Source organism: Chiloscyllium punctatum, chromosome 24 (assembly GCF_047496795.1).
Source record: "Chiloscyllium punctatum isolate Juve2018m chromosome 24, sChiPun1.3, whole genome shotgun sequence".
In the NCBI taxonomy this organism is placed as follows: Eukaryota; Metazoa; Chordata; class Chondrichthyes; order Orectolobiformes; family Hemiscylliidae; genus Chiloscyllium; species Chiloscyllium punctatum.
Window position 1 is genome coordinate 12,944,663 of NC_092762.1, and position 144,179 is coordinate 13,088,841.

Below are 144,179 nucleotides of genomic sequence, written 5' to 3' on the forward strand. Positions count from 1 at the left end.
AGTGAGAGAGTGGGCGAGAGAGTGAGAGAGTGGGCGAGAGAAAGAGTGGGAGAGAGAATGTGGGCGAGAGAGTGTGGGCGAGAAAGAGTGTGGGCAAGACAGAGAGTGGGTGAGAGTGAGATGGGCGAGAGTGAGTGAGTGGGCGTGACAGAGAGTGGGCGAGAGAGAGAGAGGTAGAGATTGAGAGAGAAGGCGAGAGAGAGAGTGGGCGAGAGTGAGAGAGTGGGTGAGAGAGAGAGTGGGCGAGAGAGAGTGTTGGTGAGAGAGAGTGGGTGAGAGAGAGTGTGGGCGAGAGAGAGTGTTGGTGAGAGAGAGTGGGTGAGAGAGAGTGGGCGAGAGTGAGAGAGTGGGCAAGAGAGAGAGTGGGCGAGAGAGAGTGTTGGTGAGAGAGAGTGGGTGAGAGAGACAGTGGGCGAGGGAGAGAAAGCGGGCGAGAGAGAGAGTGGGCAAGAGAGAGAGTGGGTGAGAGAGAGAGTGTGTGAGAGAGTGAGCGAGCGAGAGAGAGAGTGGGTGAGAGAGAGAGTGAGCGAGAGAGAGAAAGCGGGCGAGACAGAGAGTGGGCAAGAGAGAGTGAGTGAGCGAGAGAGTGGGCGAGAGAAAGAGTGGGCGAGAGAGATAGTGGGCGGGAGAGATAGTGGGCAAGAGAGAGAGTGGGCGAGAGAGAGAGTGGGTGAGAGAGAGAGAGTGGGCGTGAGAGAGAGTGGGTGAGAGAGAGAGTGGTCGAGAGAGAGAGTGGGTTAGAGAGAGAGTGAGCGAGAGAAAGAGTGGGCGAGAGAAAGAGTGGGCGAGAGAGATAGTGGGTGGGAGAGAAAGTGGGCAAGAGAGAGAGTGGGCGAGAGAGAGTGGACGAGAGAGAGAGAGTAGGAGAGAGTCAGAGAGTGGGCGAGTGAGAGTGTGGGCGAGAGTGAGACTGGGCGAAAGAGAGAGAGAGTGGCCACGACAGAGAGTGGGTGAGCGAAAGAGTGAGAGAGAGAGAGAGAGTGAGAGAGTGGGTGAAAGATAGTGTGGCCGAGAGAGAGAGAGTGGGCAAGAGGGAGTGGGTGAGAGAGAGTATGGGCGAGAGAGAGAAAGAGTGGGTGAGAGAGATTGGGCGAGAGAGAGTGTGCGCGAAATAGAGTGTGGGAGAGACAGAGAGTGGGTCAGAGTGAGACTGGGCCAAACAGAGAGTGGGTGAGAGAGAGTGTGCGAGAGTGTGACTGGGCGAGAGTGAGAGAGTGGGTGAGAGAGAGAGTGGGAGAGAGTGAGAGTGTGGGCGAGAGAGAGAGAATGGGCGAGTGAGAGTGTGGGTGAGAGAGTGTGGACGAGAGAGAGTGGGTGAGAGTGTGACTGGGCGAGAGTGAGAGTGTGGGCGAGAGAGAGAGTGGGCGAGAGAGAGAGTGGGAGAGAGTGAGAGAGTGGGCGAGAGAGAGAGTGGGTGAGAGAGAGAGTGGGTGAGAGAGTGTGGACGAGAGAGAGTGGGTGAGAGTGAGACTGGGCGAGAATGAGAGAGTGGGCAAGAGAGAGAGTGGGAGAGAGTTATAGAGTGGGCGAGAGAGAGAGAGAGTGGGCGAGAGAGAGAATGGGTGAGAGTGAAACTGGGCCAAAGAAAGAGTGGGTTAGAGAGAGTGGGCGAGAGTGTGAGTGGGCGCGAGAGATTGGACGAGAGAGAGAATGGGCGAGAGAGAGTGTGGGCGAGATTGAGACTGTGCAGAAGATAAAGAGTGGGCGAGAGAGAGAGTGGGCGAGAGAGAGAGTGAGTGGGCGAGAGAGAGTAGGAGAGAGTAAGAGAGTGAGCGAGAGAGTGTGTCGGTGAGAGAGAGTGTTGGCCAGAGAGAGAGTGGGCGAGAGTGAGAGAGTGGGTGAGAGAGAGAGAGAGAGAGAGAGAGAGAGCAGGCGAGAGAGAGAGTGGGCGAGAGAGAGTGTGGGCGAAATAGAGTGTGGGTGAGGCAGAGAGTGAATCAGAGTGAAACTGGGCCAAAGAGAGAGTGGGTGAGAGAGAGTGTGCGAGAGTGTGACTGGGCGAGAGTGAGAGAGTGGTTGAGAGAGAGAGTGGGAGAGAGTGAGAGTGTGGGCGAGAGAGAGAGAATGGGCGAGTGAGAGTGTGGGTGAGAGAGTGTGGACGAGAGAGAGTGGGTGAGAGTGTGACTGGGCGAGAGTGAGAGTGTGGGCGAGAGAGAGAGTGGGCGAGAGAGAGAGTGGGAGAGAGTGAGAGAGTGGGCGAGAGAGAGAGTGGGTGAGAGAGAGTATGGGTGAGAGAGTGTGGACGAGAGAGAGTGGGTGAGAGTGAGACTGGGCGAGAATGAGAGAGTGGGCAAGAGAGAGAGTGAGTGGGCGAGAGAGAGTGTGTGGACGAGCGAGAGAGTGGGTGAGAGAGAGAGAGAGTGGGCGAGAGAGAGAATGGGTGAGAGTGAAACTGGGCCAAAGAAAGAGTGGGTTAAAGAGAGTGGGCGAGAGTGTGAGTGGGCGCAAGAGATTGGACGAGAGAGAGAATGGGCGAGAGAGAGTGTGGGCGAGATTGAGACTGTGCAGAAGATAAAGAGTGGGCGAGAGAGAGAGTGGGCGAGAGAGAGAGTGAGTGGGCGAGAGAGAGTGTGTGGACGAGAGAGAGAGTGGGTGAGAGAGAGAGTGAGTGGGCGAGAGAGAGAGAGGGTGTGAGTGAGTGAGAGAGTTGGCGAGAGAGAGAGTGGGCGAGAGTGAGAGAGTGGATGAGAGAGAGAGTGGGCGAGAGTGAGAGAGTGGGCGAGAGAGAGTGTGGGAGAGAGTGAGAGTGGGCGAGAGTGAGAGAGTGGGCGAGAGAAAGAGTGGGAGAGAGTGAGAGAGTGGGCGAGAGAGAGAGAGGGTGTGAGTGAGTGAGAGAGTGGGCGAGAGAGAGAGTGGGCGAGAGTGAGAGAGTGGGTGAGAGAGAGAGTGGGCGAGAGTGAGAGAGTGGGCGAGAGAGAGAGTGGGCGAGAGAGAGAGTGGGCGAGAGTGAGAGAGTGGGAGAGAGTGACAGTGGGCGAGAGTGAGAGAGTAGTCGAGAGAGAGAGTGGGCGAGAGTGAGAGAGTGGGTGAGAGAGAGAGTGGGAGAGAGTGAGAGAGGGAGAGAGTGAGAGAGTGGGCGAGAGGGAGAGTGGGCGAGAGTGAGAGTGTGGGTGAGAGAGAGAGTGGGAGAGAGCGAGAGAGTGGGCGAGAGAGAGAGAGGGTGTGAGAGAGTGAGAGAGTGGGCGAGAGAGAGAGAGTAGGAGAGAGAGAGAGAGTGGGCGAGAGTGAGTGAGTGGTTGAGAGAGAGAGTGGGCGAGAGTGAGAGAGTGGGCGAGAGAGAGAGTGGGCGAGAGTGAGAGAGTGGGCGAGTGAGAGAATGGGTGTGAGAGAGAGTGTGCGTGAGAGAGTGTGGGCGAGAGAGAGAGTGTGGACAGGAGAAAGTGGGTGAGAGAGAGAGTGGGTGAGAGTGAGAGAGTGGGCGAGAGAGAGAGTGGGCGAAGAGAGACTAGGAGAGAGTAAGAGAGTGTGCGAGAGAGAGTGTGGGTGAGAGAGAGTGTTGGCCAGAGAGAGAGTGGGCGAGAGTGAGAGAGTGTGTGAGAGAGAGAGAGAGCAGGCGAGAGAGAGAGTGGGCGAGAGAGAGTGTGCGCGAAATAGAGTGTGGGTGAGACAGAGAGTGGGTCAGAGTGAGACTGGGCCAAACAGAGAGTGGGTGAGAGAGAGTGTGCGAGAGTGTGACTGGGCGAGAGTGAGAGAGTGGGTGAGAGAGAGAGTGGGAGAGAGTGAGAGTGTGGGCGAGAGAGAGAGAATGGGCGAGTGAGAGTGTGGGTGAGAGAGTGTGGACGAGAGAGAGTGGGTGAGAGTGTGACTGGGCGAGATTGAGAGTGTGGGCGAGAGAGAGTGGGCGAGAGAGAGAGTGGGAGAGAGTGAGAGAGTGGGCGAGAGCGAGAGTGGGTGAGAGGGAGTGTGGGTGAGAGAGAGTGGGCGAGAGTGAGAGAGTGGGCGAGAGTGTGAGTGGGCGAGAGAGAGTGGGTGAGAGTGAGAGAGTGGGCGAGAGAGAGAGTGGGCGAGAGAGAGTAGGAGAGAGTAAGAGAGTGAGCGAGAGAGAGTGTCGGTGAGAGAGAGTGTTGGCCAGAGAGAGAGTGGGCGAGATTGAGAGAGTGGGTGAGAGAGAGAGAGAGAGAGAGAGAGCAGGCGAGAGAGAGAGTGGGCGAGAGAGAGTGTGGGCGAAATAGAGTGTGGGTGAGTCAGAGAGTGGGTCAGAGTGAGACTGGGCCAAAGAGAGAGTGGGTGAGAGAGAGTGTGCGAGAGTGTGACTGGGCGAGAGTGAGAGAGTGGTTGAGAGAGAGAGTGGGAGAGAGTGAGAGTGTGGGCGAGAGAGAGAGAATGGGCGAGTGAGAGTGTGGGTGAGAGAGTGTGGACGAGAGAGAGTGGGTGAGAGTGTGACTGGGCGAGAGTGAGAGTGTGGGCGAGAGAGAGAGTGGGCGAGAGAGAGAGTGGGAGAGAGTGAGAGAGTGGGCGAGAGAGAGTGGGTGAGAGAGAGTATGGGTGAGAGAGTGTGGACGAGAGAGAGTGGGTGAGAGTGAGACTGGGCGAGAATGAGAGAGTGGGCAAGAGAGAGAGTGGGAGAGAGTTATAGAGTGGGCGAGAGAGAGAGAGAGTGGGCGAGAGAGAGAATGGGTGAGAGTGAAACTGGGCCAAAGAAAGAGTGGGTTAGAGAGAGTGGGCGAGAGTGTGAGTGGGCGCGAGAGATTGGACGAGAGAGAGAATGGGCGAGAGAGAGTGTGGGCGAGATTGAGACTGTGCAGAAGATAAAGAGTGGGCGAGAGTGAGAGTGGGTGAGAGAGAGAGTGAGTGGGTGAGAGAGAGTGTGTGGACGAGAGAGAGAGTGGGTGAGAGAGAGAGTGAGTGGGCGAGAGAGAGTGTGGGTGAGAGTGAGGGAGGGTAGACAGACATAGTCGGTTAGAGAGAGAGAGTGGGCAAGAGAGAGTGTGGGCGAGACATAGAGTGGGTGAGATGGGACAGAGTGAGAGTGAGAGAGTGGGCGAGAGAGAGAGTGGGAGAGAGTAAGAGAGTGGGCGAGAGAGAGAGTGGGCGAGAGAGTGTGGGCTAGAGAGAGTGTGGGCGAGATAGAGTGTGGCCGAGACAGAGAGTGTGTGAGAGTGAGACTGGACCAAAGAGAGAGTGGGTGAGATAGAGTGGGCGAGAGTGTGACTGGGCGAGAGTGAGAGAGTTGGCGAGAGAGAGAGTGGGAGAGAGTGAGAGAGTGGGCAAGAGAGAGAGTGGGAATGAGTGAGAGAGTGGGCGAGAGAGAGACAGTGGGAGAGAGTGAGAGAGTGGGCGAGAGAGTGAGAGAGTGGGCGAGAGAAAGAGTGGGAGAGAGAATGTGGGCGAGAGAGTGTGGGCGAGAAAGAGTGTGGGCAAGACAGAGAGTGGGTGAGAGTGAGATGGGCGAGAGTGAGTGAGTGGGCGTGACAGAGAGTGGGCGAGAGAGAGAGAGGTAGAGATTGAGAGAGAAGGCGAGAGAGAGAGTGGGCGAGAGTGAGAGAGTGGGTGAGAGAGAGAGTGGGCGAGAGAGAGTGTTGGTGAGAGAGAGTGGGTGAGAGAGAGTGTGGGCGAGAGAGAGTGTTGGTGAGAGAGAGTGGGTGAGAGAGAGTGGGCGAGAGTGAGAGAGCGGGCAAGAGAGAGAGTGGGCGAGAGAGAGTGTTGGTGAGAGAGAGTGGGTGAGAGAGACAGTGGGCGAGGGAGAGAAAGCGGGCGAGAGAGAGAGTGGGCAAGAGAGAGAGTGGGTGAGAGAGAGAGTGTGTGAGAGAGTGAGCGAGCGAGAGAGAGAGTGGGTGAGAGAGAGAGTGAGCGAGAGAGAGAAAGCGGGCGAGACAGAGAGTGGGCAAGAGAGAGTGAGTGAGCGAGAGAGTGGGCGAGAGAAAGAGTGGGCGAGAGAGATAGTGGGCGGGAGAGATAGTGGGCAAGAGAGAGAGTGGGCGAGAGAGAGAGTGGGTGAGAGAGAGAGAGTGGGCGTGAGAGAGAGTGGGTGAGAGAGAGAGTGGTCGAGAGAGAGAGTGGGTTAGAGAGAGAGTGAGCGAGAGAAAGAGTGGGCGAGAGAAAGAGTGGGCGAGAGAGATAGTGGGTGGGAGAGAAAGTGGGCAAGAGAGAGAGTGGGCGAGAGAGAGTGGACGAGAGAGAGAGAGTAGGAGAGAGTCAGAGAGTGGGCGAGTGAGAGTGTGGGCGAGAGTGAGACTGGGCGAAAGAGAGAGAGAGTGGCCACGACAGAGAGTGGGTGAGCGAAAGAGTGAGAGAGAGAGAGAGAGTGAGAGAGTGGGTGAAAGATAGTGTGGCCGAGAGAGAGAGAGTGGGCAAGAGGGAGTGGGTGAGAGAGAGTATGGGCGAGAGAGAGAAAGAGTGGGTGAGAGAGATTGGGCGAGAGAGAGAGTGGGCAAGAGACAGAGAGAGTGGGCGTGTGAGATTCGGCGAGAGAGAGAGTGGGCGAGAGAGAGAGAGAATGGGCAAGAGAGAGTGGGCGAGAGAGCGTTGGCGAGAGAGAGTGGGCGACAGTGAGAGAGTGAGTGAGAGAGATAGTGGGCGAGGGAGAGTAGACGGGAGAGAGATTGGGCACGAGAGAGAGTGGGTGAGAGAGAGAGAGAGAGAGTGGGCGAGAGAGAGAGAGGGTGTGAGTGAGTGAGAGAGTGGGCGAGAGAGAGAGTGGGCGAGAGTGAGAGAGTGGGTGAGAGAGAGAGTGGGCGAGAGTGAGAGAGTGGGCGAGAGAGAGAGTGGGCGAGAGAGAGAGTGGGCGAGAGTGAGAGAGTGGGAGAGAGTGACAGTGGGCGAGAGTGAGAGAGTGGTCGAGAGAGAGAGTGGGCGAGAGTGAGAGAGTGGGTGAGAGAGAGAGTGGGAGAGAGTGAGAGAGGGAGAGAGTGAGAGAGTGGGCGAGAGGGAGAGTGGGCGAGAGTGAGAGTGTGGGTGAGAGAGAGAGTGGGAGAGAGCGAGAGAGTGGGCGAGAGAGAGAGAGGGTGTGAGAGAGTGAGAGAGTGGGCGAGAGAGAGAGAGTAGGAGAGAGAGAGAGAGTGGGCGAGAGTGAGTGAGTGGTTGAGAGAGAGAGTGGGCGAGAGTGAGAGAGTGGGCGAGAGAGAGAGTGGGCGAGAGTGAGAGAGTGGGCGAGTGAGAGAATGGGTGTGAGAGAGAGTGTGCGTGAGAGAGTGTGGGCGAGAGAGAGAGTGTGGACAGGAGAAAGTGGGTGAGAGAGAGAGTGGGTGAGAGTGAGAGAGTGGGCGAGAGAGAGAGTGGGCGAAGAGAGACTAGGAGAGAGTAAGAGAGTGTGCGAGAGAGAGTGTGGGTGAGAGAGAGTGTTGGCCAGAGAGAGAGTGGGCGAGAGTGAGAGAGTGTGTGAGAGAGAGAGAGAGCAGGCGAGAGAGAGAGTGGGCGAGAGAGAGTGTGCGCGAAATAGAGTGTGGGTGAGACAGAGAGTGGGTCAGAGTGAGACTGGGCCAAACAGAGAGTGGGTGAGAGAGAGTGTGCGAGAGTGTGACTGGGCGAGAGTGAGAGAGTGGGTGAGAGAGAGAGTGGGAGAGAGTGAGAGTGTGGGCGAGAGAGAGAGAATGGGCGAGTGAGAGTGTGGGTGAGAGAGTGTGGACGAGAGAGAGTGGGTGAGAGTGTGACTGGGCGAGATTGAGAGTGTGGGCGAGAGAGAGTGGGCGAGAGAGAGAGTGGGAGAGAGTGAGAGAGTGGGCGAGAGCGAGAGTGGGTGAGAGAGAGTGTGGGTGAGAGAGAGTGGGCGAGAGTGAGAGAGTGGGCGAGAGTGTGAGTGGGCGAGAGAGAGTGGGTGAGAGTGAGAGAGTGGGCGAGAGAGAGAGTGGGCGAGAGAGAGTAGGAGAGAGTAAGAGAGTGAGCGAGAGAGAGTGTCGGTGAGAGAGAGTGTTGGCCAGAGAGAGAGTGGGCGAGATTGAGAGAGTGGGTGAGAGAGAGAGAGAGAGAGAGAGAGCAGGCGAGAGAGAGAGTGGGCGAGAGAGAGTGTGGGCGAAATAGAGTGTGGGTGAGTCAGAGAGTGGGTCAGAGTGAGACTGGGCCAAAGAGAGAGTGGGTGAGAGAGAGTGTGCGAGAGTGTGACTGGGCGAGAGTGAGAGAGTGGTTGAGAGAGAGAGTGGGAGAGAGTGAGAGTGTGGGCGAGAGAGAGAGAATGGGCGAGTGAGAGTGTGGGTGAGAGAGTGTGGACGAGAGAGAGTGGGTGAGAGTGTGACTGGGCGAGAGTGAGAGTGTGGGCGAGAGAGAGAGTGGGCGAGAGAGAGAGTGGGAGAGAGTGAGAGAGTGGGCGAGAGAGAGTGGGTGAGAGAGAGTATGGGTGAGAGAGTGTGGACGAGAGAGAGTGGGTGAGAGTGAGACTGGGCGAGAATGAGAGAGTGGGCAAGAGAGAGAGTGGGAGAGAGTTATAGAGTGGGCGAGAGAGAGAGAGAGTGGGCGAGAGAGAGAATGGGTGAGAGTGAAACTGGGCCAAAGAAAGAGTGGGTTAGAGAGAGTGGGCGAGAGTGTGAGTGGGCGCGAGAGATTGGACGAGAGAGAGAATGGGCGAGAGAGAGTGTGGGCGAGATTGAGACTGTGCAGAAGATAAAGAGTGGGCGAGAGTGAGAGTGGGTGAGAGAGAGAGTGAGTGGGTGAGAGAGAGTGTGTGGACGAGAGAGAGAGTGGGTGAGAGAGAGAGTGAGTGGGCGAGAGAGAGTGTGGGTGAGAGTGAGGGAGGGTAGACAGACATAGTCGGTTAGAGAGAGAGAGTGGGCAAGAGAGAGTGTGGGCGAGACATAGAGTGGGTGAGATGGGACAGAGTGAGAGTGAGAGAGTGGGCGAGAGAGAGAGTGGGAGAGAGTAAGAGAGTGGGCGAGAGAGAGAGTGGGCGAGAGAGTGTGGGCTAGAGAGAGTGTGGGCGAGATAGAGTGTGGCCGAGACAGAGAGTGTGTGAGAGTGAGACTGGACCAAAGAGAGAGTGGGTGAGATAGAGTGGGCGAGAGTGTGACTGGGCGAGAGTGAGAGAGTTGGCGAGAGAGAGAGTGGGAGAGAGTGAGAGAGTGGGCAAGAGAGAGAGTGGGAATGAGTGAGAGAGTGGGCGAGAGAGAGACAGTGGGAGAGAGTGAGAGAGTGGGCGAGAGAGTGAGAGAGTGGGCGAGAGAAAGAGTGGGAGAGAGAATGTGGGCGAGAGAGTGTGGGCGAGAAAGAGTGTGGGCAAGACAGAGAGTGGGTGAGAGTGAGATGGGCGAGAGTGAGTGAGTGGGCGTGACAGAGAGTGGGCGAGAGAGAGAGAGGTAGAGATTGAGAGAGAAGGCGAGAGAGAGAGTGGGCGAGAGTGAGAGAGTGGGTGAGAGAGAGAGTGGGCGAGAGAGAGTGTTGGTGAGAGAGAGTGGGTGAGAGAGAGTGTGGGCGAGAGAGAGTGTTGGTGAGAGAGAGTGGGTGAGAGAGAGTGGGCGAGAGTGAGAGAGTGGGCAAGAGAGAGAGTGGGCGAGAGAGAGTGTTGGTGAGAGAGAGTGGGTGAGAGAGAGTGTGGGCGATAGAGAAAGAGTAGGCGAGAAAAAGAGTGTGTGAGAGAGTGAAGACGAGAGAAAGAGTGGGCGATAGAGAAAGAGAAGGCGAGAGAGAGAGTGGGCGACAGAGAGAGAGTGAGCGAGAGAAAGAGTGGGAGTGAGAGAATGGGGGTGAGACAGAGTGGGCAAGAGAGAGTGTGGGCGAGAGTGAGAGAGAGGGCAGAGGGAGAGTGGGCGAGAGAGAGACTGGGCGAGAGAGAGGGGGCAGAGGGAGATATTGGGCGAGAGTGAGAGAGTGGGCAAGAGGCAGAAGGTGAGAGAGAGTGTGGACGAGAGAGAGACCGGGCGAAAGAGAGATTGTGTGAGAGAGAGAGTGGGCGAGAGAGAGAATGAGTGGGCGAGAGAGAGAGAGTGGGCGAGAGAGAATGGGCAAGAGAGAGAGTGGGGGAGAGAGCGTTGGCGAGAGAGAGTGGGCGAGAGTGAGAGAGTGGGAGAGAGAGTGGTCATGAGAGAGTGTTGGAGAGACAGAGAGTGGGTGAGAGAGACAGTGGGCGAGGGAGAGAAAGCGGGCGAGAGAGAGAGTGGGCGAGATAGAGTGTGGCCGAGACAGAGAGTGTGTTAGAGTGAGACTGGACCAAAGAGAGAGTGGGTGAGATAGAGTGGGCGAGAGTGTGACTGGGCGAGAGTGAGAGAGTTGGCGAGAGAGAGAGTGGGAGAGAGTGAGAGAGTGGGCAAGAGAGAGAGTGAGAATGAGTGAGAGAGTGGGCGAGAGAGAGACAGTGGGAGAGAGTGAGTGAGTGGGCGAGAGAGTGAGAGAGTGGGCGAGAGAGAGAGTGGGAGAGAGAATGTGGGCGAGAGAGTGTGGGCGAGAGAGAGTGTGGGCAAGACAGAGAGTGGGTGAGAGTGAGATGGGCGAGAGTGAGTGAGTGGGCGTGACAGAGAGTGGGCGAGAGAGAGAGAGGTAGAGATTGAGAGAGAAGGCGAGAGAGAGAGTGGGCGAGAGTGAGAGAGTGGGCAAGAGAGAGAGTGGGCGAGAGAGAGTGTTGGTGAGAGAGAGTGGGTGAGAGAGAGTGTGGGCGATAGAGAAAGAGTAGGCGAGAAAAAGAGTGTGTGAGAGAGTGAAGACGAGAGAAAGAGTGGGCGATAGAGAAAGAGAAGGCGAGAGAGAGAGTGGGCGACAGAGAGAGAGTGAGCGAGAGAAAGAGTGGGAGTGAGAGAATGGGGGTGAGACAGAGTGGGCAAGAGAGAGTGTGGGCGAGAGTGAGAGAGAGGGCAGAGTGAGAGTGGGCGAGAGAGAGACTGGGCGAGAGAGAGGGGGCAGAGGGAGATATTGGGCGAGAGTGAGAGAGTGGGCAAGAGGCAGAAGGTGAGAGAGAGTGTGGACGAGAGAGAGACCGGGCGAAAGAGAGATTGTGTGAGAGAGAGAGTGGGCGAGAGAGAGAATGAGTGGGCGAGAGAGAGAGAGTGGGCGAGAGAGAGAATGGGCAAGAGAGAGAGTGGGCGAGAGAGCGTTGGCGAGAGAGAGTGGGCGAGAGTGAGAGAGTGGGAGAGAGAGTGGTCATGAGAGAGTGTTGGAGAGACAGAGAGTGGGTGAGAGAGACAGTGGGCGAGGGAGAGAAAGCGGGCGAGAGAGAGAGTGGGCAAGAGAGAGAGTGGGTGAGAGAGAGAGTGTGTGAGAGAGTGAGCGAGCGAGAGAGAGAGTGGGTGAGAGAGAGAGTGAGCGAGAGAGAGAAAGCGGGCGAGACAGAGAGTGGGCAAGAGAGAGTGAGTGAGCGAGAGAGTGGGCGAGAGAAAGAGTGGGCGAGAGAGATAGTGGGCGGGAGAGATAGTGGGCAAGAGAGAGAGTGGGCGAGAGAGAGAGTGGGTGAGAGAGAGAGAGTGGGCGTGAGAGAGAGTGGGTGAGAGAGAGAGTGGTCGAGAGAGAGAGTGGGTTAGAGAGAGAGTGAGCGAGAGAAAGAGTGGGCGAGAGAAAGAGTGGGCGAGAGAGATAGTGGGTGGGAGAGAAAGTGGGCAAGAGAGAGAGTGGGTGAGAGAGAGTGGACGAGAGAGAGAGAGTAGGAGAGAGTCAGAGAGTGGGCGAGTGAGAGTGTGGGCGAGAGTGAGACTGGGCGAAAGAGAGAGAGAGTGGCCAAGACAGAGAGTGGGTGAGCGAAAGAGTGAGAGAGAGAGAGAGAGTGAGAGAGTGGGTGAAAGATAGTGTGGCCGAGAGAGAGAGAGTGGGCAAGAGGGAGTGGGTGAGAGAGAGTATGGGCGAGAGAGAGAAAGAGTGGGTGAGAGAGATTGGGCGAGAGAGAGAGTGGGCAAGAGACAGAGAGAGTGGGCGTGTGAGATTCGGCGAGAGAGAGAGTGGGCGAGAGAGAGAGAGAATGGGCAAGAGAGAGTGGGCGAGAGAGCGTTGGCGAGAGAGAGTGGGCGACAGTGAGAGAGTGAGTGAGAGAGATAGTGGGCGAGGGAGAGTAGACGGGAGAGAGATTGGGCACGAGAGAGAGTGGGTGAGAGAGAGAGAGAGAGAGTGGGCGAGAGAGTGAGTGGTCGAGAGTGAGTGGGCGAGAGAGAGAATGGGCAAGAGAGAGAGTGGGCGAGAGAGAGCGTTGGCGAGAGAGAGTGGGCGAGAGTGAGAGAGTGGGTGAGAGAGATAGTGGGCGAGGGAGAGTAGACGGGAGAGAGATTGGGCAAGAGAGAGAGTGGGTGAGAGAGAGAGTGGGTGAGAGAGAGAGAGCGAGCGAGCGAGAGAGTGTAGGAGAGAGAGAGTGGGTGAGAGAGAGAGAGAGTGGGTGAGAGGGAGAGAGTGGGCGAGAGAGAGAGTGGGTGAGAGTGAAACTGGGCCAAAGAAAGAGTGTGTGAGAGAGAGTGGGCGAGAGTGTGAGTGGGCGAGAGAGAATGGACGAGAGAGAGAATGGGCCAGAGAGAGTGTGCGTGAAAGTGAGACTGGGCGAGAGAGAGAGTGGGCGAGCGAAAGAGTGGGAGAGAGAGAGTGAGAGAGTGAGAGAGTAGGTGTGAGAGAGTGTGGGCGAGAGAGAGAGAGTGGGAAAGAGGGAGTGGGTGAGAACGAGTGTGGGTGAGAGAGAGTAGGCGGGAGAGAGAGTGGGCAAGAGAGAGAGTGGGCAAAAGAGAGAGTGGGTGAGAGAGTGTGTGAAAGAGTGTGACCGTGCGAGGGAGAGTAGACGGGAGAGAGATTGGGCAAGAGAGAGAGTGGGTGAGAGAGAGAGAGAGAGTGGGCGAGAGAGAGTGGGCGAGAGAGAGAGAATGGCCGAGAGAGAGAGTGGGTGAGAGAGAGTGGGCGGGAGAGAGAGAATGGCCGAGAGAGAGTGTGGGCGAGAGAGAGAGTGTGGGCGAGAGTGAGAGATTGGGCGGGAGAGAGAGTGGGTGAGCGTAAAACTGGGCCAAAGAAAGAGTGAGTGAGAGAGAGTGGGCTAGAGTGAGACTGGGCGAGAGTGAGTGAGTGGGCGAGACAGAGAGTGGGCGAGACAGAGAGTGGGCGAGACAGAGATGGAAGAGAATGAGAGAGTGGGCGAGAGAGAGAGTGGTAGAGAATGAGAGAGTGGGCATGGGAGAGAGTGGGCGAGAGAGAGAGTAGAAGAGAGTAAGAGAGTGGGCGAGAGAGAGTGTGGGTGAGAGAGAGTATTGGCCAGAGAGAGAGTGGGCGAGAGTGAGAGAGTGGGCGAGAGAGAGAGTGGGTGAGAGAGAGTATTGGCCAGACTGTAGGGAGGCTGTGGAGAAGGTAGCACTGACAGGGACTACTTACAGACACAGAGATGGGCTCAAGTGCGTATACTTTAATGCAAGGAGTATCAGAAATAAGGTGGGTGAACTTAAGGCATGGATCGGTACCTGGGACTACGATGTTGAAGCCATCACGGAAACATGGATAGATGAGGGACAGGAATGGCTGTTGGAGGTTCCTGGGTACAGATGTTTCAGTAAGATTAGGGAGGGTGGTAAAAAAGGAGGGGGGGTGGCATTGCTAATTAGAAATGGTATAACGGCTGCAGAAAGGAAGTTTGAGGGGGATCTGCCTCTGGAGGTAGTATGGGCTGAAGTCAGAAATAGGAAAGGTGCAGTCACCTTGTTGGGTGTTTATTATAGGCCCCCCAATAGCAGCAGAGATGTGGAGAAACAGATTGGGAAACAGATTTTGGAAAGGTGCAGAAGCCACAGGGTCGTAGTCATGGGCGACTTCAACTTCCCAAATATTGATTGGAAGCTCTTTAGATCAAGTAGATTGGATGGGGCGGTGTTTGTGCAGTGTGTCCAGGAAGCTTTTCTAACGCAGTATGTAGATTGTCCAACCAGAGGGGAGGCCATATTGGATTTGGTACTCGGTAACGAACCGGGACAAGTGGTGGGCTTGTTAGTGGGTGAACATTTTGGTGATGGCGACCACAATTCTGTGACTTTCACCTTGGTTATGGAGAGAGATAGGTGCGCACAACAAGGAAGTTTCTACAATTGGGGGAAGGGAAATTACGATGCTGTAAGACAGGATTTGAGGAGCATACGTTGGGAGCATAGGCTGTCAGGGAAGGATGTGGTGGAAATGTGGGACTTTTTCAAGGAGCAGATACGACGTGTCCTTGATATGTATGTACCGATCAGGCAGGAAAGAAATGGTCGTGTGAGGGAGCCTTGGTTGACGAGGGAGGTTGAATGTCTAGTAAAGAGGAAGAAGGAGGCTTACATAAGGTTGAGGAAACAAGGTTCAGACAGAGCAGTGGAGGGATACAGGATAGCCAGAAGGGACCTGAAGAAAGGGATTAGGAGAGCTAAGAGAGGGCATGAAAAATCCCTGGCGGATAGGATCAAGGATAACCCCAAGGCATTCTATGCGTATGTGAGAAACCTGAGAATGACGAGAACGAGGGTAGGTCCGATCAAGGACAGTGGTGGGAGACTGTGTATTGAGTCGGAAGAGATAGGAGAGGTCTTGAACAAGTACTTCTCTTCAGTATTTACGAACGAGAGGGACTGTATTATTGAAGAGGAGAGTGTGAAACGGACTGATAAGCTAGAAGAGATATCTGTTAGGAAGGAAGATGTGTTGGACATTTTGAACAACTTGAGGATAGACAAGTCCCCCGGGCCTGACGGGATATATCCTAGGATTATGTGGGAAGCAAGAGAGGAAATTGCAGTACCGTTGGCAATGATCTTCTCGTCTTCACTGGCAACGGGGGTGGTACCAGGGGACTGGAGAGTAGCGAATGTTGTGCACCTGTTCAAAAAAGGGAATATGGATAACCCCGGGAATTACAGGCCAGTTAGTCTTACTTCTGTGGTAGGCAAAGTAATGGAAAGGGTACTGAGGGATAGGATTTACGAGTATCTGGAACGGCACTGCTTGATTAGGGACAGCCAGCACGGATTTGTGAAGGGTAGGTCTTGCCTTACAAGTCTTATTGAATTCTTCGAGGAGGTGACCAAGCATGTGGATGAGGGTAGATCAGTGGATGTAGTGTACATGGATTTTAGTAAGGCATTTGATAAGGTTCCCCATGGTAGGCTTATGCGGAAAGTCAGGAGGCATGGGATAGAGGGAAATTTGGCCAATTGGATAGAAAACTGGCTAACCGGTCGAAGTCAGAGAGTGGTAGTAGATGGTAATTATTCAGCATGGAGTCCAGTTACAAGTGGAGTTCCGCAGGGATCAGTTCTGGGTCCTCTGCTGTTTGTAATTTTTATTAATGACTTAGATGAGGGAGTCGAAGGGTGGGTCACTAAATTTGCAGATGATACAAAGATAGGTGGAGTTGTGGACAGTGAGGATGGCTGTTGTCGGCTGCAGAGGGACTTAGATATGATGCAGAGCTGGGCTGAGGAGTGGCAGATGGAGTTCAACCCTGCCAAGTGTGAAGTTGTCCATTTTGGAAGAACAAATAAGAATGCGGAATACAGGGTTAATGGTAGGGTTCTTGGTCAGGTGGAGGAACAGAGGGATCTTGGGGTCTATGTACATAGATCTTTGAAGGTTGCCACTCAGGTGGATAGAGTTTGTAAGAAGGCCTATGGAGTATTATCGTTCATTAGCAGAGGGATTGAATTCAAGAGTCGTGAGGTGATGTTGCAGCTGTACAGGACTTTGGTTAGGCCACATTTGGAGTACTGTGTGCAGTTCTGGTCGCCTCACTTTAGGAAAGATGTGGAAGCTTTGGAGAGGGTGCAGAGAAGATTTACCAGGATGTTGCCTGGAATGGAGAGTAGGTCGTACGAGGATAGGTTGAGAGTTCTCGGCCTTTTCTCGTTGGAACGGCGAAGGATGAGGGGTGACTTGATAGAGGTTTATAAGATGATCAGAGGAATAGATAGAGTAGACAGTCAGAAACTTTTTCCCCGGGTACAACAGAGTGTTACAAGGGGACATAAATTTAAGGTGAAGGGTGGAAGGTATAGGGGAGATGTCAGGGGTGGGTTCTTCACCCAGAGAGTGGTGGGGGCATGGAATGCGCTGCCCGTGGGAGTGGTAGAGTCAGATTCATTGGCGACCTTTAAGCGGCATTTGGATAGGTACATGGATGGGTGCTTAATCTAGGATAGAAGTTCGGCACAACATCGTGGGCCGAAGGGCCTGTTCTGTGCTGTATTGTTCTATGTTCTATGTTCTATGTTCTATGAAAGAGTGGGCGAGAGTGAGAGAGTGGGCGAGAGACAGAGAGCGGGCGAGAGAGAGAGTGGGCGAGATAGAGTGTGGGCGAGACACAGTGTGGGTGAGAGTGAGACTGGACCAAAGAGAGAGTGTGTGAGAGAGAGTGGGCGAGAGTGTGACTGGGAGAGAGTGAGAGAGTGGGCGAGAGAGAGTGGACGAGAGAGAATGGGCGAGAGAGTGTGTGGTCGAAGTGAGACTGGGCGAAAGAGAGAGAGTGGGCGAGAGAGAGAGTGGGCGAGAGAGAGTGGGTGAGAGAGGGAGTGGGCGAGAGAGGGAGTGGGCGAGAGAGAGAGTGGGCGAGAGAGAGAGAGTGGGGAAGAGAGAGTGGGCGAGAGAGAGTGGGCGAGAGAGAGAGTGGGCGAGAGAGAGTGGGCGAGAGAGAGAGTGGGCAAGAGAGAGTGGACGAGAGAGAGAGAGTGGGTAAGAGAGAGTGGGCGAGAGACAGAGATTGGCGAGAGAGAGTGGGTGAGAGCGGGAGTGGGCGAGAGAGAGAGTGGGCGAGAGGGAGAGAGCGGTCGAGTGAGAGTGGGTGAGAGAGAGTGGGCGAGAGAGAGAAAGCGGGTGAGAGAGAGAGTGGGCGAGAGAGAGAGTGGGCGAGAGTGAGAGTGGGCGAGAGAGCGTGTGTAAGAGAGAGAGAGTGGGCAAGAGAGAGAGAGTGGGCGAGAGAGAGTGTGCGAGAGAGAGTGGGCGAGAGAGAGTGGGCGAGAGAGAGAGAGTGGGGAAGAGAGAGTGGGCGAGAGAGAGTGGGCGAAAGAGAGAGTGGGCAAGAGAGAGTGGGCGATAGAGAGAGAGTGGGTAAGAGAGAGTGGGCGAGAGAGAGTGGGCGAGAGAGAGAGTGGGCAAGAGAGAGTGGGCGAGAGAGAGAGAGTGGGTAAGAGAGAGTGGGCGAGAGACAGAGATTGGCGAGAGAGAGTGGGTGAGAGCGGGAGTGGGCGAGAGAGAGAGTGGGCGAGAGGGAGTGGGTGAGAGAGGGAGTGGGCGAGAGAGAGAGTGGGCGAGAGGGAGAGAGCGGTCGAGTGAAAGTGGGTGAGAGAGAGTGGGCGAGAGAGAGAAAGCGGGTGAGAGAGAGAGTGGGCGAGAGAGAGAGTGGGCGAGAGTGAGAGTGGGCGAGAGAGCGTGTGTAAGAGAGAGAGAGTGGGCAAGAGGGAGAGAGCGGGCGAGAGTGAGTGGGTGAGAGAGAGAGTGGGCAAGAGAGAGTGGGCGAGAGAGAGAGAGTGGGCAAGAGGGAGTGGGCGAGAGAGAGAGATTGGAGAGAGAGAGTGGGTGAGAGAGGGAGTGGGCGAGAGAGAGAGTGGGCGAGAGGGAGTGGGTGAGAGAGGGAGTGGGCGAGAGAGAGAGTGGACATGAGAGAGTGGGCGAGAGAGAGTGGGTGAGAGAGAGTGAGCGAGAGAGCGTGGGCGAGCGAGAGAGTGGGCAAGAGAGAGTGGGCGAGAGAGAGAGATTGGCGAGAGAGAGTGGGTGAGAGAGGGAGTGGGCGAGAGAGAGTGGGTGTGAGAGATTGGGCATGAGAGAGTGGGCGAGAGAGAGAGTGGGCGAGAGAGAGAGAGTGGGCGAGAGAGAGAGTGGGCAAGAGAGGGAGTGGGCGAAAGAGAGAGAGCGGGCAAGAGAGGGAATGGGTGAGAGAGAGAGTGGGTGAGAGAGCGAGTGGGCGAGAGAGAGAGAGTGGGTGAGAGAGAGAGTGGGTTAGACAGAGAGCGGGCGACAGAGGGAATGGGTGAGCGAGAGAGTGGGCGAGAGAGAGAGTGGGTGAGAGAGAGAGTGAGCGAGAGAGAGAAAGCGGGCGAGACAGAGAGTGGGCAAGAGAGAGAGTGGGTGAGAGGGAGAGTGGGTGAGAGAGAGATTGGGCGAGAGCGGGAGTGGGCGAGAGAGAGAGAGGAGGCGAGAGAGGGAATGGGTGAGAGAGAGAGTGGGTGAGAGAGATAGTGGGCGAGAGAGAGAGTGGGCGAGAGAGAGAGTGGGCGAGAGAGAGAGTTGCTGGGAGAGAGTGGGTGAGAGAGAGAGTGGGTTAGAGAGAGAGCGGGCGAGAGAGGGAATGGGTGAGAGAGAGAGTGGGTGAGAGAGAGAGTGGGCGAGAGAGAGTGGGTTAGAGAGAGAGTGAGCGAGAGAGAGAAAGCGGGTGAGAGAGAGTGGGTAAGAGAGATAGTGGGCGAGGGAGAGAGAGTGGGCGAGGGAGAGTGCGTGAGAGAGAGAGTGTGGGCGAGAGAGAGAGAGAGTGAGCGAGAGAGAGATATTGGGCGAGAGAGAGTGGGCGAGAGAGAGAGTGGGCAAGGGAGAGTGGGCGGGAGAGAGAGTGGGCAAGAGAGAAAGTGGGTGAGAGAGAGAGTGGGCGAGAGAGAGAGAGAGTGGGCGAGAGGGAGAGTGGGTGAGAGAGTGTGTGAGAGAGAGAGTGAGCGAGAGAGAGAGAGTGGGTGTGAGAGAGTGTGGTTGTGAGAGAGTGGGCAAGAGAGAGTGGGCGAGAGAGAGAGTCGGCGAGAGAGAGAGAGCAGGCGAGAGAGAGAGTGGGCGAGAGAGATAATGGGCAAGGGAGATTGGGCGGGAGAGAGAGTGGGCAAGATAGAAAGTGGGTGAGAGAGAGAGTGGGCGAGAGAGCGAGTGGGCGAGAGAGAGAGTGGGTGTGAGAGAGTGGGTGAGAGAGAGAGAGTGTGCGAGAGAGAGAAGGCGAGAGAGAGTGGGCGAGAGAGAGTGGGCGAGAGAGAGTGTGGGCAAGAGAGAGAGGTGAGAGAGCGCGAGAGGGGTGAGAGAGAGAGGGGAGAGAGACATGGGTGTGCGAGGGGTCAGAGAGAAAGGGTGAGATAGTGAGGGTGTGAGAGGGAAGGGGTGTGAGAGAGAGACAGGGCGTGAGAGAGAGGGAGTGAGAGTGAGAGGGTGTGAGAGTGAGAGGGTGTGAGAGTGAGAGGGACTGAGAAAGAGGGAGTGAGAGTGAGCGTGAGAGGGGTGAGAGAGGGAGAGGGTGTGAGAGAGAGAGGGAACGAGAGAGAGAGGGTGGGTGAGAGAGAGAGTGGTTGAGAGAGAGTGGGTGAGAGAGAGAGTGAGAGGGTGGGCAGAAGTAGAAAGTGGGCGCGAAAGAGAGTGGGCGAGATGGAGTGGGAGAGTGTAGGGAGCGAGGGAGAGAGAACGTGTGAGAGAGGGAGTGGGTGACAGAGAGAGTGGGCGAGAGAGAGTGGGTTAGAGAGAGAGTGAGCGAGAGAGAGAAAGCGGGTGAGAGAGAGTGGGCAAGAGAGATAGTGGGCGAGGGAGAGAGAGTGGGCGAGGGAGAGTGCGTGAGAGAGAGAGTGGGCGAGAGAGAGAGAGAGAGCGAGAGAGAGATATTGGGCGAGAGAGAGTGGGCGAGAGAGAGAGTGGGCAAGGGAGAGTGGGCGGGAGAGAGAGTGGGCAAGAGAGAAAGTGGGTGAGAGAGAGAGTGGGCGAGAGAGAGAGAGAGTGGGCGAGAGGGAGAGTGGGTGAGAGAGAGTGTGTGAGAGAGAGATTGAGCGAGAGAGAGTGGGTGTGAGAGAGTGTGGTTGTGAGAGAGTGGGCAAGAGAGAGTGGGCGAGAGAGAGAGTCGGCGAGAGAGAGAGAGCAGGCGAGAGAGAGAGTGGGCGAGAGAGATAATGGGCAAGGGAGATTGGGCGGGAGAGAGAGTGGGCAAGATAGAAAGTGGGTGAGAGAGAGAGTGGGCGAGAGAGCGAGTGGGCGAGAGAGAGAGTGGGTGTGGGAGAGTGGGTGAGAGAGAGAGAGTGTGCGAGAGAGAGAAGGCGAGAGAGAGTGGGCGAGAGAGAGTGTGGGCAAGAGAGAGAGGTGAGAGAGCGCGAGAGGGGTGAGAGAGAGGGGGGAGAGAGACATGGGTGTGCGAGGGGTCAGAGAGAAAGGGTGAGATAGTGAGGGTGTGAGAGGGAAGGGGTGTGAGGGAGAGACAGGGCGTGAGAGAGAGGGAGTGAGAGTGAGAGGGTGTGAGAGTGAGAGGGTGTGAGAGTGAGAGGGACTGAGAAAGAGGGAGTGAGAGTGAGCGTGAGAGGGGTGAGAGAGGGAGAGGGTGTGAGAGAGAGAGGGAACGAGAGAGAGAGGGTGGGTGAGAGAGAGAGTAGTTGAGAGAGATTGGGTGAGAGAGAGAGTGAGAGGGTGGGCAGAAGTAGATAATGGGCGCGACAGAGAGTGGGCGAGATGGAGTGGGAGAGTGTAGGGGGCGAGAGGGAATGGGTGAGAGACAGAGTGGGTGAGAGAGAGAGTGGGCGAGAGAGAGTGGGTTAGAGAGAGAGTGAGCGAGAGAGAGAAAGCGGGTGAGAGAGAGTGGGCAAGAGAGATAGTGGGCGAGGGAGAGAGAGTGGGCGAGAGAGAGAGAGTGAGCGAGAGAGAGATATTGGGCGAGAGAGAGTGGGCGAGAGAGAGTGGGCAAGGGAGAGTGGGCGGGAGAGAGAGTGGGCAAGAGAGAAAGTGGGTGAGAGAGAGAGTGGGCGAGAGAGAGAGAGAGTGGGCGAGAGGGAGAGTGGGTGAGAGAGAGAGTGTGTGAGAGAGAGAGTGAGCGAGAGAGAGAGAGTGGGTGTGAGAGAGTGTGGTTGTGAGAGAGTGGGCAAGAGAGAGTGGGCGAGAGAGAGAGTCGGCGAGAGAGAGAGAGCAGGCGAGAGAGAGAGTGGGCGAGAGAGATAATGGGCAAGGGATGAGGGTGAGAGAGTGCGCGAGGGGTGAGAGAGAGAATGTTGAGAGCGAGAAGGTGTGAGGAAGAGAAGGGGGTGAGAGAGAGGGGCTGAGAGAGAGGGGATGAGAGAGAGAGTGTGTGAGAGAGAGAGTGAGCGAGAGAGAGAGAGTGGGTGTGAGAGAGTGTGGTTGTGAGAGAGTGGGCAAGAGAGAGTGGGCGAGAGAGAGAGTCGGCGAGAGAGAGAGAGCAGGCGAGAGAGAGAGTGGGCGAGAGAGATAATGGGCAAGGGATGAGGGTGAGAGAGTGCGCGAGGGGTGAGAGAGAGAATGTTGAGAGCGAGAAGGTGTGAGGAAGAGAAGGGGGTGAGAGAGAGGGGCTGAGAGAGAGGGGATGAGAGAGAGAGGGGGTGAGAGAGAGAGGGGTGAGGGAGTGTCATGAGAGAGGGGTAGAGAGAGAGGGAGAGAGAGAGAGAGGGGTGTAAGGAAGAGGGGTGAGAGAGAGGGGCGTGTGAGAGAGACAGGGGTGAGACAGAGAAGGCTGAGAGAGAGGGGGGTGAGAGAGAAGGAGTGAAAGAGAGGGGGTGAGAGAGGGAGAGAGAGGGCTGAGAGAGCGAGAGGCTGAGAGAGAGAGAGGGTGAGATATAGAGTGTGGGTGAGATAGAGTGGTGAGAGAGATAGAGAGCGGTGTAAGAGAGAGGGGTGTAAGGGAGAGGGGTGAGAGTGTGGGATGAGAGAGAGGGGAAGGGAGAGAGAGGGAGAAAGAAGGAGAGAGAGTAATCTAAGAGAGAGAGGGGTGAGAGTATGAGAGGGCTGAGAGAGGGATGACAGAGAGGGAGGAGTGTAAGAGAGAGGGGGTAAAAGAGGGATGAGAGAGAGCGGAGTGAGAGAGATAAGTGAGAGAGAGAGAGGCGTGAGAGAGAGAGACGGGGTGAGACAGAGGGCTCGAGAGAGAGGCAGTGTGTTAGAGAGGGCAGTGAAAGAGAGAGGGTGAGAGAGAGAGGAGTGAGAGAGAGAGAGGTGTGAGAGAGGGAGAGGTGTGAGAGAGAGAGAAGGGTGAGAGCGAGAGAGAGAATGTGTGTGTGTGAGAGAGAGAGGTGAGAGAGAGGGTTGAGAGGGAGATAGGGGTGAGAGAGAGGGGCGTGTGTGTGTGAGAGAGAGCGAAAGGCTGAGAGAGAGAGACGGTGAGAGAGAGGGGTGAGACTGTGAGAGGGTGAGAGAGAGAGAGAGAGAGAAGGAGTGAGAGACAGAGAGGGAGCGAGAGAGAGAGTCGGGTGAGGGAGAGAGAGGGCTGAGAGAGGGGTGGACAAGAGAGAGAGAGGGGTGAGAGAGAGCGGGTGTGTGAGAGAGAGAGAGGATGTGAGAGAGGGGAGTGAGAGCGCGGAGGTGAGACAGACATGGGGTGAGAGAGGGTGAGAGAGGGGTGAGAGAGAGAGGGATGAGAGAGAGGGGGCATGTGTGATAGACCGTGTTGAGAGTGAGGCGGTGAGAGAGAGAGAGAGGGAGAGAGAGGGACGGGGTGAGAGAGTCAGGGGGTGAGAGATGGGGGAGAGATAGAGGGGGAGAGAGAAAGGTGGCGAGAGAGACAGGGGGCGAGATTGAGGGAGTGTGTGAGAGACGGGGTGAAAGAAAGAGAGGGTGAGAGAGAGGGGTGAGAGAGAGGGGTCAGCGAGAGCATGGAGTGAGAGAGAAAGGGGCGAGAGAGAGAGGGGTGAGAGAAAAGGGCGAGAGAGAGAGGGGTCGAGAGTGAGGGAGTATGTGAGAGAGGGGCGTGAAAGAGAGGTGAGAGAGAGGTGTGAGAGAGAGATGGGTGTGAGAGAGAGGGGAGAGAGAGAGTGAGAGAGAGGGTTTTGAAAGAGAGGTGAGGGAGAGGGGGCGTGAGATAGAGTGGGGATGAAAGAGGGGTGAGAGAGATAGAGAGGGGTGAGAGAGAGGGATGCGGGTGGGAGAGAGAGGGGTTGACAGAGAGAAAGGGTGGGAGAGAGACGAGGTGAGACAGACAGGTGGTGTGAGTGGGGCGTGAGTGAGAGGGTGAGTGAGAGTGGTGAGACAGAGAGAGGGGTGAGAGAGAGAGGGGATGAATGAGAGAGGGTGTTGAGAGAGAGGCGGCGAGGGAGACAGGGGACGAGACTGAGGGAGTGTGTGAGAGACGAGTTGAAAGACAGAGAGAGGTGAGTGAGAGCATGGGGTGCGAGAGAGAGGGGTGAGAGAGAGAGTGGTGAGATAGAGAGGGGTGAGAGAGGGGGGTGAGAGAGAGAGGGGTGTGAGTCGGTGAGGGTTGAGAGAGAGGTTTGAGAGAGAGAGTGAGAGAAAGATGTTTTGAGAAAGGGGTGAGAGAGAGGGGTTTGAGAGAGAGTGGAGGATGAGAAATGGGTGAGACAGATTGAGAGAGGTTTAAGAGATAGGGGAGAGAGAGTGGGACGAGAGAGCAGGGGAAAGAGAGAGGGGAAGAGAGACTGAGTGGTGTAAGAGAGAGGGGTGAGAGTATGAGAGGGCTGAGAGAGGGGTGAGAGAGAGGGAGGAGTGTAAGAGAGAGAGGGGCAAGAGAGGGATGTGAGAGAAAGGGTGGGAGAGAGAGGAGGTGCGACAGACAGGTGGTGTGAGTGGAGGGTGAGAGAGAGTGTGAGAGAGGGGGGTGAGACAGAGAGAGGAGTGAGAGAGAGAGGGATGAGCGAGAGAGGGTGTTGAGAGAGAGGTGGCGAGTTAGACAGGGGGTGAGATTGAGGGAGTGTGTGAGAGATGGGTGAAAGAAAGAGAGGGTGAGGGAGAGGGGTGAGAGAGAGGGGTGAGAGAGAAGGATGAGAGAGAGGAGTCAGAGAGAGAAGGGTGAGAGCGAGAGAGAGAGAGGGTGAGAGAGAGGGGTAAGAGAGGGTTGAGAGAGAGAGGGGTGAGTGAGAGAGGGTGTTGAGAGAGAGGCGGCGAGAGAGATGGGGGCGAGATTGAGGGCGTGTGTGAGAGATGGGTGAAAGACAGGGAGGGTAAGGGAGAGCGGTGAATTTTAGGGGTGAGCGAGTGCATGGGTTGAGAGAGAGAGAGGGGTGAGAGAGGAGGCGAGAGAGAGGAGTCAAAGATAGAAGGGTGAGAGCGAGGGAGAGAAATGGTGGGAGAGAGAGGAGGTGAGACAGACAGGTGGTGTGAGTGGGGGGTGAGTGAGAGTGTGAGAGAGGGGGGTGAGACAGAGAGAGGGGTGAGAGAGAGAGGGGATGAGCGAGAGCGGGTGTTGAGAGAGAAGTGGTGAGAGAAAGGGGGTGAGATTGAGGGAGTGTGTGAGAGATGGGTGAAAGAAAGAGAGGGTGGAGGTAGAGGGGTGAGAGAGAGGGGTGAGAGAGAAGGATGAGAGAGAGGGGCGTGAGTGAGAGAGAGAGGGGTGAGAGAGAGAGGGTGAGAGAGATAAGGGGATGAGAGAGAGATGGGGGTGTGAGCGGTTGAGAGAGAGCGGGTGAGAGTGTGAGATAGAGTGTGGGTGAGAGAATGGGTGAGAGAGACCGTGGGTAAGCGTGGGAGAGAGGGTGAGGTGGTGAGAGAGTGAGGTTGAGAGAAAAAGAGAGGGTTTGAGAGATAGAGGGGTGAGAGATAGTGGGGTTTGAGAGAGAGTGAAAGAGAGGGATGAGTGAGATAGTGAGTTGAGATAGAGAGAACGGGTGAGAGAGAGAGGTGTGAGGGAGAGAGGGGGTGAGAGAGAGAGAATGTGTATGCGAGATGGTGTTGAGAGAGAGGGGGTGAGAGAGCGAGACGAGGTGAGACAGGGGGTGAGAGAAAGGGGGTGAGAGAGAGAGGAGGTGAGACAGACTGGAGGTAAGAGAGAGGGGGTGAGAGAGGGGGTGAGAGAGAGGGCGAGAGAGGCGGGGAGAGAGAGGGGTGTGAGAGAGAGGGGAGATGACTGAGAGACGGTGTTGAGAGAGGGACGGTGAGAGAGAGGTGGAGAGAGTAATGGGGTGAGAGAGTGACGGGGGTGAGAAACAGGGAGAGATGGGGGGGAGAGAGGGGGGAGAGAGAGCGGTGTAAGGGAGAGAGGGGTGAGAATAGGAGAGGGCTGAGAGAGGGGTGAGAGAGAGAGGGAGGAGTGTAAGAGACAGAGGGGGTAAGAGAGGGATGAGAGAGAGGGGTACAGAGCAGAGAGAGGTGAGAGAGAGAGGGCTGAGAGAGAGGGGGAGAGAGAGAGAGACGGGGTGCGAGAGAGAGGGCGAGAGAGAGGCAGTGTGTGAGCGAGGGCGGTGAAAGAGAGAGAGGGGCTGAGAGACAAGGGAGAGATAGAGGGGGTAGAGAGAGGGGGGAGACAGAGAGAGGGAGAGAAAGAGAGGGTCGAGAGAGAGGGGCGAGAGTGTGAGGGGGACAGAGAGAGGTGGTGCGAGAAACAGGGGGCGAGAGGGAGGGAGTGTGTGAGAGACGGGGAGAAAGAGAGAGGGTGAGGGAGAGCGGTGAGTGCGAGGGGAGAGCGAGAGCATGGGATGAGAGAGGGGTGAGAGAGATGGAGTGTGTGAGAGAGGGGAGTGAAAGAGAGAGAGGGTGAGTGAGAGAGGGTGAGAGAGAGAGGGATGAGATAGAGAGGGGTGAGAGAGTGAGGGGGCTGAGAAAGAGAAGGGTGGGAGAGAGAGAGAGGGATGAGAGAGCAAGGGGGTGAGAGAGAGGGAGTGTGTGAGAGGTGGGTTGAAAGGGAGAGAGGGTGAGAGAGATGGATGAGGGAGAGAAGGGTGAGAGCGAGAGAGAGAGTGGATGAGAGAGAGAGAGAGGGATGTGAGAGGGAGTGTGTGAGAGGGGCTGAGAGAGTGAGGGGGTGAGAGAGTGAGGGGGTGAGAGAGAGAGGGGGATGAGAGACAGAGAGGGGGAGAGAGAGAGGGGTGAGAAAGAGAGGGGTGAAAGAGAGAGAGGGGTGAGAGAGAGCGGGGGTGAGAGAGAGACGGTAAGAGGGAGAGATTGATGGATGAGAGAGAGGGTTGAGAGAGAGAGAGGGGTGAGTGAGATAGTGAAGTGAGATAGAGCGAATGGGTGAGAGAGAGAGGGGTGAGTGAGAGAGGGTATTGCGAGAGAGGCAGTGAGAGAGAAGGGTATGGGAGAGAGGAGGTGAGATGAGAGAGACGGGGTGAGAGAGAGGGGATGAGATATAGAGAGGGGTGAGATAGAGAGGGGTGAGAGAGTGAGGGGGGTGAGGGAGAGAAGGGTGAGAGCGAGAAAGAGAGAGGGTGAGAGAGAGAGAGGGATGAGAGAGAGGGTGTGAGAGAGGGGTGAGAGTGAGGGGGTGAGAGGGGGGTGAGAGAGAGCAGTGAGAGAGAGAGAGGGATGAGAGACTGAGAGGGAGTGAGAGAGAGAGAGTCAGGTGAGGTAGAGAGAGGGGAGAGAGAGGTGTGAGAAAGAGAGGGGTGAAAGGGAGTGAGGGGTGAGAGAGAGAGACAGGGTGAAAGAGAGAGAGGGTGAGAGGGAGAGATAGAGGGATGAGAGAGAGGGTTGAGAGAGAGAGAGGGGGTGAGTGAGATAGTGAAGTGAGATAGAGAGAACGGGTGAGAGGGAGAGGTGTGAGAGAGAGGAGGTGAGTGAGAGAGGGTGTTGCGAGAGAGGCAGTGAGATAGAAAGGTGTATGAAAGAGAGAGGAGGTGAGACAGACAGGGGGTGAGAGAGGGGACGAGAGAGAGGGTGAGAGAGAGTGGTGAGACAGAGAGAGGGGTGAGAGAGAGGGGGATGAGTGAGAGAGGGTGTTCAGATCGAGGCGGTGAGAGCGAGAGATTGGGAGAGACAGTGACGGGGTGAGATAGTGAGGGGGTGTGAGATAGAGGGGCTGAGAGACAGGGAGAGAGATAGAGAGAGAGAGAGAGGAGGGAGAGAGTGAGGGGGAGAGAGAAAGGCGCGAGAGAGGGGGGCGAGAGAGAGAGAGAGACGGCGAGAGAGACGGAGGTGAGAGAGAGGGACTGTGTGAGAGACGGGGTGAAAGAGAGAGAGGGTGAGGGAGGGGGTGAGAGAGGGGGTGAGCGAGAGGATGGGGTGAGAGAGACGGAGAGGGTGAGAGACAGGGGTGAGAGAGAGGGGGGAGAGAGAGGGGGTGAGAGATGGGTGAGCGAGAGAGAGACGGCAATAGAGACAGGGGGCGAGAGAGAGGGAGTGTGTGAGAGACGGGGGAAAGACAGAGAGGGTGAGGGAGAGGGGTGAGAGAGAAGGGAGAGCGAGACGATAGGGTGAGAGAGTGGGGGTGAGAGAGAGAGAGTGGTGAGCGAGAGGATAGGGTGAGAGAGTGGGGGTGAGAGAGAGAGAGTGGTGAGGGAGAGAGGGGAGAGAGAGTGACGTGGTGAGAGAGTCAGGGGGTGAGAGACAAGGGGAGAGATAGAGGGGGAGAGAGGGGGGAGAGAGATGGGAGAGAGAGAGGGTGGAGAGTGTGAGGGGGAGAGAGAGAGAGGCGAGAGAGAGAGGAGGCGAGAGAGAAAGGGGCGACAGAGACGGGGCGAGAGAGAGGGAGTGTGTGAGAGACGGGGTGAAAGAAATAGAGGGTGAGAGAGGGAGGGGTGAGCGAGAGCATGGGGTGAGAGAGAGGGGTCAGAGAGAGAGGGGTGAGAGAGATGGGGCGAGAGAGAGAGAGGAGTGAGATAGAGCGGGGGCGAGAGTGAGAGAGTATGAGAGGGGGTGTTAAAAGAGAGAGGGTGAGAGAGAGGGGTGAGAGAAAGAGAGAGGGGGGTTAGAGCGAGAGGGTGATGAGAGAGAGGAGGCGAGAGAGACGGAGTGTGTGAGGGGGTGAAAGAGAGAGAGTTTGAGAGGGAGAGGGGTGAGAGAGAGGGGTGAGAGAGAGGGGTGAAAGAGAGGGGTGTGAGAGAGAGAGAGGTTGAGAGGGAGAGGGGTGAGAGAAAGGGGCGAGAGAGAGGGCGGTGAGCGAGAGAGAGAGGGGTGAGAGCGAGAGAGAGAGGCGGTGAGAGAGAGAGGGGGAGAGAGAGTGACGGGGTGAGTGAGGGGGTTAGAGAGAGAGGGTTTGAGAAAATGGGCAGAGATAGAGGGGGAGAGAGAGGGGGGAGAGAGAGGGGGGTTGAGTGAGAGAGTGTGTTGAGAGAGAGGCAGTGAGAGAGAGAGGGGGTGAGAGAGAGGAGGTGATCGACAGACAGGAGTTGAGAGAGAGGGAATGAGAGAGAGAGGGGTTGGGTTAGAGAGGAGGTGAGGCAGACACGGGGTGAGAGAGAGGGGGTGAGAGAGAGGGTGAGAGAGAGTGGTGAGAGAGGGAGAGGTAAGAGAGAGAGGTAAGAGAGAGGGGAGAGAGAGGGCTGAGAGAGAGAGATGGGTGAGAAGAGGGGTAAGAGAGAGAGATGTAAGAGAGAGGGGTGAAAGCGAGAGAGAGAGAGAGGGTGAGAGAGAGAGGTAAGAGAGAGGGGTGAGAGAGGGCTGAGAGAGAGAGATGGGTGAGAAGAGGGGTAAGAGAGAGAGATGTAAGAGAGAGGGGTGAAAGCGAGAGAGAGAGAGAGGGTGAGAGAGAGGGGTGAGAGGGAGATGGGTGAGAGAGAAGGGGCATGAGAGAGAGAGAGAGAGAGGGGTGAGAGAGAGAGAGAGGGCTGAGAGAGAGTGGGTGAGAGAGAGGGGTGAGAGAGAGAGGGGTGAGAGAGAGGGGCGTGAGAGAGAGAGAAGGGTGAGGGAGAGAGGGCTGAGAGAGAGTGGGTGAGAGAGAGTGGTGAGAGAGAGGGGTGAGAGGGAGAGTGTGGGTGAGAGAGAGAGTGGGTGAGAGAGAGAGTGAGAGAGAGATTGTGAGCGAGAGAGAACGTGAGTGAGAGAGAGTGGGCAAGAGACGGAGGGAGTGAGGAAGGGAGGGAGTGAGAGAGAGAGCGGTGTGTCAGGGAGAGGTTCTGAGAGTTGGGTGAGATAAAGGGGGTGAGATAGAGGCGGGAAAGAGAGGGGGAAGAGAGAGGGGAGAGAGAGGGGGTTGAGAGGGGTGAGAGAGAGCGGAAGAGAGAGAGAGTGGATGGGATGGGGAGAGGCACGAGAGAAGGGGAGAGAGAGGGGTGAGAGAGAGGGATGAGAGAGTGGGGTGTAAGATCGGTGAGAGAGAGGGGAGTGAGAGGGGGAGAGACAAGAGGGAGAGAGGAGTGTGAGAGAAATGGGGTGAGATTGGTGGAGAGAGAGGGGAGAGAGAGGGGGAGAGAAAGGGAGAGAGAGAGCGGGAGGGGGGGGAGACAGAAGGGGACAGCGGGGGTCAGAGAGAGGGGGAGAGAGGGAGGGGTGAGGGAGGGGGAGAGATGGGGCGAGAGAGAGTGGGGAGACGGGGGGAGAGAGAGGTGGAGAGAAAGGGGAAGGGAGGGGTGAGAGTGAGGAATGATAGAGGGGTGAGAGAGGGGGGAGAGGGGGAGGAGGGGGTGAGAGAAGGGGAGAGAGGGGGGAGAGAGAGGGGGTTGAGAGGGATGAAAGAGCGGGAGACATATGGGGAAGGGGATGGGGAGAGAGGGGGGAGAGAAGGGGTAGAGAGAGGAGTAGAGGGAGAGGGTGGCAGAGAGAGGGGTGAGAGAGAGGGGTGAGAGAGCGGTGAGAGAGTGGTGAGACAGGGGGGAGAAACGGGAGGAGAGAGGAATGTGAGAGAAGGGTGAATGAGAGGGGGATGGGAGAGATGGTGTGAGAGAAATGGGGTGAGATGGGTGGAGAGAGAGGGGAGAGAGGGGGGAGAGAGAGGGTAAAGAGAGGAGGGAGAGAGGGGAGAGATGGGGTAGAGAGAGGAGGAGAAAGAGGGAGAAAGAGAGCGGGAGAGAGGGGGAGACAAAGGAGGGAGAGCAGGGGGCTTAGATAGAGGGGAGAGACGGGAGGAGAGAGGGTGTGAGAGAAGGGTGAGAGAGAGTGGGAAGGGAGAGAGAGTGTGAGAGAAATGGTGTGAGATGGGTGGAGAGAGGGGAAAGAGAGGAGGAAGAGAGGGCAGTGGTTGGGGAGAGAGAGGAAGAGAGAGGGAGAGAGAGGGGGAGATGGGAGAGCGAGGGGCAGAGACAGTGGGGAGAGAGAGGGTGGAGAGAGGGGGAGAGAGAGGGGGAGAGAGGGGTAAGAGAGAGGAATGAGAGAGGGGTGAGAGAGAGGGGAGAAGGGGAGGGAGGTGGGCGAGAGAGATGGGGAGAGTGGGGTGAGAGAGTGGTGTGAGAGAGAGAGGGGTGAGACAGAGGGGTGAGACAGAGGGGAGGGGATGAGTGGCGGGTGAGAGAGAGGGGTGAGAGAGAGGGAGGGGAGAGAGGGTGAGGGAGGGGAGAGAGGGGGAGAAGTGTGAGGGGGAGAGAGGGGGAGAAAGGGGGGAGTGAGAGAGGTGGAGTGAGAGAGGGGGAAGAGAGCACAAGGGGGCAGAGAGAGGGGGAAGAGAGAGAGAGAGAGAGAGGCCAGGAGGGAGAGAGGGTGAGAGAGAGATGGGTTGAGAGTGAGAGGAAGTGTGAACGAGGGGTGAAAGAGAGGGGTGAGAGAAACGGGTGAGAGAGAAGGGTGAGAGAAAGGGGTGAGAGAGAAGGGTGAGAGAGGGGGGAGAGAGAGAGGGGAGAGAGGGGGGAGGGGGAGAGGGGGAGGGGGAGAGTGGTGGGGGAAGATTGGTGGGCGAGAGAGAGGGGGGTGAGAGAGAGGGGGAGAGTAGGGGGTGAGAGAGGTAGAGTGAGAGAGGAGTAGAGAGCACAAGAGGGACAGAGAGAAAGGGGAAGAGAGAGAGAGAGAGGTGGGGGGAGAGAGGTTGAGAGAGATGGGTTGATAGTGAGAGGGGATGTGAGCAAGAGAAGTTGAGAGTGTGAGGGGGTGGGAGAGAAGGGTGAGAGAGTTGGGTAGAGAGAGGGTCGAGCAAGAGAGTGGGGCGAGAGAGGGGGCGAGTGAGTGAGAGAGAGAGAGAGACGGGGCAAGAGAGAGAGCGGTGCAACTGAGCGGGATGGAGGGGATGGAAATGAGAGAGAGAGTCTGAGAGAGTGAAAGAGCGCACGAGAAGGGAACGAGAGAGAGATAGAGAAAGATAGATAGAGAGGGGACAGAGCGTGATAGGGAGAGATAGAGGGCAAGCCAAAGACAGAAGGATGAGGGAGAGAGGGACGCAAGGGAGAGAGAGAGAGACGGGTTTGGGTGAAGAGTGAGTGAGGGGGAGGGAGAGAGAAGAGAGAGTGAGAAAGAGAGAATACGAGTGAGGGGGTGAGAGCAAGGGAGAGAGAGAGCGAGAGAGAGAGAGAGAGAGAGATGTTTCAGGGAGGACCAGTACAGAAGAGGTGAAAGCAGTTCCCTCACCAGATGATGTGAATGAAGCCTAGAATGTAGCTGTTCCTTACCCATAGCTGTGTCTATGTCCTGTCTTCCAGGTCTAAATACACAAGGTCACGAACCCCTCCCTGTGCTGTTTACTGTGAGTGATCTTACCGGCTGCAGGATTTACTGAAGGCTGCAGATCTCCCTCTTCATCTCTCTCTGGCTGACCAAGCATCTTTGATGTGGTTATGGACGAGACAAGAGTTAGGAATTCGGCTGAGACAGGAACATCCTGATGACGGACAGGAGACAGAGAAACAGACAGAATGGGAAATTAGACTGATGCAGTCAGGGTTACACATGGAGAATGACCCTGAGTCCCACAGAGATCTGGAAAATCCCAGGCTCCATCCCTGGCCTGTGCTGCTGCGTCTCTCTGGAAAGGGGAATTCTGTTGGCTCAGGATCTGGAGTAGCTGCAAGTGTGAGAGACACTGACAGAGGCAGCAATTAGACCCACACAGTGAGGGATACCACATGGAGAGAGACTGAGTGATATCACCAGAGTGCAGGAAGGTATCAGGATCACACAATGGTCATGATGAAAGGGTTGGGATTCATGGTGCACGGGGATCAGTACTCAGTGACGGGTGAGCTACGAGTGGGACAGGTGATGGCCTCGTGCTATTCTCACCCGACTGTTCATCCAGATGTTAATGCCAGTGTCCAGTATAACCCATCTAACTGCTTAATATCCTTTTAGGAAGGAAATCTATTATAGACAGCGGGTCTGGCCTACACATGATCCAGACCCAGAGCGATAGGGTTGACTCTAAACTGCCCTCTGTAATGATCCAGCAAGGCACTCAGCTCAAGGGCAGCTCGGGGTGGGCATGCGATGCTGGCCAGCCAGAGACAGCAATATCCCATGAGTGAATTAAACACAACACTGCTGGGAGCAATGGCCTGGTCAACCATGTCGGTAAGCTTATGGACAGGACTTTAAACTGACAGATAGGATGCAGGGCCAGGGTTCAGGTGAAAGGAGCTTTTCAAATCCAAAGAGAAATTGCAATGTAGCTGAAGACAAGCAGAAAGGAACAGAAAGAGACAGAGTTTAACTGAAACTGCACATCAGTGAATTAGACTGTGACAAGAAATTGTGGAAAGAGTCAATCGTAATGTTCTTTTTTGGACTGGATAAAGGCTCTGCAATAAGGTGGATGGACTGTGGCACAGAGATAAATGAGATTTAGTGGTGACACGGTGAACAAAAGGTGGAACATGAATATTCTATTGTCCATCTCCTTGAGGGATGTCAGGGAGTGCAGGATGGGTAACCCTGACAGTAATGGGGAACAAAGGCATTACAGAGAAAGCATTTGGCCTCAGACGATGAAGCTGAATCAGTGTGAATGCAGATTCTGGGTAACACGTGTCAAAAACACAAGCAAGAGAACAGTTTAGAGGCTGCCTAACAGCATTTCATTGCTCAGCCCTGTTACACATTCCAATGTATTCCTGTGTAATACAAAGGCACTGTGATAATTCTGGGAGACTTCAGTCTTTGTATAATCTTGGACAGTCACATCGGCAAAAGTGATGGTCTCCGAACTCCTCTTCAAATGTTTGTGTCAGTGTTTCTTTGAATAACACATTGTGGAAACAGCCAGGGAGGTGACTATCTCAGATCGACCGTTGGGTGATGACGCTGTGGGAAGGAGTAATGTCACACTGAGATATCCTCTGGGAAATTGCAGTGTAGTGGAATTCAGCGAGATGATGGATTTTTAAAGTGACTATAAAGCACACCCTACAATCACAACCAAAGCCATTGACATGTGTTTGAGGGGAGAACTGACCAAGGTAAACAGGGAAAACAGTGAAGTGTATGGCTGGAAATGGACAGTACAAAACATTTACAGTCATAGAGATGGACAGCACAGAAACAGGGCCTTCGGTCCAACTCATCCACACCACCCACATATCCTAACATAATCTCATCACATTTGCCAGCACTTGGCTCAAATCCCTTTCAACCCTTCCTGTTCGTATACCTATCTAGATGCCTTTTAAATGCAGTAATTGTACCAGTCTCCACCACTTCATCTGGCAGGTCATTCCACACCCGCAACACCATCCACATCAAAACGTTGTCCCTTAGGTTCCTTTTATATCTTTCCCCTCTCATCCTGAACCTAGGCCCTCCAGTTCTGGACTACCCCACCCTAGGGAAAAGACCGTGTCTGTCAAACCTACCCATGCCTCTCATGGCTTTATAAACCTCCATATGGGTTACCCCTCAGCCTCAGACATTCCAGAGAAAACAGGCCCAGCCCATTTAACCTCTCCCTTTAGCTCAAATCCTCCAATCCTGTCAGCGTCTTTGCAAATCTTTTCTGAACCATTTCAATTTACACATCATTCCGATAGGGAGGAGACAAGAATTGCGCGCAATAAGCCAAAACTGGCTTATCCAATGTCCTGTACAGCAATAACATGACCTCCAAACTCCTCTACTCAATGCACTGATCAGTAAACACAAGCATACCAAACACCTTCTTCACTATCCTATCGACCCACAATTCTCCTTTCAAGGAACAATGAACCTGCACTCCAAGGTCTCTTTGTTCAGAAACACTCCCTGGGACATTAACATTAAGTGTATCGGTCCTGCGAAGAGTTGCGTTTCCAAAATGTAGCACCTCCCATTTATCTAAATGAAGCTCCATCTCCCACTCCTCAGCCCATTGGCCCATCAGTTCACCATCCCGTTGTAATGTGATGTAACATTCTTCACTGTCCACTACACCTCCAATTTTGGTGTCATCTGCAAACTTACTCACTATACCTGCTATGTTCACATTCAAATCATTTATATAATTAATGGAAAGTAGTGGACACAGCACCGATCCTTGTGGCACTCCACTGGTCACAGGTCTCCAGTCTGAAAAAACAACCCTCCACAACCACCCTCTGTCTTCTACATTCGTGCCAGTTCTGTCTCCAAATGGCTGGTTTTCCCTGTATTCCATGAGATCTATCCTTGCTCTCCAATCTCCCATGTGGAAACATTTCGAATACCTTACTGAAGTCCAGATCACTCACATCCACCGCGCCGCCCTTATCAATCCTTTTGTTACTTCTTCAAAAAACTCAATATCTTGAGCCATGATTTCCCACGTACAAAGCAATGCTGACTATCCCCAATTAGACATTGCCTTTCTAAACACATGTAATTCCTCTCCCTCAAGTATCCGTCTTTCAACGTGCGCACGACTGACGTCAGGTGAACCAGTCTGAAGTTCCCTGACTTTTCCATAACAGCCTTCCTAAACAGTGATACCATGTTTGCCAACCTCCAGTCTTCTGGCACCTCACCTGTGAATATCGATGATACAAATATCTCAGTAAGAGGCCCAGCAAACACTTCTCTAGCTTCCCACAGAGATCGAGAGTATACCTGATAAGGTCCTGGGGATTTATCCACCTTTAACCATTTCAAGACATCTAACACCTCCTCCTCTGTAATGTGGACGTTTTGCAAGATGACATCAACTATTTTCCAATGCTATTTCCCAAACCATCATTCTATTCTATATCTTCCTGGTCCTTCTCTACAGGAAATACTTGTTCAGTTTCTCCCCCATCTCCTGCAGCTCCACGTGCAGGCAGTATTGATGTTTGGGGGCCTTATACTCTCCCCAGTGACCCTTTTGTCCTTTATGGATTTATAAAAACATTTGCCAAACAGTCTCAAGTCCCCTTTTTGCCCTCCTGATTTCCCTCTATCACTACAAAACACTGCACTTGCCCCTCCCTGACTGATCCCTACCCAACACTTCATTCACCCTCTCTCTGACTGTTTCCTACCCAACACTGCACTCATCCCCTCCCCGACTGATCCCTACCCAACACTGTAATCTCTCCCTCCCTGACTGATCACTACCCAACACTGTAACCACCCCCTTCCTGACTGATCCCTATCCAACACTGCAATCTCCCCCTCCCTGACTGATCCCTACCCGACACTGCAATCTCCCCCTCGCTGACTGATCCCTACCCAACACTGCAATCTCCCCCTCCCTGACTGATCCCTACTCAACACTGCACTCACTCCCTCCCTGACTGATCCCTACCCAAAACTGTAATCTCCCCCAACCTGACTAATCCCTACACAACACTGCACTCACCTCCTCCCTGTCTCATCTCTTTCCAACACTGTATTGCTCCCCCTCCCTGACTGATCCCCACCCAACAAAGCAATCTCCCCCTCCCTGACCCATCTCTACCAGATTAGGTCAGTGAGATGGAAGTATTAACATTTAATCCTGCCCATTGTGTATTTGACTGTGACCACATTGAGAGAACACGATGTGCTGTCAATCTCCAGAGTGTTCGATGGGGCACTTCGAGGTAGCTTTCCTCCAGATCTAAGTCCATTCTCAAACTAATCTGGGATATTTACATGAGAACCGTTTCAGTGATGATTCACTTTGAATCCTTTCTGTGCCTTACTGTAGTTAGCTGGGAACACTGATAACCTCGGCAGTACTGTTCCTGGGAATTTTGATCAGAGCCAGATTAAATGGAGATTTCTGGGTCCCATTCCTTCACATGGAAGAGATAAAGTCTCAAAAGTGCACATTGCGATGCTGATGGTGTTATCCAGTTACTTCTAAAAACAAGGTCAACAACCCAACCAGAATGTTCGGAGTGAGGTGACAGTGGGGGAGCACTTTGGAACCAGTGACGATAGTTCTATTAATATTGTAATCATTGTGGAGTGAGACAGAATGTTCCACAGGTGCTAGTTCTACATTGGGAAAAGCACATTCTGACGGAGTTAGCCAGCAGCTTGCAGGGGTTGGTTTGAGAAGTTTGTTTGCAGGCAAAGTAACCTCTGGCAAGTGGAAACTCTTTCAATGTGGGACAGCTACAGTTCAAGATCTGTACGTTCCTGTGAGTGTGAAGAGCAAGGTTGGCAGGAATAAGGAACCCTGGATGACGTGATACTTTGAGGCTTTAACCAGAAAAATATGCAGGCATGGCTCAGGTACAGGCAGCTGGGGTCAAGGGAATCCCTGGGGATACATAGGGGATACAAGAGTTTACTGAAGAAGGGAATCAGGAGGGCAGATGACCTTGGCTGAGAAGATTTGGGTGAATCCAAAGAGATTCGTGAAGTATGTTAAAGGAAAGAGAATAACTAGAGAGAGAATAGAACTGTTCATGGCCATGTTTGTGCAGTATCGCAGGAGTTACCTCTCCTCTGTGTTGACCGTGGAGAAGGACATGAAGGCTTGGGAACTTGGGGAAGTTAGTGATCATCTCTTGGGGACAGTCCATATGACAGGAGAGGAAGTGTTGACGCATTAGAATTGATGAGGGTGGGCAAATCTCCTGGACCTGACCAAAGAATCCAACAACTCTGCAAGAAATTGTGAGTCCCAGGCTGATTCTTTTGCATCAGCGTTACCCAGGGGTGAGGTCCCGGAAGATTGGAGGGCAGCAAATGTGGTGCCCTTATTCGAGAAGGGCTGCAAATAAAAACCTGGGAACTACAGATCAGTAAACTGAACATGTGTGGTCAGTAAGTTACTTGAGAAGATTCAGAGAGATTAGATATACATGCATTTGGAAATACAGCATTTGATTAGGAGTAGTTAGCATACCCTTTTGTGTGGGAGACCATGCCTCACAAATTTGTTAGCGTTCTTTGATGAAGTGATCAGGAAGGTTGACGAGGGCAGGCCAGTACATGTAGACTCTATAGATTTCAATTATGCCTTTGATAAGGTTCCACATGGTACCTTGCTCTGGACGATTAGATCACATGGAATCCAGGGGGCGTTGGCAAACTGGGTACACAATTGGCTTGATGGTAGGAAGGAGAGGGTAACAGTCAGACTGAAGGCCTGTATCTAGTGATTTGCCTCATCGGTCATCAAATCATAGAATCCCTCCTCTGTGGAAACAGGCTCTTCGGCCCAACAAGTCCACTGGTCCTCTGAAGATTATTCCACCCAAACCCATTCCAGTTCCCTATTACTCTACATTTACCCCTGACTAATGCAACTTACTTATGCATCCATAAACAGTATAGTCAATTGAGCATGGCCAATTGACCTTAACTGCTCATCTTTGGGTTGTGGGAGGAAACCCGAGCACCCAGAGGAAACCCACGCAGACATGAGGAGAACATACAAACTCAGTTGGTGCGGCATATTTGCTCAGTGGTTGGCACTGCTGCCTCACTGTTCGGCATGCCGGTGTGGTTTGTTGGGCCAAATAGCCTGTTTCCATACTGTAGGAAGTCTAATCCTAAAAGGATTTAACCCAAACAGACCATCCCGTGAGGTTGGAATTGAACCCAGATCCACGGTGTTGTGGGGCAGCAGTGCTAACCATTGCGCCACTGAACAGGTCAGTGGTGGGCCAACTACATTTTGTTATCGATATCAATGATTTGGATGAGGATGCTTAAGGCATGTTTAGAAAATTTTCAGATTGCACTAAAATAAGTGAGGGAGGTTCTCAGAAATTGCAACAGGGTCTTGATCAGCTGGGGAATTGGGCTGAGAAATGGCAAATTGAGTTTAATATAGACAAGGGCGAGATCTAACATTTTGGCAAGTCAAATCAAGACAGGGGTTTCATGGTGAATGGTAGGGCCTGAAGGAGTCTCGTGGCACAGAGGGACCTTGGATTCCAGGAGCACGGCTCTCTGAACTCAGGGAGACAGGGCAGTGAAGAAGGCTTTTGGCACACTGGGCCCTTCATCAGTCAGGGCATGGAATATCGAAGTTGGGAAGTTCTGTTGCATTTGTACAGGATTCAGTTTTGGCCACCTTGCCATCGCAAGCATTTTATTAAATTGGAAAGAGTGCAGAAGAAATTTACAAGGATGTTTCGAGTATTCAACTAGACAGTTATAGAGAGAGGTTGGACAAGGTAAGACATTTTCTTTAGTGTGTAGGAGACTGAGGGGTGTCCTTATAGAGGTGTATAACATCATAGGAGGCATGGACAGGGTGAATGTGCTCAGGCTTTATTCAAGGCTTGGGACATCGAGGACGAAAGGGCATCGGTTTAAAGTGAAAGGGGAAAGATTAAAAGGGAACCTTAGGGACAACCCATTTCTCCAGAGGTGATATATATATATATATATGGAATGAACTACCAGTGGAAGTAGTCAAGGAGGATACATTTAATAACATTTAAAAGGCACTTGGACAAATACATGGAGAGGAACATATTGGAAGGTTATGGGCCAAGTGCAGGGAAACGGGGTTAGTGTGGATATACCAGTTTGAGCCAAAAAGCCTGCCTCCATGCTTAGAACGCTATGACTCCATGAACATACCCAGGTGTCCCATAATACAGAAGCAGCCAAAGCAATATGAACATGAGCCATCTCTTGGGATGGGGAGGCAGCCTCAGGTTACATTAACAAACTGGATGGACAGTGTATGAGCTCCAAGCAGCTGCATGGGTCCTGTACACATGCAACATGGAACAACACACATCAGGCCCGAGTAGGAGGTTCCAGGAGCAAATACAATCCCTAGGAAACCAGGGCTCTTCCCAGAATAGGATAATGTGTGCCTTTGGGGTTCTACCTCCCCAGGGAGATAATGACAGGCCCCACAATGATGCAACCACACCCGCTCACAGATGGGGACTCCCACTGCCTTTCTTACGGGTAACTGCACCTTTTGCCACGAGCCCTGACCCACAGATGGACCCAGATTCCATGAATTATGTGGTTACCCAGTGTAATGCAGCTGATGGTCTCACTCCGTACACAACAGCCATTCCAGGCACCCAGCTCGTGGGCAGCACCAAAAAGATCCCGTCTCTGACCCAGATACATGTTTGGATGAGATTGACCGAAAGTCTGTCATACACAGAGTGAACGCTGAGGAGCAAACCAAATGAATCGCCATGTGCCTTAGTCCAGCAGGCCATTCAGCCCTCCCTGAGGTCCAACAGCTAGGGAGGGGCATCCATGATGAAATGAAGGCAGCGATCCTCAATGCTCGAGGGCAGGATAAGGCAGACCCTGCAGAGGCGCTGCATAAATGCAGAACAACAACCAGGGGAATGACCCTCCCCTCCCCCTGTTGCTTCATCTGGAAACTCTGGGTCCAATTTGTCTGGAATTTTGGGGCTATGTCCTGCATCTCTCTTAGCGATGAGAATACAGGCCCGACCCTTTGTCTCCCATGTCTCAGAAAGAAGGAGGGCCACCTGGGATTCGAACCCTCAGATGTCCCCTGTAATGAGGATTGGGCCCTCTACTAATTAATCGCTGAATAGGAAGTAGACTTTAGGGATTTCCCCGTTGTGGTACAGAGGCTCGGGGATCACAGGTGATTGGTGCTGTTTCCTCAAGAATGGGTGTATGGTTGTGAGCTATTGAGCACCAGCCCAGACAAGGGGTCAGAGTTCAAACAGTGATATCGCAGGAAACCAACCAGGGAGAATTCCTCAGGAACAAAATTAAAAACAGACTGAGACCAGGAGTGAAGGCTCCTCTCCCAGCTTGTCCCACACACACCAGGTTCTCGCAATGGACTAGTCACTAAACCCAATACCTTGTTCACTAACATTTATCACAAATTGATGCCAATCATAATGAATACATCAGGGATACAGTAACCAGAGTAATGTCCTTCCCCATTAAAATGATTATGTTCCCACCTGCTCAACAGGATAAGGGGGTGAAGGACAGGGAAATATGAGGGAAAGCCCACAACAGCAATTCGCAGATGAAACAAAAGGGAACTCCTCAATGATTTAGCCACAGTACACAATCCACTCCCAGGGCAGGAGTGTTTCTGGTCAGTATGCTGACTTGGCTAATTAAGGGAATAAACTCAGGATCCTGACCCAACAACTCTTTAATGAGCCTGAGAAATACTGAATACAGAAAACCCAGAGGAGACTATGGGACAACTGGTGGAGAATCAGGCTAACCATCACTTAGTGACCAAACTGGAGTGTCACGCCAACACGATTAACCAGATCATCCACGGCCCAATCAGAGATGACGGTGAGCAGTAAAACCACACCCTGTGCAGTAACGGGATGGTGGAACAGATGAGGGAGGAGCTCAGGCAGGCCAGCCATGGGAAAGTCCCATCCCAGTTTAGTGGCAAACAACGTAAATATTTGTTCCAGGAGAACACCCACACAAACATCTCTCACTGTGAGTGACAGCAGCTCACCAAGGGCTGGGTTAATGACAGCTGTAAGAACACTCTCATTGGGACACTCGTTTTGGTATGAGGTGTGGGATATCGGTAAAGTAGTGTTATTTCTGCAATTATAATGACTGATGCAAGGTAAATGCACTCACACAAGTGTATAATTGTTTCAACGAAGAGCTGAGGAAAAAGAATAAAATCTATGTGGAGGAAATATATAATTGTTTTTGTATTAGCTAAAATGTGCATACAAGAATGAAATGTGCCTGATAACAATGGTAGACAAATAAATATGGTACTGTGAGTATGTAGGTTAAGCCAGATATGCTTGTAGAGGCAGTAATTATAATCATCTGTTTCCCACTTTTGCAAAAACACAAAAGCCAGCCCCAATTAAAAGGTCATAAGGATCAATATGGTTGGGCAAAGGGAGGAAATGTCACAGCTGGGGGAAGTAGATAATAGTGAAGGAGGATATACCTAACAATGGACCACAGCAGGATGTGGTTAAATGGCCCAGTAAAACTTGTACATTGTAATGTACAAGGCTGGATTAGGCAAGAGATAAACAATAGTAATGGGCACCAGGTTTGGAGTAGTGAATCCTATATAAGGTATGTACTTGCTAGCCTCTACATGCCCTATTCCGCGCGCCATGCTTGCAAGCGTCTAATAAACATACTGATTGCTTAAGATCTTGTCTTGGGCTGAAATTATTGAAGTGAGTGATCTTTGTTTCTCACACCATGTGACAAAGTTAGGATGAAGTCCAATTTATGGGAGTTGCACAAAAATGGTATTTGTTTGGATTACCATGAATCCATCCCACATAATCTGAAGATAGACAAAACAGGGACCACCCCTAAGTAAAAGTGAAGGAACAGGCCATACTATCACATGCCCATAGCCTGTCATCCATGAATTTGGCTCCTCTCCCATCAAGCTGTGGCCCTAACTGCACTCACCATGATATATCTTGGGGTATTGGTGGTTATGATTGCAGGTTGCAACAGAATGGGCACCATCATTATGCATAAGGGCTGGACACACTCACAGGGGCTATAAGGCTGATAGAATTCTCAGGGAATTCTACTCAGGAGGGAATTCCAGGATTTTGAGCCATCAGGTCTCATTCCCTTGTATTTATTCTGATCACTGTCTATGCATCACAATTCTGTACATAATGGCGTTCGCTCAGACAGCTGGCTACTCTGACAACAAGCACACCCAGCGTTTAAAAGCTGGTTTGCAATTCATTGTATAAGCTTCTTTCCATCTAAATGCATGAGTTGGGGGAAATGTCACAACCTCCTGGCTAAAACACAGATAGACAGCCAAGGTATATTGGCCAAGTAAATCCCCCAAATTACAAATTCCGTACTCCAAGCACAGTGCAAACACAGCGGCCAAGTAGTAATGTCATCAGCATATAGTAAAAGGCAACAGTTCTCCAGGACAGACATATCCCTAACAACGTGTCCACCAAACAAAGGAGGGCCCACACAGGAAGGCAATGGGTCCTGCTACAAAAAGAAACTAACAGTAACAAACCATCAAATGGTTGGAAATATTTCAAACTATTAGCCGATTCTCCTAATTGGCCAGAACTACAGAAAGTTCCGGAAAACCATCCAGAAACGAACACAAACAGGGTTCACCTGAAGACTGATGTCATGAATCTTCTGGAGGCCATCTGAGGAGACCAGCATTGCAAGAGACAGACAGACAGACAGACAGACACAGAGAGAAAGAAGCTTCACAGACCAAAAGGCAGAACCAGAAAGGGAGAGATAGAAAGACAGTTTGAAGCAAACCCAAGAAACATGGGAGAGAGGGAGTGTGCAAAACCATTGAGAGAGAGAGAGAGAGAGATAGAGCTGGAAACAACTGGAATAATGTGTGTCACCCCTTCAGTCTGTCCATGCTTTACCTCCTGTTTGTCTCAGTCTGACGTTCCTTCTCCCTTTCTCTGTCCTTCTCTCTCAGCCTGTCTCTCTCTCTCTCTCTCACTCACTGCCTTTTTCTCACTCTCCCTTTCCCTGTCTCTCTCTCTGCCCATCTTACTCTCATCTCCGTCCCCACTCTCTCGATCTCTCTCTCTCTTTTTCTTAGCCTCCCATTCTCTATCTTCCCTATTTCAGAACTGAAACTGCTCACCCAATTTTGAACGCCCTGAAAAATATTTTGCCCCCCATTTTCACTCTCCTCCCAAATTGATCCCCTTCCCCAAATATCTTTCCTCCCAACTAATTGCCTCACCAAATGTGCCCCACTCAAATATTTCGCTGCCCCCAACATTGCTGTGAGCTCCACTCCCTGGGGCAGAGGGAAATGCATGGAAAAGTGTCGAGCTGGAAAAGCCCAGCAGGTCAGGCCTGAACCATCGATTGCCCTTCCTGACCTTCTGTGCCTCCCCATCTCCAGACTTTGTAACTCTGACTCTCCAGCAACAGCAGTCCTCACTTTCTCACACTGGTAAAAGAGTCAGTGTTGACTGACTGGCCTGTGACTGTTTTAATGCACAGAATGATCCCAGTCCCAGAATTGCAGAAGATTTGCATCACAGATGGAATCCCTTCTGCCCATTATGCCCCCTCCCCTATTAAATGATCCTGGACTTGTTCAGGATCCTCTGGATTGGTCCCTGAATGGCCTCATTGACTATGCTTCATGTGGAGACCTTTTCTCTGCCCTGTCTCAAATTTTGCATCACATGCTATTCTTCCCTCCATCTCTCTCTGACAACAGATCCCCCCCTTTCTCCACCGACCCCAAAACCCCAAAAAACACTCCCCCTGTCTCTGGCTGTCCCAATCCCTCCTTGTCCCCACTATCCCCCTTCCCATGCAGACTCACAGCCCCTGGGCTGGAGGATATAGTGCAGAGACTAACTCACCTTTTAACTGACTGCTGTAATGCACAGCAAGATCCCACTCTAAAACCATCGCCAATTACACACACTGTCCTTCTCCCTCCATATACGTCCTTCTCTCTCTCTCCCCCCCACCCTCTCTCTCACACTGTCCGTCTCTCACTCTCTCTGTCTCCCTGACTCTCACTGCCCATCTCTCTCTCCACACTTTCTCCATCTCCACTCTCTCCATGTCTCTCTCTCTTTTTGTCACTCTCCCTTTCTCTTTTTCTCTATTTCAGACTCACTCAGAAACATACTCCATGTACCTTCCACTCACCCCCTCCCAACAGTTGGGGTAAATCCTGGGAGAGACCAGGCACTGAGGCAAACTCTTCGCAATGCCCCTTCCCCAGTCACTGGGACAGAGCAGATTGGTCCAGGGAGAAACAGTGAGAGAAACTATAGGAGAGAAAGAGAGATGGACAGACACTGAGAGGGAGGGAGAGAACAAGAGAAAGACAGGCAGGCAGAGAGAGGGTGAGAAAGTGAGAATAACTGAGAGAGAGAGCAGGAGAGAGACAGACAGAGAGAGAGAGTGAAACTCCAGGAAGAGAAATACAATGTCAGACTGATACAACATAAAAATTGGGGAGAAAGACAGTAAGAGAAGGTCAGACAGACAGCAAGACAAAAATCCCAGGGAGAGATATTGGACAGAGAGTGGAGTTGCAACAGCAGAGAGATAGATCTGAGAGAGTTGGATGATGGTGGAAGGGGGGAGGTGGGGGTGGAGTTGCTCTGATGCAGCGAGAATGATGTACAGGCAAGAATAGCAAGATCCCACAGAACTGAGAGATGGATGCAGAGAGAAATGAGCAAGGTGTTGATTTTGTGAAAGATTGAATGATTGAGCATTCCTGAAAAAAACCTGATGAGATGACAAAGAGGGAAAGGGAATCTACCGGGAAATGTAAACAGGGCAGAGATGTGAAGGATGTTGAGAGATAGGGATTGAAGGAAAGACGTGGGAGAGAGAACTGGGAACACAGAAATAGACAGGAGAGCTGCAGTGAGAGAGGGAAGCAGTGAAATCTGTGGGATCAGACCCCTCTCTAGCATTTTGCTCCTTTGTCTCTCCCCAGTGCAGAGCTCGCCCCTTGTGGCAAAATTCCCACAGAGAGCCTGAATCCCACAATTCTTGTCTGTGTGTGTGCGTGTGTGTGTGTGTGTTCGCTCTCTCTCATTCCACCTACTGTCTGATGATTCCTCATGGCAGAATAATTTGATTCTCTGTCTTTGTATTGTCCTAGTTTCAGCTCCCAAATCAAATGTTGAATCATCCACGATCCTATTGAATAACAGAGGGGCTGAATGGTCTCCTCTTGTTCCTATTTCGGATGGACTTATGTGCTTAACACTACCTCCCAGCTCTTGGCCCCCTCACTGGAGGTTATGACTCCACAAGGCCCTGATCTGGAGAGTGCTGCACTCTTCCGTGAGTCTCGGAGGGAACCAGCCTGATTTGGATTGGAGTTGCAGCCTCTCAGTGAGAAGTGAAATCTCCTCGAGATTCCCCTCAGTCTCTCACTGTAAGGTGGAGCAGACCAGTCACGGGGAAGCAAACAGCAGGCCAGATCTGCCATGTCCTCCAGCTCCATTTCAGAAGGCCACATGGGAGGGGCTTGATTCGGTCATCAGCTTCCCGTGCTCTCCCTTCTGGGTTAGGGTGGGGGCCGAATGGCCTTGCTCCTGGCTCCTATTGAGGTGCAGGCTGGCTATGATTTGGTTATACACGGCATGCCCCTGGAGTGAGGTTGGTTAGCTCAGCTGGCTGGTCATTTAGCTTACCACACGAGCTAAAGTTACTCTGAAGGACTCTCGTTCCCAACCTCTCCCCTCAGCTGGGCCATGGTGACCCTCTGATTAAATCCCCACCAGACACCACTCTGTAATGAGGAGCTGTCCCATGCTCTGGTAAGACTATGGTGACATTACATTGGTTTGTACCTGGAGCACTGTGTGCAGGACTAGTCACTGCATTGCCAGAGGGATGTTAGTGTGTGGGGAAGGTTTACTGGATGAATCCCCACTGGAATGAACAGCACTTTCCCCCAGTTAAGCCACCCTGACAGATTTTGTGTCATTGGATACACAAGGACCAATTTACCTGAAACAGCAGCTGGATTTTATATTCATGGGCACCTGATAAGATTGGCTAGTTGACACACACACACACACACACACACACACACACACACACACACACACACACACACACACACACACACACACACACACACACACACTCACACACACACACACAAACACACACTCTCACTCCCTCAAACACACACATTCCTCCCATACACACGCACACAAACACACACTCAGACAGACACATACACAAACACATAATCCCTCTCTCACACACTCAGACAGACACTCGCTCTCTGTCTGTCTCTCTCTCTCACACACACACAGAGAGATACACACTCACACAACCACGATTACTGTACAAACGTGGAGGAAGGTTTGATGGAGAGATTACTTCTCGTAGGACTGAACCCTGATCTCACATGATGACTGCTCTAGGGAGACAGACAGCAACTGCAAATGACTTGTTGGATCTTCCTGTGCACTGCATCTTGCATCGACAGCGTTGTTCTGTTTGGGTGCCTGCTTTTCTGAAGCGTCTCCAAGCACCAAGTGACCATACATTGACAACAGTTTTTCTCCAATCCATGTTTAAGACACATGGCGATGTTATTTTTCACTGATTGTTTAAAAAGATCTGAATCTTCTAAAATGGACGTGGCCTCCATCCCAAACCATTTCCACAAGCCACGCTGACCATCCCTAATCAATTCTTCCTTTTCTAAATGCATGTAAATTGTCTCTCAGAATGCCCTCCAACAGCTTACCAACCACTGACCTCAGGCTAACAGCTCCATAGTTCAATGGCTGTTCCTTGCAGCCTGACTTCAATAATGTAGCATTACATCATGAACCACTCTCCAGTCTTCAGGCACCTCACCCGTTTTCACTGATCGGTCCATCTGACAAGGCCATCGCCATCCTTCTGTAATCTAAGACTATCATCCTCAGTATTTATCACCCAACCAATCTTCATATCATTCATGAACCCAATGATTAACCATCCACCATTCAAATCTAAATTTTTTCCATCAACGACATAAGCAAGACCCCAACAGTGAGACATGAACAGACAGATATTTCTAAGTGGGCCATCACTGTCTGCTTCCTGCCACTCAGCATTCTGTGCCAGATTCCTTGGATCTTGAATTTTTATGTTCACTATCAGTTTCCAATATGGATCCTGATAAAAGCCTCACTGACCTCCAAGCAGGCGACAGGAAAGTATTGCCCTTGTTTACACACCTGGTCACCTCCTTAAAAAGTGCAATCCCATTGGTCAGACCTGACCCCTCCTTAACACAACCATTCTGACTGGTACTTCCTCCATCACCTCATTCGGTAAACTGAGATACATTTCCACCGTCTTTGGAGATTTATTGGGTTTTAAGAAGGCCAGACCACTCAGAACCATCTCTCTCGCTATACATGCTCATTCATTTAATTATATCACAGAGCATCTCCACGATTTCATACCAACCCTGTCCCAATGAGCACTGACAAAATGCATCCATTCATTGTCACCTCTGGGTCCATGCACAAATTCTCACTGTGTTTCTCTCATTATCAATTCACCCGTAATGTCACTGTAAGGTACATTCAGAGTTTTATTTCCTCTCTTAGCACTCCTCTCTCCCAGGCAATTAGCCTGCGATACGATTTGGAGGAGTGTGGGATGTCATTCTGGATGTGGATTAGCATTGGGAAGCTCAGAAATAAGGAACACACGATTGTGCTGAGTGTGGGGCAGTGGGATTCATTTGGGATGAGCACACGGAAGCTGAGGAATAAACCTCAGCCCTGCAGCATGAAAATATCCCTTTGAGCTGGCAGGTCAGTCACAGGAAACAAAAACTCCAACACTGGTAAAAGCTGGTGGAACCTCTTCAGGTTCAATATCCAATTAAAGATGGTCTGTTTGAACACAGTCTCTGGAATCTGGACGTGGGAATCATTGCTGAGCAGGCTATGTAGGAAGCAGAGGCAGAAATATACTGAACAATTTCAGATATTCCTCTTGAACCCCAAGACATGGGAGCAGAAACTAGGCCATTCAGACCATCTGATAGTATGGCACTCACTCAGTACTGACTCTCTTACAATGCAGGTATCCCCCAGACTGACGCTTTGACAGTGCAGCACTCCCTCAGTCCTGAACCTCTGACAGCACAGCACTCCCTCAGTAATGACCCTCTGACAGTGCAGCGCTCCCTCAGTACTAACCCCCTGACAGTGCAGCACTCCCTCTGTAGTGACCCTCCGACAGTGCTGCGCTCCCTCAGTAATGACCCTCTGACACTGCAGCATTTCCACAGTACTGACCCTCCGACAGTGCGGTACATCTGCAGTGCTGACTCTCTGACACTCCGGCCCTCCCTCAGAACTGACCTTCTGAAGTGCAATACTCACTCTGTACTGACCCCTCTGACAGTGCGACACTCCCTCAGTACTGACCCTCTGACAGTGCAGCACTCCCTCAAGTACTGACTCTCTGACGGTGCAGCACTCCCTCAATACTGACTCTCTGACAGTACAGCACTCCCTCAGTACTGACCCTCTGACAGTCCAGCACTCCCTCAGTACTGACCCTCCGACAGTCCAGCACTCCCTCAATACTGACCCTCTGACGGTGCAGCACTCCCTCCATGCTGACAATGTGGCAGTGCAGCACTCACTTGATCCTGCGCCCCTGATAGTGCAGCGATCTCTCTGTACTGACACTCCAACAGTGCATCACTCCCTCAGCATTGATCCTTTCACACTGCAGCATTCCCTCAGCAGTGAGCCGCTAATGCCACAGCATTCCCTCAATACTGACCCTCTGACTCTGCAGCACTCTCTTTGTATTAACATTTCTACAGTGCAGAATTCCCTCAGTACTGACCCTCTGACAGTGCAGTGCTCCCTAAGTACAGACCCTCTGACAATGCAGCTCTCCCACCGTAAAGACCCTCTGACAGTGCAGCACTCTCTCCGTACAGACCCTCTGACAGTGCAGCACTCCCTCAGTACTGACCCTCTGACAGTGCAGCACTCCCTTGGTATTGGCCCTCTGACAGTGCGACTCTCCCACAGTACTGTTCCTATGACACTGCAGCACTCCCTCTGTACTGACCCTCTGACAGTGCAGCACTCCCTCAGTACTGACCCTCTGACAGTGCAGCACTCCCTTGGTATTGGCCCTCTGACAGTGCGACTCTCTCTCAGTACTGTTCCTATGACACTGCAGCACTCCCTCTGTACTGACCCTCTGACAGTGAGGCATTGCACGTATACTGACCCTCCCACAGTGTGGCGCACCTTCATACTGACTTTAAGACAGGCGCATCCTCTGATCATTCAGTACTCCCTCAGAACTGACCCTCTGGCACTGCAGCAGCCCCTTGCCCCCTGACGGTGCTGCAATCCCTCAGTACTGACCCTCTGACAGTGCGGCACTCCATCCGTACTGACCCTCTGACAGTGCAGCTCTCCCTCAGCACTGCTCCTTTGACACTGCAGCACTCCCTCTGTACTGACCCTCTGACAGTGCAACACTCCCTTGGTATTGGCCCTCTGACAGTGCGACTCTCTCTCAGTACTGTTCCTATGACACTGCAGCACTCCCTCTGTACTGACCCTCTGACAGTGAGGCATTGCACGTATACTGACCCTCCCACAGTGTGGCGCACCTTCATACTGACTTTAAGACAGGCGCATCCTCTGATCATTCAGTACTCCCTCAGAACTGACCCTCTGGCACTGCAGCAGCCCCTTGCCCCCTGACGGTGCTGCAATCCCTCAGTACTGACCCTCTGACAGTGCGGCACTCCATCCGTACTGACCCTCTGACAGTGCAGCTCTCCCTCAGCACTGCTCCTTTGACACTGCAGCACACCCTCAGAAATGACATTCTGACACAATAGCATTCCCTCAGCACTGACATTTCTACAGTGTGGCATTCCCTTGGTACTGACCCTCCGATAACACGGCATTCCCTCAGTACTGACCCTCGAAAGAGCAGAACTCCCTCAGTACTGACCCTCTGACAGTGCAACACTCCCTCAGAACTGACCCTCTGAAACAACACTCCCTCAGAACTGACACACTGACTGTGCAGCACTCCCTCAGTACTGACCCATTGACAGTGCAACACTCCCTCAGTCCTGACCCTCTGGAACAACACTCCCTCAGTACTGACCCTTTGGCAGTGTAGCACTCCCTCAGGACTGACCCTCTGAAACAACACTCCCTCAGAACTGACACACTGACCGTGTAGCGCTCCCTCAGTAATGACCCTTTGAGTGTGCATCACTATCTCAGTACTGACCCTCTGGCAATGAAGCAATCATTCAGTACTGACTGTCCGACACATAGTGTGGTGCTCCCTCAGTACTGACCTCCTCACTGCGCGGTGATCCCTCAGTACTAATCCCCTCAGAGTGCGGTGCTCCCTCAGTTCTAACCCTTTCACAGTGCAGCGCTCCCTCAGTAGTAACCCTCTCACAGTGCGGCACTCTGACAGCATGGCTATCCATTAGTACTGACCGTCAGAGAGTGCGCACTTCATCATTCCTGACCCTCTCACTGCACAGCAATACCTCTATCCTGACCCTCTGACAATGCTGCACTCCCCCCACACTGATCCTCTGATAGTGATGCACTCCCTTAGTACTGACTCTCTGACAGTGTGAATGTGGCCCTATACTGACCCTCCGACAGTGTGGCCCAAACTCAGGAGAAAACCTCTGACAGTACAGCACTCCCTCAGTACTGACCCATTGACAATGTAGTACTCCCTCAGTACTGACCCATTGACAGTGTAGCACTCCCTCAGCACTGACCCATTGACAATGTAGTACTCCCTCAGTACTGACCCATTGACAGTGTAGCACTCCCTCAGCACTGACCCATTGACAGTGTAGCACTCCCTCAGTACTGACCCATTGACAATGTAGCACTCCCTCAGCACTGACCCATTGACAATGTAGTACTCCCTCAGTACTGACCCATTGACAGTGTAGCACTCCCTCAGTACTAACCCACTGGCTCGGTCCTACACCTCTGACCGTCCACCAGTGCCTCAGTACTGACCATCTGACAGTGTAGCACTCTCTCTGGACTGACCCTCTGACAGTGTGGCACTCCCTCAGTACTGACCCTCTGTCATTTTCAAACAACCCTTTGATTCTTCATTATGCTGATTTAAACAGAGGTAAAGAAACACTCTTAGTGACCATCCACCGTGACCCTGTAATAAAACTTATTTTCATATTTGGCTTGCATGTAATTCCCACAGCCTCAAATAGTTGCCTGGAACGTGTGGGTTGGGTGTACTCTCCTGCTGCAGTCTTTGGGTATCCTACAGTGATGTTAGGGAGGGAGCTCCAGGAGTTTGACCTGAACCATGTAAACAGCTCTCTTACTGGAGTGCCCTTTTAAAGTTGGGAAGTTAATATAGACCAGGAGGACCCGAGAGCTGCTGTCTTGTCAGAGAGAGAGGCCTGGTGGGTCACACACCTCAGGTGAGGGGAGATGTTGAGAAGCTGGGGGCTTCATGGTCATTTCAGTCTTGACAGAGATTCAGCCAACAATGTTGGCATCACGAACCTGTTAGCTGTGTTAACTGACCCCCCTTTGTAGCAGAGGAATTCAATCCCTTTAATAGAGCAAGCTGGAGAAATCAACACTAAAATCAACTTGTACGGATGCGCTGGAGACCTGAAACATCAATACAGAGATTTCTGAAGAATCTAAGCATATCCAGCAGCACCTCTGAAGGGAGAGGGAGAAAGAGACAGAGAGAGAGTTCACCTTTCAATCCAGTGATTTCTGTGGGAAAGTTCTTTCAGAACAGACCGTTTTGAGGAAGGGTCACTTTAAATGCGAATTGTTCCTCTGTCTCTTCACCGTTGCTTCCTGCTGAATTGTGCTGAATTTCCTCACCATCTGTTGACTTGAGAACTTGACCTGATCCAAGCGTCACTGAGTAATTCAGTCTGTGTTCAATGCCCTGAGGCTGCTACTGTTGAAAGTTGACAAACAGGGTTAAGGCTGTGTAAGGTATTGTATTAGTTGGGCGGGCTACAGGGGAGAACAGATACAGAACACAGGCACACTGAAATGTTAGGTCTGAGCTGTTCCTTCTGAACTAACATCACAAAGTCACATTGATCAGGATCTTTGTTAAGTGCCTTTGTCAAGTGACCCTTCCTCAAAACGGTCTGTTCTGAAGGAACTTTCCCGCAGAAATAACAGGATTGAAAGGAGAACTCTCTGTCTCTTTCTCCCTCTCCCTTCAGAGGTGCTGCTGGATATGCTTAGTTTCTTCAGAAATCTCTGTATTGATGTTTCAGGCCTCTAGCGCGTCCGTACAGATTGATTTTAGTGTTGAATTCTCAAGATTGCTCTATTGAAGGGATTGAATCCCTCTGCTACAAAGGGGGGTCAGTTACCTCAGCTAACAGGTTCGTGATGCCAACATTGTTGGCTCAATCTCTATCATGTCTGAAATGACCATGAAGCCCCCAGCTTCTCAACCTCGCCCCTCACCTGAGGTGTGTGACCCACCAGTCCTCTCTCTCTGACAAGACAGCAGCTCTCGGGTCCTCCTGGTCTAAAATAACTTCCCAACTTAAATAAGGGCACTCCAGTAAGAGAGCTGTTTACATGGTTCAGGTCAAACTCCTGGAGCTCCCTCCCTAACATCACTGTGGGACACCCAAGGACTGCAGCAGGAGAGTACACCCCACCCCCACCTTCCAGGCAACTATGAGAGGGTGTGGTAATCACATACAAGCCACATTTGAAAATAAGTTTTATTACAGGGTCACACTGGATGGTCACTAACACTGTTTCTTTACCTCTGTTCAAATCAGCGTAATGAAGAAGCAAAGGGTGGGTTGAAAATGACAATGATGGCCTTTCATAGGTTGGTGTTTATTAGAGTTTGTATCGACAGGATGAATGTTTGAGCACTTATTCAAGGGCATGCAGGTTGCTGCCAGAGGAAGTGATGGGTTCTGGTACAATTGCGACATTTAAAAGGCATCAGGATGAGTATGTGAATAGGAAGGGTTGAGAGGGATATCAGCCAAGTGCTACTAGCAAATGGAACGAAAGAAGATGAGAATGTCTGGTTGGTATGGATGGGTTGGACAGGAGGGTCTGTTTCCAAGCTGTGCACCTCTGTGACTCTGTGCCTCTGAATAGTCTATTGCAGAGAGTTTCAGACAGGCCTTGGTTCGTGTGTCTCTCTCATGCTTCCTCAGAATCGGCAAACCCTATGTCTCCATATTTCCCAAGAAATAAAGAGGGTCAGCACTGAGGGAGTGCTGCACTGTCAGTGGGTCAGCACTGAGGGAGTGCTGCACTGTCCGAGGGTCACTACTGAGGGAGCGCTACACTGTCAGAGGGTCATTACTGAGGGAGTGCTGCACTGTCAGAGGGTCATTACTGAGGGAGCGCTGCACTGTCAGAGGGTCAGTACTGAGGGAGCACTGCACTGTCAGAGGGTCAGGACTGAGGGAGTGCTGCACTGTCAGAGGATCAGTACTGAGGGAGCGCTGCACTGTCAGAGGGTCATTACTGAGGGAGTGCTGCACTCTCAGAGGGTCAGTACTGAGGGAGTGCTGCACTGTCAGAGGGTCAGTACAGAGGGAGTGCTGCACTGTCAGAGTGTCAGTACTGAGGGAGTGCTGCACTGTCAGAGGGGTCAGTACTGAGGGAGTGGCACACTGTCAGAGGGTAAGTACTGAGGGAGTGCTGCACAGTCAGAGGGTCAGTACTGAGGGAGTGCTGCACTGTCAGAAGGGTCAGTATTGAGGGTGTGCCACACTGTCAGAGGGGCATTACTGAGGGAGTGCTGCGCAGTCAGAGGGTCAGTACTGAGGGAGTGCCACACTGTCAGAGGGTTCAGGACTGAGGGTGTGCTGCACGTTCAGAGGGTCAGTCCTGAGGTAGTGCCACACTGTCAGAGGATCTGTACTGAGCGAGTAACACAGTGCCAGAGGGTCAAGGCTTAGGGAGCTCTACACTGCCAACGGATCTATGCTGAGACAGTGCTGCACTGTCAGACAGTCAGTACAGAGGGAGTGCTGCACTGTCAGAGGTTCAGTACTGAGGGAGTGCCTCACTGTCAGAGGGTCAGTACAGAGAGAGTGCTGCACTGTCAGCGGTTCAGTACTGAGGGAGTGTCACACTGTCAGGGGGTCAACACTGAGGGAATGCCACACTGTGGGATGTTCAGTGCTGAGTGTGTGCTGCACTGCCAGAGGGTCAGTACTGAGGGAGTGCCTCACTGTCAGAGGGTCAGCACTGAGGGAGTGTCACACTGGCAGTGGGTCAGTGCTGAGGGAGTGGTACACTGCCAAAGGGTCAGTACAGAGGGAGTACTGCACTGTCAGTGGTTCATAATGAGGGATTGCTGCAATGTCCCCCATCATCCCCACTCTCTCCCCCATCCTCTGCTCTCTCTCCCCTCTTGTCCCTTCTCTCTCTCCCCCCAATTGTCCCCTCTCTCTCTCCATCTTTACCCCTTTGCACCCATCGTCCCCTCTGTCTCCCCCATCGCCCCCGCTCTCTCTCCCCATCTCATCCCGTCTCCCTCCCGCCATCGACCCCTTTCTCTCCCTCTCTCTCACCCCCGTCGTCGCCTCTCTCTCCTCTCTCTCCCTCTTTCTCTCCCCTCTCTCTCCCCCAACTGCCCCTCTCTCTCCCTACCCTCTCAAACTCTCGTTCGTCCCCTATCTCTCCGTCCCCTCTCTCTCCCCATCGCCCCTCTCTTTCCCTCTCTCTCCCCCAATCGTCCCCTCTCTCTCCCCTCTCTCTCCCCCTGTTAACCCACTCTCTCCCCCCTCGTTCACTCTCTCTCACCTTCTAGTCCGCGCTCTCCCCTGTCTCGTCCCTTCTCTCTCCCACATCATCCTCACACTCTCCTCCCATCATCCCCTCACTCTCCCTCTCTCTACCCTCTCTCTCCCCATCGTCCCCTCTCTCTCCCCCCATCGTCCCCTCTCCCTCCCCTCTCTCTCCCCCATTTGACACCTATCTCTGTCCCCATCGTTTCCTTTCTCTCTCGCCCATTGTCCCCTCTCTCTCTCCCCACTCTTTACCCCTGTCGTCCCCCCTCTCTCCCACCATCGTCCCCTCTCTCTCCCTCTCTCCCCCTCTCTCCCCCTCTTGTACTCTCTGCTCTCCCCCATCGTCCCCTCACTCTCCCTCTCTCTACCCTCTCTCTCCCCATCGTCCCCTCTCTCTCCCCCATCGTCGCCTCCCTCTCCCGCTCTCGTCTCCTCTCTCTCCCCATCGTCCCCCTCTCTACCCCCATCGTTCCCTCTCTCTCACTCTCTCTCCCCCTCTCGTCCCCTCTCTATCCCCACGTCGTCCCCTCCCTCTCTCTCCCTCTCATCCCCTCTTTCTCCCCCATCGTCTCCTCACTCTGCTTCTCTCTACCCTCTCTCTCCCCATCGTCCCCTCTCTCGCCCCCCATCGTCCCCTCTCTCTCCCACTCGTCCCCTCTCTCCCCCCATCGTCCACTCTCTCTCACTCTCTCTCCCCTCTCTCTCCCCTCTCGTCCCCGCTCTATCCCCACGTCGTCCCCTCTCTCTCTCCCTCTCATCCCCTCTTTCTCCCCCATCGTCCGCTCTCTCCCTCTCTCATCCCCTCTCTCTCCCCCATCGTCCCCCCTCTCTCCTCTCTCTCTCTCTCACCCTGTCGTCCCCTCTCTCCCCCCATCGTGCCCTCTCACTCCCACCATCGTCCCCTCTCTCTCCCTCTCTCTCCCCCCTCCCCTCTCTATCCCCCTCTCATCCCCCTCTATCCGCCCCATCATTCCCTCTGTCTCCCCTTTCTCCACCCCTCTCTCTCCCCACGCTAGTCCCCTCTCCCTCCCTCTCTCTCCCCCTTCCCCATCATCCCTTCTCTGTCACCCCATCATCCCCTCTCTCCCCTCTCTGTCCCCCTCTCATCACATCTCTCTCCCACCTCGTCCCCTCTCTCTCCCCTCTCTCTCCCCTCTCTCTCCCTCTCTCTACCCCCATCGTCTCCACTCTCTACCCCATCGTCCCCTCTTTCTTCCTTTCTCGTCCCTTCTCTCTCAACCCGTCCCCTCACCCTCACCCTCTCTCTCTGTACTCGCTCCCTCCCCACTCTCTCCTTCTCTCGTCCCCTCACTCTCCCCCTCTCGTTCCCTCGCTCTCCCCTCTCATCACCTCTCTCCCCTCTCTCTTCCCCTCTCCCTGTCTCGTCCCCTCTCTCTCCCCTTCTGATCACATCTCATTCCCCTCTCTCGTCCCCTCTCTCCCCCTCTCATTCCCCTCTCTCTCCCCTCTCTCATCCACTCTCCCTCCCCCTCTCTCTCTCTCCCTCTCTCTCCCCATCACCCCCATCGTCCCCACTCTCTCCCCCTCTCGTCCTCCATCTCTCCCCATCCTCCCCTCTCTCTCACTCTCTCTCCCCTCTCTCTCCCCTCCCTCTCTCCGCCTCTCGCCCCCTCTCTCTTCCCCATCGTCCCCACTCTCTCCCCCTCTCGTCCCTTCTCTCTCACCACCGTGCCCCCCTCTCCTCCTTATCCCCCTCTCTCCCTCTCTCCTTCCCACTCTCTCATTCCCCTCTCTCTCCCTCTCTCGCCCCCTCTCTACCTCTCTCGTCCCCTCTCTCTCCACCCTCGTCCCCTCTCTCTCCCCCTCTTATCCAACCTCTCTTACCCTCTCTCTCCCCTCTCTACCCCTCTCACTCCCCCTCTCTCCCATCGTCCCCTGTCTTTCCTTCTCTCGTCCCCTTTCTCTCTCCCTCTCGTCCCCTTGCTCCTCCCCATCACCTCTCCTCCCCCATCGAACCCCCTCTCTCCCCGCTCGTCCCCTTACTCCTTTCTTCTCGCCACCTCTCTCTCCCCTCTCTCTCCCCTCTCTCGCCCACTCCCTCTCCCCCTCTTTCTCCCTCCCTCGTCCCCTCTCTCTCGACCCCTATCTCTCCCCGTCTCATCTCTCCCACTCTTGTCACCTCTCTCTCCCCTCTCTCGCCCCTCTCTTGTCCCTTCTCTCTCCCTGTCTCCCCCTCTGCAACCATCGTCCCCTCTCTTTCCCCCATCATCCCCTGTCGTCCCCTCTGTTTCCCCCCATCGTCCCCTCTGTTTCCCCCCCCGTCGTCCCCCCTCTCTCCCCTCTCTCTTCTCTCTCTCTCTCCCTCCATCGACCTCTCTCTCTCCCTCTCTCCCCTCTCTCGCCCCCTCTCGACTCCTCCCTCTCCCTCTCTCGTTCACTCTCTCTCCCCCATCGTCCCCTCTCTCTCTCCCTCCCCTCTCAATCCCTCGTTCGTCCCCTCTGTCCCCGTTCCCTCTCTCTCCCACATCGACCCTCTCTGTCCCTCTGTCTCCCTCTGTCTCCCCCCATCGTGCCCTCTCTCCCCCTTTCTCGTCCCCTCTCTCTCCCACCATTGTCCCCATTTTCTCTCCACATCCTCCCCTCTCTCTCCCCCACTCGCCCCTCTCTCTCCTCCCATCGTCCTCTCTCTCCCCATCATCCTCTCTCTCTCCCTTTCTCTCACCTCTATCTCCCATCTCTCTCTCCACATCGTCCACTCTCTCTCCTTCTCTCTCTCCCCTCTGTCTCCCCTCTCTCTCTCTCGATCGACCCCCCTCTCTCCCTCTCTCTACCGCCCATCGCCCCCTCTCTATCCCCCATCGTCGCCTCTCTCCCCTCCTCTCTTCCCCTCGCTTCCCCCTCTCATCACTTCTCTACCCCTCTCTTCCCCCTCTCTCGTCCCCTCTCTCTTCCCCTCATGTCACCTCGTTCTCCCCTCTCTCGTCCCCTCTCTCCCCCTCTCATCCCCTCTCTCTCCCTCTCTTCTCCCTTCTCTCTCCCTCCCCTTTCTCTCCCTCTCTCGACTCTCTCTCTCCACCCTCGTCCTCTCTCTCTCTCCCCCTCTTGTCCCACCTCTCTTACCTTCTCTCTCTCACCCCCGTCCCCCCTCTCCCCTCTCATCCCCTCTCTCTCCCCTCTCTAGTCCCCTCTCTCTTCCCCCATCATCCCCTCTCTCTCCCCTTCTCCTCCCCGCTCTCTCCCCCTCTCGTCCCCTCTCTCTTCCCCCTCGCTCCCTTCTCTCTCCCTCTCTCAATCCTCTCCCTCCACCCTCGTCCTCTCTCTCTCCCCCTCTTGTCCCACTTCTGTTACCTTCTCCCTCCCCCCTCTCTCCGCCTCTCACTCCTCCTCTCTCCCCCATCGTCCCCTCTCTCTCCTTCTCTCGTCCCCTACCTTCCCCCTCTCTTCTCTTCGCTCCCCCCTCTCCTCACCTCTCTCCCCCTCCCTCTTCCCCTCTCTCTCGTCCACTCTCTCTCCCCCTCACGTCACCTCTCTCTCCCCTCTCTCGTCCCCTCTCTCCTCCTCTCATCCAATCTCTCTCCCCTCTCTCGTCCCCTCTGCCTCCCACTCTCTCCCCGTCACCCCCACCGTCCCCACTCTCTCAACCTCTCGTCCCCTCTCTCCCCCATCATCCCCTCTCTCTCTCCCCCATCCTCCCATCTATCTCTCTCTCTCGACCCCTCTATCTCCCCCTCTCGTCTCCTCTCTCTACCCCTATCGACCCTTCTCTCACCCCCGTCCCCCCTCTCCCCTCTCATCCCTTCTCTCTCCCTCTCTCCTTCCCTCTCTTTCCCTCCCCTCTCTTTCCCTCTCTCGTCCCCTCTCTCTCCCCCTCTCGTCCCTTCTCTCTCACCACCGTGCCCCCCTCTCCTCCTTATCCCCCTCTCTCCCTCTCTCCTTCCCACTCTCTCATTCCCGTCTCTCTCCCTCTCTCGCCCCCTCTCTACCTCCCTCGTCCCCTCTCTCTCCACCCTCGTCCCCTCTTGTCCAACCTCTCTTATCCTCTCTCTCCCCTTTCTACCCCTCTCACTCCCCCTCTCTCCCATCGTCCCCTGTCTTTCCTTCTTCGTCCCCTTTCTCTCTCCCTCTCGTCCCCTTGCACCTCCCTCATCACCTCTCCTCCCCCACCGTCCCCCCTCTCTCCCCGCTCGTCCCCTTACTCCTTTCTTCTCGCCACCTCTCTCTCCCCTCTCTCGCCCCCCCCTCTTTCTCCCTCCCTCGTCCCCTCTCTCTCGACCCCTATCTCTCCCCGTCTCATCTCTCCCACTCTTGTCACCTCTCTCTCCCCTCTCTCGCCCCTCTCTTGTCCCTTCTCTCTCCCTGTCTCCCCCTCTGCACCCATCGTCCCCTCTCTTTCCCCCATCATCCCCTCTCGTCCCCTCTGTTTCCCCCCATCGTCCCCTCTGTTTCCCCCCGTCGTCCCCCTCTCTCCCCTCTCTCTCCCCTCTCTCTCTTCTCTCTCTCTCTCCCTCCATCGACCTCTCTCTCTCCCTCTCTCCCCTCTCTCGCCCCCTCTCGACCCCTCCCTCTCCCTCTCTCGTCCACTGTCTCTCCCCCATCGTCCCCTCACTCTCTCCCTCCCCCTCAATCCCTCGTTCGTCCCCTCTGTCCCCCTTCCCTCTCTCTCCCACATCGACCCTCTCTGTCCCTCTGTCTCCCCCTGTCTCCCCCCATCGTGCCCTCTCTCCCCCTTTCTCGTCCCCTCTCTCTCCCACCATTGTCCCCATTTTCTCTCCACATCCTCCCCTCTCTCTCCCCCACTCTCCCCTCTCTCTCCTCCCATCGTCCTCTCTCTCCCCATCATCCTCTCTCTCTCCCTTTCTCTCACCTCTATCTCCCATCTCTCTCTCCACATCGTCCACTCTCTCTCCTTCTCTCTCTCCCCTCTGTCTCCCCTCTCTCTCTCTCGATCGACTCCCCTCTCTCCCTCTCTCTAGCGCCCATCATCCCCTCTCTCTCCCCCCTCTCTCCCCTCGCTCTCCCCCATCGTCCCCTCTCTATCCCCCATTGTCTCCTCTCTCTACACTCTACATCCCCTCTTTCTCCCCACATCGTCCCCTCTCTCTCCCTCTCTCTCCCCTCTATCTCCCCCCATCGTCCCCTCTCTTTCCATCTCTCGTCCCCTCTCTCTCCCCCATTGTCCCCCCTCTCCCTCTCTCTCCCCTCTCTATCCCTCTCTCGTCCCCTCCCTCTCTCTCTTTTGTCCCCTCTCTCTCCCCCCATCATCCCCCCTCCCTCTCTCCCCTCTCTCCCTCTCTTGTCCCCTCTCTCTCACCCCATCGTCCGCTCTCTCTCAGCCTCCCGTCCCCTCTCTCCACTTCTCTTGTACCTTCTCTCTCCCCCATCTTGCCCTCTCTCTCCCCCATTGTCCCCTCTCTCTATCTGTCTCCCCGCGTCGTCCCCTCTCTCACGCCTCTCTCTACGCTCTCTCTCCCTCTCCCTCGTCCCCCCCCTCTCCCCATCTCTCGTACCCTCTCTCTTCCCATAGTGCCCTCTCTTTCCCCCAGTCGTCCCCCCCTCTCCCTCTCTCTCCCCTCACTCTCCACACTCTCTCCCCTCTCTCTCTCCCCACATCGCCCCCTCTCTACCCCTCTCTCCCCTCTCTCTCCCTCATTAGTCCCCGTCTCGTCCCCTCTCATCACCTCTCTCTCTCCCCTTGTCCCTTCTCTTTCACCCCGTCCCCTCTCACTCCCCTCGCTCTCTCTCTCCTCCCCTCTAGCTTCCTCCCCTCTCTCTCCTTCTCTCGTCCCCTCTCTTTCCCCCTCTCGTCCGCTAGCTCCCTCTCTCATTACCTGCTCCCGCCTCTCTTCCCCCCCCTCTCTCGTCCCCTCTCTCCCCCTCTCATCCCCTCGCTCTCCCCCCTCTCTCGTTCCCGCTCTCTCCCTCTCTCTCCCCATCGTGGATGCGCTGGTGATTATTTTCCAGAGTTCAATAGAATCGGGGTTGGTTCCTGAGGATTGGAGGGCGGCTAATGTTGTGCCACTTTTTAAGAAGGGTGGGCGGGAGAAAGCAGGAAATTATAGACCAGTTAGTCTGACCTCAGTGGTGGGAAAGATGCTGGAGTCTATTATAAAGGAAGAAATTACGGCACATCTGGATAATAGTAACAGGATAGGACAGAGTCAGCATGGATTTATGAAGGGGAAATCATGCTTGACTAATCTTCTTGAATTTTTTGAGGATGTAACGAGGGAAGATGGACGAGGGAGATCCAGTGGATGTACTGTACCTGGACTTTCAGAAAGCTTTTGATAAAGTCCCACACAAGAGGTTAGTGAGTAAAATTAGGGCGTACGGGATTGGGGGCAAAGTACTAGATTGAATAGAGAATTGGTTGGCTAATAGGAAACAAAGGGTAGTGATTAACGGCTCCATTTCGAAATGGCAGGCAGTGACCAGTGGGGTACCACAGGGATCCGTGCTGGGACCGCAGCTTTTTACAATATATGTAAATGATATAGAAGATGGTATCAGCAATAACATTAGCAAATTTGCTGATGACACAAAGCTAGGTGGTAGGGTGAAATGTGATGAGGATGTTAGGAGATTACAGGGTGACCTGGACAAGTTAGGTGAGTGGGCAGATGCATGGCAGATGCAGTTTAATGTGGATAAATGTCTGGTTATCCACTTTGGTGGCAAGAACAGGAAGGCAGATTACTACCTCAATGGTATCAAATTAGGTAAAGGGGCTGTTCAGAGAGATCTGGGTGTTCTTGTCCACCAGTCAATGAAGGCAAGCATGCAGGTACAGCAGGTCGTGAAGAAGGCTAATAGCATGCTGGCCTTCATAACAAGAGCGATTGAGTATAGAAGCAAAGAGGTGCTTCTGCAGCTGTACAGGGCCCTGGTGAGACCACACCTGGAGTACTGTGTACAGTTCTGGTCTCCAAATTTGAGGAAAGACATTCTGGCTATTGAGGGAGTGCAGCGTAGATTCACGAGGTCAATTCCTGGAATGGCAGGATTGCCTTACACGGAAAGACTGAAGCGACTGGGCTTGTATACCCTTGAGTTTAGAAGACTGAGAGGGGATCTGATTGAAACGTATAGGCTTATGAAAGGACTGGACACTCTGGCAGGAGGGAACATATTTCCGTTGATGGGGGAGTGCCGAACCAGAGGACACAACTTAAAAATACGGGGTAGACCATTTAGGACAGAGATGAGGAGAAACTACTTCACCCAGAGAGTGGTGGCTGTGTGGAATGCTCTGCCCCAGAGGGCAGTGGAGGCCCAGTCTCTGGATTCTTTTAAGAAATAATTGGATAGAGCTCTTAAAGATAGTGGAGTCAAGGGGTATGGAGATAAGGCTGGAACAGGATACTGATTAGGAATGATCAGCCATGATCATATTGAATGGCGGTGCAGGCTCGAAGGGCAGAATGGCCTACTCCTGCATCTATTGTCTATTGTCTATTGTCTATTGTCTATCACCCCATTATCCCCGCGCTCTCCCCCTCTCGTCCCCTCTCTCTCTCCCGTCCTCCCCTCTCTCTCCCACTCTCATCCCCTCTGTCTCCCTCTCTTCTCCCTTCTCTCTCCCTCCCCTTTCTCTCCCTCTCTCGACTCTCTCTCTCCACCCTCGTCCTCTCTCTCTCTCCCCCTCTTGTCCCACCTCTCTTACCTTCTCTCTCCCCCCTCTCCCCCTCTCTCACTCCCCCACACTCTCCCTATCGTCGCCTCTCTCCCCTCCTCTCTTCCCCTCGCTTCCCCCTCTCATCACTTCTCTACCCCTCTCTTCCCCCTCTCTCGTCCCCTCTCTCTTCCCCTCATGTCACCTCTTTCTCCCCTCTCGCGTCCCCTCTCTCCCCCTCTCATCCCCTCTCTCTCCCTCTCTTCTCCCTTCTCTCTCCCTCCCCTTTCTCTCCCTCTCTCGACTCTCTCTCCACCCTCGTCCTCTCTCTCTCTCCCCCTCTTGTCCCACCTCTCTTACCTTCTCTCTCACCCCGTCCCCCCCTCCCCTCTCATCCCCTCTCTCTCCCCTCTCTAGTCCCCTCTCTCTTCCCCCATCATCCCCTCTCTCTCCCCTTCTCCTCCCCGCTCTCTCCCCCTCTCGTCCCCTCTCTCTTCCCCCTCGCTCCCTTCTCTCTCCCTCTCTCAATCCTCTCCCTCCACCCTCGTCCTCTCTCTCTCTCCCCCTCTTGTCCCACTTCTGTTACCTTCTCCCTCCCCCCTCTCTCCGCCTGTCACTCCTCCTCTCTCCCCCCATCGTCCCCTCTCTCTCCTTCTCTCGTCCCCTACCTTCCCCCTCTCTTCTCTTCGCTCCCCCCTCTCCTCACCTCTCTCCCCCTCCCTCTTCCCCTCTCTCTCGTCCACTCTCTCTCCCCCTCACGTCACCTCTCTCTCCCCTCTCTCGTCCCCTCTCTCCTCCTCTCATCCAATCTCTCTCCCCTCTCGCGTCCCCTCTCCCTCCCCTTCTCTCTCTCCCTCTCTCATCCCCTCTGTCTCCCAATCTCTCCCCGTCACCCCCACCATCCCCACTCTCTCAACCTCTCGTCCCCTCTCTCTCCCCCATCATCCCCTCTCTCTCCCCCATCGTCCCATCTCTCACTCTCTCTCGACCCCTCTATCTCCCCCTCTCATGTCCTCTCTCTACCCCTATCGACCCTTCTCTCTCACCCCCGTTCCCCCTCCCCTCTCAACCCCTCTCTCTCCCTCTCTCCTTCCCTCTCTTTCCCTCCCCTCTCTTTCCCTCTCTCGTCCCTTCTCTCTCCACCCTCGTCCTCTCTCTCTCCCCCTCTTGTCCCACCTCTCTTGCCCACTCTCTCGCCCCTTTCTCCCCTCTCACTGCCCCCCTCTCCCCCGTTGTCCCCTGTCTCTCCCCCTCCAGTCCCTTCACTGCCCCCTCTCATCACCTCTCTCCCCTCTCTCTTTCCTCTCTCCTCCCCTCTCTCCCTCTCTCTCCCCCCTATGTTTCTCTCGTCCCCTCTCTCTCCCCCTTCTCCCTCTCTTCTCCCCTCTCTCTAACCCCATCATCCCCGCTCTGCCCCCTCTCTCCCCCCTCTCCTCTCTCTCTACCCCCATGGTCCACTCTCTCTCCCTCTCTCATCACCTCTCTCCCCTCTGATGCCCTCTCTCTCCCCCCATTGCCCCTCTCTCTTCCCCATCGTCCGGTCTATCACCCCCATTCCCACCTCCCCTCTTTCCCACCCTCTCTCCCTTCCCCCTCTCTGCCTCTCTCGTCCCATCTCTCTCCCGACTCGTCCTCTCTCTCTCCCCCTCTTGTACGACCTTTCTTACCCTCTCCCACCCCCTCTCTCCCCTCACTCCCCCATCCTCCCCTCTGTCTCACCTCTCTCGTCCCCTCTCTCTCCCCATCTCATCCCCTCTCTCTCCCCTCTCTGTCCCCTCTCTCTCCACTCTCTCGTTCCCGTTCTTTCCCCTTCTCTCTCCCTCTCTCGTCCCCCCTCTCTTCCCCACTCTCTTCCGCTACCTCCTCCCTCTCGTCCACACACTTTCCCTCTCTCTCCCCCCTCATCCCCACCTCCCCCCTCTTGTCCCCTCTCTCTCCCCTCTCGTCGCCTCTCTCTCCCCCGTCACCTCTCTCTCCCCTCTCTTGTCCCCTCTCTCCCCCCCCCCATGGTCTGCTCTCTCTCTCCCTCTGACCCCATCGTCTCCTCTCTCTCCCCCTCTCGTCCCCTCACTACCCCCTCTCATCACCTCTCCCCTCTCTCCCTCTCTCTCCCCTCCCTCTCACCTCTCTCGTCCCCTTTCTCTCTCCCTCTCACCCTCTCTCGTCCCCCTCTCTCCCCATCAACCCCTCTCTGCCCCCTCTCTCCCCCCTCTCTCCCCTCTCTCTACCCCCAATGTCCACTCTCTCTCCTTCTCTCATCACCTCTCTCCCCCTATCATCCCCTCTCTCCCCCATCGTCCCTTCTCTATCATCCCCGTCCCCCCTCTCTCTCCTCGTCCCTCTCTCCCTTTCTCCTCCCCTCTCTCTCCCTCCCCTCTCTATCCCTCTCTCGTCCCCTCTCTCTCCACACTTGTCTTCTCTCTCCCCCTCTTGTCCCACCTCTCTTACCCTCTCTCTCCCTCCCCTCTCTATCCCTCTCTCGTCCCCACTCTCTCCACACTTGTCTTCTCTCTCCCCCTCTTGTCCCACCTCTCTTACCCTCTCTCTCCCCCTCTCTCCCCCTCTCACCCCCTCTCCCCTATCGTCCCCTCTCTCCTCTTGTCCCCTCTCTTCCCCTTGCGCCCCCTCTCATAATCTCTCTCCCCCTCTCTCGCCCCTCTCTCTCCCACTCTCGTTCTCTCTCTCCCTCTCTCATCCCCTCTCTCCCCCTCTCGTCCCCTCATTCCACCCCTCTCGTAACCTCTCTCTCCCCTCTCTCTCTCTCCTCTCTCGTCACCCCTCTCTCCCCATCTCATCCCCCTCTAGCCCCTCTCTCATCCCCAATCTTCCCCCCTCTCTCTCCCTCTCTCATCCCCTCTCTCACCCCCCATCGTCCCCTCTCTCACCCCATCGACCCTCTCTTTTCTTCTCTCGCCCCCTCTCTCACCCCCATCATCCCCTCTCTTCCCCATCATCCTCTCTCTCCCTCTCTCGTCCCCCCTCTCTCTCCCATCAACCCCTCTCTCTCTCCCATCGTCTCTTCTCTCTCCCTCTCTCTCCACTCTCTCTCCCCCATCGTTCCCTCTCTTTCCCCCATCGTGTCTATCTCTCCCCCATCTTCCCCTCCCTCCCCCATCGTCCCATCTCTCTCCCCCTCTCATTACCTCTCTCTGACACACTCTCTGTCTGTCTGTCTCTCTGTCTCTCTCTCTCTCAGCTTCTACTCCCTCTCTTGCCTCCTCTGTCTCTCTCGTGCCCCTCTCTTTCATCCCTCTGTCTCTCGTTCGCCTCCCCTCTCTTTTGCTGTCCCTCTCTCTCTCCCACTCTCTCTCTCTATCCCTCTCTCTGTCCCCCTCCCACTCTCACATCCTCTCTCTCTTACACTTCCTATCTCTCTCTCTCACTCTTCCTCTCTCTCTCTCTTGCGCTCTCACCCTCTCTCACGCTCTCTCTCCCTCTCTCTTGCTCCCCTCTCTCGCTTATCTCACTCTCTCTCTCGCTCGCTCACTCGTGCTCTGTCTATCTCTCTCTCTCTCTTCCTCTCTCTCCGTCCTCCCTCCCTCCCTCCCTCTCTCACCCCTTCTGTCACATTCTTACTCTATCTCTCTCTATGTCTGTCTGTCTGTTGCTCTCTGTCTCTCTCTCTCTCCCTATCTCACTCAGTCCTCCCTCCCTCACCTCCTCTCTCTCGCACCCCTCTCTCTCATCCCTCTGTCTCGAGCTTGCCCCCATCGCTCGCTCTGCCCTCCTCTCTCTTGCTCTCCCCATCTCTGTATCTCGCTCTCCCTCTCTCACATGCTCATGCTCTCTCTCTGTATCCCTTTCATTTCCCCCCTCGCACTCTCTCCCCTCTCTCTCCCTTCTCTCTTCACCTCGTTCTCTCCCCGTCGCTCTCTCTCTCTCTGTCGCCCCTCTCTCGCCCCTCTCTTGCTCTCTTTCGCTCACTCTCTCCCTGTCTCCCTGTCTCCCTCCCTCCCTCTCTCCTCTATCTTGCTCTCTCACTCTCTCTTGTATCTGCCCCCTCTTTCCTTCTCTCTTGCACCTTTCTCCCTCCCTCTTGTTCTCTCTCGTTCTCTTTCGTTCTCTTTCTCTCTCGTTCTCTCTCTCTCGTTCTCTCTCTCGTTCTCCCTTTCTCACTCTGTCCCTCTTTATCACTCTGTCTATCACCCCCCTCTCTCTCTCGCCCCCCCCTCCCTCTCTCGCACCTCTCTTTCTTTGGCCCCTCTGTCTGTCTCTCTCTCGCCACTGTCTTCCCCATTCACTCTTGCCTCATCACTCTCGCACCCATTCTTCCTCTCTCACCCCTCTTTCTCTGTCTCTGTCTGTCTCTCCCTCTCTCTCTGTCTCTTATGGCCTTCCCTCTGTCTCTCGTCTCCTCTCTCTCTCTCTATCATCTCTCTACCTCTCACTTGCCCCATATCTCCATCTCGCTCTCCCCTATCTCTCGCTCCCTCTCCCTCTCTCGCGGCCTCTCTCTCTCACTCGCCCCCCCTCTCTTTCTCTGTAGCCCTCTCTCTCTATCCCGCTCCCTTCTATCTCTATATCAATCCTCTCTCTCTCGACCATCTCTCTGCCTCTCCCTCTGGCACTCTCTCGTATCTGCCCCCTCTCTCCCTCCATCTTGACCTCTCTCTCTCGGCCCCTCTTTCTCTCGCTGTCTCTCTCGTGCACACTCTCTCCCTCTTGCTCACCTCCTTTCTTCATCTCTCTGCGACTCTTTCTCTCGTTATGGCTTCTCTCTCTGTCATCCTCTCCCTGTCGCCATCTCTCACTCCCCTCTATCACTCTTGCCCTCTCTCTCTCTCGACACATCTCTCCCTCCTTTGCCCACTCATCCCATCTCACTCTTGCTTTCGCACCCTCTCTTCCTCTCTCAACCCCGTCGCCCTCTCTCATCTCTCTCTCTCTTTCTCGCTCTCCCTCTCTCTCTGTCTCTCTCGACCCTCCCTCCCACTCCCGCCTCCTCTCTCTCTCTCTCTACCCCACACTCTCTCTGTCTCTCTCCATCTCTCTCTTTCACACCCCCCCTCTCATCTCTGTCACTCGCTAGTCGCCTCTCTCTCACTATCCCCCCGTCTCTCTCACAAACTCTCTCCCTTATTCCCGCTCTCTCATCCCCTTTCTCTCACTCTCGCAACCTCTTCTCCTCTGTCACCCCTCTCCCTGTCGCTGTCTCTCGCCCATCTCTCTCTCTCACATCTTTCTTTTGCTCACTCTCTCCCTCTCTCACCCATTTTCTCCCTCCCTCCCTCTCGCTCTGTCTCGTCCTCTCTTGCCCCCTCACACTCGCTCTCACCCTCTCTCGCTCCTGCCCCCCTCTCCCTCGACCACCCCCCCCACACTCCTCTCTCTCTCGCCCTCGCTCTCTCTCTCTCCCGCCCTCGCGCTCTCTCTCGTCCCGTCTCCCTCTCTCCCTTTCTCTCTTGCCCCGTCCCTCACCCCTCTCTCTCACTCCCTTTCTCTCTTGCCCCCTCCCTCACCCCTCTCTCTCTCTCCCTTTCTCTCTTGCCCCCTCCCTCACCCCTCTCTCTCTCTCCCTTTCTCTCTTGCCCCCTCCCTCACCCCTCTCTCAGTCTCACCCTTTCTCTCGCCCACTCTCTCTCCCAACCCTCACTCTCATTATCTCCTCCCGTGTGTCTCTCTTTCTTTTCCTCACCCTATCTCTCTCTTGCCCCTCTCTGTCCCTGCCCCTCATTCTCTCTCCACCTTCTCTCACTCTCGACCCCGCTTCCTCGGTGACTCTCTCTCTCTCCACCTCCTTCCGTTTCTCTTCGGCTGAATCTCTCTCCCTCCCTCCCTGTCTATCTGCCACACACTGTCTCCCTGGGCCTTCCCTTCCCCTCTGACACAGAGACTGGGGTATTGGTGGTGAGGCTGCGTGTGCGATGGTGGGGATGGGATATGGGAGAAGGGGGGGAAATGTGGTAGACTTGGAATTGTAGAAGGCAGACAGAGGCGGGAAGAGAGAGAAAGAGTGAGGGGGAGGAGGAGAGGGAAGAATGGAGGCAGGTGGAGAAACCAGTTTTGGGGGTGTTGTGAGAGAGGGGGATGAGGGAGAATGAAGAGGAGAGGTGGTGGAAGAGAGAGAGGGAGAGAATTGAGGAGGAAGAGTGGGGAGAGGAAATGGGGAGGCCAGGTTGGACTGGGGGGGGACAGAGGGAGTTAAACCCAGCTCCTGAGCGCAGGGCGCGGTGTCCTCCCCTTCCCTGAGGACCAGGACTGGGGCTGAGTCTGTCTCTCTCCAGCTCAGCTTCTCCAACACAAAGACACACAACAACATCGGTCACTCTGCTGCTCGGCACGCTTTAATCAACATTTTTATTGGTTACAAATGGAAGTGATCGATAGAGTCAGTGGGATGGTGCCTTTTCTCACTGGCCCCTGAGTTGTGAGATACATTGAAATGTTTCCCTGTAACCCCCCTGTGGGATAAGGATGGACAAACTAGCGCTACCTTCAGTCTGTTACCAGAGCGACAGGCTGCTCCATCACTGAAACACTGAACTGAAATGAGAAAATCCCGGATGGATTGATTAATGAGGGAATTTGATGGATGGATGGATTTGGGTGAAGGGATATTTCAGCACATTCTTCAGCTGCTGCCTGAACTTAGTCTGGGTCACGGCATAAATCGCGGTGTTTGTGCAGCAACTGAGGAGCTGCAGCATGAAGCCCAATTCCTGCACAAAGTCATCGAGATACACAGACCGGTACCCAATAAACAACATCCGGTACCATATAGAATACAGCATGAACGTTGACCATAACAGGATGAAATTGGCCGAGATCACAAACAGTAAAATGATGGATTTTTTTCGGTTTCTCATTTCTGTGTCAGACTGAGCGTCCCCATTGGTGTGAGTGCGGAGTCTCCTGCGGGCTCTGCTGGTCACTAAAATGTGTCTGACGGTGAGAACATTGAGCAGCAGAATCAGGAGAAATGGGACACACGGGGTTAGAATGTGGTGGAGGAACTCGATTGTGACCCAGACACTGGAGATTAGAACAGCGTCTGTTACCTCACAAAACCAGGGGCCGTTCACCAGCCAATACCGAGCCGTGAGAATAAAATACCAGGAAATGTTCTTTAAACAGCTCAGCACAGTCACTGCTCCCAGAACCACAGCCGCCGTTTTCTCACTGCAATATTCACTTTTCAACTTCTGGCAACAAATGGCCACAAACCGATCAAAGGTGAAAGTGACGGTGAACCACACAGAGCAGTCAGTGGCTGCATAAAGCAGGACGGCGTGGATATTACACACGGGGACGGAGTCCCTCAGGAAATAAAACTGTTCCTGATAAACAATGGGAATGTGTCTCAGGATCAGGTCGAGGATAATGACCAGGAGATCCGCCGCTGCCATGGCCCCCAGGTAACGTCGGACACATGGAGACAATCCACAATCTTTATAAAGCAGGACGTAGATGGTCACTACGTTAACTGTGAGGAAGGAAAACAAACCCATTATCCATCAGCCTGGAGTGAACGGGACCCGTTTGATAGGGGACCCAGTGAGATTTTCAAATGTGTCCCTGTATTCAGGGATTTATGAAAATAATTGGAGCTGGAATAACAAATGGGAAGGTCGGAATTACTGACAAAAATGTGACATAAACCACCAGAAACCCTCCCTCCCCAAACACACAGAGACACATCCATAAGGCCAGATGGTTTCTAGAATATTCCCACATACTCGATCACTCGAGAGCAGACACAGGTCACTCCTTCCCTGTTCCTAATACGGAGGGTGGAAACGTTGCTGTCCTGAAGGATTCTCTCCCAGTTTCCTGAAGACAAACGGAGTTTGGGAATTCCTGTATTTTGGTCTAAATTGTGGTCGATCCTGTGTCGTGGAGAAATGTAAACGCAGGGAAAACGTATTCCCCCCTTTAACTGCCTGAGGGGCCTTCGGAACAGTGTCTCCTTCTCCCTGGAACGGCATCTCTTCCCTCGGGATCTTATTATTTGTTTGTGAACGGCCGGACGTCAGTGAATTGAATTGTCAGTTATAGAATGTCAGGGACAGAACGTTCCGGGGAATGTCAGTTATAGAATGTCAGGGACAGAACGTTCCGGGGAATGTCAGTTATAGAATGTTGGGGACAGAACGTTCCGGGGAATGTCTGTTATAGAATGTCAGGGACAGAACGTTCTGGGGAATGTCAGTTATAGAATGTCGGGGACAGAACGTTCCGGGGAATGTCTGTTCTAGAATGTCGGGGACAGAACGTTCCGCGGAATGTCAGTTATAGAATGTCGGGGACAGAATGTTCCGGGGAACCCCTTGACCTGTCCATGACCTTTCCGCCCTACCCACCCCTCCAACATGATGTCCTGAGCCTGGGGTGACATTAACATTAATGGGGTGAGAGACGGAGGGTCCAATCACAGGAATGGGAACTAAAGGCATTGCCAGATCAGCTGAAATGGTTAGATATATCACATTCTCAATCCACCTCACAGAACCAGCCCAGACACCATACACCCAGAGGAGATATCTGTTCACCGGGGAACACTGTACAGACCAGGCCAGTGGACTGCTCAGGACGACCCAGCAATCTGTGCAGATTCATCCATTACACTGGTCAATACAACCCAGCAATCTGGCCAGAGTGGAACACTGCACCGATCAGATCAGAACATTGATCTATAAACCCAGACCATATATATTTGTCCAGCACTGGGAGCTGTGCAGACCACAGCAGGGCACTTACGTGTAAATTGAAACAAATATCCATCCAGCATGGGGAGCTACACAAACCACATCATTGCATTATCTATAAACCACAACCAGATAGTCTTACCAGCACAGCGACCAGTGCAGTGATCACCCGTGAATTAATCTGTAAACCAGGAGCAGTTACACTCCCCACATGTAGGACTGTGTACACCACCCCAGTGCATTGATCTGTAACCCAGGAGCAGTTACCCTCCCAGCATGTAGGACTGTGTACACCACCCCAGTGCATTGATCTGTAACCCAGGAGCAGTTACCCTCCCAGCATGTAGGACTGTGTACACCACCCCAGTGCATTGATCTGAAACCCAGGAGCAGTTACCCTCCCAGCATGTAGGACTGTGTACACCACCCCAGTACATTGATAAGTAAACCAGGGGCAGTTACCCTCCCCGCTGTGTACCCCACCCAATGCATTGATCTGTAAACTTGGAGCAGTTATCCTCCCAGCATGTAGGACTGTGCACCCCACCCCAGGGCATTGCTCAGTAACACTGTGTTAGATCACTGCCCAGCGTGGGGAAACTAGCAACCCATGCTGGAAGTGACAGGATGTTAGCTCACACCCATTTACAGCTCCATATCTCCATTGTTGCCCTGACAAGGGGCTGCTGTGGGTGTGAACATCACTGACAGGGAGAGATGGCTGAGGAATCAGTTTAATATCATCACATGGGAGGGGTTTGGGGTACAGACAGAGAGTGGCAGACTGAGAGACAGTGTCATGGAAGGATGTGTTCCCAGGTTGCAGAATGCTGAAATGTGGACACTTCGATAACATCCTGTAACATGAGCCTGTCTTCCCAGGTAAGATGGGAAAAAGGGATATTGGTGTGAGGTCAGATGATCATTTGTTGTGCATCTTTGTAACTGCAATTAGTTTCAACAGAATCGACGCCTCATTTGGGCAGATTCTAACAATAATTTATCTTTGTTTGGTTTTCCTTGAGTGTGACAGAGGGATCGTCCACACGAGGCTGAGCTAATTTCCTGGTGCTATCGAACTCACCTCATTAACTAGCCAGCCCACCCCATGGTGTCCCCCTTATTCAATACCAGCCCGATTCTTCCACCCATCATGACTGGAGGTACTCAAAATTGACCGGGTGCCCCTGGATATTCCGTGATCCCTGGCACTGGGGCCATCTTTAAAAGGCCAAGGGGCACACGGTTGAGCTTTCTCAGTTTGGAGCTGCCCTGCACAGTTTACCCCGAGCATGGCAGATTACACCACGGTTTGTCGACAGGGGAACAGAGGTCCTGGTGGATGGGCTAGTACAGAGGGGGACCATTCTCTTCCCAGAGGGGGCGACACCACCAGACCCACCGAGCATGGTCTGAGCTCCCCACCCAGCTCAGTGCAGTATCTGCGGTCTGAAGAAATACCCAGCAATACATGACAAGCATCAATAACCTTCCCCACTCTGTCAGGGTAAGGGTCACTGTATTCTCTCTGCTCCCTCAAACTCACTGTATATCTGTTATAGCACCGACCCCCGAACAAGGCTCATGGTCCACCACTCTCACTACTGCATGCAGCATCTTCTCTCTCTGTCTCTGTCTCTCTCTGTCTCTCTCTCTCTCCTCCTCTCTTCCCCCTCCCTCCACTTCATCCCAACACTAATAACACTGCATGGATACAACACTGTGGACTGACTCCCTCCGGACACCTCACCATTATACCATTATCCCCACCTACACTAACACTAACAGCAGGGGCACCCACTTCCACCCTCACTTTCTCCCTCCCTTTCTCCCATTCCAAGAGAAACAGTCTGGAATCGGACAGAAATGTCCAAGCCGGTTGGTGGAGTGCCCGATATCCGTTTCCTCACCCCGCCCCCCTCCCCCCGCCATGTGGGGAGGATCCTGGTACAAGCTGGAGGGGACCGGGACGTCTCGTGTGGAGATTCTGATACATCTGTGTCCCACCGACCGAGTCAGGAGCAATGTTCAGTGAAGGGCAATTCTCACTTTAAACCCACTGGCAGCTCCGTTTACCCCCGGCACAACTTAGAAGCCATGGCCCTGATGTCATCTCCCTTTTTGTGTCGAACTGGTACAAATGGAATCACCATGGTCTCGGTGGGCAGGAGGGTGGGCTCACATCACATCATCACCACCACCTCCCAGGAAGGGAGCACGGAGGCTCCCTCCTACACCTCCTCCTGTAAACAGCTCAGATACTGAAACTAATCTGTGAGAGTTACTGCTCTCCCCACTTGTCCTGACATCTTCAACAATCTGTGCTCATATACACCCAGCGCCCTCTGCTCATGCACCCCCTTTATAATGGCACAGCCTGTTTTAAACTGTCTTTCATTGGCTTTCCGACCAAAGTGTATCACCTCACACAGCTCTGCACTGATCCCCATCTGCCTTACACCTGAACACTACACCAACGTGTGATTGTCCTGTTAGAGTTCCACACTCTCCTCCATAGACTTCAGAGTTCTTCCACGTTCGGTGCCACCTACAAACATTGAGATTGTTATAGTGTCACAGTCCCCATGAAACAACTGAAATCCTGCCCCACATTCACGTGTGTGAGCAAGTCAAATACTGATATATTCCCACGGACGGAGTTGACTAATGACATACTGTCAATGGAACAACAAAAATCCTGACACATACGAGCCAGAGTAGATGAAATATTGACAAACCACAGAGCAAGAGAAATCGGATAGGATCTACTTATCGATATTCATCAGGGTATAATGTGATGAAGTTGAAAGTGTATATTGTACCTTTAAGAGAGGGTGAATGCTGTTCTGAACTGAGAGCTGCCAAGCACCTGAGATATGAGAAGATGGCAGACCCAGAAACAGTATATTGCTATAGAGCTGGAGTCGGGTAATAAGCAGTTAAGAGAAAGGGGGTCCCAGAGTTGTGAATAGTTGATGTAAAATGTTCACTTTCAGAGTCAAAAAATAAATTGATGTTTTTATTTAAACAGTGGAATTTGGCAGATCTGTCCCTCATACTTTAATAGTTTACGAGGCGACTTGAGCATTTCTTTATGTTCCATTTAAGTTACCAGATGAGCTTCACGCCATGCCCTAACCATTCCCGTGTGTGTATCTGTGTATCTCTGTGTGGGGCAGGCCTGCCAGTCTCTGTGGTGATTAAAGTGATGCAATGCCACCCTCTGCTGGCCTCCACACGCCACTGCACAGGCATTGGCAGAGGGTGAAAACCATTCATTCAGAGAGGGGGAGAGAGAGGGCAGCGGTTTACAGCACCATCCAAACTGATGTCTTATCCATGGACTGATCTAAATGTCCTTTAAACGTTGTAACTGTCCCTGCTTTCACCACTTCCTCTGGAAGTTCATTCCACACACAAACCAGATTAAAATATTTACTTCTCATGACTTTTGTAAAACTTTTTCCTCGCAGTTAAAATATCCCTCAGTTTTGAATCCACAATTCTAGGGAAAAGACATCAGTCCTTTAGCTTATCTGTACCCCTCATTATTTTATAAACCTCTGCAAAATTACCCCTTAATCTCATATTCTCCAGTGAAAAAAGTCCCAGCATAACCAGCCTCTCCTTATCGCTCACTCCCTCCATTCCCTGCAATATCCAGGTTAATTTCTTCTGAACCCTTTCCAGCTTAAAAATATCAAGGTCAGTAATATCTCGGTGAATAGTCAAGGTATTCTCTGAGGGTACGGGGAGTCCAAAACTAGAGGACATAGGCTTACTGTGAGAGGGGAAACATTTAAATGTGACCTAAGGGGCAGTTGTTTCACCCAGAGGGTGGTGTGCCTATGTAATAAGCGGGAGGTTGACCAGACTGGACACAGTATTCCAGAAGAGGTTCCACCAATATCCTGCACAACCACTACATGACGTCCCAATTCCGATACTCAAAGTTCTGACTATTGCAGACAAATGTGTTAAACACCTTCTTAACCGCACTATCTATATGAAATGCAAATTTTAAAGGACTATACCTGACGGCCTAGGTCTCTGTTCTGCAACACTGCCAAAGACCCTACTTTTAATTGTATAGGTCCTGCTGTTGTTTGATTTACCAAATCCAATACCTCGCATTAATCCAAACTAAACTCCATCAGCTACCCCTCAGCCCAGTGTGTGATATTACTGCCGTCTCACCCTCCCCCTTCAATTATAAAATTCCCTCCCCATCTCCAGGAAGCCTGCACACTCCGGCCTTGATATTCACAAAGACCCTGAGCTTGGTTTGCCTTGTGTGGTTAGGGGGAGGAGGGACAGATTGCTGACACAGTCAGTGGGGAGGAGAGGCTGGACAGTAATCAGCGGCTTGGTTACATTTCATGGTTTTAGGAAGAGGGCAGTTGCACGTTAGAGGTGGGTAAGAGTGATCGGTGTTTTGGGACCAGAAATTAAGCTCTTCCTTCGACTCTAGTGTTCAGTAATAAATATCCATTTGAGACCCTTCATTGTGCAGAGTGTGTCTGCAGGATTTCTTTCTCAAATCTTGCAGACTACAGACAATAGCGATTAAAGATGCTCATAGTTAATTTCGATAGCACAGCACGTACACTAATTATCCTACAGTTGAGACAAATATCTTGCATTTGTTTAACAATACAAAGTGTTTTGTGTAGTTCAGTAATGGTAACCTAATTATAATAAATCCACACTGAGCTGAAAGTGGGCACTAAAATATGACCCAAAATCTGGGTATGGTTGTGTAATGGGTAGTGTCCCAGTCTCTGAGCCAGAGCTCTGAATTTGATTCCAATTCCTGAACTTGTTTGGTAGTTTTCCGAGCTCTGGACGAGAAGGCCTGGATTCAAGTCCTGCCTGTTGCAGAGGTATGACCCAGCATGTCAGGACAGTCTGATGAACAAACACACAGGAGAATAATGTTACAGCTTTATGGGTATTGCTGAGTGATGCTAGTGTCCCTACCTCCGGGCACAAAGGTCTAGGTGTAAAGCCCACAGAAGTGTCTCATGATACCTCTGAACAAACTGATTAAAATGGATTTAGAATTGTGACTTGATGGACAAGGAAGAGGTGTCAGTATTGAATTTCAGAATTTAGGCCCAGGATGACTGAAAGTACAGCTATTCATGTTGATTGGAGTCACATTTCGCACCAGTAAAGGTTTATAAAATCAGAACGGTCATGGATAGGTGAATAGTCAGGGTTTTTCCCCAGGTTAGGGGCATCCAAAACCAGACGGCCATTGGTTGAAAGTGAGAGGGGAAAGATTTTGAGGAGACCTAAAGGGCACCTTTTCACGCAGAGGGTGGTGTGTGTATGGAATGAGCTGCCAAAGGAAGGGGTGCAAGATGGCAAAACTACAGCATGTAAAAGGCATCTGGATGCTGACAGACCTGCTGAGCTGTTCCAGCAATTTCTGTATTTCTTTAAAAAATGCATTCATTTTAACAAAGGTATTCTGAATATTTTAAACATTTTATTTTTAAATGACGCAGGCCATGTAAACATATTTAAAATCGAACGAGAACATTTTCTGCTAAGGGTATGGCTCTGCATATGACAACAGCAATGATGCACCGACATGGAACAGGGAATGTGATGAAGACATAGTTGGACAATGCACAAGGAGACCTCACGTGACCCAGTTTGGGAGAGGATGACATTACTGTGTGATTCAGCTCAGAGAGGGAGAAAATGTAACCTGCCTGAGAAGGAATGGCCTATTGCACTCTCTCTCCTTCATTGTTCCTCATCACAGCAATGTGTGCGAGCAAAAAAAAACCTCTACAGTCATCGTTACCATTCTTATAGAAATCCCTACACTGTTGAAACAGGAATTCGGCCAAACAAATCAATACCAACCTTCCCAAACCATTCACCTATATATACACCTGGCTAATGCTCCTAACCTAGAAATCCCTGAACACTACAGACAATTTAGCATGACCAATCCACCGAACCTACACAGTTTGAGCTGTGGTAGGAAACTGGATCACCCATTTGAAGCTCACACAGGAAAGTGGAGAATGTGTAAACTCCACAGAGACAGTCACCCAAGGCTGGAATCGAAGCCAAGTCCCTGGTGCTGTGAGGCAGCAGTGCTAACCACCGTGCTACCCTTTGGATGATCCCTAACCAGAATTCATTGGAATCTCCTCACTGCCTAAAGCAAAGGGAATTCAGCCAAATCCAACTCTCCCAGGATTAAATCCCATTGCTAGCAGCATGTGTGAGTACAATATCCTCAGAGGCAGAATAACGTTTTGGACAATCACTCAATTTTTCGTTTTGTCATGGGTTCCAATAATATCTGGACCGAAATATTAATTATATAATTGCAATTAGCAAACAGTTTGCCATTCATCTTTCCATCATTGTTTGAGTAACATTGCTCTGGATCATAAACGTGCTATTTGAGCAGATTAAAGAAACTAGCCTGACTTGTTCCTAAAATTGACCCTGACCCAGTCTGAGACCGATATCATCGGCCATATCACCAACCTGGTTACATTTAACATTTGTTGTGAGCAGTGGAGGAGTGGGACTAGAAAAGGAAACAGTGACCCAAAAAGCCGGGGAACTATAGACCGGTGAGCCTGATGTCAGTGGTGGGTAAGTTGTTGGAGGGGATTCTGAGGAATAGCATTTACATACATTTGGGAAGGCAAGGGCTGATCGGGGTAGACAACGTAGCTTTCTGCATGGGAAATCATGTCTCATTAATTTGGCTGAGTTTTTTGAAGAGGTGACAAAGAAGATTGATGAAGGCAATTTGGGAGACATTGTCTATATGGACTTCAGCAAGGTGTTCATTTAAAGAACAAAGACCAAAGAAAATTTACAGCCCAGGAACAGGCCCTTCGCCCTCCAAGCCTGAGCCAATCCAAATGTACTGTCTAAATCAGTCGCCCAATTCCTAACCATCTGTATCCCTCTGCTCCCCACCTACTCATGCATCTGTCCAGACGCATCTTAAATGAATCTACCGTGCCTGCCTCTACCACCTCTGCAGGCAAAACGTTCCAAACGCTCACCATCCTCTGTGTGAAGTACTTCCTGCGTGTATCCCCCTTAAACATCACACCTCTCACTTTGGAAGCATGACCTCTCGTTTTTGAACCCTTCACCCTGGGAAAAAGCTTGTCTCTATCCACCCTGTCTATACACTTCATGATTTTGCAAACCTCAATCAGGTCCCCCTCAATCTCCTTTTTTTCAGGTGAAAATAAACCTAACATACTCAGCCTGTCTTCATAGCGAGTATTTCATTTTGATTGGGAGACAGATTAGTAAGTTTCAGTCTCATAAGATCCAGAAGAAGCTGGTCGCAAATGGCTTGAAGGAAGAGGGATATTTTTCAGCCTGGAGGCTTGTGAGCAGCAGTGTGCTGTAAGAATCAGGACTGAGTTCACTGTATTTTATCATTTATGTATAGGATTTAGATGTGAATATTGGGGCAATAGTTAGTAAGTTTATAGATGACATCAGAAAGGTGGTGTAGTAGATTATCTCAGAGTATAACGAGACCGCAATTAGATGGGACAAAGGGGCAAAGAGTAACACATGAAGTTTAATTTAGGGAAATATGAAGCTTTGCATTTTGGGAAGGCAAATCTGTGCAGACATTATATACGTCATGGTCAGGTCCTGGGACATGTTGTGAAACAAAGGGACATAGGGCTGCAGGTGCATTGTTCCTTGAAAGTGGAGTCGCAGATAGACAGTGTGGTGCAGAACACATTTGGCACATTTGCCTTAATCAGTCAGAGCATTGAGTACAGGAGTTGTGGTGGTATGTTGTATCTGTACAGGATGTTGGTGAGGCCACTTTAAGAATACTGCGTGCAACTCGGTTTTCTGCAGAAATGACTTACACGGATGTCCCAGGACTGGAGGTTTGAGCTTTAGGGAGAGGTTGATTAGGTTGAGGCGTTTTCCCCTGGAGTGTCAGAGGCTGAGGGGTGACATTATAGAGGTTTATAAAACCATCAGGGGCATGGATATGCTGAACAGCCATGTTCTGCTCCCAAGGATAGGGGAGTCCAGAACAAGACAGCATAGGTTGGAGGGGAGAGGGCGAATGATTTAGAAGGGACCTGAAGGTAAATAGAGAGTGGTGTGTGTACAGAAAGTGCAGTCAGAGGAAGTGGTCAAGGTGGATACAATCACAGGAGGATTATTGGCCAAATGCTGGTAAATGGGACTAAATCAGATTTGATATCTGATTGGAGTGAAAAGATCGGACTAACGGGTCTGTTTCAGTTCTGCATGACTCTCTGGTTCTATAAGTGGGATGATGAAAAATTCTGTAAGGTCCTTTCAAATCGGAATTCTCTTCTCTGGAAGTTTATCGTGCCTCTATGTTCACATTGATTGAAAGCTGCATTAGTTAAATATTTGACAAAGAAGTGAGTCATGCACAATGGGATATAGACAGGAAAGTGGGTTTGAGACATCAACCTGATCAGCCACAATCTTAGTGTCTGGTGGAGAAGGCTCATAGATGAAGTGCTGAAGGCGGTTACAATCGCACATTTAAAAAGTATCTGAAAGAGGAATGATATTTGCCAAATACTGGCAAATGGGACTGGATCAGATTTGATATCTGATTGGAGTGAACAGAATGGATTAATGGGTCTGTTTCCATTCTGCCTGACTCTCTGATTCTATAAGAGGGATGACGAACAATTCTGAAAGGACCTTTCCAGTCGGAATTCTCTTCAGTGGAAGGTTATCGTTTCTCTATGTTCACATTGATTGAAAGCTGCGTTAGTTAAATATTTGACAGAGAAGTGAGTCATGCACAATGGGATATAGACAGGAAAGTGGGTTTGAGACCCCAACCTGATCAGCCACAATCTTAGTGTCTGGTGGAGAAGGCTCATAGATGAAGTGCTGAAGGCGGTTACAATCGCACATTTAAAAAGTATCTGAAAGAGGGATGATATTTGCCAAATACTGGCAAATGGGACTGGATCAGATTTGATATCTGATGGGAGTGAACAGAATGGATTAATGGGTCTGTTTCCATTCTGCCTGACTCTCTGATTCTATAAGAGGGATGACGAACAATTCTGAAAGGACCTTTCCAGTCGGAATTCTCTTCAGTGGAAGGTTATCGTTTCTCTATGTTCACATTGATTGAAAGCTGCGTTAGTTAAATATTTGACAGAGAAGTGAGTCATGCACAATGGGACGCAGACAGGAAAGTGGGGTTGAGACCCCAACCTGATCAGCCACAATCTTAGAGCCTGGTGGAGAAGGCTCAAAGTATCTCATGACCCACTCCTGCTCCTCAGTCCAATGTTCCTGTGTTCCATTCAGCCCCTCAAACCTGCTAGACAGGAGCAGCTGGAGGTTACTTACTCCTATAAACTGGTGCACAGAAACAGAGGAGACCATTCAGCCCCTCAGTACTGTCACACACGCCTTTAAATGATTTGGGAAATGTAATTGGAAAATCCAGGCACGGGTATGAAAGTGTCGCCTCATCTCTCTTTATAGAGCTTCCCCTATCTGCAACTTGTGCTCCATTTGTTGGTAATGTTGTAGACCCAGATTCACTGTGAATACAGCCCACATACCTCACCCAGAGATGGGTCACAAAATCATCTGGTCTCACTGACTGCAATATGCAATACCAGAACATTCATAAAAATAACACCCACTATCTTTCCAATAACAGAATGTGAGAACATCAGAAACAGGGGCATGTCGTTCACTCCCCAAACCTGCCTTGCCCTTCACTAAGATCATGACTGATCTGCTCCTGGCCTCAAATCCTCTTTCATACCCAATTCTTCATCGCCCTCAACTCTCTGACAGGTCAATATCCATCTATTTCCTCTTCAAATACTTTCAGTCATCTAGCTCCCCGAACACTCTTGAGAAGAGTAATCCTGACATTCAATCCCACCTGTTTGAAGAAAACACTTGCTGCTCCTATATCATGGCTTATTGATGTGAACAAAAGAGGTTGAGACAAGGGTTCAGATAAAAATGACTGGCCCTGATATCAAGGCAATGGTTGACTTCTGTTGACATCAAGCACCTGGACTTAATGGAAATCAGACTGAACTGTCCAGTGTTTGGGGTCAAACATGGCACAAAGGAAGATGTTCATCGTCTCAGTCCTGGGTCACCTCTGTGGGAGATCCTCAGGGTAGCTTCATCTTCACAAATATCTTCAGCTGCTTCATCAATGTCTCCCCACCCTCACCCTCCTCACCATAAGATCCGAAGTGGTGATGATCACTGAAGGTTCCACAATGTTCAGAACGTTTTGTCCCCCGTCAGCTCCTGAACTGGTCTGTGTCCATGTGCAGCAAGACCCAGGCTCTATTCAGGCTTGTGCTGTTAAAGTATCAGTAACATTCATGTAACAGTACTGCCTGACACTGCACATTCCCACAGTAAAATAAGAATTCATTCATCACCTAACACTGGTTTCACAGAAATATGAGGAAGTCGTTCAGCCCATAGACACTATTGGAGATGAACAGGGACAGCCCATTCAGTGCCTCCAGCCTATTACTCAGGAAGAGAAGGAGTCCAGTGTGATGGACCACACCAGAGCCCCTCGAAAATATTTGACGGCAATAGCCTAGACTCGAATGTTTTCTTATTTTAAAGGAAATGTAAAATGTCTGTTCCAGATGCTGTGTGACTGTTCAGACTACTCGGTGTGAAGCAAAACACCATCTACTTAAATACGAAAGAAGAAATAAAACCACAGAAAGAGGAATTTAGATTAACGTAATTCTATTGGATAGCTTAACAGAATAATAGATCTAGGAACTATTACTAATGAACTGTTCCAATATAGGGAAATCCCATAAACACAGCCCTTGGCAAAAAGGAATATTCAGACACAGAATGTCACAAATATTTCTCCAATCCAGGAATTAAAAACAGCATCAAGAGAACTGTCAGAGAGGGTAGCAACTAGGAAACATTCACTGAAGTTTCCAACTCTGTGGTAACCCCAATAGTTTCTGATGTCACCTAGAAACCAAAACCCAGAGATCCTAACCTGTGAGAGCTGGCCACACCCATTCAGGCTGCATTAAAATAAACCTAAGGCCTCCATCGCTGTTTACCCAAGTGGTCTTAACTACACAGCTCGGGAATGATCGTTCAATCTCTCTCATAAAAGAAACCCCGACCAAATAACCTCTTAAAGCTGCAGTATTGTCATACTAGTCAGTACATCGAGCTGTCAAACAGGAACCAGGAGTAACTCATTCAGGCCCTTGGCCCTGTCCAATTTTATGAGGAAGAAGCCAGTCAGTCCCTTGAGTCACTTACACAGGAACAGTAGGAGGCCATTCCAACCTCAATGCACTTACACAGGGGCAGAATGAAGTAATTGATTCTGATTCCTGATGAATGTCTTATGCCCAATACGTCGATTCACCTGCTTCAAGGATGCTGCCCGACCTGCTGTGCTTTTCCAGCAATCGACTCTCTACTCTGATCTCCAGCATCGGCAGTCCTCACTATCTCTTAATTGATGCTCTAACATGATGCAGAAGCTGCACAGACAGACTGTTCCACGTTGTTCCTCGTGGCTCCGTTGCTCATGATATACATGTAGGACTTTAACATGGTTTTCCAGTGGTGAGAAGGGAAGACATATGTCTTGTGCGAAGTCTCAAGATGGCATCTTTCATCTCTGAGAAGACAGCCTGGTGTTCTCTATGTAGGGCGGAAGCTGGTGTGAATGGCTACCTGTTTCACATGGAAGGTATTGTGGCTGCTGTTGGGGATTGTAAACAACCTGACGTTCAGTACAGGGTTCACACGCCGACTGCACAATAACATGGGGAGAGTTAATTTAGGCATATAAACTATTAGGAAAGTCACGTTAGACTGATGAATGGATGCTCTCAGTTCAAATAATGGTGATCTTGTTCATGTTGATCTTGTCTAGTGCACGTCCTGTTCAGTGTAACCTGTATGCCTTACTCTGTCCAAGTCTATTTCCACTCTATGATCTGCCTGGCCATGCTTACTATGATCTGCCTCCACTGCTCATAAACAAAGTGTTTCCCTGTACTGAGGTACATGTGACAATAAATCAAACCAATCAATCCTGGGTAAAGTATGGAATTTCTCTCCCTGTCAATGTCTATTTTGGAAATAAGTGATCGCTGCCACTCCTCGTGTTTCAGCGTCACCATTTCTTCATCTCTCACAGCTCTACAGATTAAACACTCAGCTTATTCACTCTATCCTCATGTTACCATCACCCGTGTCTGTGGTAAGGAGATCATTCCTTACAAAGGATATCCAATCTGTAGAGAATGCCCCAAATGCTCTCTCAGGAAGGCTCTACAACAGCAGGAAGATGACTTTACTTATGTACTCGGATCATGTTACAATGAAGCACAGCATAACATTGTCTGCACCCATTACGTACACAGGGTTTGATTCAGAGCAGTCAGCATAGACTTGTGATTGGGAGATCATGCTTCCCAAATTTCTTAGAGTCCTCTGGTGAAGTGACCAAGAATGTTGAGGAGGGCAGTGCGATAAATGTAGTCTCTATGGATTTCAGTAAGGCCTTTGATAAGGTTTCACATGGCAGGCTGCTCTGGAAGGTTCCATCACGTAGAGCTTTGGGGCAACTGGCCAATTGGATACACAGTTGGCTGGTTGATGGGAAGCAGAGGGTTTAGTGGAAGGATGCTTGTTCGACTGGAGGTTGGGTCCATAGCTTTTTGTTATCTATGATTTGGTTGAGAATGTACAAGGCATGATTAGTAGGTTTGCAGATGACACTAAAATAAGTGGGAGCATGATCAGTGAGGAAGTTTCTCAGAACTTGCAGCAGGACCTTAATCAGGTGGGCAAGTGGGCTGAGAAATGGCAAATGGAATTTAATATAGATGTGTGAGGTCTTGCAGCTTGGAATCTCAAATCAAGGCAGGAGTTCCATGGTGAATGGGCGGGCCTTATGGGGTGTAGTGGGCAGAGAGACCTTGGTTTTCAGGTGCACGGTTCCCTGAGAGTGGAGTCACAGGTAGACAGGGCAGTGAAGAAGGCTTTTGGCACACTGGCCTTCGTCAGGCAGGACATTGAGAATAGAAGTTGGGAATTTATGTTACAGTTACACAGGACTTTGGTAAGGCTGCACTTGGAGTATTGTGTTCAGTTTTGTCAACTTGTTATAGGGAGGATATAATGAAATTAGAAAGAGTGTAGAAGAAATTTACAAAGACGTTGCAGGGACCCAATGGTCTGAGTTATAGGGAGAGGTTGGACAAGCTAGGACCTTTTCTTTAGAGTGTAGGAGACTGAGGGGGGACCTTATAGAGCTGTATAAGAACATGAGGGACATGGATAGGGTGAATGCTCTCAGTCTTTCTCCAATGTTTAGAGAATCGAGGGGAGATCAGTTTAAGGTTAAAGGGGAAGGAATAAAAGGGAACCTGATGGGCCACTTCTTTTCACAGAGGGCTGGTACATGGATGAGCTGCCAGACGATGTGGCTGAGGGAGGGGGGTGGTATTAACAACATTTCAAAAGCATAGAACATAGAACATAGAAAAATACAGCGCAGTACAGGCCCTTCGGCCCTCGATGTTGCGCCGACCGAAGCCTACATAACCTACCTAGCCCAATAACCTCCATATGCTTGTCCAATGCCCGCTTAAATGACCATAAAGAGGGAGAGTCCACCACTGCTACTGGCAGGGCATGAACTCACAACCCGCTGAGTAAAAAAATCTACTCCTAACATCTGTCCTATACCTACCACCCCTTAATTTAAAGCTGTGTCCCCTAGTAACAGCTGACTCCATACGCGGAAAAAGGTTCTCACTATCTAAACCCCTAATCATCTTGTACACCTCTATCAAATCACCCCTAAACCTTCTTTTCTCCAATGAGAACAGCCCCAAGTGCCTCAGCCTTTTCTCATACGATGTTCCTACCATGCCAGGCAACATCCTGGTAAACCTCCTCTGCACTCGTTCCAATGCCTCCACATCCTTCCTATAGTATGGCGACCAAAACTGCACACAATACTCCAGATGAGGCCGCACCAGAGTCTTATACAACTGCAACATGACCTCAGGACTCCGGAACTCAATTCCTCTAACAATAAAGCCCAGTACGCCATATGCCTTCTTCACAGCACTATTTACCTGGGTGGCAACTTTCAGAGATCTGTGTACATGGACACCAACATCCCTCTGCTCATCCACACTACCAAGTAGTCTACCATTAGCCCAGTAATCCATCTTCTTATTACTCCTACCAAAGTGAATGACTTCTCACTGAGCTACATTGAATTCCATTTGCCACCTTACTGTTCAGCTCTGCAACTTATCTATATCCCGCTGTAACCTGCCACATCCTTCTTCGCTGTCCACCACTCCACCGACTTTCATATCATCCGCAAACTTGCTCACTGAGCCTTCAAGCCCCTCCTCCAGGTAATTTATAAAAATGACAAACAGCAATGGTCCCAAAACAGATCCTTGTGGAACACCGCTAGTAACTGCACTCCGAGATGAACCTATACCATCAACTACTACCCTCTGTCTCCTTCCAGCCAGCCAATTCCTAATCCAAACCTCTAATGTACCCTCAATGCCATACCTCCGTAGTTTTCGCATTAGCCTGCCATGGGGTACCTTATCGAACGCCTTGCTAAAATCCATATACACCACATCTACTGCTTTCCCCTCGTCCACCTCCTTAGTCACCTTCTCGAAGAATTCAATAAAGTTTGTGAGGCACGACCTGCCCTTCACAAAACCATGCTGACTATCCGTGATCACATTCTGCCTGTCCAGATGTTCATAAATCCTATCCCTTACAGTTCTCTCTAAGACTTTCCCCACAACAGAAGTGAGACTCACTGGCCTATAGTTACTCGGGCTGTCCCTGCTCCCCTTCTTGAACAAGGGGACCACATTCGCTATCCTCCAGTCTTCTGGCACTATTCCCGTAGACAACGACGACATAAAAATCAAGGCCAATGGCTCCGCTATCTCCTCCCTAGCTTCCCAGAGGATTTTAGGATAAATGCCATCAGGCCCAGGGGACTTATCTATTTTCATCCTTTCCAGTATTTCCCAGACCTCTTCCCTATGTACCTCAATGCCATCCATTCTAATCACTTGTGACTCAATATTCACATCAACAACAGTGTCCTTTGGATAAATATGCGGATAGGAAAGGACTTGAAGGATATGGACCAACTGCAGGGAAATGGGGTTAGTGTGGATGGACATTTACAAGGTGGAGTCAAATCCCTTTGTTAATTAAAATCAAACACCCAGAGAAGCTTGCCTCACATCGTAATCTGTTAAAATATGAGTGACACAGATCTCCTACATTTCACTATTTAAACAAAAATTAGCCAGTTAGTTTCTTAACTTTAATAGTGAACACTAAACAAAAACTATTCGCAAATACAAGCCCCTCTTTTCTTAACTACTTACTATCTGACTCCAACTCTGTAAAAAAAAATACTGTTCTAACAACCTACGTATTAAATGTTACAATCTCAAGACCACACAGTCTCTATCTTCCCCGCTGTGTTCACTCTTTCAGCTGCTGGTCTCCCTGGGTCATTTTTATTTTAATGCAAGTATGTTTTACATGAACATGTGTCTTTGATAGAGAGTGTTTGAGATGGCCAGTTAGCACTCCTGCTCTACAGCAGTTACTCTGCTGTTGGATGGCAGCGGCTCTCCCTCTATTTTCAAAATGCTGGGTTTATTTACTTCCCATGATACAATAATTCTCATAATTTGATTGATTTCCAGGTGTACGAACAATAATATTCAAATTCCATTGGCTTCTGATATTATGAGCATTATTTAAAGTCTTTGATTGCAGTTGAATTGCTGTCACAACAGCAACCAAAACTCAGGCTTCCATTTCACAGTTAATTGTTACATTTGGAACAGTCTGACCATTAGCTGGCATCTGTGGCTGTACTTTCGATTCAGCAAAATCCATCCTATCTTAAAGTGAACAGACATTAATTAGATTCCAGGCAGTAACACACCCCGGGCTATCTGTTATTCTGTATACTAACCTCCTTGAACCTCTCCATTAGATTCCAGGCCGTAACTCACTCTGAGCTATCTGTTATTCTGTATACAACCCACCCTGAACATCTCAATTCGATTCCAGGCTGTAAATCACTCCGGGGTATCCGTTATTCTGTTTATAAACCACTCTGAACCCCTCAATTAGATTCCAGGCTGTAACTCAGTCCGGAGTATCTGTTATTCTGTATATAAACCACCCTGAACCCCTCAATTCGATTCCAGGCTGTAACTCACTCTGGGCTACCTGTTGTTCTGTATATAAACCACCCTGAATACCTCGATTCGATTGCAGGCTGTAACTCACTGCGGGCAATCTGTTATTCTGTATATAAACCACTCTGAACCCCTTGATTCGATTCCAGGCAGTTACTTCCTGTCAGGGTTGAAAGGGAAGGCTGGTAGTTATAGGGAATGCTGGCTGACTAAGGAAATTGAGGGTTTGGTTCAGAAAAAGAAGGAAGCATATGTCAGGTATAGACAGGATAGATCCTAACCCATGTCCATGGATTCCAGGCTGTAACTCACTCCAGGCTATCTGTTATTCTGAATATAAACCACCCTGAACCCCTTGATTAGATTCCAGATTGTAACTCACTCCGGGGTATCTGGTATTTTGTATATAACCCACCCTGAACGAATTGATTTGATTTCACTTCCTGTCATGTTAAGCTCATGTTTCTAACACAATCTAATCTCAATAAAGATCAATGTATCACTGGTCCTCCTATCTGCTGGCACTACCATCATGTTAACTTTCTGATGTTTATGTACATGATTACCTGTAGCAGTGAGTCGCAGGTAGACAGAATGGTGCTGAACACATTTGGCACATTTGCCTTAATCAGTCAGAGCATTGAGTATAGGAGTTGTTGTGGTATGTTGTATCTGTACAGGATGTTGGTGAGTCCACTTTAAGAATACTGCGTACAACTCGGTTTTCTGCAGAAATGACTTACACGGATGTTCCAGAACTGGAGGCTTGAGCTATTGGGAGAGGCTGATTATGTTGAGGTGTTTCCCCCTGGAGTGTCAGAGGTTGAGAGGCAACATTATACAGGTTTATAAAATCATCAGGGGCATGGATATGCTGAACAGCCATGTTCTGCTCCCAAGGATAGGGGAGTCCAGAACAAGACAGCATAGGCTGGAGGGGAGAGGGCGAATGATTTAGAAGGGACCTGAAGGTAAATAGAGAGTGGTGTGTGTACAGAAAGTGCAGTCAGAGGAAGTGGTCAAGGTGGATACAATCACAGGAGGATTATTGGCCAAATGCTGGTAAATGGGACTAAATCAGATTTGATATCTGATTGGAGTGAACAGATTGGACTAATGGGTCTGTTTCCATTCTGCATGACTCTCAGATTCTATAAGAGGGATGACGAATAATTCTGAAAGGACCTTTCCAGTCAGAATTCTCTTCAGTAGAAGGTTATCGTTTCTCTATGTTCACATTGATTGAAAGCTGCGTTAGTTAAATATTTGACAAAGAAGTGAGTCATGCACAATGGGACACAGACAGGAAAGTGGGGCTGAGACCCCAACCTGATCAGCCACGAACTTAGTGCCTGGTGGAGAAGGCTCAAAGTATCTCATGATCCACTCCTGCTCCTCACTCCCAAGTTCCTGTGTTCCATTCAGCCCCTCAAACCTGCTAGACAGGAGCAGTTGGAGGTTACTTACTCCTATAAGATGTTGCACAGAAACACAGGAGACCATTCAGCCCCTCAGTACTGTCCCACACTGTTTGAAGTGAATTGGGAAATGTAATTGGAAAACCCAGGCTGGGTACGAAAGAGGCCCCTCATCTCTCTTCACAGAGCTTCCCCTCTCTGCAACTTGTGCTTCATTTGTTAGTCATATTGTACACCCAGATTCAGTGTGAATACAGCCGCCCCCCGCCTCCCCCATACCTCACACAGCGATGGCTCACAAAATCCTCTGGTCTCCCTGTCTGCAACATTCAAAAACAGAACATTCATGAAAATAACACCCACTAACTTTCCAATAACAGAATGGGAGAACATCAGAAACAGGGGCAGGTTGTTCACTCCCCAAGCCTGCCTTGCCCTTCTTTAAGATCGTGACTGATCTGCTCTTCGTCTCAAATTTTCTTTCATATCCAATTCTTCATAGCCCTCAACTCTCTGACAGGTTAATGTCCATACACCTCCTCTTCAAATACGTTTAGTCATCTAGCTTCCCGAACACCCTTGAGGAGAGAAATCCTGACATTCAATCCCACCTGTTTGAAGAAAACACTCGCTGCTCCTATATCATGGGCTATTGATGTGAACAAAAGAGATTGAGACAAGGGTTCAGGTAAAAATGACTGGCCCCGATATCAAGGCAGTGGTTGACTTCTGTTGACATCAAGGACCTTAACAAATCTGAACTTAATGGGAATCAGAGTAACCTCTCCAGTGTTTGGGGTCAAACATGGCACAAAGGAAGATGGTCATCATCTCAGTCCTGGGTCACCTCTGTGCGAGATCCTCAGGGGAGCGTGCTCTTCACAAACACCTTCAGCTGCTTCATCAATGTCTCCCCGCCCCCACCTTCCCCACCATAAGATCAGAACTGGGGATAGTCGCTGAAGTTTCCACAATGTTCTGAACATTTTGTCCCCCGTCAACTCCTGATGTGGTCTTTGTCCATGTGTAGCAGGATCCAGACTCCATTGAGACTTGTGCTGTTAAATGGTCCGTAACATTCATGTAACAGCACTGCCTGACACTGCACATTGCCACAGTAAAACAAGAGTTCATTCAGCACCTCACGCTGGTTTCACAGGAATATGAGGAAGTCATTCAGCCCATAGACACTATTAGAGATGAACAGCGACAGCCCATTCAGTGCCTTCAGCCTATTACTGAGGAAGAGAAGGAGTCTAGTGTGATGGACCACACCAGAGCCCCTCGAAAATATTTGACGACAATAGCCTAGAGTCTAATGTTTTCACATTTTAAAGGAAATGCAAAGTGTCTGTTCCAGATGCAATGTGAATGGTCAAACTACTCGGTGAAGCAAAACACCATCTACTTAAACATGAAAGAGAAAATGAAACCAAAGAAAGAGGAATTTAGATTAACGTAATTCTATTGGACAGCTTAACAGAATAATAGATCTAGGAACTATTACTAATGAACTGTTCCAATATAGGGAAATCCCATAAACACAGCCCTTGGCAAAAAGGAATATTCAGACACAGATTGTCACAAACATTTCTCTAATCCAGGAATTAAAAACAGCATCAAGAGAAATTTCAGAGAGGGTAGCAACCAGGAGACCTTCACTGAAGCTTCCAACTCTGTGGAGACCCCAATAGTTTCTAATGTCACTGAGAAACCAAAACCCAGTGATCCTAATCCGTGAGAGCTGGCCACACCCATTCAGGCTGCATTAAAATAAACACAAGGCCTCCCTAGCTGTTACTCAAGTGGTTTTAACTACCCAGCTTGGTAACGATCGTTCAATCTCTCTCTTAAAAGAAACACGGACAAAATAACCTCTTAAAGCTGCAACATTGTCATACTCGTCAGTACAATGAGCTGTCAAACAGGAACCAGGGTTAACCAGTCAGGCCCTTGGCCCTGTCCAATCGGACGAGGTTGAAGCCAATCACTCCCTTGAGACCCTTATAGAGGAACAGTAGGAGGCCATTCCCACCTCAATGCACTTACACGGGGGCAGAATGAGGTAATTTTTGCTGATTCCTGATGCTGCCTGACCCGCTGTGCTTTTCCAGCAATTGATGCTCTACTCTGATCTCCAGCATCGGCAGTCTTATGTGTCTCCTAATTGATGCTCTAACATGATGAACAAGTGGGGCAGAGGCTGCACAAAGAGACTGTTCCACGTAGTTCCTCTTGGCTCTGTTGCTTATGATACACATGTGGAACTTTAACGTGGTTTTCTAGTGGTGAAGAGGGAAGCCATATGTCTTGTGTGAAGTCTCAAGAAGGCATCTTCCATCTCCGAGAAGCCAGCCTGTTGTTCTTTCTGTAGGGCGGAAGCTATTGGGAATGGATACCTGTTTTTGACGGAGGTATTCTGGCTGCTGTTGGGGATTGTAAATAACCTGACGTTCAGTACAGGGTTCACTCACCGACTGCACAATGACGTGGGGAGAGTTAATTAAGACATATAAACTATTAGGAAAGTCACGTTAGACTGATGAATGGACTCTCTAAGTTCAAATAATGCTGATCTTGTTCATGTTGACCTTGTCTAGGGCACGTCCTGTTCAGTGTAACCTGTTTGCCTTACTCTGTCCAAGTCTATTTCCACCCTATGATCTGTCTGGCCATGCTTACTATGATCTGCCTCCACTGCTAATAAATAAAGTGTTTCCCTGTACTGAGGTACATGTGACAATAAATCAAACCAATCAATCCTGGGTAAAGTATGGAACTTCTCTCCCTGTCAATGTGTCTTTTGGAAATAAGTGATCGCTGCCACTCCTCGTGTTTCAGCGTCACCGTTTCTTCATCTCTCACAGCTCTACAGATTAAACACTCAGCTTATTCACTCTATCCTCATGTTACCATCACCCGTGTCTGTGGTAAGGGAATCATTCCTTACAAAGGACATCAAATCTGTCCAGAGTGCCTCAAATGCTCTCTCAGCAAGGCACTACAACAGCAGGAAGATGGCTTTACTTATGTACTCGAGTCATCTTACAATGAAGGACTGCATACCATTGACTGCACCCATTATGTATACAGGGTTTGATTCGGATCGGTCAGCATAGACTTGTGAGTGGGAGATCATGCTTCCCAAATTTCTTAAATTCGTTTGATGAAGTTACCAGGATGTTTGATGAGGGCAGAATGGTAGATGTAGTCTCTATGGATTTCAGTCAGGCCTTTGATAAGGTTCCACATGGCAGGCTGCTCAGGAAGGTAACATCTCGTAGAATGCGGGGGGAACTGGCCAATTGGATACACAGTTGGCTTGATGGTAGGAAGCAGAGGGTTGAGTGGAAGGATCTTTGTCAGACTGGAGGCTTGGTCCATTGCTGTTTGTTATCTATGATTTGGTTGAGAATGTACAAGTTATGATTAGTAAGTTTGCAGATGACACTAAAGTAAGTGGGAGCATGGTCAGTGAGGAAGTTTATCAGAAATTGCAACAGGACCTTAATCAGGTGGGGAAGTGGTCCGAGAAATGGCAAATGGAATTTAATATCGATGTGTGATGTCTTACATTTTGGGAACTCAAATCAAGGTCGGAGTCTCATGGTGAATGGGAGGATCTTCAAGGGTGTAGTGGGCAGAGAGACCTTGGAGTTCAGGTGTACGGTACTCTGAGAGTGGAGTCACAGGTAGACAGGGCAGTGAAGAAGGCTTTTGGCACATTGGCCTTCATCAGGTAGGACATTGAGTATAGAAGTTGGGAATTTATGTTGCAGTTACACAGGACTTTGGTAAGTCCGCACTTGGAGTATTGTGTTCAGTTTTGTCACCTTGTTATAGGGAGGATGTTATTAAATTAGAAAGGATGCAGAAGAAATTTAGAAAGACGTTCCCAGGACCCAATGGTCTGAGTTATAGGGAGAGGTTGTACAAGCTAGGACCTTTTCTTTAGCATGTAGGAAACTGAGGGAGTCCTCAAAGAGCTGAATCAGATCATGATGGTGGGGTTAATGCTCTCAGTCTTTTTCCAAGGTTTAGAGAATCGAGGACGAGAGAGGACCAGTTTAAGGTTAAAGGGGAAGAATAAAAGGGAACTTGAGGGGCCACTTCTTTACACTGATGGCTGGTATGTGGATGAGCTGCCCGCAGGTGTGATTGAAGGAGATACATTAACAACATTTCAAAAGCATTTGGATAAATATGTGGATAGGAAAGGACTGGAAGGATATGGGCCAACTGCAGGGAATTGGGGTTAGCGTGGATGGACATTTACAAGGTAGAGTCGAAACCCCTCTGTAAATGAAACCCAAACACCCAGAAAAGCTGGCCCCACCTTGTAATCTGTTAAAATATGAGTGACACAGATCTCCTACATTCCACTATATAAACAAAAAATATCAAGTTAGTTTCTTAACTTTAATAGTGAACACTAAACAACAACTATTCACAAACACAAGCTCCTCTTTTCTTAGCTACTTACTATCTGACTCCAACTTTGTAAAAATGTTCTGTTCCAACAGCCCACATATTAAACATTACAGTCTCAAGACAACACAGTCTCTATCTTCCCTGCTGTGTTCACTCTTCCAGCTGCTGATCTCCCTGGGTCATTTATTTTATTGCAAGTAGGTTTACATGAACATGTATCTTTGATAGAGATTGTTAGAAATGGCCAGTTAGCACTCCTGCTCTACAGCAGTTACTCTGCTGTTGGATGGCAGCGGCTCTCCCTCTAGTGTTCAAATGCTGGGTTTATATACTCCCCATGAGACAACAATTCTCATAACTTGATTGCTTTCCAGGTGTCCAAACAATAATATTCAAGTTCCGTTGGCTTCTTGTATCTTGAACGTTATTTAAAATCTTTGGTTGTATTTCAATTATTGTGAAAACAGCAACCAAAACTCAGGTCTCCATTTCCCAGCTAATTGTGACATATGGAGCAGCCTGACATTTAGCTGGCATCTGTGCTGTACTTTCTATTCAACAAAACCCGTTCTATCTCAAAGTGCCCATAAATACTTTCGGCTTCATCAGACCTCCCTCCTTCAGAAAAAAACAGAACCATGAGAATGAAAAGATGGCTTCGTTTCTTTTCCTCTAATTCTTAATCCCATTGTTATGAAATACAAAAGTATTAATCTCAGTTATGTCATTGATATTAATTTTGTACACCTATTTAAACTGGAATAAGTCAAATCTTATCTAAAGTTTTTCCTTTAAATCCGCGATAACCCATCTGCTATCACATTTTAGACTCCACAGCATGTACATTTTGTAAATTTAAAGTTGGTGTGATACGACCCCCAGGAAATCCTCTCATATTCTGGTCTTTAAATATTCCAAAAAACGTGAGAGGTTTGTCGTTGTCCACAATCATCTCCGACAATTTATTTGTCACATAAACATTAAAATATTGTCAGGTCAGTGCAAAACCTAATCATTCTTTTTCAATAATGGAGAATGTTGTATTTTTCTTTCTGGTGGATATTGCGTTTTTTCGACAAGTAGCCAATTAGCCATTCAAATCCATCATAACCTTTCTGTATCAATGCATCTCCAAGCCCTATATCCCTAGAAGCAAATAGAATTTTCAAAGGGTTTCAAAATATTTGGTGTAGCTAAAACTGGTGCGGTGATTAATCCTGCTTTAAAATTCTCAAATGCCTCCTGGCATTGTTCTGTCCACCACAATTCTGTGTTCTCCTTTAATAAATCCATCAGTAGTGCCCATACGCTGCTGAAGTTTGGAACAAACTTCCAATAGAATCCAATCAGTTCCAAAAATTGAAGCATCTCTTTCTTCGAGGATGGTTGTGGAAATTCCTCAAAGTCTTTGTGTTCCATGGGGTCAATCTTCCATTTCCAATATAATGTCCCAAGAACGTCCCATCTGCCTTTGCGAATTCTGTTTTCTTTAAGTTTATTACCAAGTTTGCTTCTTGTAATCGTTCAACATGCTCTGCCAACTGTAACATGTGAGCTTTCAATCACTTGCTAAAGATCACTCCATCATACAGATAAACTATACAATTTGTTCATCTGACCAGCACTCTGTTCCTGAGTCACTAAACCTGGCTGTGAAGGGAATTCCTATCACTGGTGGCAATACTAATACGTCATCCCCACAGGAAATCGTCAAAATATCAGAGTTTTTTTTATCTGCCACGTGCTTCATTCTATGCTGTGCCCTTCAGGTGCTGTTTAGCTAACTCACCTACTCCATCTAATCTCTCCCTCACCTCACATACATAATCCGAGTGTGAGATCTCTGACTTCGGTCCTGTCAATTTATATTCAATTAATTCCAAAGGACCTCTCACTTCAAATACTAACTCAAAGGAAATAAACTGAGTAGATTTATTTGGGGCAAATAACTTTTGTCCAATGGCAAACAATTCAATGAGACACCTTCATTCCAATCATTCCGGTAATCCTGAAAGTACACTGTTAATATGGTCTTCAGCGTCTGATGCTAACTTTCCAAGGCTCCCTGGGATTCAGGATGGGACGCCCTTGATTTAAACTGCTGTATGCCTAAGGTATCCATGACTTCCTTAAACAGCTGATTGGTAAAATGAGACCTTGGTCTGACTGAATCTCTCTGCGGTGCCCACAGTGAGTAAAGAAAGCTACCAACTCCTCCACCTCCCTTTTTATCTTCACACTCCATAATAGAATTGCCTCTGGAAATCTGGTAGACACATCCATTATGGCTGGCATTTCCACTTTTATTTTAGATAGGGGAGCTACACAACTCATCATAACCTACGTGAAATGTTCTTCGAATGCAGGAATTGGTAACAAAGGTTCTGGCTTTATTACTGCCTGTGACTTACCTACCATTTAGAATTTTTGACATATACATCAAAAAATAACCACGTTCGTGTGCATTCCAGGCCACTAGAAATGCCTCTGTACCTTAACCTGATTCTTCCGTACACCTAGGTGACCCCCTGCAGTTAGTTTATGTGCTACCCGTAACACTGTACGCTATCTCTAACACAAGCTGGTGCACTTCGGCCCATTTCCCTTCTGCACTAACCTATCGGGGTCGCCATTTTAATTTTAGCATTCTTTCTTTAAGTTAATAACGTTCGACAATATATTGTGATTCCTTTTCTCTGTGTGTGCATGTGTATGTGTGTGTGAATGTGTGTGAATATATCTGTTGTAAGTCCATTAGCCTTTCTGGACTAAACACCTCTGCCTGACCCTCTGCCTGTTCAGGGTTTTCCTGCACCGTGACATCAAACAGGGGGTCAGTTCACTGCACATCAACTCCTTTGGTTTTTTATTTCGGTTTTCCTTCCTGCTCTAACTTATGACAGTGGAATCTTGTTACTATATAGTCTGGAAAAATCCTGGGTATTTTTCTTTTAACTCCCCAATTCCCTCGTTTTCCTTTTGCCTTCTCCAGCACAAGGGGTGCCACTCCCACATTGGATCCTGTTAAATCGTTCACAAGAATAAACTGTATTCCTGGAAATGATACTCTGTTACTCACTGTCACTGTTACTTCCCCAACCTTGATTTCGCATTCCAACCTGATGTTACTCAAGGGAATACTTAATTTCTAACCCCATTCCACAAATTGTCACGATCTTGATTAATATGTCAGAAGGAGTGAAAATACTTTCATCTCTCACTATTAGAGGCCGAGATAAAGTGAGGGCTACAGATGCTGGAGATGAGAGTTGAAAAGTGTGGGGCTGGGAAAGCAGAGCCAACCAGGCAGCATCCAAGGGGCAGAAGAGTTGACGTTTCAGGCATAAATCCTTCATCAGGAAAGTGGGGGGTGGGGTAAGGGAGGGAGAAGGGGGCTGAGAAATAAATAGGAGAGTGGGAGTGGAGCCGGGTGGAAGATAGCTTGGAAGGCGATAGGTAGATGCAGGTGGGGTGTGATGATGATAGGTCAGAGAGGAGGATGTTGTGGATAGGTGGTAGGACAATGAGAACCCTCAAACTAGAACCATCATCAACGTTGACTTCACCAAATTCCAAATCTCCCCTCCCCCAACCTCACCCAGATTGAACCATTCAATCTCGCACTGCCCTCTTGTACTGCCCTAACTGGCCATCTTCCTTCCCACCTATCGACTCCACCCTACCCTCCGACATATCACTGTCACTCCCATCTACATCTTCTTATCGTCTTCACAGTGACCCTTCCAGCCTCATATTTATCTTTCAGCCCCCTTGTCCCCCCACCCCTCCTGACGATGGGTTTCTGCCTGATATTCGATTGTCCAGCTGTTCAGATGTTGTGCTTTTCTGGCGCCTCACTTCTCAACTATTAGAAACTGAGCAGATCCCATATCTCACACAAATTATAACTTCTTGTCCTTCTCCCTCCGATCTTTCTGAGTAAACTTAATCTACAGAGGCGAATTCTTTCAGAGATCGGGTACTAACTCCATACCCAGACCCTGCCTCGGCTGTGCACTCTCCTGCAGCTCCTCGGCTCTACTTGGGGTCTCCTTTACCAGTTTCACTAATTCCACTGGGCTTAGCCTCTTCTACCACATCTTTCCCCAAAGTGCCTACAGTCAACGCCCATCACAGTGTGTCCCAGCTTACTGCAGTGAAACCACCTTTTCCCAGTGCCCTCCTTAAACCATCGGCACTATCATTTTATGTTTTCCACGCCCTTATAGTGAGAACACCTGAGGCCTTTCACCTCCTTTCAACCCCTTTGGGCTTCTTTTTTCACTTGTAGTAAACTATTGTGCGCTACTGTTCGCTTTGTAATGTGTGATCTTCCCTTCTCCCAATTTCTATCCCTCACAGGATGAACATTCTCCAAGAAGCTAAATTTCATCTCATGCACCAATGCATATTTACCTGCCATTTCTGCCACGTTTCTCGCTTCTTACACTTTGTTCATGCACATGAATTCTTACCGTCTCCGGACGTCGCGCAGAATAATCTCCCTTCGAGCCTCACAGGTCTTATCTATTTTTAAGTCCAGCACCCATCTATCAAAATGACTGTAGTTAATTATTTCAAACTTAACATAAGTCTGACCTGGTTCCGTCTCTGTTTTTATGAACCTCTGTCTATATGCTTCTGGTACCAATTCATAGCCAATCAAAATAGCCAATTTGACATCTGCATAATCTCTTGACCCCGCATCTGACGGCGCTGCACATGCCTCACCAGCTGTGCCCACCAGCTTAGTCTGAACGAGCATTACCCACAAGTTCACTGGACACACCATCTGCCGAGTCATTTTTTCAAATGAAATAAAAACGTTTTTGACATTTTTCTCAGCGAAATATGGCAAGGTACTAACATAGTTGTATACATCCCGATGTTCTCCCTTCATCTCCATCCTGTTAATTTAACTTTCTTGTCTAATTCCCAACTTCTGAATTTCAAATTCTCTCTCTTTTTCCTCTCCTCTTTTTTTCTCTCTCTGTTTCTGTCTCTTTCTTTATCTTCTAACTTCAGTTGCCATATTTGCAATTTAAGTTTTTTCTAACTCGACTGTTTCTTTGATACATCAAAGTGCTTGACCAACTCCATTATAATTTCTGGTTTCCTTTTGTCCCTGGTTAAACCCAATTTCAACCTATTTACTAATTCTAAAAAATGCCCTGCTTCTGTCTTTCTAAACTTTCTTGGCAAATTTGTGAACCTCTTTAGTAATGTTAAAAGCCATTTCCCTCACTTTTACTTGAAACAAGCACCAGTAAACAAAATTAAACAGATTTTCCGACCGGTTTTATTTGAAGATCTTGGTGACTAATTACAACGTGTTGGAATTTGCTTGAACATTTTGTACCCGAAATCTGTTCAAATCTGTCCAAGTCCCTTACGGCAGGGCCCGAAACTGTGAAGACATCTATGTCGCGCACTTCTGTTAAGTAAAACCACAAACCCAAAAAAGTTCACCTCACCTCGTAATCTATTAATACATGAGTGACAAAGAACTCCCAAATTCCACTAATAAAAGAAAAATAACAGTTCGTGTATATGCAAGTTAGCTCGCTGTGCTTGAAGGTGTGTTTTCTGACGATTCGACACTATAACTAGGTAACATCATCAGTGAGAGTCTCTGCTGAAGTGCTGGTGGTATGTCGCGCCTCTCCATTTATAGGTCTTGGGTTTTTAAGATGGGTGATGTCATTTCCAGTTCTTTTGTTTTACAAGAGAAGGTAGACAGGATCTAAATTGATGCGTTTATTGATGGACTTCTGGTCAGAATGCCATTCCTCTAAGAACATCCTTGCGTGTCTTAGTATGTGCGTGCATTGTCCCAGTCAAAGTGGTGCCCTTCTTTGTCTGTATGTATGGAACATAGTGATAATGGGTCATGTCTTTTGGTGGTCAGCTGGTTTTCGTGTATCCTGGTAACATGACAACAGGACCATTTCAATGGCGGAATAATGATTTTATACAGACTGTTTAATTAATGTGTATGTGCAGATATGTAACATTTTTCATATGTACACAACACATTCTAAATGAACAATGGAGACACAGTTAACAAAAAGTAATGCATATGATGTATAAAATTTATAAAACATTAAAACATCATCTGATCCTTATCTAAAGTGATATGTTTCCCCTTCTCTCAACGTTCCCTCCTTTTCTAGAATTCTCTACTCCAATCTCTCCTTCTTCTCAGGATGTGTGTTATAAATTCTTGCTTCTGGTGTGCCAACTTATTTCAGTTAATCCCCTTTCTACCAGGATTCAATATATTGGCCTGCTGGGCTCTTTTCAAAGCTAGTGTCTGTCATATTATTGGAGATAAAAATTCTGACATCAGAGCCAGCATTTGAATACATTACTCTGTTGTCCATGCACTATACAAAGGACCACAGCAAACAGGAATTGCCAAAACATTGAGAGATGTACATCTAATTCTTTCAATGCTCTAGTTTTCTCATTTTTCACATTTCCTCATCTATGTTCTCTCGCCCTTTCTCTCTTTGTATCTAGTTAAGAAAATTACCAATTATTCTTTGCGTCCCTTCTCTCAAAGCTCCTTCTTTCAGTTTATATCTATTGCTCTCTTCTAGATGTAATGTGAGTATAATTGAGCAATGTAACTGCAAAGACATTCAGGAGGAGCTGGCCAGAGTTCATTGGAAGGGGAGCTGAGCTGGGCAGACCGTGGAGCAGAAAAAGCCGGAATTTCTGGGGATATTTCGGAGGATATCAGAAATTCTCCCAAAGGTGATGAAACGTACTCATGGGAGGACAAGGCAGCCATGAGTGATAAGGCAAAAGAGGAAACATACAATGTGGTGAAGATGATTGGGAATCCAGAGAATTCATTGGCTCTGAAATTAAATAAGGCTGGCATCACTGACACTACAGAGCTCTTAATCATGGTCAGGGAGAGAAACAGTGAAGACACATTCACTTTAAACACAGAAGATGGTATTACTCAAGGAAAATTATTCAGGTGAATTAAACAATTGAATTAAAAACAGTTAATTGGTTTTGCAGAATGTGTCAGATTGAAAGCATGACCCAGGAAGAGGCCCTCAGCAGAATGTTAGTATGAAAATGGAAGTGTTACCACATCAGAAACTAGAGTAGGTCACTGAATACATGACTGATGGTTGAATGGGTCTCGATGTGAACTAAGGGACAGACAGCAGAATTGCATTGCAGATATTGCAGCTCAAAACTGCGTATTTATGTAGTGCTGTAGACTACAGCAGCGGGAGAAGCAGAACAGCATTCAACCACAACCTGTAACTTTTAGCCTCGAATAATTTCTACAGTCTGCCATTACCATCAATACGATCTATGTTTCAGTAATGACTGTGAGTGAACATGACCGGGTCAGAACCCCGTGAACCTAAACCTGATGCTAACCCATTAAAGCTACCACATTTGACAAACAGATCTGATCGAAGCTCCGCAATCCTGTCACATTCTGTCATAAATGGTGATGAATGATTAAATGACTGGAGCAAAGGGCTCCACAAATATCCCCATCCTCAGTAATCGAACAGCTCTGCACATCAGTGTAAAAGACTAGTATGTGGTAGCTGCACCACCCTCAGCCAGAAGTGTTGAGTTGATGATCCACCTCACTCTCGCCATGATAGCCACAGAATCACAGATGCCCGTCTTCAACCAATTCGATTTGATGTTCGTGACATGAAGAAAAAGCTGAACACAGTCCGTACGAAAAAGGCAATGGTCCCTGACACCATTCCTGAAATAGGTCTGAAGACTTATGCTGCACAACAAGCCGTGTCCCTGGGAAGCTGTTTCATTCCAGCTCCAACTCTGACATCTCCCTGGTAATGTGGAAAATTACTCAACTATGTCCAGTTCCTAAGAGGATTATAATTACAATCTGGCCAGTTACCTCCCTCTCAGACCCACCTCGACAGTCAAATTGGTGGGAGTTCTTTTTAACAGAGTTATCAAGCAGCACAGAAATAACCTGCTGAGAACAATTTCAGATAGGTCCCCATGTAGAGATGGTGCTGCTGTGGAAAGGTCACTGGATTACTAATCCAGACCAAGCTAATGCTCTGGCAGCTGGTGTAAGTTAAATACAATTGACAAAATATTAAGATGCAAAATCTGGTGTCCGTAAATAGTGACCTTCAAACCAATGTCGATTGGACACACCAATTTGCTTCACAAATGTACTTTCAGAAGTGAATCCCCCGTGCTTTCCTGCCTGGCCTAAACGTGACTGCAGACACACAGACATGTGGTCAACTTTGCAATGACCTCTGAATCGGCCAAACAAGACATTCTATTGTATCAAACTGTTCCGAGGTCTAAAGGATAAAACCAGAAGAACACCCGGCCCCAGCCTCAGTATCGGAAAAAGGGAACGGGAACACAGTCCTGTTGACCCTGCAGAGACCTCCTTCCTAACATCTGAGAGCTTGTGACAACATTTACAGCCTACATAGAAACATCGGGAATGGAGTAGGTCCCCATTCCAGTTCATGTTCAAATATGTACACAATGCACTTTTTCCACACACTGTACACATCCCTTAATGTGATTAACTGTGGGAAGCTATAAAGTAGGAAGTGCACTAGTCCCTTTGGTCCATCGAGTTTGCTACCCAATTCAATATAATGACACCTGGCCCTTTATTTCCTTATCGTTCTCCTTCTCTCCCACCATTCCTTTACTATCTCTAAGTCCTTATTTATATTCAGTGTCTTGGCTTCCAGCTTCGAGTGCATTCCCCAGGTTCACCAGTCGCTGAGTGCAGACATTTATTGTCATCTTATTGTAGAATGGTCTGTCTGTACCTAATACTGTGGACCCTTGTTTTAGACACCACAGCCAGGGGAATTATTATCCCTGCTTCCAATCCGTCTCACCCTGTCAGATCTTTATATATCTCACTGAGATCTCCACCCATTTTCCTAAACCCCAAGGAATACAAGCCCAGTCGCCCCAAACTCTGCTCCCACAACAAGCCTGTCATCACAAAGATCGGTCTGGTCATCCTTCACTGCTCTCCCTCAATGAAAGGTTTGTCCTTTATTATGTACTGAGACCAAATCTGCAGAATACTGCACAGTGTTTGAGATAGGGTCTCACCAAAGCCCTCTACAGCTGCAGTAAGACACCCTTACTCCTGGACTCAAATCCCCCTGAAATGAAGGTCAGCACATCATTGATCTTCCTATCTGATTTTTGCTCCTGCAATATTGCTTTCAGTGACTGATCTACAGGGAGATCCAGATCCTTTGCAGTGTTACAGCTCCCCACTTGGTACGTCTATGTACACTGGACAGCGTGTGAATGCCATTCCCAGTATTGCCTGCTGGGTTCAGACCTCACTGTGCTGCAGGGACCTCAGAGGGCCGCGCAGAAGGAAACAACAAAAAGGCCCATACGTCGCTTTTCAGATCAACATGTTTCAAACAATCCCTTTTCAAACGAAAAGCTGCCAATCTCTTGTTCCCACCAATGGGCACACTTTCACCTCAACCCACCTTGCTCTCCATCTGCCACGTATTTGCCCATTCACTCCACTTGTCTTAGTCACCTTGAAGCTTTTTTACAACCTCCTCACCCACTCGCAATCCAACATCCTTTAGTTCTATCAGCAGGTTGGGATATATTGTATTTGATTCCTGCAACCAAATGTTTAATGGGTATTGTGAACAACTGGGACCTGAGCACCGATCTCTGTGATAGCCCAGAAACCTTCCTCTGTTATTTTATTTAAATAATATTTATTTCCTGAATCTGCGTGTGACTGGCTGGGCCAGCATTTATTGCCTGTCCCTGGTTGCCCCTTGAGAAGGTGGTGGTGAGCTGCCTTGTTGAACCACTGCAGACCACTGTGGATTCAGTGACAGTAACACCATTGAATGCCAAGGGGCACGTTAGATTGTATTTTAGTGGTGATGTTCACGGTCTGGCATTTGTGTGATGTGACTATTACTTCCCACTTGTCAGCCTGGATACTGTCCAGATCTTGTTATATTTGAACATGGACTGCTTCAGTATCTGAGGAGCCACAAATGTTGCTGAACATGGTGCAATCAATGGCAAACATCTCCACTTCTGACCTTAAAATGGAGGCAAGGTCATTGATGAAGCAGCCCTGAAAATGTATGGGCCTCGGCCACTGCCCGAGGGACTCCTACAGATTTATCCTGGTTCTGAGTTGACTGACCTTTATAAACCATGACCATCTTCCTACGTGTCAGGTATGATTCTAACCAGCGGGGAGTTTGGCCCTGATGCCCATTGATTCCAGTTTTGCTAAGGCCCCTTGATAACACACTTGGTCGAATGCAGCCTTGATTTAAAGGGCTATCACTCTCATCCTACCTCTGGAATTCAGCTCTTTTGTCCATGTTTGAAACACGGTAATGAGGTCAGGAGCTGAGTGGCCCTGGTGGAGCCCAAACTGGGCGTCATTGACCAGGTTATTGCTGAGCAGGTGCTGCTTGAAAGCACTGAGACCTTCCACCACTTTACTGATGATCGAGAGTAGACTGATGCGGTGGTATTGGCCGGATTGGATTTGGTCTGCTTTTTATATACAGGAGATACTTGGGGTAATTTTCCATGTAATCGGGGAAATGTTGTTGTAACGGTATTGGAACAGCTTGGTGAGGGCAGTGACAAGGCCTGGAGCACAACGTTTCAGTACTATTGCCAGAATGTTGTCAGGGTATGTACCCTCTGAGGTATCCAGTGTCTCCAACTGAATCTGGATATCGTGTAGAGTGAATCAAATTGGCTGATGACTGGTAACTGAATAGTTGAGGACCACTGGAGGAGGCCGAGATGAATCATCCACTCAGCACTTCTGACTGAAGATTGTTGCGAATGCATGAACGTTATCTTTTGCACTGAAGTGCTAGGCTCTTCCATCATTAAGGATGGGGATACTTGCGGAATGTCCTCCTCCGATAACTTGTTTAATTGTCCATAATTATTCTCTACTAGAAGTAGAAGGGCTGCAGAGCTTAGATCTGCACCGTTGCTTGTGGGATCACTTAGCTCTGACTATGACGAACTGCTTATGCTGTTTGGTACGCAGGTAGTCATGGTTGGTGACTTCATCAGGCTGACACCTCATTTTCAGGTATTCCCAGTGCTGCTCCTGCCCTCCTGCACACTCCATTGAATCAAGGTTGATCCTCTGGCTTGATGGTAATTGTTGTGAGGAGGATATGCCAGGCCATGAGGTTGTGCTGGAGTACAATTCTGCTGCTATTGATGACCCACAACATATTATCGAAACCCAGACTTGAGCTGCTAGATCTGTTCAAAGGCTGTCCTATTTAGCATGGTGACAGTGCCACCTAAAATGGTGGAGGTTATTCTCAATATGCAAGTGTGTCTTTATCTCCACAATGACTATGCAGTGGTCACTCTTACCCGATACTGTCATGGACAGATACTTCTGCAGCTGGCAGATTAGTAAGGCTGTGGTCAAATATGGCTTTTCCCTCTTGTGGGTTCCTTCACCACCTGCCGCAGACCGAGTCGAGAAGTTATATCCTTTCGGACCCAACCAGCTCAATCAGTAATGCTGCTGCTGAACCACTCTTTTTGTGGACATTGACGTCCCTAACCCAGAGTACATTTTGTGCCTTTGCCACCCTCAGCGCTTCCTCCAAGTGTTGGTCAGCTTGGAGGAGTACTGACTCATCAGTTGGAAGAGGCTGGTACATGGTAATCAGCAGGAGGTTGCCTTTCCCATGTGTAAACTAACGCCATGAGAGTTCATGGGATACAGAGTCACTGTTGAGGACTCCCAGAACAATTCCCTTCAAACTGTATCCCACGGTGCCACCACTTCTGCTTTGTCTGTCCTGCTGGTGAGAGAGGAGATATCCGGGGAAGGTGATGGGGTGTCAGGGGTATAGTCATACTCACAGAATCAGACCTTAAATACAATGTCAGGCTGTTGCTTCACGTGTCTGTTTATTTCTATTCACTGTCTCCTGCCAGCTGTCCCATTCTAGAAGGATGGCCATATATTCACCCCAATCCACTCAGATTTGATTTTGCAAACTAGGCTTGGAGCTTTACCAAAATCTTTCTGAAAATCCACATGTTTTACATCCATTGCTTCTCTTTCATTTGTCTCCCAGTCTGTTTCTCAAACATAATTCCCATTTCATAAACCCGTGTTAGTATTGTCTATGACCATTATTTTCAGTCCCAATCATTTCTCCCAAACGATTTACTTTCTATGTTCTATGTTCCATGTACTATTTCGTTTTCCACGCCAGACTTGGTTTTCCTGGTATTGTCAGAAAGTTCTGTGAAGACAGAACTGAAGTAGTGGATTCATAGTTTTGCCATTTCCCTGTTTCCCATTCTCCATTCTCTGGTTTCAAACTGGAAAAAACCTGCACTTCTTTTTCATACTTCTCACATTGACATAATTTGACAAGCTATAACAGTTCACTCTTATAACCTTTGTGAACATTATCTTCAGAAACCCATCAATTCTTGTGTAAAGCTGCTCAATCATTGACCTTCCACATCATATACTCACAGGAGCATAGTCTCTGTGCCAACAGAAATACAGCACGATCTATATTAGTCCCTCTTTCCGACAAAAGGCTGATAGCCTGGAATGTTATGGCACTTCCAAGTGCTTGTCCAAGTACTTTTAACAGTTGAGAGGTTAACCTTGATAACTCCCCTCTCAGAAAGTACTTTCCAGACCCCAACACCCTCTGGGTGAAGAAAACGTCATCTTTAAATCCTCTCTGAACCTCAAACCCTTCACTTTAAAAGTGTGCTCCCCTGTTCTTGATCCTCTGTATAAAAGGAACAGTTGCTGTCTGTCCACTCTGTCGATGCCCCTTGTTAACTTAGCCTTCTGAATCACATCCCCCTCAGCCTCTCTGTCAAAAGGAAACAACCCGAGCCTATCCAGCCTCTCTCCATAGCTGATATGCTCCATCCCAGGGAACATCCTGGTGAATCTCCTCTGCAACCCCCTCCAGTACAATCACATCCTTCCTTATAATGAGGCTCCCAGACCGACATACAGTACTCCATCATGGACTAAACCAAGCCCTATATAATACTTATAATCTACTCCCTGATTAATAAACGTTCCACCCAATGTTAAATTCTTAACTAGTCCATTACCCTGTTCAGTCACATTCAGGGATGTGTGGAGAAACACCCTCCCTAGTGTACTGCCAATCATTGTATACACCCCATGTCTGGTTCCTCCTTCCAAAGTACATCACCTCATATTTATCAGGATCACATTCCATCTGCCATTGACCTGCCCATGTGATCATTCCACTTGTATTTTCCTTTAAAATCAGGCCTTCCTCCTCACTGATAACCACCCGGTCAATCTTTGTGTCAAACACAAACTTGCTTATCACAACTCCCACCCCCCAACCACCACCTCCCCCTCCAGATTCACATCTCTACCATTTATGAATGCTACAAACAATAAGGGACACAGCAGTGATCCCTGTGGTACACCAGGGGACACTGGTCTCCAGTCACGCAAACAGCCTTCTCCCACCACCCTTTGCCTCCTGACACTAAAACAATTTTTGCTGTAACTTTTCAAGTTATCCTTGATACTCTGAGATTTTACTTTATTTTTTTCAGTTTCCCATGCGGAGCTTTCTCAAAGGCATTGCATCAAAACTAAAGAAGCGACCTCCTCAAACTCATTGAATCAACTCCATTAGTGTGACTTCACTCTGATAAAGTCATGATGATTATCCCTGATCAAACCTTGCCATTCTGATTGGAGTTCAATTTTTTCCTTCTCTATTTTCTCCAGTAGTTTCCCGAACAGTGATTTAATACTCTCTCGTCTATAGTTTCCTGGTCTATCTCTACCACCCTTACTGTGAAGTGCAATCATAATAGCTGTTCTCCAGTCCTCCGGCACCTCCCCTATTGTCAGATTCTAATTAAAATTTCCAGTCAGCGTCTTTCCTCCCTTGACTCCAACAGTACCCAGACCTGCAGATTGGTCCAATTTTATACCAGACAAAGCCTCAAACCGCCGCTAGTATTTTACATCAATCTCTTTCCAAGAGCTTTCCAGTCTATCTTCTCGAATTCTGTACCTGCATCCTCCTTCTCCCAAGTAAAACAGCTGTGATGTTTACATGTAACAATCTATCAATGTTCTCCGGGTTGACACACTGATTGCCCCTTTGGTTTCTAATGGACACGAACTGTTGCTGATTATTCTGTTCTACTTGTCCGTGTAGAATATCCTGGGATTCTCCCTCGTCTCTCCTGCTTGCACTTCTTCATGTCCCTCGGTTATTCTCTCCCCTCTATGTTTCTAAGTTTCAGTAAAATCACCTCTCATCTTTTGAAACTCGAGATCACAGGCAGAGTTTCCACATCAGACAATCTTGCCATTTTAGGGATTAATCTGGAGAATACCGTTTGCAGTTCGTCTGTAGTATATTCTATCTTAGATTGGGACTCCAAATGGTACAGAATACTCTCAGTTTAGTCTCAGCAACACTCTGTTCAGCTGGCGCATGGCATCTTCTATATTTCAATTACATTCACATGAATGTAAACCTAATTTTTCGTTTCCTATTTGCTTGTGTTTAGATTACATTGCATTACAGTGTGAAAACAGGCCCTTCGGCCCAACAAGTCCACACAGACCCGCCGAAGCGCAACCCACCCATACCCCTACATTTACCCCTTACCTAACACTCCGGACAATTTAGCATGGCCAATTCACCTTACCTGCACATCTTTGAACTGTGGGAGGAAAACGGAACACCCAGAGGAAACCCACGCAGACACGGGGAGAATGTGGAAACTCCCTGAGGCGGGAGTCGAACCAGTGCCTCGGGCGGTGTGAGGTAGCAGTGCTAGCCACTGTGCCACTCTGCCGTCCAATTCTTCCCAATTCCTTTCACTTTAACTTTTCTTATGATGTTAGTAGGAGAGTTCTTAAAAAAGATTCTCTTGAATATCCAACTATACGTTATCCATTAGCTTGTCATTGCCTACGTCCACAAGAATCATCTTCAAACCATTCCAAAAAATGTTTGCCACTTATGGTTTTCGTTTCATCGATGCATTATCATCCTCCCCAGATTTCCCATTACCTTCTATATATCCATTAACACGTTCTTTATAATCGAGCCCAACAGACACCCGACCGCGGATGACTAGTTACTGATCTGTAGTTCACCACTCTCCATCTTCATCCTTTCTTAAACTGTTGGATAATATTTGTAACCTTTGCCTTATCCAGATTGACTAAATATCTTTCGGGAATGTATTGGAAAACAACGTGATAATCTGCGATGCAATCAATATGCCTATTGCTGCTTCCTCTGAAATTCTTGTATGAAGTACTTTTGATCTGTCAGGTTTATAAATACTCAATCCAGCTTTCTTTTAAAACATGACCTCAACACTGATAAGAATGATCTTAGACTTTACTTACACAAGTCCCATGGTCACTTGGTATTTCTGGGAGAATTTCTGGATATTCTGCCTTGAAGATAGACACAAAGAAACTGTTTCTTTTCCCTGCGATTTCTCTGTTGTCTTCAATAAATTATTCTGTCCGCACACTCACTGTTCCATATTTGACCTTGTTTTTATTTTTGTTTCATACACTGATGTACTTTTTTTTAGCAGTCTTTATGTTTTTCTTTTGTTTTTATGCTTTTTCGCTTTTTGATTTTCTTTTCTTGGTCATCCGTTGCTGGGTCCTATATTTCTCCGAATCCCCTGGCTTACTACGGTACTTGGCATTTTTCGAAGCTAATTCCTGTGATCTACTAGATAGTGGAAGGTGAGGCTGAAAGGGTTAGGTCGGAGAGGCGGGTGGACCAGATTGATCGAAAGGAAGATGAACACATAGGAACGTTCAAAAGGGGGGAGGATGCTGAGTTGGAAGATTGGACTGGGAAAAGGTGGAGTTAGGGGAAATGGGGAAACCGGTGAAACCTACATTAATCCCCTGTGGTTGGAGGGTCCCAAGGTAGAAGAAGAACCTTTCTTCATCCATGCTTCGGGTGGTTAGGGTTTGGCGATGGAGGAGGCCCAGGACTCTCACGTCCTTGGCAGAGTGGAAAGGGGAGTTAAAGTGTTCAGCCACAAGTCGGTGGAGTTGGTCAATGTGGCTGTTCCACCTGCCTTAACAATGTAGAGAAATGATCCACCTGCCTTACCAATGTAGAGAAGACCACACTGGCTTTAATGTATGTAGTAGATGAGGCGTTCTGTCTCCCTTCATCACCTATCACTTTCAACCCCACCTTCATCTACCTATCGCATTCCTAGCTACCTCCCTCCTGCCACACCGCCTTCTCATTTATCTCTCAGCCCCCTTCATCCATAAGCCTCATTCCTGATGAAGGGCTTATGCCCAAAACGTCAATTCTCCTGCTACTAGTACGCTGTCTGACTGTGCTTTTCCAGCACCACACTTTTCGACTCTGATCTTCCAGCACCACACTCCTCGACTCTGATCTCCAGCATCTGCAGTCCCCAATTTCTCCTCACACCTTCAGGGCTTGCATGATTCAGATTTATGACAGTTACTTCAAATAAAACAAAAACTACCGTGTACTCAAACAGCATAAAAGAAAACCAATGCATTGTGGTCACGGTTCCCAAAAGGTCCTTTACAGCAAAGTTTTCAATTAGTTCTTTTGATCATTCAACATCAATTTCTAAATAACCTGATCTCGAGCTCCGTGCTCGACAAAATGTTAATGCCACCATCTAACACATGCTCATGAAATCCATTTTTCTCAGCATTAGCATTCAGTTGGGTTAACACAGTTTAGATATAATGTAAACAGGACATTATTACTGCAGTATCCACAAATGTGTATATCTCATTTCCCATTTTATAACATGTCCAGCATTTGTATTGCAGCTTTCACTTTGATATATAACTCCCATCAATGTTTCCTTCTCCTTGCTGTTTTTTGCACTCCACCTTACTAGATTCTGGAGAATCTGAGCGATGTGGGATTTGGGGTGATTAATGGTCGAGATCATCTCGCCACATCATTTATGATCTTCTTAAGCAATCATTGTGACATTTTCTCCAGATCTCCCGTTATGCTAGTGGAGTAGAGAAGGACAAGGATCGTTCATAAATGCTGTGTATTTCCCCCAGAGAGCTGAGACTGCTCTAACCTGGGTGGGAACCTTACAGCAGGATGGTAAAGTGTTGCTGCTGCTGTACAGGATCTTAGTGAGATCACATCTGGAGTAGTGTGTACAGATTTAGCCTCTTCAATGAAGAAAGGATGTTGTTATATTGGAAGCAGCTCAGAGATGGTTCCCTCAGCTGATTCCTGCTAGCTTATAACTAAAGGATGATCAGGTTGATCCAATAGCCACTGGAGTTTACAAAAATAAAGAATGATCTTATTTCAACACAGATGACAGGAAGGAGTCAACAACTGAAGAGAATTACACAGAGAGTGGGGGAATCCATTCCGTTCTTCAGCCTGTTACACAGGAACAACAGGAGGATATTCAGGCCTTCGAACCTGTTACACCAGAATAGGACGACACTGTCAGCCCCTCGAGCCCGATGTATATTTATAGGAGGAGGCCAATCAGCCCCTCGAATCTGTAACACTCGACCCAGAGTAGGCCATGCTGCACCAGTATCCTGTTACACAGCAACAGGATCAGTCCATTCAGCCTCCTCAAGTCCGTAACATAGGAACTGGAAGTGGTCACACAGTGACTGGAGATTGTTACACTGGGATAACAGGAGGCCATTCAGACCCACCGAATCTGTTGCAAGGGAAATGTGTTAGGATAAAAACTATCTGAGACTTCTTTCATGAGAAAGGAGGAGGTAATTCAGACACGTGTCTGTTGTATGGGAACAAGAGAAGACCAATTGCTCCCTTCGTCCCATCTCTGGGATACATGAGGAGAACGTTTAGTATCTCCACCGATTATGGAGAAATATGAGAAGACCCATCAGCCCCTCAAAATGTTACACAATAACGGGAAGATTCCATAATCCCCCACCCCTCTAACGCATCAACAGGAGGTGGTCATTCTGGCCTTGGAGATGACAACATGGAAAGACCAGAAAGACTTCATCCCATTGATTTTGTACACCAGCAGGATGATGAGACCAGTCAGCCACACATACCGCTTATGCAGCAATCGGAGCACATCTCTGAAAACCCTTTTGCCCATCAAACAGGAATTCAAAGAAAACGTAAAGGTTTTAGAAAGGGAAGAACTTATAATAACTGAATACATTAGGGAGTAAAATGTAACAATAAAGTATTGTAATTTAAGGCAAATTATTAGAATCCATTGTTGAGGACATTTGCAAACGTAAACCACAATCCATCGGACTCAACATGGTTTTACAAAAGATAAACTATGATTGAAGTGTTTTCTTGAGTTATTTAAAGATGTGACAAACAAGGTGGATAGTGGGAATCCTGGAGATGGAATATATCTGGTCTTCGTGAAGGATTCAGATACGTCCCTTATCCAAAGAGTGAGTGGTAAGATCAGACAGCATCAGTTTAGGAGTAATTTATTAGCTTGGATGGAGGCTTGGTTAACCAACAAAATGCAGTCAGATGAATTAAATGTATCATTTTATATTGCAAAATGCAATTTGTTGGGTGCCATAGATTTCAGTTCTCATGCCTCAACCATTTGGGATCGATACTATTACTCAGTTAACGGGATAGAAAATACAATAGCTACATTTTCAGATGACACTCACATTAGTGGGAAATTATTTCGGAATGATGATGCAAGAGATTTAAAAACTATATGAATAGGTTGGGTGAATGGGCAAACATTTGGCAATGAAAATTAAAGTGGATAAATATGGGGTTATTCAAGTTGGCCAGCCTAATAAAAAGGCAAATTATTATCTAAATGGAGAGAAACTTCAAAGTGCTTAAGTGCAGAGGGATCTGGGTGCCTGCTTGCATATCACAGAAAACTTGCTTGCGGGTACTTCAAATACTGAGAAATGCAAACATAACTTCATCGTTTATTTGTAAAAGGATAGAGTAGAAAGGTAGGGAGTGTTGGTGTAACTATGCAAGGCATTAGTGAGGCTGCAACTGGAGTACAGTTTGGGTGTCCTGCAGAATGAGGTATTTCCATTGGAGGCAATTCAGAAGAGCTTCATTCGAATGATTCCATATTTGAAGTGTTTGTCTTATGAAGAGAAATTGAGCAGTTCAGGCCTATACTCTCGATTTTATAAGAACGATAGGAGAGCTCATTGAGGTCTGTAAGATGCGAAATATAATTGAAAGTGTAGATGTGGAGTGGATATTTTTTTCATCAGCCACAATCTCCAACAAGAGACTAGAGTTTGACGATCGAGAGATAGCAGGGATGTGGAACAGAGGCCGCGATCACATCAGCCATGATTGTATTCCATGGCGGAGCAGATTAGAGGGGTTGGATTCCTGACCGATTCTCCTCGTTCATATTCAGCTTTTCCACCGTGTTACACAGTAATGGGAGAGGACTCTGTATCAAACAGGAAGTAGGCTCTCCAGATAAATCAGTCTTAATCAGTTTGACAGAACGTCACCAGTGGAGTCACACAGTGACCAGTGCTGGGTCCTCCACTATTTACAATCTATATCAATGATCAGGAGGATGGAACAGATATAGAGATACTGAGTTTGGTCATGTTGCTGTGATAAGCAAGAGATTAAATTATCAAGAGAGGTAAAGGCAATGGATAATAATTTGGCAGGTGCAATATAACATGATATAACCTGTCATTTCATTTACATGAATAATGGAAGGCAGTATGTTACTGAAATGGAGAGGGATAACAGGGATTAATGATACTGTATACTGGGGGGTTCTCTCAGGCCCGTTCAGACATGGGAGGTTTTGCTCCATCCCTGATCGTCTGCTCCTTGATGCTCCAAGTGACCCCATTGCGCTCCGTACACATGGAATGTTTTGAAGTGTTTGGTTGGTGATGGGGATGCTGTTTTCAAACATGTATTAAGGGGATGGCCTTTATCCAAGATAAATTCATTCATTTCTACATGGAGACCCGAAGACGATGGGATTGCTGTCTGCTTGTGAATGAAGGAACTGTGGCTGCTGTGAGGACAGAGGTATTCACCAACATAGTGTACTGTGCATGGACACACGGTAACATTAACAGAGAGAGAGCTCCTTCAGTTCCTCTACCTCTCCCCATTGACATGGGTACTCTGCAGATGCCATGTACACCATTGGGAATCCCATTATACTGGATACACCCGGCAGCTCCCTGCTGTGGGTGAAACGATGTATTTACCACATCCACCATATATATCCTCAAACACCGAATGGTTACATTGATGGCAACATACTGGGAGATGATGACTATGTCACTCAGGCCTGTTTGGAAAGTTCCAGAACATAGAAGCTGAATGAAACTGTGACCCGAACAGCCACTGGCAGCACCGTCCTCTCCCCTGGGGTAAAGCTGCAGGACGCGTTAAAGGAGGTGACACTGCTCTGTGACCAGCTCCTTGTTCAATCAGTGTCCCCTCCTGGATTAAGTGTAGCTTGCGAGGCTGTTAATGGAAAACTCGGGTGGGTCCAACAGATCCCTTTCCACACATACACTAACTCTGTGTTTTCAGAGTTTCCCCACTCTGTAACCTTTGCTCCATTTGTTGCTCATTTTAAAGACCCAGATGATGTAACTACAGTCCCCAGGCTCCACCCAAAGATGGGTCAGCAAATCCTCATGTCTCCCTGAATGTCTCAGGCAGCTCACAGCACAACCTTCAGCAAACCATCCCCAACCCCTCCACTACATTTTCAATAAGAGTCAGTCAGAAACTCCTCATCTATAAGTGTTGTGGACCAGACCAGATCCCTGCAAAATATTTTAAGAAGGTCGCTTAGACCCAAACCTTTCCTTATTTTAAAAATAGATGTGAAGTGTGCGTTCCAGATATGTTGTGACTGGTCAAACCACTTGACATTAAGCAAAATATAATCGATTCAAATGCTTTAGTTAAAATACAGTTAAAGAAAAGAACATTTTGAAATAGCTTATATGTTTGAACACTTACACAAACAATAGATACCGTACCTTCTTGGTATACACTGCTTGGCACAAAGATATATTCAAATACAGATCCTTACATGCAGTTTTACGATCGAAGAGATATCAACATCAACAGAGATCTCAGAGACAAAAGCAGCTGGGGATCATGTATTGAAACTTCCAACCCTTTCCGGGATCTCCAACAGCTTCTGAATGCTGCAGCTAAAAGCAAACCGAGAAAACCTGGTCTGGGAGAGCTGGTCGCTGCCCTTTCATTGTTACTAATGTTTTAATAAAACCTAAAGGCTTTCTCAATTATTTACTTAAACTGTTTTCAGACAGCAGTTCTCCACCTCTGTCTTTATAACCTCTCTTCAAAAAAAATCCCAAGATAAAATAACGTTTTTATAGTGATAGTATACTCACAACTCCACCTTTAATAAAATGATCCATCAATATACAAAAAGGGATTCATTTTCGACCTCCTAATCTTCCTCTATGAGTAGACTGGCGGGAATGGCGGATTACCTTACACTGAAAGACTGGAGCGACTGGGCTTGTATACCCTTGGGTTTAGAAGACTAAGAGGGGATCTGATTGAGACATATAAGATTATGAAAGGATTGGACACTCTGGCAGCAGGAAACATGTTTCTGCTGATGGGTGAGTGCTGAATCAGAGGACACAGCTTAAAAATACGGGGTAGACCATTTTGGACAGAGATGAGGAGAAACTTCTTCATCCAGAGAGTGGTGGCTGTGTGGAATGCTCTGCCCCAGAGGGCAGTGGAGGCCCAGTCTCTGGATTCATTTAAGAAAGTGTTGGATAGAGCTCTCAAAGATAGTGGAATCAAGGGTTATGGACATAAGGCAGGAAGAGGACACTGATGAGGAATGATCAGCCATGATCATATTGATTGGTGGTGCAGGCTCGAAGGGCAGAATGGCCTACTCCTGCACCTATTGTCTATTGTCTATTGACTGCAATGCATTTATATTACATTGACTCTGAGCATACAGAGTTTCTCCCAAAGCTTCTCCAAAAACTTTAAGGGGTCACGATCAGTGAAAACGACTTGTCTCAGATACGTTATTTGCAATTTAAATGCTGGAATGTTGTAACGCCAACACCAAGCTCAAGGCCTCCTTCCCCATTGTGGAATGAATCTGTTGATGTTTCCATTAGACACTCCAATCACACGTTACATAATGGAGCACTTCTCATCTCTCCAATAGTCCTTCTGAATGACATAGCTCCTCATGTCTCAGCATAAAAGAATTACATCCTTCTTTACCTCTTAATGCTGTAACCCCTTTACCTGCTACTCCTGGCCTATGCCAGTAAACCTTACTCTCACAGGGATATGTTCTAAGAAAATCTCACACATTCTTCTCAATCTCTCACAGAAACCAAACTTTGATTTCTGAACTCAATCATCATCATCAGCCATTTTAGCTTCTAACCTTCCCATTGTTAGTCTCTGCTCTTCCACATGAGTTCTCATGACTGCAGGAAGTAAATTGTTGAACTTCTCGAAAATAAGACTCTCTCTAAGGGTCATAGGTTTGCTCTGTTTTAATACCCTTCCCCAACTTTCAAAATTTGTCTGATCCTTTCAAACACAACGTGCGTTTAACCAGGCATGCTATTTGCATTCCTGAAACACTGTCGGTTATCTTCTGGCACAAGCTCATATGCACTTCAAATGGCTTTCTTTACCTCCTCATACTCAGCAGATACCTCCTCTGATAGGGATGCAAATGCCTATCAGCTTTGTTTGAATCAACTAAATCCACATGTTCTCTGGCAACTGCATTTATTTAGCCACTTTCTGAAATGATATTAAAAAGGCTCCCTCCATCATTCTCATCAAATTTAGATAATACCTGGATGTATTTAAACAGATCCCCATCAGACCTTTGGCGATATAGGGTTGCTCATCCTCACTATCCTCCTTATCCAGCCGACTGTCTGCCTTCATCTCCACCTTCTATGTCAACTTTCCTCTCTAATTACTAACTTTTGAAGTTGAAACTCTCTGCTTTTCTTCTCTCTTTTTCTCTCTTTCGTCTTCATTTCCTTTGCTTTTATTTCTACTTTTCATCATAATTCAAACTGTTTCAATTCCTTTTCATGTTCAAGGTGCCTCATTTGAAATTGAATTCTAGCCATTTCCAAAGATTCTGATGGTGTTTCCACCAAATGTAATTGCCGAGCTATAGCTGTAATTATCTCTCATTTTCGCACAGACAAACACAATTCCAATTCCAGCTTGTCTGCCAATTCCTACAGCTTCCCTTCATTACCTTTTGTAAAACCCCTAACTTTACTTCTTCCACACCCAGAGAACGCTTAGTGACTGAAAATATCTTTATACTCAACACACTGTTTAAACCAACCGAATTCAACATCCAGAACCAAAGGCACTAACAACTGCCATACGGGACCTTTGAACACAATAGCCTCCCAGTGCATACTCTCCAGTGTTTGCATGAGCTTACTCTGGATTCTCTAGTTTCCTCCCACAATCCAAAAGTGTGTATGTCAGGTGAATTGGCCATGCTAAATTGTTTGTAGTTTTCAGGGACGTGTGGGTTAGGTGCCTTGGTCGAGGTAAATTTGTAATAATAGGGTAGAGGAATGGGTCTGGGTAGGTTACTTCTCGGAGGGTCGGTGTGGACTTGTTGGGTCGAATGGCCTGTTTGCCCACTGTAGGGATTGTAATTCTAAACCCAATTTGGTGTTATCGATTTAGAACGAGACAAGAGTCCCCAGTTTGCAATAGACCAACCAGACTGCCTCAAACTAGTTTAAGGAGGTAGTTTGGATGCGAACCTTTTCTTATTTCAAAGGAAGATGTGAAGTGGGTGTTGCAGATGTGATGGTACTCGTCAAACCACTCACCATTAAGCAAAACACAATGTATTTAAACACTCTAATCAAAATCCATACACAATGAAGAGGAATTTAGAATAACTTAACTATTGGAAACCATAACGGAATAATGGATCCAGTACCTTCTACAAATGAACTGTTCCAATATACTACAATCACCTAAACACACCCCTTGGCAAAAAGGAACATTCAAACATGCATTCGTGCATACAGTTCTCCAATCGAGGAGGAAAGAGCATCAAATGAGCTTCCAGAGAGAATAGCAGCGAGGGATAATTTACGAAAACTTACACCCGTTCTGGGACCCCAAGCACCTGGTGATTGTTATTGCTACAATGAAAAGAAACCTAGAAAGCCTGGTCTATGCGAGCTCGCCATTGTTACCACTATTTATAAAAAACCCTAAAATCCCCGGAAATTATTTACTTGAGCCGTTTTCAGTAGGAAGTTTGGCCTTTAAGACCTCTTACTAAAAATAAGGAGAAAATAACCTTTTATTTAAAAAAGTGACAGCATTGTCAGGCAATTCAGATGCCTGGTCCTTTACTCAGTGGTCTTCCTCGTGTTACTGATTGCAAGATCACCTGAGAGGGACAGCCACAGGTACACACCAAGTTACAAGGATGTTTCTCATAACTTCTGAAACACACCTATCCATGAACCATCACATGGGACACACCGGGAAGTGAACAACAGCCTGACACACGCCATTTCATTATTTCTGAGCTACACAATGCCAGCACTCGATACACCAGGGAGACAAAACCCAAGGCCAGGGAAAGATACAGAGGGACAGAGAGATTCACATTAAAGACAGAAACAGGCAGTTCATTAACTGAAAAGATGTTGTGGAAATATGGGGAAAAAGACAGGGCAGTGGGACTAACTGCAGAAGTGAGATCTTCGTGAGTACAATGACAAGAATGAGAACATTGGATAAAGGCATTGTCAGATCAGCTGGAATGGTTTGTTACATCAAATTCTGAATCTGCTTCACAGAGCACCACAAACAAACATAAACTGGGACAAGATGACAGCCCAGCATGGAGAGCTGTGCACACCATGCTAGTGCGTTGCTCAGTGAACTGCACAATCTGGCGAGTATTGCAAACTTTACTAACATATGCTAACTATACTCGGATCAGATTACTGCCTATAATGGGAAGGTTTGTTCTCTCTGTGTGTTCATCAGAGACTGAGAGAGTGTGCGTGATAGGCGTGGTTGAATGCGACACTCATTGTTTGAGAAGGAACGCACATGGAGAAAACAATTTTAAATACGAACAACTAGCAGGCTTTTTGTTTATCAACAGAGAGAACGAGGGACGTTTCATGGACAAGTGAGGTAAAGTGTTTGAGAATGTTAAAACAAAGGCATTGCCAGACACAACAGCAATATACATCCGCATGCACATGAATGACAGATGGATGGGAGTTTGGTGTGAGGTCGAATCAGATTTGCTTCGGCAGGTTTGAAGCTGGGACCGTCAGCAGCCGATTATTGGCTTCATTAAGCCTGTACTTCATAGCTCAAGGTTCAAACAGCAGATGCAATAAACCAGTGAGATATATTCTGCAGTGGTGAGTATTTCAAGTTAGAAATGTCAGGGAATGGTGTCAAGAATCAGCTCATTGTCAAAGGGATCTCCCACAGTTGTGACTTGTCTGCTTCAGCTGCAGATATTGGCCAGGGATGGGTTGGAAACAGTGGAAGGAATTGGAGTTTGTAACCAGAACAGTAGACAGTGACCTCTATGCTCTTAACAGCAAAGGCAATGTTACAATGCATTATGATTCTCCCCTGAAACTGAATAGATCAACATAGAGACCAGTAAGTAACACTGCCAGAGCAGAGAGCGAGACAGTAATTGAACACCTTCATTAATGTAGTTAGTAGTGGTCTGTAGAGTGAATATCTAGATTGAAAGATTGGATTGGATTGGAACAATAATAGTGGCATGAAGTGTAGACGATATGAAATAACAATAATACAGTCATTACTGGTTTATAGAAAACAAAATCTGGATAGTGACACTCACCAGGAACACCAACGATAGCCAGGAAGGGATAATAAAAATGTTGAATAATGAGAAGAGCGTAACAGATCCGCATTGATAATGACAACCAATCAAATGCAGAAAGACGCCAAACATAATCGGCTAAGCTCCTGTCTATTGTTGGAATATTCCTGTCTAATGTTCTCAGATTCTGATCCATTGTTGGAATATTCCAGTCTAATGTTCTCAAATTCTGATCCATTGTTGGAACATTCCAGTCTCATGTTCTCAGATTCTGATCTCTCCAACCCTTCTCTCTGGATCTGCTGATCCCTGTCAGTGCTGTTGGTGATGGTCCCGCTCATGTTATGGGATGACACATTGAACGGAGCCCATTTATCATTAAAAGATGGAAACCCTCCACTGGGATAATTAGAATCCATGGAGATTGGCATTAATCGCAGTCACTGAACAAATAGGCTCAGTTAACCAGTTCAATACATCACTTTTCATATACTGGTTTTGGATGGAATGGATGAGGGTTGCTGAGGGATGGACCATAAATCTTTCAATATTTTATATCTTTTTTTCCTTGTATATGAGAGTATTAACAGAACACTGCAGGGGTCTATGTCTGTTTCCATTCTGTTTATGAAAGGAAGCAAATATACAATAACAGATCGGCTGCATAAAAAAGGGGAGGGTGGGCAAGTTTCGAGATACCTGAACACAAAATACGGTGCTTATTGACCAGGTGCGGCCACTCCTGGTTTTAATGCCCTGTTATCAAATCCTTTCATAACCTTGAGACAGAGCATTGGGACTGCTGCTCAGGAACAGGCCGAAGAAATTCTCTCCCAATGGGCCTCTTACAGAGGGAGAAGAAAAGACCATTCAGCCCATATTAGACTGTTGCTACTTGAAAAGGGGGAAAGCTGAATATTGGCACATTTTGTCAACAGAATCATTCAGAACAAAGAGATGTGTTGCTGCAGCTGCGTAAAGTGTTACTGAGAGGGCACCTGGAGTACATTGTGTTGTCTGTGTTTCTGCATCTGAGAAAGGATGGACCTCCATCAGATACAGTTTAACGGCTGCTCGTAATCCACGGGTTGTTGTGTCTCGGATCTGTTACACAGGGACAGGAGGAGGCCGTGCAGCCTCTCAAGTGTCTTTAGAGGAACTGGAGGAGGCCATTAAGCCTCTTGAGTCTATTACAGAGGGACAGGAGGAGCCTAGTCAGACTTTCGAGCCCGTTATAGAGGGGCAGGAAGTGTCGATTTAACTTTCATGTTACGCATAAATATTTGTTTTAAATTAGTTGTGGAATAGGAAATATCTGATGTCAACATTAAAGTTATAACTTTGAACAAGGCCAATTTTGAAAATGTTAGGCGAGCCCTGTGAAAGGTTAATTGGGGTACCCTATTCACAGGTAAAGGGATGGTAGATAAAAGCAAAGCCATCAAACTGTGGTTTCAGAGAGTGAGATGGGAAAGGCTGGTGGGTGCAGGGAGTGCTGGATGGTTAGATATATTGATGCTCTGGTCAAGGTAAGGAAGGAGGCATATGTCCAGTAAACAGAGCTGAGATAAGGGAGTCCCGTGAGGAGTATAAGGGCAATAAGTGTATAGTCAACGGGGAAATTGGGCCAGAAAAATGTGGACATGAGATGGCTTTAGAAATAGGGTTAACGAGGCATTGAAGAAATTCTACAAATCCTTTAATGGTAAAAGATTAACTAGGGGGAGAACTGGGCCCCTTAAAGATCAGTAAGACTACCTATGTGTGGAACCACCCGAGATTGGAGGGATATGAAACAAAAATGTCTCCTCAGTATTTAATGAGGAGGAGGTTACAAGAGCGAGAGAATGAATAAATATACAGTGATACATTGAAAGGTGTCTATATTACAAGGAGGTGTTGGACATTTTAAAACACATAAAGGTGAACGAATCCCTGGGACCAGATCTGTTGTATCCCAAATGTTTGTGAGAAGCTCAGAAAGAAATTGGTCAGCATTTTGCTGATATATTTGTATCATTGATTTCCACAGGTGAGGTGTCAAAAGACTGGAGGGCAGCTAACATAGTGTCATTATTTAAAATGTAAGGAAAAAAAAACAGGTAACTATAGATTAGTGAGCCTGACGTCAATGGTGACTAAATTGATGGAGGGGATTTTGTTGGAAAGGATGTAAATGCATTTGAAAAGACAAGGACTGAAGAGGATTTTGTACATTGGAGATCACGTCTTACTGACTCGGTGTAATCTTTTGAGGAAGTGATGAAGATGATTGATGAAGACAGGCCAGCAGATGTTGTCTTTATGGAATTCAATAAGATTACCAAAATGTTCTACATGATAGACTGGTTAGCAAGGTTAGACTGCCTGGAATCCAGGGAGAGCTCGCCTGTTAGATCCAAAATTTTCTTGAATATTGGAAACAGGGCGTCACAGTGGACATTTGTTCATTAAACTTGGAGACCTGTGACCAGTGGCGTGCCACAAAGATCAATAGTGGGTCCACTGCATTTTGTCACTTATACAAATCATTTACATTTGAGTATATGAAGTATGGTCAGTATGTTTGTAGGTAATTCCAAATTTAGTGGTGTAGTCGACAATGAAGCATGATCTCTCAGACTATAATGGGGCCTTTTTAGGTGAACCGAAGAGTGGCAGATAGAGTATATTTTAGTTACATGTGAGGTGTTGCATTTTGGCAGAAAAATCAAGGTAAGACTTACAGGTAGTGCCCTGTCGAAAGCTGCCAGTGAAGGAGAACTCCATTGAAATTATCGAATCCCTACAGTGAGGAAACAGACTTTTCAGCCCATTGAGGCCACACCAAAACTCTAAACAGTATCCCACTGGACAAACACCTGCCCTATCCCTCTGAGCCTGCATTTCCCATGGCTAATCCACCCACCCTACACATCCCTGGGTACGGTGCGCAATTTAACTTGGCCAATCTACCCTTATCTGTATATCTTTTTACAGTTGGAGTAAAACATAGCACCCGCAGGAAACTCAAGCAGACACGGGGAGAATGTACAAACTCCACACAGCGAGTCATTCAAGGATGGAATTAAACCCAGGTCGCTGCCCTGTGAGGCAGCAAAGCTAGACTAGTGGTGCAGGTTCTCCGTTCCTTGACAGTGCTGTCACAGGTAAATAGCGCAGTGAAGAAGGCACTTGGTGATCTACCCTGTATTGGTGCGTGCTTTGAGTCGAAGCATTTGCATGACATGTTAAATCTGTACAGGACATTGGTTTGGCCACTTTTGTAATATTGCCTTTAATTCTGGTCTCTCTACTGTCGGAAAGATGTTGTCAAACTTGAAAGGGTGTAGAAGAGATTTAAAAGAGTGTTGCAGGTGTTGGAGGGTTAGAGTTACAGGGAGAGTTTGAATAGGCTGGAGCTATTTTCAAGTGTTGAGGCTGGGGGGGGGGGGATCCTTAAAGGGGTTTATAAAATCATGAGGGGCATAGATAAGGTAAACAGTCAATGTCTTCCCAGGATAGACGAGTTCAAAATTAGAAGACAAAAGTTTAAGGTGAGAGGAGAATGATGTAAAAAGGGACATGAGGGACAACATTTTCACACAGAGCCTGCTGTGTGTATGGATTGAACAGCCAAAAGAGGTGGTGGAGGCAGGTACAGTTACACCATTTAAAAGACATTTGGATGGATACATGCATGGGAAGTGTTTAGAGGGAGATGGGCCACCAGCTGGCAAGGGGGACGAGATTAATTTAGGATATTTGGCGGTATGGATGACCAGACCGAACGATCTTTTTCCTTGCTGTACATCTCTGAGAGTCTATTGACTCTTCAGTGTATAACACGGGAACAGGAGGAGGCTATTCAGCTTCTGATTTCTGCCAGTCGGGCTTGTTTGCTCAATCACAGAGAGTCAAACACAAAAACACATCATTCAGATTTTGATGGTGCTTTCCAGAAACGGGGAAACGCCTTTAGTCAAGAAAAAAGCTGTAAGGAATGTGAAGAGGCCATTCAGTCCCTCACCTCCATTCCACAGGAGCAGCAGGTGAGCACAGAGCTATTGAAGCCTGTTACTTAGGAGCAGGAGGAGGACATGTATTTTCACAAACTTGGGATCAGGAGTAAGTCATTCAACTGCTTGAAACTGGGGCACAGGGACAGGAGACAGTCACTCAACTGTTCAAGACAGGGACACAGGAACAGGAGCCAGTTATTCAACTGCTCAAAACTAGGGCACAGGAAAATCTGGAGGCTAGTGAGGCCCGAGGATCCTGTTACGCAGGAACAGGAGGAGGTGACTCACTCCCCACCAGTATGAGGCACTGGGAGAGAAGGGGAGTTTGCTTGGAATAAACAGAAATATATGATAAGTTGCATCAGTGGTCCATTCAATCCTGCCCCACCATTCACTAAGACCACGGCTGATCTGATTGTGATTCCCTCATTCCATTTTACAGAGCTTCCCCTCTCTGCAGCCTCTGCTCCATTTTGTTGGTCATGTTGCACACCCAGATGCTGTAACATCAGTTACCATGACTCATCCAGAGGGTCGGGTCTAACCGGATGAGTCAGGATTTGAAGAGTCCAATCACAATAATTAAAACAAAAATAAAGGCATAGCCAGATATTTAGTTCTCTCACATTCGCAAACGAACTCACATATTCAGGATGGAGCACTGTGTAGATTCGGCTAGTGTCTGCTGAATGCAACCCAGCTTTGTGCAGAGTGAAACTCTGTGCAGCCCACACCAATGCTGGATCTATAATCCTGGGCTAAAAGTCCAGCGTGGGGTGGCTGTGCAGTCCGCACTGGTTCATTCATATATAAACCCAGATTGTTGCATTGCTCGGTAACACTGTGTTAGATCGCAGCTCAGTGTGGGGAAACTTGCAACCAATGTTGGAACTGACAGGATGTGCAGCTCCCATCCATTTACAGCTCCATATCTCCACTGTGCCTTGACAAGGGATGCTGCGAATGTGAAAGTCACTGCGAGGAAGAGATGTAAATGGAAACAATTTAAATACCAATAGTTCTGATTAAGGCGTGTATCACTCTATATTTAAAGATGAAATAACTGAGATAATATCCAATGAGATTTTGTAAATGATGCAAACAATAAGAGGGTTTGGTGACGTTATAGTGGTTGAACTATAAGCCTTCAAATAATCAATGGGAATTAGAGGAACAAATATGCAGGAAGACTGGCGAGACTTGCAGGAGCAATAGGGTTGTCATAATAGGTGATTTTAATTATCCTAACATAGACTGGGACTTCCAGAGGGTTAAGAACTTAGGTGGAACGTAATTTGTTAAGTGTGTTCAGGAAAGCTTCCACAAGCAGCATGTACAGGGTCCTACTCGGAAAGGGACAAACTCGACCTACTGTTGGGAAACAGGGCAGGATAGGTGACGGAGGTAAAGTGGGGGAGCATTTTGAGAAAAGTGACCAGAGATGTATTAATGTTAAAATAGGTATGGTAGGGAAAAGAATTGGCCCACAGATTCAAGTTCTAATTTAGGGCAAGGCGAATTTTGTTGAAATTAGACAGGGGATTTCAGGGCTTGATTGGAGTAGTGTGTTTCCAGATAAAAGGATCCAGGGCAAGTGGGAGGGCTTCAAAAGTGAGATAGCTCGATTTCAAGGTCTGCATGTTCCTGTGAGGGTGAAGGGAAAGTGAGGCTGGAAGAGAGAACACTGGATGACAAGAGATATTGAGGCTCTGACCAGAAAGAAAGGAGGCGTCACTCAAGTACAGGCAGCTGGTTCCAAGGGAATCTCTGGAGGTACACAGGGGATACAGGAGTTCACTGAAGAAGGAAATCAGCAGGGCGAAAATGGGGTATGAGATAGCCTTGGCTGAGCAGATTAAGATGAATCCAAATTCAGTATAGTAAATAAAAAGAACAACTAGAGAGAGATAGGACGCCTTACAATCCAAAATGGGCATGCATGTGTAAAACCTCAAGAGATGGGTGAGGTCCTCACTTTCCCCTCTGTGTTTATCATGAAGAAAGACATGAAGACCTGTGACCTTTGGGAGGTTAGTTGTGATATCTTGGTACAGTCCATATCACAGTAGAGGTGCTGTTGGACATATTAGAATGCATAAAGTCTGATATATCTCTTGGTCCTGACTAGATATATCAAAGAGCACTGCACAAGGCGAGAGAAGGTAGTTCAGGGGCAAGGTCTCGGAAGACTGGGCAGTAGCAAATGTAGTGCCCTTATTCAGGAGGGCTGCAAAGAAAAGCCTGGGAAATATAGACCAGTAAGCTTCACATCTGTTTCTGGAAACCACTTGAGAAGGTTCGGAGATATAAGATATGGATGTATTTGGGAAGACAGAGTTTGACTTGGAGCAGTCAGCATAGCTTTGTGCGTGGCAGATCATGCCTGACAAATTTTGATAGAGATTTGTGAGGAAGTGACCTGGAAGGTTGACGAGGAAAGATGGTGGACAAAGTCTACATGGATTTCAGTAAGGCCTATGATAAGGTTCCACATGGTAGGCTGCTCTAGAAGGTTAGATCGCATGGACTCCAATGTAAACTGGCAAATTGGCGACACAATTGGCTTAATGTTCTGAAACAAATGGAAGTATGCTTGTCAGATTGGAGGCCTGTAACTAGTGGAGTGCCTTAGTGGTCGGTCCTGGGCCCATTGCTGTTTGTTATCTATATCAATGATTTGGACCGGAGTGCACAACGCAACATTAGTAGGTTTGCAGATGACACTAAATTGTGAGATATCATTTACAGTGAAGAACGTTATCAGAAATTGCAGCAGTACCTTGATCAGCTGGGGAAGTGGGCTGAGAAATAGCAAATGGAGTTTAATTTAGATAAGTGTGACGTCTTGCATTTTGGAAAGTCAAATCCAGGTAGGAGTTTAATGACGAATGATAGTGCCTTAAGGAGTGTAGTGGAACAAAAGGTCGTTGGAGATCAGGTGCACGGCTGTCTGAAATTTGAGTCACAGATACACAGGACAGTGAAGAAGGTTATTGGCACATTGGCCTTCATCAAAGCATTGAGTATAGAAGTTGGGACGTTATGCTGCAATGGTACAGGATGTTAGTAAGGCTGCAGTTGGAGTATTGTGTTCATCTTGCTCTAGAAAGGATATTGTTGAACTAGAAAGTATGCAGAACAAATTTCCAAAGATGTTTCCTGGGCTAAAAGCTCTAAGTTATAGGCAGAGGTTGGACAGGTTAAAACTTATTTCTTTACAGCTTAGGAAACTGAGAGGGTTCTTATAGAAGTGTAGCCCTTATAAAATCATGAGAGGTGTGCATGGGGCGAATACTTCAAACTTTTTTCTCAAGTTGGGTGAATCGATGACTAGAGGACATCCATTAATGTTTGGAAAGGATAAAAAATATAAAAAGGAAACTGAGGGGCAACTTTTTTACATAGAGTGTGGTACTCATATGGACTGAGCTGTCAGTGGAAGTGATTGAGGTGGGTACAATAACAACATTGAAAAGGCATTTGGACAAATACACAGATAGGAAAGGATTAGAGGGATACAGAACAAGGGCAGGGACATGGGGTGAGTCTGGATGTCCATTTTGGTTGCCATGGACCAGCTAGGCCAAATGACCAGTCATACTGGCAGTCTCGTGCAATATGACTTTAAATGAGTGTGTTTTGGGGTGGAGATAGGATGCGGGGTGGGGGGTGGGGGTGGAGACTGAGATAAAATGTCATGGAAGGATATGTTCACAGGTTTCAGAATGAAGATATTTCGATAGTATCATGCAACACGGGCCAATATTTCGAAGAATTATGAGTGAAAGGGATAATGCTGTGAGTTCAGGCGATGGAGAGCTTTGGATGAGCATTTGTTCTGCCGCTTTGTAACTGCGAATGAGGACAGCAGAGTCTTCACCTCACTGGGCTGAATCTAACAAAAAACTGTCTCAGTGACATTTTAATTAAGTGTGACAGAGGGGTTGTCTGCACGAGGCCGAGCTAGTTTCCTGGTGCTATCTTACCAAACTCATCTCATTAACTAGCCACCCCACTCCATAGTGTCCCTCTCATACAATGACAGCCCGATTCTGCCACCCATCATGACTGGAGGTACTCACAATCGCCTGGATGCCCCTGGATATTCTGTGATCACTGACACTGGTGCCATCTTTAAAAGGCCGATGGTCACACGGTTGCGCTTTCTCAGTTTGGAGCTTCCCTGCACATTTTCCCCAAGCATGGCAGCGAAGGGGAAATTACACCACGGTTTGTCGACAGTAACATTGAGGTCCTGGTGGATGGGCAAGTACAAAAGGGGACCATTCTCTTCCCAGAGGGGGCCACACTACCAGACCCACCGAGCATGGTCTGCTCTCCCCACCCAGCTCAGTGCAGTATCTACGGTCTGAAGAAATGTCCAGCAATACAGGAAAAGCATCAATAACCTTCCCCACTCTGTAGGGATAAGGGTCACCGTATTCTCTCTGCTCCCTCACACTCACTGTATGTCTGTTATAGCACCGACCCCCGAACAAGGCTCATGCTCCACCACTCTCACTACTACATGCAGCAACTTCCCTCTCTTTCTCTCTTGCCTTTCTAATGCCCCCAACATAGTTTAGAATATTCTGGGGAATGCCAATTATGGAATGTTCCAGGTATTGTTCCAACTTATTCCCAGTTTCAGGAAAACGGCTGTGTCCCAGTGCGTAACACGTAAGAGGATGGAGTAGAGATGTACGTTTTTCAAATCACACACAATTAAAATCCATCATGAGGCCATTCAGTACTTCAAATATGCTCCAACATTCAATACGTTTAGGGGTGATCTGATGGTTTTCTCAGCTCCAGGTTACAGGACCTTCCAGTCATTCAACCCCCAGGTTCCTGTTACCGAGCAGACGATTCTCAGACACTTCATACCCCGGGTTTCTTCCACCATGTGTTCAGAAGGCATTTCCCATGGGGACGGACTCTCCTTACAATATATTTCATCTGATTTATAAATTCATGCAACAGTCAGCATGCTTTCCACAGACCAATCAAAAACATGCACTTATTTTATGATTATCGGTATTCAACCACAATTAGTCATTCTGGTTATTTCACTTATCTCACCTTATTGTATTCAGCCAAAGACAGCTTCCAAACACTTGTCTCATAATAAAATACAATTTCGAGCAGAGAACGTTTTTGTATCAAATACACCTTTTTCCTTGTCATTAAAATTCATCTTGCCCTTTTTCTGCGGCTGATTCTGTGTGTAGCAGTTACACAGTCTCCCACTCAGTTGGTTGGATGGTTGGTTTGTGAAGCAGAGGGAGGCCAACAGCGCAGTTTCAATTCCCCACAATTCCCCAGAGGCTACCATGAAGGGGATCCTCTCTCAACCTCACCCTATTACCCGTGTGGTGACCTTCAACGCAAACCACCACGAGTGGGTCTCTAATGAGAGTTATTTGGGACTCTAATCTATCCATATTAGCATTTTAATTTTTAGCAAAATTTTTTATTGAAAAAGATATTTTTATTATTATATTAAACCAATAACAAAACAACTCAAATAACTGAACAAAATTACACCCATGTGCATGTATATACAAAATAAGTTAAAGTCTCTAAACGGAGAGAAGAAAAACAAAAATAAACAATAAATAATAACAAAGTGATAGCTCTCGTTCTTCGAGAGCATCAACTGATACACATTCATATGTTCATAATTCCTAATATCTGATTCATTAGACAATATCGTCATGGCTATATAAAAGCCCTTTTTAGAGTGGCAGATAAGCCTGTATCGCGGTAATCCAGAAAGGGTTGCCATACCTTACATAAATCTCTGCTTTTCGGTGCACCATACTGATGAGAACGTCCAAAGGGATATTCTCCATGACGAGCTTACAACGACCCAATAGACACGGGGGGGTTTTCAGACATCCAACACAACAGAATATTTTTCCTAGCACAGGAAGTATGTGGGAGATACTAAAGGAGTATTGTGCATCAGTATTTACTGTGAAAAATGATATGGAAGATATAAATTGTAGTGAAATAGATGGTGACACCTTTCAAAATGTCGATATTACAGACGAGGAAGTACTGGATGTCTTGAAGCGGATAAGGTGGATACATCCCCAGGACCTGATCAGGTGACCCCAGAACTCTGTGGGAAGCTAGAGAAGTGATTGCTGGGCGTCTTGCTGAGTTATTTGTAATATGGATAGTCACAGGTGAGGTGCCGGAAGACTGGAGGTTCGCTAACGCTTTTTTATTATATAAGAAGGGTGTTAAGTACAAGCCAGGGAACTATAGACCAGTGTGCCTGACGTTGGTGATGGGCAAGTTGTTGGAGCGAATCGTGAGGGCCAGGATGTGCTTGCATTTGGAAAGGCAAGGAATGATTAGGGATAAGATCAGGATAGTCAACGTGGCTTTGTGCGTGAGAAATCATGCCTCACAAACTTGATTTAGTTTCTTGAGTAAGTAACAAAGAGGATTGAGGAGGGCAGAGGGGTAGATGTGATCTATATGGACTTCAGTAAGGGTTTTGATAAGGTTACCCATGGGAGACTGAATGGCATGGTTAGATCTCATAGAATACATGGAGAACTAGCCATTTGGATACAGCACTGGCTCAAAGGTAGAAAACATAGGGTGGTGGTGAAGGGTTGTTTTTCAGACTGGAGGCCTGTGACAAGTTCTGTGCCACAAGGATCGGTGCAGGATTCACTACATTTTGTCATTGACATAAATGATTTGGATGCAAGCATAAGAGGTACAATTAGTAAGTTTGCAGATGACTCCAAAATTGGAGGTGTAGTGGAGAGCGGAGAGGGTCACCTCAGATTAACCAAATGGCCAATGGGCTGAGAAGTGGCAGATGAAGTTTGATTCAGATAAATGCGAGGTGCTGCATTTTGGGAAAGAAAATCTTAGCAGGACTTATACACTTAATGGTAAGGTCGCAGAGTGTTGCTGAACAAAGAGACTTGGAGTGCAGGTTCAAATCTCCTTGAAAGGGGAGTTGCAGGTAGATAGGATAGTGATGAAGGCGTTTCCTTTATTGGTCAGAGTTTAGAGTACAGGAGTTGTAAGATCATGTTGCAGCTGTACAGGACACTAGTTCAGCCAGTGTTGGAATAGTGCGTGCAATTCTGGTCTCCTTCCTATCGGAAAGATGTTGTGAAACTTGAAAGGGTTCAGAAAAGATTTCAAGGATGTTGCCAGCGTTGGAGGATTTGAGCTATAGGGAGAGGCTGAACAGACTGGGGCTGTTTTTCCTGGAGCGTCGGAGGCTGAGTGCTGACATTATAGAGTTTTACAAAGTTATGAGGGGCATGTACAGGGTAAATAGGTAAAGTCTTTTCCCAGGGGTCGGGGAATCAGAACGAGAGGGTATAAGTTTAGGGTGAGAGGGGAAAGATATAATAGAGAACTACAGGGCAACTATTTCATACAGAGAATGGTACATGTATGGAATGAACTGCCAGGTGATGTCAGGGAGGCTGATACAAGTGTAACATTTAAGAGGCATTTGGATGGGGAAATGAATAAGAAGGGTTTGGATGGATATGGGCCGCGTGCTGGCAGGTGGGTTTAGATTGGTTTGGGATATGTGGTCGGCATGGTCGGGTTGGACCAAAGGGTCTGTTTCCATGCTGTACATCTCTATGACTCTATGACTTATATTAATCTGTTTTTTTGTTGCACCATGCTGGTGTGAAAGTCCAAAGGGATATTCTCCATGATGAGTTTACAAAGTCCCAACAGATCCGGGGAGTTTTCAGACATACAACACAACATAATATTTTCCCTAGCCCAGAAAGTAAGGATATATTTTGGCCCATGTGCATCTGTGTAAGATACTCTGGGCAGGCCCAGGAAAAGAGAAACCAGGTTCACCTCCAATTCGGCCCCAAGACTCACTCTAGCACAACTAACGCAGAGCTCCAATATATACGAAGCCTGCAGCAGGACCACATGCAATGAGTCAGAGTGCCTGTAGTCATTCTGCATTTAGGACATGCTGAAGATAATCCCACTTTGAATTTTGAGGGAAAATCCGGGGTCAGATAGACCATGTGAAAAATTTTCAACTGCATGGAATGGGTCATATTTCAGATCAAAATCCTTAGAGCATTTTCACAAATATCCTCCCATGTCTCCGAAGAGATCTAAACCGCTAACTCTCTCGCACAGACGTCACGAAGCTGCACAGTCTTGTCTGAGCGGACACTATCCAACTAATGATAAAGGGTACTAACAGAGAGCGTATTCTAGCAGTAAGAACCCACTTCTCTGTATCGGATCGATAAGTGTCTGTTCAAAGTAATTTTTTAATCAAATCTCTAATTTGGAAAAAAAACAGAAGGAGTCTCTCCTAGGTAGCCCATACTTACGAATTATTTGACCAAATGATATAATTGTTTCTCCCTCAAGTAACACGTGGTGGCTCAGTGCTTTGCACTGCTGACTCACAACACCAGGGTCATGGGTTTGGTTCCAGCCTTGGGTGAGTGGCTGTCCGAAATTAGTATATTCTCAACAGTGTCTGCATAGGTTTCCTCCCACAGTCACGCCGACGTGCAAGTTAGATGAATTGGTCATTGCTAAATCGATCATAGTGTTCCAGGATCTGTAAGTTGGGGCATTAACCAGAGTAAATATAGCATGGTAGGGGAATGGGTGTGGTTGGGTTACTCTTCAGAGGTCGAAGTGGAGTTGCTGGGCCCAAGGACCTGATTGCACACTGCAAGGCTTATACTAATTCCATATCACCCAAGCAAGGTATCCCCCTCGCTGCCCACAGTTTACACCTGGAATCCATTATCCCTGGTTGACAACCTGGTATACCAATTATAGGGGTTAAGAAACATGGTTTTGGCTGTATTGCCTCAATCTGACGGATTGTCCTTCATGCTTTAACAGTATTGATCATCAATAGTTTCTGACAATACTCCATAAACGTTTGTCAATTTATTTAAGAACGACAGACTAAAAGGGTTCACTTTGTCTGAGAGGGCTCAATGTCTAGCCATATTGACGCCAAGACCACAGCGGTCCAGGCATTCAAATACGTTGGAAAAAAAATTAATTGATTGCTATTAATCAGGGAGATCAACTCCCCACAATCTTTAGGGCAGTTGCAATTTTGTTAGCTTGATAAAGAATCGCTTATGGTGCCAAATAAAAGAGCTAAACCAGCCATTTTTTTCAAAAAAACTTTGATTAGATTACTTACAGTGTGGAAACAGGCCCTTCGGCGCAACAAGAGCACACCGACCAGCCGAAGCACAACCCACCCACACCCATTCCCTTACATTTACCCCTTCACCTAACACTATGGGCAATTTAGCATGGCCGATTGACCTAACCTGCACATTTTTCTACTGTGGGAGGAAACCGGAGCACCCAGAGAAAACCCACGCAGACACGGGAAGCATGTGCAAACTCCATGCAGTCAGTCACCTGAGGTGGGAAGTGAACCGGGTCACTGGCAATATGAGGCAGCAGTGCTAACCACTGTGCCACAGTGCAGCCCACATGCCTCATCTGTCTGGGAAACATCAAAAAAAGCATTCACACGGGGTGTAGGAAATGAAGAAGGAAATTCATTTCAATAACAGCTATCTGACCTAGCCAGGATTTTGGAAATGCCTCCCATCTTTGAAGGTCTTGTTTAATTTTGTCCAACAAATGGACATAGTTCACGTTAAATAAATGATCAAAGACAGATGTAATGAATATACTGAAATAGGGAAACCACCCCCGTGACCATTTAAAAGGAAACCAGGATTTAGCCTCAGTATCAGGTATTTCCCTAAGACCTCCCATAGGCATGGCCTCCAACTTTGTAAAATTAATTTATCGCCCGGAAAGGCAACAAGCGAATTAATGCATTGCATCACACGACCTACCGAAATTGCGGGATTTGTCAAAAAAAATAACACCCTCATCTGCATACAATGTAATCTTTCGTGACTTCTATCCCACCTCTGGGGCAGATATGTTGCTATCCTACGGATGGCCTCCGCCAGTGGCTCAATCCCCAACGTAAACAACAATGGTGAAAGATGTCAATCTTGTCGGCTGCCTGGAGAAATATTAATATTACTGGTTGGCCACACCATTAGAGAGAACTGCAGCCAGCGGATCACGGTAAATGACCCTCACCCACTTGATAAAAACTTTGCATAGACCAAACCATTCTAATGTACAGAAGAGATCCGGCCACTGAACCCAATCAAATGCCTTCCCTCATCTAAAGAGATCAATAATCCCTGGGCAGATTGATGTTGACACTCTTGGATCATATTGAGTAACCACTTAACATTGTAGGAAAATCTGCCGCCCTTTATAAAGCCTGTTTGGTCCTCTTTGGTAATGGAAGGCAGCAAAGTTTCCAGCCTTAATGCACGGGTTTCAGACGGGATTTTGAGACCAACATTTAAAAGTGAGATTGGCGTGTAAGAAGCACAATCCTCCGGGGTCTTCATTTCTTCAGCATCAAAAAGAGATGAGCCTCTCGATGGAGGGAGGGGTTCGTGACTGTATGAGTGACGGAATATATTAAACATCAGCCCTGACAATAGATTTATAAATTATTTATAAAATTCACTCAGAAATCCGTCAGGAACGTGTAACTTTACATTCTGAAGTTGCTTCACACCCTCCTGCGCTGACAATGGTGCATTAAGGCACAACACCTATTCAGGGGTTACTTCTGGAAGACCCAGGTTCTTGAAAAATGACTCTATCTTAATCCATCTATCCTCAAAATGTTCAGGCTGAAATAATTTGGTGAAAAGTCTCGGACAGGAGGCATTAATCTTTTTGGAATTGTAGGTAAGGATCCGAGTACCTTTCCGATTTGAGGTAATGGCTTAAGAGGGGCGTTCGTTTTCCTGGCAAGATAGACTCAATACCTGCCTGGCTTATCACCATGTTCAAACAGCCTTTGTTTAGCAAAAGTAAGTACCTTCCTGGCTGTCTGTGTGAGCGTGGAATTCACTGTCGACTGAAGCATTGTGATGGTCTATCACAGTATGCCCTCTTGGCTGGCCTCAGCTCTGCCTCAAACCAGCGTTCCTGCTCCCCCTTCTGCGATATCCTAAGGATTAATTCATCCCTCGGCAGAAGCCTTAGCAACTTCCCATCGAATGGATGGTTTACTGGTTAAATCTGAATTAATGGCTAAGAAAGATCTGAATTCATTGCAGTGGGTGGCACGGTGGCACAGTGGTTAGCACTGCTGCCTCATAGCACCAGAGACCCCAGTTCAATTCCTGCCTTAGGTGACAGTTTGTGTGGAGTTTACACATTACCTCTGGGTCTGCGTGGGTTTTCTCCGGGTGCTCCGGTTTCCTCCCACAGTCCAAACATGTGCAGGTTAGGTGAATTGGCCATGCTAAATTGCCTGTAGTGTTAGGTGAAGGGGTAAATGTCAGAGAATGGGTCTGTGTGGGTTGCTCTTCAGCGGGTCGGTGTGGACTTGTTGGGCCGAAGGGCCTGTTTCTACACTGTAAGTAATCTAATCTAAATACTCATTTAACCAACTAGTCTTAATACTAAAGAGATTAATCCGCTAGTGTCTCGAAGCTGTTATATTGCCCTTAATCTTAATCAATAAGTATACTGCTTCATGGTCAGAAATGTTAATATTCCTAATTGTGCAGGATGCCACCGAATCTAAGATTGTTGCAGGAATGGGGAAGATATCAACCATCGTGTGGCATTTATGCTGGTTAAAGAAGAAAATAAAATCCTTACTTGTGATGTGGATCTGCCTCCAGACATCCACCAGCTCTAGTTCTGCACACAAATTCACGAATTGCTTACATTATAACGAGGGTATTGGGGCACCTTTGGACATTCTGTCCACCGTGGGGTCCATAAGACAGTTGAAATCTTCTACAATAATGTGCCACGATGCAAGATAACTGAATTTGGAAAATGCATCTACCAGGATTTTAAGATGGTGTGCCGGGGTTGCGGGGTGGGGGGCGGGGGGTGCAATAAACATTCAAAATACTGTATTATTTACCATAGTTTAAGGCTTCGGGATTATGAGCCTCCCGTGAGTATCAAATACAATCTAGTAGGTTAAATGGAAGATTCTTTTTATCCATTATGGCTTCTCCCCAACTCGTAATATGAAAAGAGGAGAAATAAACCCGATCAAACGCGACCTGCTGGAAAGTCAAATGTTCTATGTCATCAAGGTGCATCTCCTGCAATAGGACAACATCCATCCTCTCTTTTTAAGACGAGAAAGTATATTTTCCTCTTTTCTGGCTAATGGCTTCCCTTAATGCTCCAGGTACACCATTTAAGCAAATCATTACCCAGAATACACTGTAGCAACATTTGAACTCGAGAGACGAAGAACTCGAATTACTGATCATTAATAAACAAAGTCTCATAGAGCTGAAAAACTACACAAACTAAAACTACTACAACTGCCAAATCTCCAATCTTTCCAAAACTAAGCATTTTAAGTAAATGGCTGTGATGGAGTGGGTTAGGGAAGCACTTTGCCCGTGCTGTGATGCAGAGCCCGACAAAGCAGACCTTCCAGATTGCCACCATCTTGGATTTCCCCTTAACATTTTATCAATATTATCATTTCATTTTGCATTATATTCCAGGATGTTCTGGAGCAATGTGATTTTTTACCACTGTCAGCATTTCCCCAACACTGCACATTCCTGCCATTCCTCGATAATCCTTGACTCCGTTATTATTTATAAACCTTCTGTCTGTGCCTCAAACATATTCAATATCTCTGCCTCCAATGCTTTGCAGGGAAGAGATTTCCAAATACTATCACCACTGAGAAAACTAAAATTAACTTCATCTGTGTATGAGATTATTTTTGTCTCCTTACCTGAAAAAGGATATAATTAAATTGGAAGCAGTTCATAGATATTTCACTTCATGTATTCCAGGGATGAGGGTCTTATATTATGAAGGCTTTAACAGGTTACTCTTGAAATGAGAGGTGATCTTATTGAAACATACAAAACCTAGAGGAGAGAGATCAGATAGATAGCCACTGGGTGTTTGTATAGTAAAACATCTTGTTGTTTTTATAGAATCTCTACAGTGTGGAAGCAGGACATTCCGTCCATTAAGACCACATTGACCCTCGTAACAGTATCGCCCCCCGGACCTGCGCCCCTACTCTATCCATGTAACCCTGCATTTCCCATGACTAATCTATCTAACCAGCACATCCCTGGGCACTTGGGCAATTTAGCATGGCCAATCCGCTCTAAGCTGGATACCTTTGGACAGTGGGAGGAAACTGGAACACTGGGAGGAAACCCACACAGACATGGGGAGAATGTCCAAAATCCACATCGAGGGTTGCCCGAGGTTGGAATTGAACGCAGCTACTTGGTGATGGGTGGTAGCAGTGCTAACCACAGATCCACCATGCACATCCGTTAGTTATGTTAGTTACTTGTGGCTGACTAAAGAAATCTTCCTGACTTGTTCCTGTCACTGAACCTGACTCAGTCTGAGAACTTTATCATCAGCCATATCACCAACCTGGTTACATTTCAAATTATGTGTCAGCAGTGGAGGAATGGGATGAGAAAAGGAAACAGTGATACCCTCCAACCTCCATCAGAGCAGGAATTAGGAGAAATACTCAAAGTAGGATTTCAGTCAAGTGGGAATTCTCTTACCCAGAAGGTTGGAATGGCTGGATCTTTAAATTATATCTAAGCTGGCTTTGTCTGATTTTCCATGGACAGGTGAATCAGGGATAATGGTGCATGGAAAGAAAAGTGCAGCTGGGATCACTATGAGATGATCCATGACCTTATTTACTGGTGGAGTAGTGTCAAAGGGCCGAATGGCCCACTTGTGTCCCTCAGCCCTATGTTCTGATGTTCCTTTCAGCCCTTCGGACCTACTAAACAGGGGCCTATCGAAGCTACTCCGATGGTTAGGTGTAGTTTTGGAAATGTACTTGGAAAATCCAGGCTGGGTCAGGAAATGACCACCACCCCCACCCCCAATCCCTGTTTCCAGTCTTCCCATCTCTGTAACTTCTGCTCCAGATGTGGGTCATGTTGCAGACCCAGATACGCTGGGAATACAGCTACATACCCAACCTAGGGTTAAAACAACAAATCCTCTGCTCTCCCTGAATGCAACATTGTACAACACGATTTCCAGCAAAATAACCCGTTACTTTCCAAAAGCATAACATGTGAAATTAATAAATAGGAACAGGAGTAGGTCAATCGGCCCCTCAAGCTAACCCTGTCATTTAATAAGAACATGGCTGATCTCCTCCAGGGATCAACTCCACTCTCTTGCCGACTCCTTGTATCCCTCTACACCTCTCTGAGTTAGGGAGTTCCAGACATTCACTACCTTCGGAGAGAAGAAATTACTCTGCATCTCAGATTGAAATCGATGTTCCATATTCGTCATCTATATCATCGAGTTCAACACTTTGCTCAAGAATGGAAACAACTTCTCAACATCTACCTGCTCCAACCCCTTCTGTGTCTTGTATGTTTCAGCAGTATCACTCCTCATTCATTTAAACCCCAATGAATTATCGCCTCACCATCTTAGAGATTCTCAATAACACAACCCTTCCTTCCCAGGAAACCAGCTAATGTACCAACCGAGTTACTTGCTGCATCATCATGCTGGCTTTATGTTTCATACACAGGAAGACTCCAATGCCTTTCCTGTTCCTTTTCTGGAAGTCCTCCCCATTAAGTAACAGCCTGCCTTTTGATTCTCAGTGTCATCCTCAAACTCGGATGTATATTGCACTCAGCTCCCTCCTTCAGGCTGTCAGTATAGATTGTAAATAACTGATGCCATCAGACTGATATTTGTGGTACTCCAGCAGATAAACCTTTACCATAAAGATCCATTAATCCTGACTCTTCGATTTCTGTGTTAAACAATCATCATCCCACGTTAATACAGTATCCGACATCCTGGAGCTTCTGCTTTGTGTATGAACTTTTGTTTTGTAATACCTTGTGGAAAATCTCTGGAAAGCCTGGTGTCCACCAGATCCCCTTTATCAAGTCCACTTGTTACACTTTCGGGAATCTCCAGAAATACTTTGCATGATTTTACAGGGCAACATATCATTTCCCTTTCACAAACCCACCCTGACTCTACATGAAGCTTTTCTAAATGTCCATGCTGGGCAGATCTTCCTAACGATACTAGTCCCATCTGCTTTCATTAGGTCCATGGGCCTCTAAATGTTTCCCATTCATATGTTTGTCCAAATGAGTTTTAAATGTTGTAGCTGTCCTTGCATCTCCCACTCTACCTCTGGAAGCTCATTCCATACCCACACCGCCCTCTGTGTAAAAAAGCTGCCCTTTAGTCACTTTTAAATCTATCCTCTTTCACCTTAAACCTATTCCCTCTATGTTTGGATTCCCCTATCCTTTGGAAAAGACCTTGGCTATTCACCCTCTCCATACCTCTCATGATTTTATAAGTTTCTATAATGTCATTCCTCAACATCCTACACTCCATCTGATACAATCTTCAAGAACAAGCGTTTAAAGATAAGCACTGCAAAATTAATCAATATTAAAAATGACAGGTAACCAACACTCGGCCCAAAAGTCAAATTGTGATTTGTTTTTCTCCATATTACAATACTAAGGCAGCATGAAACGCTTACTCGTGCCAATAAGAAGTCAAGCACCTGAATTCCTTTATCTAAAGGGGGTAATGATCACGACAGTTAAAACATATCTGTGGCCAGATGTATATACCACATAGTCAACATTCTCCCTCCTGGCCTCCGTATGAGTTTGTGTGGTTGTGTCTTTTTTATCTTGCATTCAATAGAGAGAACCCCTTTCCTCCATTCACACCTTAAAGTCGACCCGTTATTCAGAATCTTTCCTTTCATCACTGCTAAAAGCCCGTTTGTCTTTTGCCACACCCACTTTATCCTGCCACCCATCCTCTACATCTGGCAAGGGACTAAAAGACCATTTTGCAATTGTATTCAGTTTTGAAGAATTGTCATACTGGACTGGAAACGCTAACTCTGTTTCTCTTTCTCTGCAGATGTTGACAGACCTGAGTTTCTCCAGAAATGAATAGGCGCACAACAATTTTTCAATTAAATAAATAATTATAAATACTGGAAATAAAAATAAAAAGCCTTTATAGAAGGTTCACTGGATCTGCAAGTTTAACTCTGCATTCACTCCCGAAAATTCTTCAACATCTTTCGCAATTTCTTCAGCAATTTCTATTTTTGAATAATTTCCAACCACATATTGTCAAAGATGCCCAGACATCCTGTCCAACATGGAGTGCCATACACTGGGAACTGAACAGTAACGCATGGTGACAAGTTCCTTGACTCTGAAACTGCATAAGGCTGGCATCACTGACACTGCAGAGCTCTGATTCATGGTCAGGGAGAAAAACAGAAGGAAACACATTCACTTCAAATACAGAAGATGGCATTACTGAAAGGGAAAGATTCAGATTAGTACCTTAAATGGATATTGTTTATGTAACAAATTGGAGACGTGACACCAAGGAAAGACTTCCAGCAGAATGAGAATATGAAAATGGAAGTATTTCCGCATCAGAAACCAGAGTAGGTCCCTGAATACAGGGCTGATGGGTGAATGGGTCTCGGTGTGAACTGAGGGGCAGTCAGTAGAATTGAACTGTAGATATTGCAGCTAAAACTTGGTTATCATCTGATGCTGTAGATTTCAATGACAATCTGTAACCTTCAGGATAGTCCATCCATCTACCATTACCATCAAGCCAATCCATGGGTCAGTGACGAGTGTGGGTGAACATGGTCAGGTCGGAATCACGTGCACCTAAACCTGATGACAATCCATTAAAGCTACCGCACTTGACTGGTTACAGTATGAACAGCAGGACTAACATCTGATAGAGAGAGAGAGATGATCCCAAGACTAACAAATCAGATATAAGCTCTGTCGTCCTGTCAAATCCATGCATAAAAGTCGATGGACCGTTAAACAACTTACTGGAGGAGAGGACTCCACAAATATCCCCATCCCAAATAATGGAACAGCCCTGTGCATCAGTGTAAAATATGCAGTATCTGCGCCATCCTCAGCCAGAAGTGTTGTGTCGATTACCCACCTCACCGTCAATATGATACCCTCAGAAGCACAGATGCCCATCTTAACCAATTCAATTCACTGCACGTGACATGAAGCAACAGCTGGACACTGTAGATATGACAAAGGCATTTGGCCCTGACAACATTCCTGCAATAGGACTGAGGACTTTTGCTACACCACAAGCCGTGTACCTGAGGAAGCTGTTTCATTCGAGCTCCAACTCTGACAACTCCCTGGCAATGTGGGTAATTACTCAACTATGTCCCATCCCCTAAGAAGGGAATAATTACAATCGGACCAATTACCACGCCCTCAGTCCCATCACGATAGTCAAATTGGTTGGGGTTGTTTTTGGTAGAGCTGTCAAACAGCACAGAAATAATCGGTTCAATGTGGTTTCCGATAGGCCCCCATGTGGAAATGGTGCTGTTGTGGAATTGTCATTGGGTTGCTAATCCAGACCAGGATAATTCTCTGACAACTGGTGCAAGTTAAAAACAATTAATAAAATATCGAGATCTATTATCTGGTGTCAGTAATAGTGATCTTGTGTTCAATGTCGATTGTAGATGTCGATCTCCTTACCCAGTGTACTTTCAGGAAGTGAATCTCCCGTGCTTTCCTGGTCTGGCCTAAAAGTGACTCCAGACACACAGACATGTGATAAACTCTTCAATGGTCTCTGAAACGGCCAAGCAAGGCACTCACTTATATCAAACTGCTCCGAGATCTTAAAGGATAATCCGGAGAGAACAGCCGGCACCAGCCTCGTTATCAGAAAAGGGAATGGGAAACACAATCCTGTCGACCCTGCAGAGACCTCCTTCCTAACAGCTGAGAACTTGTGACAACATTTACAGAGCTTTCCCACACACTGCACAGAAGCATCAGGAAAGGAATACGTCATACAACTCATTGAGCTTTCCCTATTCTAGTTAATGGTCGAACATCTTCTCAACGCAGTTTTCCCCATACAATATACATATTCCTTAATATGTTTAAACATTGTGAAACATAAAATGAGAACTGCTGTCGTCCATTCAGCCCCACAGTTTTGCCCCTCCATTCTATGTACAGGCAGTTCACCAATAACACGTGTTGATGAAATACAATTCGGCTGCAATGCAATTCATGAACCTTTTTCTATAAAGTGAACTGGCGTTCACTGTGACGCGATTCCTTGGCGGGCACCAGCTGAACAGCAAACCCAGCCTCAGAAACCCTCTATCTACAAAAGGTACAATCAATGTGTTCAGCTAAAACAGGAATGCAATTGGCTCTTCAGGCCTTGAAACTGAGCCTGAAACTGGGAATTGCAGTCTATATTTAGAAAGAACTTTATTTCGAACTGTGGGGTGAATCTTGGGGAAAACTGGAATTTGGTATCAGTATCACATGGTCGGTCAGCCCCCGCGCGCTTTCTGGTGAAAATTGTGGTGAAAGGTACAGTGCACCAGTGAGTGACTGTCGTGTGAAAGCGTTACATTTACAGCACTGTTCCATTACAAGAAGTAATTTAAAGATTTATTTAGACTGTCCTCTTGTGTGTTAGACCAAATTTAATTTATAGTTTTTACTGATATTTTTGGGAGTTCGCCACTTACCCTCTTTTTTTCCATAGACCCCATTATTAATATTGCACGATTTTCTACAACACAGTGTTGTACAGGAACACAGTTATTGGGTTATTGGAGAACAACCTGGAATAATAGCTGATTTTCTATCTTCACGCCATATTCCTGCTCTCTCCCTATCCCTTTAGTTTCCAGAAATCCTTATTTATATTCAGCACCTTGATTTCCACAGCCTGATCTGGGAGAGAGTGCCCCTGGTTCGCCAGTCTCAGAGTGCAGGCATTTATTCTCATCTCAATGCAAAGTGGCCTGTCTGTACCTAATATTGTGGCCCCTTGGTTTAGACGTTCCAGCCAAGCGATTTACTGATCTGCTTCTAATCTGTCTCGCCCTGTCAGAGTGTTATATATTTCACTGTGATTTTCACTCATTTTCCTAAAGCCCATGGAATACAGGTCCAGTCGCCCCAAACTCTGCTCCCACAAGAAGTCTGTCATACCAGAGATCAGTCTGGTCATCCTTTGCTACTCTCCCTCAATGTCAGGTTTGCCGTCTGTTAGGAAAAGAGACCAAAACTGCACAATGTTCGAGATGGGGACTTACCAAGGCCCTTTACAGCTGCAGTGAGATACATTTACTCCTGTACTCAAATCCCCTGAAATGAAGGTGAATACAGCATTTATCTTCCTTCCTGCTTTCTACTCCTGCAATATTGCTTTCAGTGACTGGTGTACAGGGAGATCCAGATTCCTTTCAAAGTTACAGTTCCCCACGTGCTGGGCCTATATACAATTGTCAGCGTGCCAATGCCATTCCCAGTATGGACTTCTGGCTTCAGAACTCACTGCCCTACATGGAATCTGAGGGCTACGCAGAAATAAACAATTATGCAGCTTAAGTTAATTTATAGTGCAACATGTTTCAAACACTCATTTTTCAAATGGGAGGCTGCTATTCTATTGTTCCCATCAAAGTACACAACATCTCATCTCCCCATTACTCTCCATCTTCCACGTATTTGCCCAGTCACTCGACTTGTCTCAATCACCTTGGAACTTTTTTACATCCTCCTCATCCACTCACAGGCTGACATCGTTTAGTGCTGTCAGCAGACTTGGGAATATTGCATTTATGCCCCTCACCTAAAGATATTGGGAATAGCTGGAGCCCAAGACACGATCCTTACAATATCCTCCAAGCCTTCCATATAAAAATAAAACATTGTTTTATTCCTACTTACTGTTTCCTGCCAGCTCTCCCATGCTAAATCTATGACCATGTATTAGTCCGAGTCCCATAGGATTCGAATTTGCACAATAGGCTTGGGGCTTTATTAAAAATCTTTCTGATAATCCACTCGCATGGCATTGATACATCCTGCAGAATTTTACTAAAAGCCACTTTCTCAAATATGATTCCCATGTCATAAATCTCTGTTGACTTTGTCTATGCCCATTAATTTCAGTTCAATACTTTCTCTAAACTGTTCAGTTGCTATTTTCATTCTATTCCCTTTTTCTCACAAGACTGAAATTCCCGAGTATTGCTAGGAAGGTTTCTTTTTAGATTTGTTTTGTTCTGTGAAGGCATAACTAAGGTATTTGCTCCATAGTTCTGCTATTTCCCGGTCCTCAATTATCTGGCATCAGACTGTAAGAAATCTGCAACCTGTTTCTCTTAATTTTGCCATTGACATATTTCCAGAAAATATTACAAGTTCTCTATTAACAACTTTGTTAAGATATTCTTCAGAAACCCATCAATTCCTACCTTAAGCTACTCAATCATTGACCTTCCACAGCCATACAACCACGGAAGCACAGACTCTGTACTACCAGAAATACATCGCGGTCCACATTAGGCCCACTTTCCGACACAAGACCGTAGCCGTGAATCTTAAAGCATTTGAAGTGCACAACCATGAGGTTTCTAATGGTTTGAGGTTACCATGACAACTCCACCCTCAAGAAATGCATTCCAGACCCCAACACCCTCTGGTTGTAAAACAATTCTCAAATCTTCACTAAACCGCAAAGCCTTCACTTTGAAAGTGTGGCCCTTTAAGTCAAAGCAACACCTGCTGTCTATCCACCCTGTCCATGTACCGCGTAATCCTATCCCTCTGAATCACAGACCTCTCAGCCTTCTCTCCTCCAAACTAAACAACCTGAGGTTATCCAGCCTCTCTCCATAGCTGATATGCTCCATCCCAGGGAACATCCTGGTGAATCTGCTCTGCACCCCTTCCACTACAATCACATCCTTCCTGTAATTTTGTTCCCAGACCCACACACAATATTCCATCTTGGCTTCACCACAGTTCCGCATAGTTCTTATAATCTATGCCTCGATGAATAAAGGTTATATTTACATTCCCCTAGCCTTTCCCAGATTGTGTATTAACCTGTGCAGTCACATTCAGCGATGTCTGGAGAAGCACCCTCTGAGCTTTCTAGTGTGTTGCCTTCAATGAGTACTCCCCTGTCTGGTTCCTTCTTCCAAAGTTGCATCACCTCATAGTTATCAGGGTTACATTCCATCTGCCATTGATCCACCCATCTGACCATTCCATCAGTATCTACCTGTAACATAAGGCCTTCCTCCTCACTGCCAACCACCCGGCCAATCTTTGTATCAAATCCAAACTTATTTATTACACACCCCACCCCTCGTCCATATTCAAAGCTGCATCATTTATGAATACCACAAATAATAACGTTAAAAATCTCTCAACATCAGTTACATCACGTGGTTGTGCACGTTGATGAAGAAGCAGCGTTTCGAAAGCTCGTGCTGTCGAATAAACCTGTTAGACTATGGTCTGGTGTTATACTATTTTTAGAGTTGTCCACCCCAGCCCAAGACTCGCACCTCCGAATCACAAATAATAAGGGACCCAGCACTGATGCCCGTGGTACACCATTGGACACTAGCCTCAAGTCACACAAACAGCCTTCTACCACTCCCCTCTTTCTCCTACTACTAAAGTTGATTTAGATGCAACTTGGCAAGTCACTAATGAGTCCTACGTGTTCATTGGTTATTCTGCTCCACTTGACACACTTGTGGGTTATCCGGAGATTCTCCGTAATCTCGCCTTGCTTTGCCCCTGTGTGAGTCAGTCCCCTCCATGCGCAGAATTTCCTCCTTTTTGCAGTCTTAAATGGTTTGTTCCTTATCCTGCCATTATTTGCCTTGAATGTGGATTAGACAGCCTGATAAATTTCCTGTTAATTTCCAACTTGTCGTGTGTTTTGATAGCTTTATAAAGTTCACAGT